The sequence below is a fragment of the Manis javanica genome, chromosome 1 (genome assembly GCF_040802235.1).
Source record: "Manis javanica isolate MJ-LG chromosome 1, MJ_LKY, whole genome shotgun sequence".
Classification (NCBI taxonomy): Eukaryota; Metazoa; Chordata; class Mammalia; order Pholidota; family Manidae; genus Manis; species Manis javanica.
In genome coordinates, this window is record NC_133156.1 from 180,162,663 (window position 1) to 180,297,264 (window position 134,602).

General features: G+C 48.1%; 12 protein-coding genes, 2 long non-coding RNA genes and 1 pseudogene across 39 annotated transcripts; 8 read left to right on the forward strand and 7 right to left on the reverse strand.

Moving 5' to 3' along the window:
- The first annotated feature begins 290 nt into the window (after positions 1-290).
- On the forward strand, positions 291-4,322 carry LBX2 (ladybird homeobox 2). The gene is made up of 2 exons (XM_017668717.3): positions 291-2,439; positions 3,477-4,322. Exons 1-2 carry the CDS (start codon positions 2,235-2,237, stop codon positions 3,860-3,862), a joined length of 591 nt encoding a protein of 196 aa, XP_017524206.2. The 5' UTR covers positions 291-2,234; the 3' UTR covers positions 3,863-4,322.
- Positions 4,323-8,745: 4,423 nt separating this feature from the next.
- TTC31 (tetratricopeptide repeat domain 31) lies at positions 8,746-14,743 on the reverse strand. The gene is given in 15 exon segments (XM_037027212.2): positions 8,746-8,954; positions 9,044-9,113; positions 9,116-9,133; positions 9,209-9,260; positions 9,594-9,786; positions 9,859-9,958; positions 10,191-10,290; positions 10,523-10,622; positions 10,800-10,851; positions 10,854-11,223; positions 13,075-13,084; positions 14,396-14,423; positions 14,426-14,473; positions 14,624-14,659; positions 14,710-14,743. Coding segments are annotated over 15 exon segments (1,383 nt in total). The 3' UTR covers positions 8,746-8,782.
- Positions 14,744-14,781: 38 nt separating this feature from the next.
- On the forward strand, positions 14,782-20,604 carry CCDC142 (coiled-coil domain containing 142). 3 transcript variants are annotated; one of them, XR_001854400.3, is made up of 10 exons: positions 14,782-16,007; positions 16,296-16,382; positions 16,462-16,611; positions 16,745-16,875; positions 16,946-17,059; positions 18,822-18,936; positions 19,148-19,325; positions 19,451-19,650; positions 19,807-20,290; positions 20,451-20,604. XR_001854400.3 is itself a non-coding variant. In XM_073242139.1 (9 exons), exons 1-9 carry the CDS (start codon positions 14,918-14,920, stop codon positions 20,061-20,063), a joined length of 2,322 nt encoding a protein of 773 aa, XP_073098240.1. In that variant the 5' UTR covers positions 14,782-14,917; the 3' UTR covers positions 20,064-20,604. The 3 variants fall into 3 exon arrangements, 2 of the variants coding, with proteins under 2 accessions (XP_073098240.1, XP_073098245.1); XM_073242139.1 differs by having other exon boundaries at positions 19,807-20,604; XM_073242144.1 differs by lacking the exon at positions 16,296-16,382 and having other exon boundaries at positions 19,807-20,604.
- Positions 20,605-20,705: 101 nt separating this feature from the next.
- MRPL53 (mitochondrial ribosomal protein L53) lies at positions 20,706-21,658 on the forward strand. The gene is made up of 3 exons (XM_017668716.3): positions 20,706-21,170; positions 21,270-21,382; positions 21,473-21,658. Exons 1-3 carry the CDS (start codon positions 20,845-20,847, stop codon positions 21,604-21,606), a joined length of 573 nt encoding a protein of 190 aa, XP_017524205.1. The 5' UTR covers positions 20,706-20,844; the 3' UTR covers positions 21,607-21,658.
- Positions 21,659-24,678: 3,020 nt separating this feature from the next.
- Positions 24,679-28,430, forward strand: MOGS (mannosyl-oligosaccharide glucosidase). Of its 2 annotated transcripts, none has more exons than XM_017668735.3 (4): positions 24,679-25,269; positions 25,381-25,607; positions 26,062-26,258; positions 26,483-28,430. In XM_017668735.3, the coding sequence occupies exons 1-4, from the start codon at positions 24,846-24,848 to the stop codon at positions 28,224-28,226; spliced, it is 2,592 nt and encodes an 863-aa protein (XP_017524224.2). In that variant the 5' UTR covers positions 24,679-24,845; the 3' UTR covers positions 28,227-28,430. The 2 variants fall into 2 exon arrangements, with proteins under 2 accessions (XP_017524224.2, XP_017524225.2); XM_017668736.3 differs by having other exon boundaries at positions 24,679-25,197.
- Positions 28,431-28,616: 186 nt separating this feature from the next.
- Positions 28,617-31,090, reverse strand: WBP1 (WW domain binding protein 1). Of its 4 annotated transcripts, none has more exons than XM_037027192.2 (5): positions 30,814-31,090; positions 30,384-30,485; positions 29,745-29,847; positions 29,442-29,618; positions 28,617-29,273 (listed from the first exon to the last, which is right to left on the reverse strand). In XM_037027192.2, the coding sequence occupies exons 1-5, from the start codon at positions 30,880-30,882 to the stop codon at positions 28,816-28,818; spliced, it is 909 nt and encodes a 302-aa protein (XP_036883087.1). In that variant the 5' UTR covers positions 30,883-31,090; the 3' UTR covers positions 28,617-28,815. The 4 variants fall into 4 exon arrangements, with proteins under 4 accessions (XP_036883087.1, XP_036883089.1, XP_017524227.1 ...); XM_037027194.2 differs by lacking the exon at positions 30,384-30,485 and adding an exon at positions 30,563-30,650 and having other exon boundaries at positions 30,814-31,087; XM_017668738.3 differs by lacking the exon at positions 30,384-30,485 and having other exon boundaries at positions 30,814-31,081.
- A 439-nt stretch (positions 31,091-31,529) lies between these two features.
- INO80B (INO80 complex subunit B) lies at positions 31,530-34,357 on the reverse strand. The gene is made up of 5 exons (XM_017668737.3): positions 34,202-34,357; positions 33,781-33,973; positions 33,454-33,572; positions 33,122-33,291; positions 31,530-32,143 (listed from the first exon to the last, which is right to left on the reverse strand). The coding sequence occupies exons 1-5, from the start codon at positions 34,257-34,259 to the stop codon at positions 31,613-31,615; spliced, it is 1,071 nt and encodes a 356-aa protein (XP_017524226.1). The 5' UTR covers positions 34,260-34,357; the 3' UTR covers positions 31,530-31,612.
- Positions 34,358-41,455: 7,098 nt separating this feature from the next.
- RTKN (rhotekin) lies at positions 41,456-55,875 on the forward strand. Of its 8 annotated transcripts, none has more exons than XM_073242253.1 (12): positions 41,456-41,893; positions 49,462-49,661; positions 51,320-51,381; positions 51,477-51,530; positions 51,629-51,746; positions 51,962-52,171; positions 52,920-53,014; positions 53,095-53,201; positions 53,434-53,562; positions 54,212-54,380; positions 54,541-54,645; positions 54,992-55,172. In XM_073242253.1, the coding sequence occupies exons 1-12, from the start codon at positions 41,783-41,785 to the stop codon at positions 55,102-55,104; spliced, it is 1,473 nt and encodes a 490-aa protein (XP_073098354.1). In that variant the 5' UTR covers positions 41,456-41,782; the 3' UTR covers positions 55,105-55,172. The 8 variants fall into 8 exon arrangements, with proteins under 8 accessions (XP_073098354.1, XP_017524215.1, XP_017524214.1 ...); XM_017668726.3 differs by lacking the exon at positions 54,992-55,172 and adding an exon at positions 55,179-55,875 and having other exon boundaries at positions 41,483-41,893; XM_017668725.3 differs by lacking the exon at positions 41,456-41,893 and adding an exon at positions 42,988-43,982.
- Positions 55,876-56,001: 126 nt separating this feature from the next.
- On the reverse strand, positions 56,002-59,704 carry WDR54 (WD repeat domain 54). Its single transcript, XM_017668734.3, has 10 exons — positions 59,592-59,704; positions 58,980-59,202; positions 58,809-58,871; positions 58,285-58,351; positions 58,141-58,194; positions 57,690-57,817; positions 56,717-56,817; positions 56,455-56,617; positions 56,266-56,340; positions 56,002-56,189 (listed from the first exon to the last, which is right to left on the reverse strand). Exons 1-10 carry the CDS (start codon positions 59,633-59,635, stop codon positions 56,058-56,060), a joined length of 1,050 nt encoding a protein of 349 aa, XP_017524223.1. The 5' UTR covers positions 59,636-59,704; the 3' UTR covers positions 56,002-56,057.
- Positions 59,705-59,706: 2 nt separating this feature from the next.
- On the forward strand, positions 59,707-65,008 carry C1H2orf81 (chromosome 1 C2orf81 homolog). 3 transcript variants are annotated; one of them, XM_017668731.3, is made up of 4 exons: positions 59,707-59,836; positions 62,866-63,096; positions 63,182-63,420; positions 63,491-65,008. In XM_017668731.3, exons 1-4 carry the CDS (start codon positions 59,819-59,821, stop codon positions 64,935-64,937), a joined length of 1,935 nt encoding a protein of 644 aa, XP_017524220.1. In that variant the 5' UTR covers positions 59,707-59,818; the 3' UTR covers positions 64,938-65,008. The 3 variants fall into 3 exon arrangements, with proteins under 3 accessions (XP_017524220.1, XP_017524218.1, XP_017524219.1); XM_017668729.3 differs by having other exon boundaries at positions 63,182-63,403; positions 63,573-65,008; XM_017668730.3 differs by having other exon boundaries at positions 62,866-62,949; positions 63,158-63,403; positions 63,573-65,008.
- Positions 64,915-67,764, reverse strand: LOC108402287 (uncharacterized). The gene is made up of 3 exons (XR_001854401.3): positions 67,563-67,764; positions 65,240-65,473; positions 64,915-65,082 (listed from the first exon to the last, which is right to left on the reverse strand). It is a non-coding gene; the product is annotated as an uncharacterized lncRNA (long non-coding RNA).
- LOC108402285 (retinol dehydrogenase 12-like) lies at positions 65,555-74,076 on the forward strand. The gene is made up of 7 exons (XM_017668732.3): positions 65,555-65,837; positions 65,994-66,233; positions 66,515-66,604; positions 68,813-69,001; positions 69,511-69,617; positions 69,743-71,268; positions 71,666-74,076. Exons 1-6 carry the CDS (start codon positions 65,663-65,665, stop codon positions 69,929-69,931), a joined length of 990 nt encoding a protein of 329 aa, XP_017524221.1. The 5' UTR covers positions 65,555-65,662; the 3' UTR covers positions 69,932-71,268; positions 71,666-74,076.
- A 408-nt stretch (positions 74,077-74,484) lies between these two features.
- On the reverse strand, positions 74,485-75,601 carry LOC108402269 (mitogen-activated protein kinase 9 pseudogene; annotated as a pseudogene).
- A 7,886-nt stretch (positions 75,602-83,487) lies between these two features.
- On the forward strand, positions 83,488-112,926 carry DCTN1 (dynactin subunit 1). 11 transcript variants are annotated; one of them, XM_037027254.2, is made up of 32 exons: positions 83,488-83,662; positions 95,849-96,094; positions 96,344-96,422; positions 96,618-96,652; positions 97,359-97,382; positions 99,875-99,892; positions 101,312-101,332; positions 102,578-102,769; positions 103,114-103,311; positions 103,466-103,670; positions 103,747-103,825; positions 103,945-104,104; positions 104,216-104,320; positions 104,496-104,687; positions 104,761-104,877; positions 105,108-105,260; positions 105,792-105,952; positions 106,063-106,231; positions 106,500-106,568; positions 106,801-106,863; positions 106,973-107,122; positions 107,281-107,442; positions 107,523-107,654; positions 107,846-107,971; positions 108,201-108,343; positions 108,599-108,765; positions 110,064-110,078; positions 110,272-110,405; positions 110,518-110,710; positions 110,956-111,035; positions 111,563-111,652; positions 112,054-112,926. In XM_037027254.2, exons 2-32 carry the CDS (start codon positions 95,867-95,869, stop codon positions 112,189-112,191), a joined length of 3,798 nt encoding a protein of 1,265 aa, XP_036883149.2. In that variant the 5' UTR covers positions 83,488-83,662; positions 95,849-95,866; the 3' UTR covers positions 112,192-112,926. The 11 variants fall into 11 exon arrangements, 10 of the variants coding, with proteins under 10 accessions (XP_036883149.2, XP_036883145.2, XP_017524182.2 ...); XM_037027250.2 differs by lacking the exon at positions 83,488-83,662 and adding an exon at positions 94,002-94,174; XM_017668693.3 differs by lacking the exon at positions 83,488-83,662 and adding an exon at positions 94,003-94,174 and having other exon boundaries at positions 97,359-97,379.
- Positions 83,669-89,368, reverse strand: LOC108402274 (uncharacterized). Its single transcript, XR_001854399.3, has 3 exons — positions 88,983-89,368; positions 88,449-88,536; positions 83,669-87,925 (listed from the first exon to the last, which is right to left on the reverse strand). It is a non-coding gene; the product is annotated as an uncharacterized lncRNA (long non-coding RNA).
- Positions 112,927-134,602: the final 21,676 nt, after the last annotated feature.

Here is a 134,602-nt window from a genome sequence, read left to right on the forward strand (position 1 = left end):
TCCCCTCTCCTCCCTCAAACTCACGACTAGGGGCTGTCCAATCTCATTGTCGAGCCCCCTTACCTGAGCCCAGCTGCAGCCAGGAGGAGGTGGGTGGGAGGGATGGAAGAGGAGGAAGGCAAAGCTGGAAGGCAAAGGGCCCTTAGGGGAGCCCTACTCTCCCCACAGACACAGGCTTCTAATTAAGAGCAGAGGAAGAGACAGCATAAAAGTGGCATAGAGAATGCAGGAGCAAATGTAGTGTCTGGTTGGTGACAGAACTGGGAGATGAGCAAGGCAGTTCCTGTAGCCTCCTGCGACCCTCTTTAATTACAAAGTGAAACCACCAGGATGGTTTGGAGGGTTGAGGCCTCCAGCCAGGAGGATCTCTTCTCTCTCCAACCCCCCACCATTAACAGCCAATAAACAAGGTCCTGGGGCTTCTCAGCTTCCCACTGTGGCCTGTCTCTGCTCTCTGAGTGAGTAGTGTGGCACATTGAGCTGAATGTATTGCTCAGAGGGCACTATTAGGGTGCTATGTGAGTGTCTGGGGGGTAGAGGGTGGTCATTGGAGGTCATTTATCAAGAAGACCTTTAGTTTTTTCACTTTTGTTAGGTGGGACGGACCAGTGCCAGGCCATGTGAGGGTCCCTCACCCCCCCTTATAAAGTGCCTTTCTGTCCTTGAAAAAGAGTCTTTGGCTTGGTGCCTCTAATCTCCCAAGCTATGTTTGGAGCACCTCAACTAGGCTCCACTTGCCCCAGGGAATAGACAGGTGGTCACAGAGGATCACTGCATAAATTGTAAGAGGTGCAGAGGTCTACAGAGAAGGTAACACGAAGGACAGTCCAGGAGGGACTCAGCTGTTCTTGGAAAAGCTAAAACCCATAGCAGTAAGTTCCTTAGGAGTGGTGAGCTCCTCACTGATGGGGTTTCTCTGCTACCTAGCTACCTGTGGTGTGATATGCAACCAGAACCCTTGCCTTGTTGGGCCTCCAGTGGTGGAGCCGCACTGTCCCAGAGCTGCGTTCTTATGAAGGATGGCTGTGGGGGCGCACCTGGGTATGAGCCCAGGACTAGGATAGGTTTGGGAGAGAGGAGAGACAGACAGGACAGAGATAAAACAGGAATGAACATCGGGCCTTAAGAACTTGTCCTTGGGTTGGCAGGGTTTCTGTCCCAGGTCTGGTTGGGTCCATGAAGTTTGCCTTCCAATTCACTCTTCTGTTGGGCGTTGCCCTGATGCTCCTGGGCAGTGACCAGTGGTCTCTCCCACTGCTGCTCCCACTTGGTGATTCCTAAGACTCCCAAGGCTGAGGAACCCCTACTGTGACTACAGGAGCTTAATAAGAAGACAAAGATTGGCAAACCAGAAGGCCCTTGGTGGAAGTCACTCTTCACTAGCACAGACCCCTGCTGAGCAGGAGTGCCAGCCCTGGGTTTGCTGTGTCCTCTGTCCTGAGGCCCAAGTCTCCATTGGCTTCTCCATGTATTTTTACTTCCTCAGGGCGTCTGAGCTGTGGTGGGACAGCCTTGGATTCAGTCCCAGAGCTGGATGGAGTCCACTCAACTGAGCTTTCTTCCCCATAGCATCCACACTATTCCCAGTTGTAGTCACTCTGGGGCGCCAGGTTCTTTCAAGTTTCGAGTCTCCCCCCAGCCCTCTGCGCTAGGCTAATAACTTCCAGCCTCCAAGAACCACTTTAAGAGCAGTCCACAGGGGTGGGGCGAGCTCTAGGGGGGCCAGGTCAGGAGACTGAAGTCCTTCCTAGGTGGGATCACGGATCCCAGCACAGTCAGCTCTGATCTCCCTCTTCAGAACTTTGCAAATCCCCAGCGGTTGAGGCCAGGGAAAGTAATTTTATTGCAGGCGAGTTTATGAGCCAGAGCAGCAGCTGGGCGGGAGTCTGTGGCACACAGAATCTGGGGGCCTCCTAGGAAGGGTCCAGCTCCTGCGTGCACGGGGCGGCTCGGGACAACGCGGAGAAGCCCCACGGCCCTGTCTGACGGGTCGTTCCGCTGGCTTCTCTCCTCGCCTCCCTGCCCTGAAGATACACCGCTGCTGGGACATCTACCAGCTCCAGACCCTCTGCGGCCCGGGGTTGGTGGGTGGGGGCGCAGGAGGAGGGGCGCACGGGACTTGGGCCCAGCGCTGGGGGCGGGTCCGAGGCGGGGGGCCCAGATCGGGAGCCGAGCGCCAGGCAGCTGCCGAGCCAAGCGCAGCGGGCGTTGGGACTGCCACATCCTGGCCTGCCATGAGCTCCGGAACCGAGCCCCAGACCCCCCGGACACCCTTCAGCATCGCAGACATCCTAAGCCCACGCATGGTCCCCGGAGGACCCTCTGTGGCTCAGCTTACAGCGTCGAGTCCAGGTCCCTCGTCGCCTCTATGCGCACTGGAGGAGCTGACTAATAAAACTTTCCACGGACTTGACGGGCACGCTCCGAAGCCCTCTGAAGGTATAGCACTGCCAAGGTCGCGCACCGTGGCTTGGCCTTCTCCCCATCTCTCTCCTCCAGGTTCCTGGTCTCTAACCTTCGTTCACCCTGGCCGCCACCCTAATCTGCCCCCTCCCCTCAGCCCACCTGCAGGGATTTGCATCTCCCGCTCCTCCCCTCCCCTCTGTTAGTTCCCAGGCTCCGCGGTCGCTCCCTGGAGGCTGCCAGCGCGGAGGGGAAGGGCCGTTCTGTCGGGAACTGAGCGTCCATTCTCTGTACGCGGGGCAATCGCGACAGAGAAAGGCCGAAGAGAAAGAAACGAAGGCCTGAGCCAAATGAGTTGAGTTAGGTAGGGCAAGGGCGTAGTAGAAAGCGCTGGGAGACCGGGCTTGGGCCTCTCCGGGTGTCCAAGCTCTGCTCCAACCTCTCTCTGCTCGAGAGGGCCCAAGGAGCAGAAGGCCTGTGGAGCGGCAAGGGTCCCGGGGACTACAGACTCCTCTTTGCTATGCCCTGTGTACCCCCGCTATTAACCTTTTGGGTTTGAGGAGGGGGCTCCCGTCACTAAAGATGTATAAGCCAAGAGAGCCTCACACGACCCACGAGTCTTTAGAAGGGCACGATCCGAGTCCTGTTACAATCACCATGCGCAGTTGGCGGCCCCTACCTTGACCACGGTTGGGTTCGCCTCCGGGCCAGCCCCAGCCTGCAAGCCCATCCGACCAGCGTCGCCAGAAGGCTCCAAGACCCCGCCTCAAAAGGCCTGACCCTGCACCAAATCTCCTCTGGCCTGTCCCGCCCTCCTCCCATTCCCTGCCCCTGCAAGATGCCCACTGCCTCCTGCCACCCGTACCCAACTGGCCGGCTCCACTTTGTACCCCGACTCACACCTCGGCCTGACCCTCGTGCAGTTGGGTAAGGAACCACGGCCCTGGCTTCCGTCCGCCTTCTTGCCTCCCCTTCCACCCCGATCCCTCGCCCGACCCCACCCCCAGCTCTTCCTCCCGGGGCAGAAGCCCGATTTCCGCAGGCTGGAGACTGACCCCTTCCTATTTCTACAGGCCGTGCGGCGCCGGGCGCGCTGGGCTCTGGCCTGGCCGGCCGCAGGCGGCGAAAGTCACGCACGGCGTTCACCGCGCAGCAGGTGCTGGAGCTGGAACGGCGCTTCGTCTTCCAGAAGTACCTGGCGCCCTCAGAGCGCGACGGGCTGGCAGCGAGGCTCGGCTTGGCCAACGCGCAGGTCATCACGTGGTTCCAGAACCGGCGAGCCAAGCTCAAGCGCGACGTGGAGGAGATGCGCGCGGACGTGGCTTCGCTGCGCGTGCTGCCTCCCGAAGTCCAGGGCTGCCTCGCTCTGTCCCACCGCACAACAGGCCCCGGACCCGGTACCAGCCGACCTGACTTCGGGCCCCACTTGTCAGACGAGGAAATAGAGGTGGACGATTGAAGGCAAAGCCGCCGCCAGCCCTAGTCTCTGCGGCCCTGGACTCCTTGCCTCCGCGCTGTGCGCCCTGTCTGGGTTCCAGGGTGGAGGGAGGGTGTGGATACCGGTGTCTATACCTCACAGTTCAGATGCCCACGATTCCCAACTGTAGAGAATAAAGTCGAGACTTCTCCACATGATGTCTCAATCCCGGCCGGTGGCAATAAGAGTGAAATCTGTTGATTCTTGCGCTAATTCTGCACCTGGCACCGAGAGCCTTAAACACAGTGTCTTCTATAAAACCCTATAGCAACTCTATAGGATAGGTGATATAACAATATCCATTTTACAAAGGAAGAAGCACTGGGTCAGGATTTGGACATAGGCATCCAGCCAGCCTTCAGAGCCACGGCTTGTCAGCCTTGTCTGCTCCAGAGACTCTGGGCTGAGGGAAAAGCAATGAGACTCTGGCAGCTTCCGGCATCTCCTCCCCTGCTGGCTGTCTTTGGTCGCAGGATTCCACCAGGCATTAGATCCACCACTGCCTCAAAGACCTTGCTCCTGAACTGTAGGGGGGACCAGAGTGAGGACGTCAAGCCTGATTGTTTACTCTTTACTTATGCTGAGGTCATTTAATAGAGTCCCAACCCTTCCCCCTGTTCCTGCCAAAAGCAGCTTACACTGAGACACAGAGGAAGTGTTGCTCCTGGGAGGAGGAGGCACAACCCCGTTGTGAGGACTTCCACCCTGCCCTTGTCCAGAAGTGTTCCCATCAGGATGGTGGCATTGGTGGGCAGTGGATAGGCTGGGTCTGACCTGTTTAGGCAGAGCTTTTGAGTAGTAGCCTTGCAAGGTGAAGACTCCAGCTCATCCCCCTAACCAGGGAGATAAATTTCTGAGATTCTTCTAGTGATTAGTCACCCTCCTGCAGTGTGATGGGAAGGGAGGACAAAAATGGGGGAGGTGCGGGGGTTGGCTACAGGCCTTCCCCCATGACTGGTCACCCAGCCAGTCTTACACAGAACATGCTTAAGCATCTTTCCCATTTCCCCCTCTCTCCTTGTCAGTCCTTCCTTCCCCTCTTAGAACTTGCCATGCTTCTGCTTAGATGGCCCAATCCTACTCTCAAGGATGATCTGAGAATAATCCATCCACGGTCCCAGGGGAGTCAGCTAGGGCCTCAGTTGCAGGTAGAGGTCACAGGAGAGTATAATGCAGGGAGGGTGAACAAGACTGGAAGGCAGAAGGGCACCTGGCATTTTCAGACAATAGCTATTATTTATTGGACACAGTCCCAAGTGCTTGGCATGAATTAATCTTCACAATAAACACATAAGATGAGACTTTAATTTTATTCTAAGGATAAGGAGACTGACTTACGGAAGCCCATGGACACTTGTCAGGAAGCTTGTAAGTGGTGAGGCTGGAACTAACCTGTTATTGTCTGACCTAGGAACTCATGTTTTTGGCCACTACAGGTTCTGTCCATTAACTGTGACTGAGCCTAATTGAAAGAAGAAAAGAGTTTACAAAGAAAGAAGAGGAGAAAGGGCCAAAGATAGGGATTTAGGTATTGTACTGTAGACAGAGCATGGTCCTTGAAAGTTTTAGAGAGGAGAGGCATGAGAGCAATGTTTCGGGCTGGCTAATTTGCCTACACGTGCAAGGCGTATCAGAGATTGGCAGGGATCTGAGGAAGGAGTATGTGGCCACTGGAGAAGGTGAGAGCTGAGTGAATTCACAGCCAGACTTGGAGCGGGGAGGAAGGGAAGATGTCATGGAGAGGAATCAGTGTGACTTTCCCAGCGACCAAAGCCTGCATGAATCAGTGACAACCTTGCAAACCTGGGAAACTGGAAGAAAATGGCATCATGGACAAAAACAGACAATGACTACTAGTGTAGAGCTAAGAATCTGTCAGCCATATGTACCAAAAGTATTCTTTGCACCTGTATTGCCCCTTCAATACACATACACAACACACACATGCCTCCCCTGCTTCCTGCTTGGGCCCCCTTCCAATTCCCTTCATTTTCCTCTAAAGGTGCCTCTTTGGAACCTTTAGATTAGGTTAACCAATTCATTCCTGTCTTCCCAGGACTTTCCCACTTATAGCCCTAAAGTCTCACACCCCAGGGAAATTCCTTAGTCCCAGGGAAACCAGGATGGTTGGTCACCCTGATTTCCAGCCCTGGGGACTCAGAACTCAGGCTGCTGGGTCAGAACCCTAACAGTTAGCAGTGTAAGGTGGAGGCAAAGTAGGGGCAAGGTGTAAGGAGTATTGTGATTCTTACAGAAGATTCAAGTCCGGGATAGGCTGAGGTACTGGGAGAGGATATTTTTCTGAAAAGCTGAAAGAGCAAGGCGTCAGCTCAGCCTGAAAGCATAGACAGCACACAGTTGTGGTGAGTGAGCATTCTTCGAGGGGCCAGGAGTCCTAGTGGAATCCCCAAAGCAAAGAAGTACCCCGCCACCTTCCAGCCACAGTAACCCAAAACAAGAAGGCCAGATAGCAGGCTTCTAATGGTGTGACTATAATATAATCACCCCTTAAACACAATCACCTCTCCCAAGCCCACTCCCCAACCAGGCATGGGCAAAGAATTCTACTTAGGAAATTGGGTCTAGTCATGTTAATTGGATCTGAACAATACCCCTCCATTTGAGACTTTCTAAATTCTAGGTCAGTGATGCCACCTCTTGTAATCATGCCTTGGATAAACAAAACTCAGACCTATTCCACCAAAATGGTCTCTGAATGGGTATCTCCTCTGTGAGGTCCTCTGCTTCTCAAACATTAGAGTTCATCAGGATCACCTGGAGGACTTACTGAAACACAAACTGCTGGGCCCCACTCTGGTGGTTTCTGACTGCGAGGGTCTAGGATGAGGCCCAAGAATTTGCATTTGTAACAAGTTCCCAGTTGATGCTGCTGCTGCTGGTCCAGGGACCACACTTTGAGAATCACAGTCTGGGAACTTTGCATTTTGTGAACTAAGCAGCAATTCACTCATATTCCTCTCTTCCCACTGTGGGAATCATGATTGTGTAGGACAGCTACAGATAAAAATTGGTTTATTTAACACTCACTATGTACCAGGCCCTTGGTGGGTATTTTCTCGCACTTTCTCTTTCAGTCCTCACAACAGCCCTGTGAAGTAGAGACTGCCCCATTTTACTGATGAGGGAACTGAGGCACAGATGTTGAGAGACCTGCCCAAGGTGGTCCAACCAGTTAACAGCAGACTTCATCCTGCCGTACAGCATTTAAGGGGCCTGCACCATAAACAATAAATTTGGGAAAGCCCCTTTCACCTCCTGTCTCCAGGTATGAATAGTGTTGAGCAAAACCCATAGTGGCAGGAAACATTTATCCTAAAGAATCATTCCTCTGGGAAAGGCATTCTGGGAGGCCTACAAGTCCCCTGCAGTTCCACATTTAAGTGAGCTGAACATCCCAGGCAGAGCTAGGGAGGAACTGGCCAGGGGAAGCTGGTAGGATCTTAAAAGAAAAACCAAGAAGAGATCATGATTCTTACCAAGCAAGTGGAGAAGTATAGCTTTCTTTCAGCGCAGTTACCCTTGGTGGGAAAACTGCATAAATTCACCTTGGGTCAGACTGGTTACAATGCCCAGGTGCTGGAGTGGAGAAACTGCATGGCCGAGGTAGCAGCAGCCTAGGCCTGCCAAAGTTCTATCAGCAGGAGAGCCGGTAGTGGGGGAGGGTGCAGATGTATGGGTGCCAGCTCCAGGAAGGAGCTGGTAAGGGACTTCGCAGATGCAAACCTTCGGTGAATCTTCTAGCAGTCACAAGAGATGAGTGTAAGACCACTGGGCACTGGAGAGGTCAGCATATGCATAGAAATGTGGATAAGAAGGAGGGCATGAAGGGCTGGGGCCAGAGAACACAGGGCCAAGAACCGCAATTAGGAAGAGGTGTGCATCCATCAAGGTGAAGGACAGGACCCCGGCCTAATTCATCACAGTGACCCAGTCCTAAGCAGGGATCTGGCTTGTGAGGTGAGTCCCCCAGGGCCAAGAAACAGAGCAAGCTCCAAACGCCCCCTGCTGGATCTGCTTGTCGGAAAACCCGAACGTGGGTACACTTTCCTTTTTGAGCCTCCGTGGGTGAATTCACTTTTCCTCCCGCCAGAGGAAGCCATCTGCTTGAAAACCAAAGGAAGGCTGTTTCAGGGACACAGGTCTCCTTGCTCTCGTCAGAAGTCTCTGTGGCACGAGGAATGCCTGCCAGGGCTGTCTTCAACTGTGGTTTGAGTATACGAGGTCTCAAATTTTGCAGCGAACAGTCACCACAGTGTCTCTCCTTCCCTGGGGCACACATCCGGCCTTGTCCTGCGAGGGACAGTCCTCCCTTATCGGGCCTAAGGCAGACACTGGGGCCCAAGTCCCAGGATATTCCTGTCCTTTGGAGGGTCCTGGAAATGGGAAGGATGGGGTCTCTGGAGGAGGGGCCAGTTGGAATGGCTCAGGTGGCAAGGGGGATAATGCAAGGGTGGAGACAGAAGTCCAGGGGCCCTTGGCGTAGTGCTTGGAGGGCAGCTGGGGGAAAAGAAGCCTGAGGGACCTGGCTCAGCAAGGGAAAATGATGGGGAGAACTAGTTGGCAGAAGCGGCGCACAGATTCCTGCTTCTCACTGGTCCTGCTGAGAAGGGGGTCAGGGGCATGGATACTCCCTCTGAGCATAGCCCCAGCCCCTCATGCCACCTATTCCTGTCCCCTGCCCCACCTGAGGCAGAAGGAGCACTGCTGGGATTCCAGCCAATTCTCCCTGCTGCCCCTCAGCATGACAGTGGGCCTGGTTCTCTGACCAGATCGAGCTGCAGAAGGCAAGAGCGTCACTCCTGGGCTGTGTCAGGCTGGGACCCGCCTCTCAGTCTCCTGGAACACAGCAGCTGCCTCCTCAACACTTTGGTCTCAAAGGGATTAGGAGGAAAGTTTAGCTATCAGGGGGATCAGGAACTTAAAACTGCCCCCTTTCTCAAACTGGCCCCAGCTCCTATACCTGAGCTGCAGGGTAAGGGCCATCTGAGAATCAGCCAGGGCCCGCACTAGCTGACCCAGGCGCTCATAGCAGAAAGAGTGATTTCTAAATAACCTGGCAGAGACAAAGTGGCCAAAAGTCTGGGTCCTCAATACCTTGCTTTTGCCCTGACCTCCCAGCACAATGGCCAAGGCCCCACATACCAGTTGTCCCAGGGGTTGAGCTTCAAGGCCTGGGTAAAGAGGACCATGGCCGTGTGGTGGAAACCATTTGGGCAAAGGTGGTACCCAACTCTGAGGAGGAGGGTGGGAAGGTGCAGATGGGGCTACCCTAAGGAACGAGGGGGGAGGAGGGAGAAGGAATCTTACTTGCCAGCTCTTGGCTCTGCTGTAAGGCGGCTGCCAGCAGTCCTAGAGATACCTAGGGGTGGGGATCAAAGCCAAGGAGGACTCAAGGCCTCAGCATCCCCAAATCCTTCTCCTTTGTTCCAACAATTAACTTTGCAATTAGCATCACCCAATTCATGCAATTCTCATGACATCCATGCAAGATGGGATCAGCCCTACCTTACTCTAGAGGAAACTGCCTGGTGTCAGGGTGACAGTGATGGAGCTTGACCCCAGGTCTCTTAATCCTAGGGGCAGAGAATTCCTTCTCCTGTCACTGCCTATGTCCCCTAGACTGTGGGACTTCCCAGAGTCCTCAGGTCTCCCCTTCCATTGGTTCCAGCTGACGTTTTCCCACCCACCTCACCTGTGTCAGGACTTGCTGGGGGTTCTCTTCAGCTGGACAGCTCCTTTCTTCCCAGCCCATCTTCTCCTGGGGACCCAGGCTTTTGCCTTGGGGTTCTTGGCTCAGTCCCTTCTCTCTGCAGGCACTGGGGGGCCAACCTACAATCTTATGCAAAGCTAGAGACCTGAAGGTGCTAGATAGATCCAGTTGAGTCCTGTGAGCAGAAAGGAAAGTTAGGGAAGGGGTGGAGATGGAGTATACCTAGAGTGTAGGGATGGGGAGAGACCAAGAAGGGGAAGAAGGGGCTCTCACCTCTTCCTCACCACACTGTCCCTGAGCTCGGTCCCCAGGGCTCAATGGGGGGCATCCATCCCCATCTGGGTGGCCTTATCTGAGAGGGAAGGGGGGCAGATACAGAGCTGGGATCACCTTGAGCAGCCTGCTTCTCAGCCCCCACCTTCCTTGCACTGGTGCTCTTAGTACCTGCCTGCAGACACTCACCTTGGGCTCCCCACTGTCCCACTCCAAGTGCTCCTGTCGCTTTCAATCTTTTTGATGCTGTAATAGTAATGATACTGATGATGTAATTGTATCTTGAGACCAATTCTTCATGGGTACAACATATGCCAGATGTCACATATTGGGTGAAGAGTTTTGCATAAACTACCTCATTTAAGCCTTGCAACTCTAAGAAGTAGATTTTGTTGTTATCCTCATTCTACAGGTGAAAAAGCAGAGTCACCAGGCAGTCTCATAGTAAGAAGGAAGCAGATTCCACCCCAGGCAGTACAGTGTGAGCCCAGAACCACTGCACCATGTGGCCTCTGGAAGACTCTCCAGACCCTGTGGGCCCCCTGGCAAGAGGATCCATCATTAGCCACCTTGAGTTCTCTCCTGTTTTCACAAAGCTTCCTTCTTTCCCTCCCCCAAATCCCTCTGGGGTCCCACACCTTCTGCCCTTCAGCTACCTTCTTGAGTCATCTCTTCTCTGCTTTCTGTTTCATGTGCTCTTCCTCGGCCACTAACTCCTCGGCCAGGTGGCTGGCTTCCGGGAGGAGGAAGGGCAGGTGATGGGAAAAGTGAGAGAATGAGAGAGCAAGCAACAGCGAGGCAAGCAGTGTGGAAGAATCTTGAAAGGTCCAGATTAGGGAGAATATAGATCTGGGGACACAGGGGTTGGAGGAACCCTGGGGGAAGGTGAAGCCCCTTGCTGGCGGTCTTATTACCTCTTCAGTCAGCAGGAGCTTCTTGGGCATGGCCACCAGAAGCAGGCTGTCTAAGCCACCGGGAAGGATGCAGGAGCAAAGGGGCTTTGAGGGCATGGCTTAGACCCTTGTGGAGGGTAGAGGAGGGACTTTTGGAGGCCACCAAAGGTGCCCAGTCCATCAGCCCCCTTGCCTCTATCACTCCGTCCAGTCGTCTTCCTCTCATCACAAAAATGGTTCAGGAGGTAGTGTGTCAGGAGGGGTAAGGAGAACGGAAAGAAAGGGGCACATGAGAGCGGAGCATCTCGGAGGCAGCCCTCCCTGGGCCCAGCCCATCTCCCCACCAAGCACCACAGCTGCAGCCGTCTGCGACTCCCATCCGCATGGATCCAGCCCAGGCCCAGTGGATCACTCTCCACAAGCCATGGAGGAAAACCTACTATGTCCTGGGGGAGTTGGGGGGGCAGTGGAGGCTGGTGTTGAGCAGAGCTCTGGGAGAGCAAGGAGCTTTGCAGGGTTGCCCCTCCACCATGGCAACCAAAAACCAGCCACCCAGCTTAGAGAATCCCACTGGCCAACCTTACTGGGTGAAACTGCAGTATTTCCAGAACCTCTTGCCTGGCTTTAGTGCATCTCCATACAGTAGGTGTTTCCAGGGCGTGGAGAGGAGTAGTCCATCTCCATATGAACAGGTAATTACAAGCGCAAGTGAGGGCATATGAGGTGGGGTGGCACACTCTTCTGCAGCCTGGTAGCAAGAAACAGGAGAGCAGAAGTGGACAACTACTTGTAAGAAATAAACTTTATTTCTCCCTTTGACTGATTTCCGTTTCAAAGTTATTTGCCTGGGATTTTCCCACTGGAGTTACACTGAGCCTACTCAGCACCTCAAAACATGCTGTTTTCGGCTTTCATGGTATATCACCTCCCTTCTCCACTCTCCTGCCTTCACCAGGGTTGATTGTGACATTCAGCCCATACTTACAGGATCCAACAGAGATCTCCCCACCTTTACCTGGTCAGCCACACTGAGGCCCTGAAATATGGCCCTGTTACCAGCTCTAGCTGTCTAGGCCCCTGATGTATCACTGAACATGAACAGCCCCCAGGCCCCATAAAACCCACCTTGGAGCTCCCTCAAGCCTAAAGGAGTGCAGCAGTTCCTAGCTGGTCTCTCCTCTGCACTTCTGCAGTTTCCTCCCAAAACCAAGTTCTCAGCAATTACTCCCCTACTCAAAACTCCCGGTAATTCCTGCACTAGGGGATTACCAGAGGCAGGACTGAAGCTAACTCCACAGCCTGCAAACTGGACTCTTCCAGAAAGCTCTGTGGTTGGCCTTTCCAATCTTTCCTTGCAATTCAGCCCTGCTTAGCTGATGTCCCCTTTGCTACCTCCCTTTGCCAGGCTCCATCCAGCCCTGGGGTCTTCCCCAGCTGTCCTTGAATCCCTCCTGGCTCTGAGCTCCTTTCTCACCACCTCTTGCCTCACCTTCAAGGTCCAGTTCAGATTCCATCTGCCTCAAAGCCTTCCCCTTCATCCCCAATGGCCTTTGCCCTCACTCACCAAGCTGCACTCACAGTGTTACACAATGTAGAGCCTTATTATTCATGGCTTTTTATTGCTCTTTTAATGGCAAGGCAGCCCAGAGCCAGAAAGAACACTGTGCTGGGGCAGCACTGCTTGCAGCTTAGTTCAGGCTCTGCCGCTGCTTGGCTATTTGATTTTAGACAAGTCAGCTATCCTCTTCTCTGGACTTCAGCTTCCTCACTCACAAAATAAGAGATGGCTCTTCAAGGCTTGGCCTGTACATTCTGTGGTTCTGATGAGCATCATTTCCTCAGTGTCAGCTTCAGAGGACAGAAATCATGTCCCTTTGTGGCCTACTCAGGTCTAAACGGAGTGGACCCCCGACTAGGTTGTGGCTGACTGACTAAGAAACTCAGAAGCCACATGAAACTCCAGAGTGCTAAAATAATGACTACAGAGGACTTCAGACTGCAGAGGTATACAGTCAGCTTCCTAAACAATTTCAGGTCCAGCTCCCCTCAGGAAGCAATCCTGCCTCAACAGCATCTTCACTTACACTGCTGGGCACATTCATCAAGTCTTATTCTCAAAGTTAGCTTCCTGGTGGGTTTATGTCAACTTTCAAACCGGCCCAGTCCAGCCATCCTTTAAAACAAACAAAAGAAGGACCACCTTGATCTTCTACCTCCCCCAAAACAGAGTCTACGCTATTCTCTTAATTCACTACATGGTCACACATGATCTGGCCCCCAGTGCATTCATGAATCACCTCTTGCCCTCTCATCCTAACTTCAGCTACAGGGTCTCTTTTAAAGTTCCTACAACATACCAAATGTACTCCCATCTCAGGGCCTTTGTACTTGCTGTTTTCCCTGCCTGGGATGCTTTTTCCTCAGTAAATGGCTCATTCCTTTATCCCCTTCAGATCTCTGCTAAAACCTTCTCAGAAAGGCCTTCTCTGGACCATTCCTTTTGTGAAGAGAAATCTCTCAAGTCCACTCAGTGTTCCCTATCCTCCTTCTTGCTTTAGTTTCCTTTGCACTTCTCATATTTGACATACTATATTGTTTATCTGTTGGCTGGCTGACCCTACTAGATACCTCTAATTCACTGAATAGAGGGATTTTTGTCCATTTGGTTTACTGCTGTCCTCCCAGTACCTAAACAGTGCCTGGTACACAACTGGTGCTCAACAAGTGTGCGCCGAATGAGCAAAGGCAAAAAGATTGGTGAGGAGGCTATTTTAATAGCAGTGCAGCCAGAAACTGTCTGAAGAACGCTGTGTGACCCAGTGAGTTCAGACTTTTTCCTGTCACTGATGGGAGTAAACCTGACCTGAGAGTGAATCACTCGAATGAAATAGTACTGGGGAAGGAGATGAGCCTAGGGGTGGAATGTTTAGTTAGCAGGCATTACCACTGTTCAGGTCAGAAAGAATGTGTTCTTGAACTAAAGCATGGCAGTGGAAGCAGGAATAGCAATGATGAGTTTGATTCAAGAGACATGTCAGAAGTAGATTTCAGTGATAGGCTAAATGTGGGAGGTAAAGGAAAGGGAGTATTCTGTAGAATGAGTCTCAGATTTCTGGATTAAACAACTGGATGGAAATTTGTATTATTAAGCAAAATTAAGACTAGAGGAAAACAACAAATTTGCAGAGATTATGAATTTACTTCTGGACTTGTTGAGTTTGAAGTTTCAAGAGATAACCAGGAGGCAGTTGGAGGAATAGCTTCTCAGTACTCCCAAATCTGATCCAGTGCCTCCCAAAACAACCCTGCCACCTACTTGAGGATATCCAAACCCCTGTGACAGAGAAGGTCTTTTAAGCCCCTTACTGCCTTCTTTCCTGCCTCATCTCTTATTCGAGTTCCAACCAAGCCCTCCATTCAGCTCTCCCTTCAGTGAAGTTTTTCTTAGCTTCTCCTTGCCTTAGTGTCTTTGCTCACTGTTCCCGCTATTCATAACATCTTTCCCCCAAGGAATTCCTACCCACTCCCCAGTCCTTCACTCGGAAGGCCGGGCGGTGGAGGGGGCGGGGTATGGGGTGAGGTGGTGGTGTTGGCCAGAAGTTCCTCTCACCTCTGAGCCTGTCCTCAGGACCGAATTCATTGCAGGTTTGGGGTCAGCGACGACCCTTAGCGGGCAGCCAGGCCGCAGGGAACAGTCTACGGGAAAGGAAGGCGGCGGCGCACCAGGGACGGATGTGCCGGAGCCCTTCGTCCCCCGCGTGAAGCACAAAATCCTACTGAAAACAGGCCCAAGTAGGGCTGCCCCTATCCCCTTGGACCGCCTCGCGTTTTGTCACCCCAGCTTACCTAGGTTGATCCGCCCCACAGCCTTCGGAATCGGCGCTATCTCTCAACAGTAACCCGAAAGTGGAAGACAGTCTGGCATTTGATACCCGAAAAGCGGAGGCGGACAGAGTAGGCAGCCATCTTCGTTAGGGGCTGAAGCCTCCGATTACGGAGCGCGAGAAGTCTCTGACGGTCCCCGCGGCTCCGGGGCCACGGCTGACGGCTCTTGGGATGGGGCGGAGTCGCGGCCGCGCGCGGGCGTAGAGCGGTGCAGGGAAGTGCGGATCGTTAGGTCCTTTTGGGACAGGCTGCCCCATGGCCCAGGCGCCTCGCTCTGGTGGCCTTCTGCCTCCACTCGCCACCGTGCCGCCCTTGTGGGCGCAACCCGAGGGCACCGGGGCGGAGCACTGGGAGAGAAGGCGGTCAGGCGCCCTCCGCGGGGACTTTCGTGGCTGGCCGGGGCCACCGGTTGCCGGGAGCGTCCCCTGCCTGGACTCACAGCCCGGCGGGGCTCTGGGAGGGCAGCCGCGGTGGGCGGCGCTGGCTGATGCGGGAGAGCACCGCGAGGCTGGCTTTGCCGACTGGAGGCGGGAGCCGGCAGCTGGCCGCCCGATCCCTCCCGCGCTGCGGCGACTCCGGGCCGTGTTGCTGCGGCTACACCGCGAGCGGGAGCAGCTCCTCCAAGCCCGGAATTTCGCCCGCCATCTACAGGCGGCCGTGCGCCTCCTGAGGATCCTGAATTGCGGCGAGCCCTTCCCCGGCCCTGGCCCCTTTCCTCAGCTGTGCCGCGACCTACCGCCATGCCCTTCCCGAGGAGCCGTCCTGCGAATCTGCCTTCAGGAGGTCCCGGATCCGTTACTCCTGGCGCGCCCCGTCGGAATAGCAGCTCTGCGCCTGGATGCTGCCATCGAGATGCAGCTTCGCGCTCTGGGACGGGAGCCCGCCAGCCCAGCCCTGTCATCCCAACTCGCTCACCTGCTGCTGGCGCTTCCCGCCTACCACCAGCTTCAGGGAAAAGCCTTGAGCCACGTCCCAGGGGCAGCGCACCCTTTTCCCCCGGCTCGTGTGCTCCACCTCCTGGCCGGGGAGCGAGGTTGCCAGGTGGCATATCAGCTGGCTGAAGCTCTCACGGGATCGGGTTTGCGGGAGACGGGACCGGGTTTGCGGGACCAGCTCCGCAGGCGGTGCCATGAGGAGCGAGAGCTGCTTCCGGGGCTACTGGGCCTGATGGGGGGTATGGCGGGTTTGGCCAGCAGCGGACTGGGGCTTGGAGGGGCTGGAGCCCTGTGGAGCCAGTACTGGACTCTGCTGTGGGCAGCCTGTGCTAGGAGTATGGACCTAAGTCTAGGGCCCTGGAGGGACCCCAGAACAGCCGCACACCGTCTGAGTCAGGCACTGGATCAGGGTGAGTGGTGGGCATGCATGGGCGTTTGGGAAGGTCGGGGTCTCTTTTCTTTTCCCTAGTAACCTCCCTCACCTGCCAGCCTGACTACAAAAGCAAACCCTTTAGAATAAACACCATGCCCCTTTCAGGGGTTCCAGACTATAAATTCAAGGCTTTCACAGCAAAGTCTCACTTTTTGGCCCCATCTAGAGTCTTGTGGGAAACCTCCCTCATTCCCTATCACTCAGTGAGCAGTGATTGTGGAAAAGAGGCCTTGTTTTCAGGTTCCAGAGTCATTTCTCCCACTAGCATCCTTGCCCCAGGAGTGTGAGAAGGAGCTGGCTTCTTTGTGTCACAACCTATTTCATCAGTCTCTTATCTGGAGCTGGGACCAAGGTGAGGAGGAAGGGGCATGGGGAGTGACATAAACCCCAGATTGCCCTTTCCTCATCAAACCATATCCCCTTGTCCTCAGCCTTCTGCCAGGCCCTGGGATCTGCTCGTGGAGGTCAGAGCAGCCTCCCCTCATCCTCTCATACCACTGAACTTTTGCAACAGCTCTTCCCTCCTCTCTTGGATACCCTTCAAGAACCCAGGTCAGGGCTGCTCCTCCGTTGGCCTCCAGGTGAGACAAAGTGCTAGGGATGGGTGAACACAATAGTTAAGGATATCTCCTCTATTCCCTTTGAAGCCTGAAGCCTGCCTCCTCCCACAGGTATGCCATGACCCCTCACATACTCCGTCTCTCCCCTCCCCAGGTCCTACACTCCTTGCTCTGGGGCTCTGTACCCTGCAGACCACCTTGCTCTGGTTTTTGGGTAGAGCTCAGCAGCATGTGGCAGCATGGGCCCCAGGTTCCCTCCTGCTCCTGATCCAGAAGGACTTACCTGTGAGTAGCTAGGAAGTGGGGAGGGTAGCAGCCTGGGCAGGGCTCAGAACTCACTCCATTTCTGCCAAAGCCTCTATTACATGAGGCAGAAGCTCTGTCTACCCTGGCTTCAGAGGAAAGACTGGCCCTGGAGGTGGAGCAGCAGCTGGGCCTGGAGATCCAGAAGCTGACTGCACAGATGCAGGTGAGGAGAGCAGGGGCCCTGACAGTGGCAGTTTAAGGCCCAGCTTTGGGGTTGGTGGTGGGTGGTTCTGCCTTTTGGGAATTCCCACCTCAATTTGCTGCTGCCTCCATCAGTTTAACATGCCCCAGAGCAAGCTCCTCATGAGGAGCATGGGCAGTGATGGTTGTGGGAACTCTGAGGAGGGAAGCCCACTGTGGGCATGTGGTTACAGGTGCTCTGTACAGAGCCCAGGCTCACTCAAGCTGGTGGCTGGGTAGCAGACGAGGTGGGCAGTTCATAGTTCCTTGAGGGAGTAGTAGAAGGATGGCCTGACTGAAGCAGAAGCTCCCTTTATGTGGTATATATATGTGTGTGCGCATGCTCTTGTCCAGGGTGGGGAGGGGGTGTTGTGGAGGAGTAAGCATCAAATTGTGGAGGGCACTGAACACCAGCCCACAAAATTTGGGCCTTATCTCATGAGTGTTGAGGAGCCACTGTAAGAGCAGATGAGGAACAGTAAAGACAATGATAGATTTTGATCCAGCAATAGTGGTCAGGGTGGGAGGTGGGGAAATATGAGAAAGGTCCAGCTCTTGGTAGTTGCAGTGAGAACAGGGGCAGGGAGAGTGTGTTCACCACATAAATCAAACACTGTGCAAAGCACTCTACAAGCCTTGCTCCTCTGCCTGGCATTGCATTGCTGGGCGTCTGCTCTGGGCACTCCACCACATACAGCAATGGGATGAAAAGAGGAATCAGACGTTGGGAGTCTTCTCTCAGCTAGACTGTAATGTTCCAGAAAGAAAGAAAGTCTCAGAGTGTGACCTTCTAGTCCTCAGAATGTTGAGTGCAGAGGTTCCTAACAAATATCACTGACTAAAGAGTAATTTCCTTGGCATAGTAAGGAAGAAAGAGGTTCTGGCTTTCAGGAAACGAGAGGAAGAGTTTGGATTTAGACAGGCTGTTGTCGGGATATGTACCAGGAGCTACATGGGCTCCACCACCCACCCCCAGAGGTGCTCTCCAACCCTGGCCCCTTCCTCCCCTCTTCAGGCTCACTGGCATCCAGTCACTTTTTCTCTACAGACCTGCCACCACCACCAGTTCTTCTCCAAGATGGGCTGTGGAGTAGAAACCCATTTTTTGCTGTCCTCTTCCCCCTCCAAAAGCAAAACTTAACCAAACCAAAGAAACCGAGCAAACAGGCCTCTTCTTGCTTTATGGGTTACACTGCTCTGGAGAAATGAAAGTGGGCTATCAAGAATCAGTGTAAGGACATTACAAAGGTTCCTGACACTCAGAAAGTTATAGTCATTGCTCCTGGTCTACATATAGTTCCTGCCTTCCATTCATAGACAATAGAAAGTTGTACAGGTCTCTTTTCCTTCTTCAGCCTCTGCTTGTCTGTAGATCATGCAGACCCCTCTCTCTAGCTTTGCTTTGGAATTTTGGTGGTGGTGCTAAGGGCGGCACTCTGTTTTCCTATTAATGTTCCTATAAAATAAAACTAATCTGGATGACTTCCATCCTCTGAACCAAGCTGTGGAGAGCAGGGTAATCCTAGGGTAAGTGTCCATAATCTTCTCTGAACCCAGACCTGTTGGGAAATCCAATAAAAACTATGGCATCTCTCCTCAGAAAATGTCCAGCCCCATACAGTTATGCATACAATTCTGTTCTGGCTTTATGGATGCTAGGTTAAGCACTTCAAATTTAGAAAGACATCATAACTTGACAAGTCCCTAACAGATAAGCCCCTTTTACTTTCTCCCTATCCCCACAGCTCCTGCCTGAAGAGACACTAAGCCTCTTTTTTAAAGAATGTCATAAACAAGCCACACAGGGCTTTGAGCTCTACATGCCACAGGGTCGGTACTGGCGGCTTCATCTCTGTCCTGGTAACTTTTCATACCAGCGTCCCCTTCCAGGGTTCCAGCGGGTAATAGTGTTTGGATACCTCCAAATCCTGGCTCTACTCCCCTGTCTCTATCCTTGCCCTCACCTCTGTACACCCACCCGGAAATCCTACTCTCTTCCCCCAAACACTCCACTAGGGGCTCCATGGATCTCCACAGCCTCACATCCTGTCCTTTCTTTTTATCACTCCAGAACTGCCCAGCGTTCCTAGTGAGTATGCTGGATTGGTGGTCCGCACTGTCCTTGAGCCTGTGTTGAAAGGACTGCAAGGATTTTCACCCCAAGCCCAAGCACCTGCCCTTGAGCAGGCACTGACTGCCATCCTGGGTGCCTGGCTTGACCACATCCTCACCCATAGGATCCGGTTCAGGTGGGGAGAAAACGGCAGTGGCAAGGGGATGAGTGGAACAGGGAAAAGGGAAAAGGGAAAAGGGAGGGGATAGGTGGGACAGCAGTTTGGGGAGGCAGGCAACCACATCATACCTCACCCTTCAGCCTGCAGGGGGCACTGCAGCTCAGACGAGACTTTGGAGTGATTCAGGAGTTGCTGGAGGAGGAGCAGTGGGACCTTTCTCTGGAACTTCGCCAGACTCTGCTCTTGCTCAGCATCTTCCAGCAGCTGGATGGGGCCCTGCTGTGTCTATTGCAGCAGCCCATGCCCAAGGCTCGAGTCCAGAGGAGGTCTCCCTGTTGCTGTGAGTCACTCCCCTTCCCCACCTCCATGCTCTCTTCACCCCTCCCTACTTTATGTGCCTCATCCCCCATCCTCATCACTGACCTAGCTTCAGTGTACATCCCTGCTCCCCTCATGCCTCTCACCAGCCACCTGGCTTCCATTCCTGCCTTACTAGGTGTGTATAATGAGATCCAGACCACGGAATTGCCCAGCAGCAGCCTCAACAGCCTGGAGAGCTTAGAGCCCCCTCTTCGGCCTGGAGCACCCCCAGCCCAGACAGCTCAGCTGCTAAGCACACTGTGGGGAGGGAGACCTACCCCTGAGGCTTACCTGGTGGGAAATCAGCAGGCCTGGCTTGCCCTGAGGCAGCACCAGCGACCCCGCTGGCACTTGCCTTTTCTTTCCTGCCTGGGGATCAGTCCTGAATCCTAAGGAGCCTGGGATCAAGAACAAGAAACTCAAGAGCTTCCCATTTCTGGCTGGAAAAGCCCAGCCATTTAGAACTGCATATTAAAGAAGTCTACAATTGGGAGCTTGGAAGAAAGCATACCTGAGAACCACATGCTACAGTCTGGACTTACAAACTAAGAATCTAATATCACTCCAGTGCCTGGAATCCAGAGTAAACGGCAAAACCACACACACCCTGGAACCTGGAGGTCAGCAACCTTGCGAGACTCAGGCCTAGTTCCCCACCAGTGAAGACATCTCAGGGCTAGACGCTGGAAGGAGGGCTAAGGGTGGGACCCCAGAGGAAAAGGAAAGAGAAAAAGCAATAGAAAACAGAGAGCCTAAATGCCGATTTCTCTTAAATCCTAGGAGCCAGGCTAAACATAAAAAGTCAATTCATCAGGAACCACGGAGATGGATTAGGCATTTCTACACCCGATCAGTCCGAAGAGTTGTATCACTTTGTACTCCCCTCCCCATTTTATGTTCAGTCATTTAAGAATATTGGACTATAGGACCTAGACTTTTAAGCTTTGGTTACTCGGAGTTCAACATGTTTAATCTGTTACCTGAGTGAGGCTGACCCCCTGGTAGGTGTAAATCCTGCCCTCTCCTTGGAAGGGACCGACATTTAAGATGGTGTTAACCTAGATCTGGCACAGCAGGGTGAGGGAAAGGCTGCAGAAGATGATGGTCGTGTTGTCGGGGCCAGGCGCAAACAGCCTTTGCCCTATTTATTGTCCGTGGTACAAAAGGACTATTAATGATAGGTAGTATTACCGCTTTCTTTGGGCCCCTCCATACCCTGTACCGAAACCACCTCTCTCTCCTGGCCTTTCTCCTCCAATCGGGCCAGGGCGGCCGTTTGCGGGGCGGGCTGCGCGGAGGACGGCAGCAGGGAGTCGCCACCGTGAGGGGCCCGGGCGACGCGGAAGCAGGGCTCCTCTTGCACCGGAACCCTTCCGCGCGCGAGTCCTTCCGGGGCGGGGGGTTCACCATGGCAGCGGCCTTGGCTCGGCTTGGACTCCGGTCTGTCAAGCAAGTTCGGGTTCAATTCTGCCCCTTTGAAAAGAACGTGGAGTCGACGAGGTAGGAAGCAGAGAGAGAGGGGACGGGAAGGGGCGCGTCTTTCTCCCGCCGGGGGTCCAGACCCCGCGGCCGGGCGTTCAAGCCGTTTTCCCACCGCAGGACCTTCCTTCAGGCAGTGAGCAGCGAGAAGGTCCGCTCTACCAACTTCAACTGCTTGGTGATTGCAGATGTGAGGCACGACGGCTCCGAGCCCTGCGTGGACGTGCTGTTCGGTGGGAGTCAGGCGAGGGGGGTTGGCAGGCGCGTCCTCAGCCCCAGCCTCGCCATCCTCCAGGTAGCTGATGAGTTTGTTTCTTCCCTAGGAGACGGGCATCGCCTGATTATGCGCGGCACCCACCTCACCGCCCAGGAAATGCTCTCCGCCTTCGCCTCCCACATCCAGGCCAGGGGCGCGGCAGAGAGCGGGGACAAGTCAGGCGCTGGTGCGGGGCGCTGACAGCGCAAGAGAACAATAAACAGATTTTAATCTGGGACTACTAAGAAACCTATCTAAGAAGAGTTTTCCTTAATCACTCAAATCGCGATGTGGAGGACCTCAGCACCAAAAAGAGCCCCATGACTACAGATCCAACCAGTGTTTCTGGGACGAGATCAGATGGGGAGGGGCCTGGACAAACTTGAATTTAGTTCACTTTCTTACCATCACTAATCGCTTAACTCTTTTTTTAAAAATTTTGTTGTATCTTAATTTTTGTTACCTGTATGTTGTTGTTATCATCTGTTGCTGTTGTGGAATCTGGTTACAATGCTCCTCGCTTAACTCTTTTAATTTGGCATTTCCCACCACTCACTCAAGGTACCTCGTACTTCTGTTAGCCAAATCCTGTGCAGTTTTCTCTGTCTTCATCTTTCTATCTCTAGCATCTGTCGCATTCAATTCACTCTCTTGTAGAACTCTTCTTTCTTTTGAGTCCTTTTCTTAACCATAAAGGTGTAATACTCTCATCCTTTTTCTTCTCTCTCAATTTTTGGGGCATCTTCCATCATAACTTGAGCTTTCCTCTTTTCATTAATCCCTACGTTTCTGTTTGGCTCTAATCTCAGCTTTTGTGTTATAGTCAGGTTACCTACTACCAGTTTCCTCCAAATCCCACCAACACTCTTTGTCCAAAATAGAATGGATAGTTTTATGTTAGCATATATTTGCCTCTCCTCCTGACTTCCCCATTCCTTTTAGAGGTACTTCATCTGTTCAGCCACCTGGATTGTAAACCACAGCATTATCTCTGGTTCTGCCCTTTCCCTTTTTCTGCATATACACTCAGTAAGGTCAGAATACTGTTTTAAACAAAAGCTCCTGAAATGTTCTCTCCATTCCTGTTTACTCTCCTATATCATTGTTGCATTCTCCCATCTGGTCTCTTCCCTAGTCATTTTTGCAGCTGCTTAATTTTATCTTTCCGAAGCATATCACTGGTTTTATGTCTCACTATACTTTTTTCGGAGAATAGTGCTTTAAGTACTTTAGGCACTGTGCCTAAAGTGGTTTTCATACTGGTTTACCACTTGTTAGTGTGGATCGTGAAATCAATTTAGTGGGTTAATTCAGCCTTTAGAAAACAAAGTAAAATAGAATAAAAAGTATCATAGTGTATGGCACATGGAATGGGAAGTATTCTTTGAAGAAACTTAAGTTTTAAGTATATAACCATGAATACACATATACACACATATACATGCATATATAAGCATGTAAGTATGTATATGTGTGTGTCTGCATATAGTTGGTTGCAGTATAGATTGATTTTCTTATTGTGGGTTGTAGGAAAAAAATGGTTGGTAGCCACTGGTTTAAAGAACCTCAGAATGCTTCTTTAGGCAGTGAAGGATCTCTAGACTGGCTGCTTTGTACTTTGCCAAATACATTTCCCATGACTCCCCTACAGTATTAGAATACTGCTTCCCTGCTTTAAAGGGTGGTATATTCAAAGGGTTGTTCTTTTCCCTCTCCTTTTATAAGAAAGAAAACTACTTAGAGGCAGTATAGCATAGTAAAGTGCCAGGAATACCTGGGGTTGAAATCCAGTTTTTCCCGTAAGTAATTGTGTACCAAATTTCTTGATCTCTCAGTGCCTGTTTCCTCATATGTAAAACAGGGACAACAGTATCCACCTTATAGGACTGTTGAGGGGATTAAATAAACTGATATCTGTAAAGTGCCTAGAAGATTACTTGGAGCATAATAAGTTACTAAGAGGTCTTACGCTCTAGTTGAAAGGATATTGACAACCTAGATTTGAGTTCCCAGCTCTGTGGCTATCTTTGGCTAGACAGCCACTCTCCTCAAATCTGTAAAAATGGGGATTGTACAAATATTGCTGTAAACATAGACTGAGTGCTGGCACTGTACTTCTAGATTGTGAACTTGAGGTTAGGGCTGTTTTCTTTGTGTCCCCAGCACCTTGCTTAATGCCTGATACAGAGTGTGTGATAAATCTTTATTGAATTTACAAGTATTTAGCATCTACCTTGTGTTTATAACTGTGATTAGTACTGGGATACAAAGATAAATAATCATACTCAGGTATGTAATAAGCTACAATAGAGATGTGGACCAGGTGCAATTGTAGCAAGAAAGATAAAGGCAGGACTAACCACTGGGTTTTGCCAAAAGGTGATTGCTGAATGAGCAAGAAGTCTACCAGCGGAGGGTGGGGTCAGAAATCAAGATTATAGTGAAGAGGAAGTAGGCAAGCAACATAAATTACTAGTTTTATATAATGAGTTTGAATGGAAGGTGTGATAATACCTAGAATAAGAGTGTGGAGTAGGGTTTTTAAAAGGATGGTAGGGACTTTTACTTTATGAAAATACCTTTTATGCTAAACTGTTGATGAGACATTGGTAACTGAATCTAAGTTGCATTTCTGCACCACCATCAAATGTAATGTTGACTTTTAAGTCAACCTGCGATGCAAATGCTACATCTTTCTCTGATCCGGACAAAAGCAATCCTTCCCCTAAGCTCCTTTGCATCCTGGGTTGTAGAAAAAAAGAGTAGGAAAAGTATTCTTTAAGTGCATGCACCACCGTTTTCCTATTTGAGTGGAGCTATGTATTGTTTAAAGTCACAGGGTCGATGAAAGACGCTGCTAGAAGAGATTCCAGGCTTCCTCTTGTGTCTATTCCTGCACTTTCCACTTCACTAGGAAAGAAATCATGGGTGTGGACAAAATGGTCCAGTCTGATTCAGATGTATCTGGGATCCCAGCTAGCTTAGCCACTTCCCGGCTCCGGATAGGGCCAAGTTAATGAACTTCCAGGCCGTAGTTTTCAGCCAGCTGATTGGGGCGGGGTGGAAGACGACTAAATGTAAAACATTCTGCACAGCGTCTCAGGTTCTTAAAACATAGTTGTTGCTTTAAAAAAAAAAAGAAACAGTGTGGGATAGGTTTTCTCTACTACCTTGTAAAACTCCGTTAGTACGCCAAATAATGAGAGCGAGTCCCAGGCGGGCCTCCAACGGCATTTCCGGGCTTGGGGACAGAACCTGACGTGGCGGGGCGGGGCGGGACTTTCTGCAGGATGCGGAAGCGGAGCGGGAGGCTCGGGCTAGCAGGTGCGGCTGACGAGCAGGGGTCTGTCGGGCGCTGTGCTCGAGCCGGGTAGGCGAGAAAGCACCCGGGCTCGGTTGCCTCCTCCCCGAGACCCCGCGACACCGACCTCCGTGCCAGGATGGCTCGGGGCGAGCGGCGGCGCCGTGGAGCTCCGGCAGACGGAGCGCGGGCAGCCGAGAGGGCAGCTCGGGGCGGTCCCGCGCGACGGGACGGCCGGGGTGGCGGGGCCCGTGGCGCGGCGTGGGGAGCAGCTCTGGCCGTCGTGGCCCTGTCTCTCGCCCTGGGCCTGTCGGGACGCTGGCTACTAGCGTGGCACCGTGCGCGGCGGGCAGTCACGCTGCATTCCGCGCCCCCGGCGCTGCTTCCTGACTCTTCCAGCCCCGCCGTGTCCCCGGACCTCTTCTGGGGCACTTACCGCCCTCACGTATACTTTGGCATGAAGACTCGCAGCCCGCAACCCCTCCTCACCGGTAAATGGGACCAGAGCCCAGCAGGCAGGAGGACTCCTAACCTGGGGGCCCCAGCTTCACGACCCAGCAAGGGTGGGTTGGAGTGGGTCAGGAGAGTGATGAAGAGGGATGACTGAAATTCTGGGAGAGCCAGAGGGACAGGTCCCCTGCTCTCTTTGACTTACGTGGCTGTTCTACCTCCAGGACTGATGTGGGCACAGCAAGGTGCCACCCTGGGGACCCCTAAGCTCAGGCACACGTGTGAGCAGGGGGACGGCGTGGGCCCCTATGGATGGCAGTTCCATGATGGTCTCTCCTTCGGGCGGCAACACATCCAGGATGGGGCCTTAAGGCTCACCACTGAGTTCGTCAAGAGACCTGGGGGTCAGCACGGAGGGGACTGGAGCTGGAGAGTGACTGTGGAGCCTCAGGTCAGGGCCTCAGGATGTCCTTAACCCAGCACTGACTCCCTCCATCCTTCCTTTGCTGCCAGAAAATGCAGTATGAGGTGAGGGATTAGCAACAGGGGTTCTGAATCAGGCTGCCTGCCCTAAAAACTTGCTTGTAAGACCATCTCTTTCTATTATTCCTAAGCCTTGGTTTCCTTGTCTGTAAAATGGAGATAAAAATATCACCTAACTCAGAGGACTGTTATGAATTAAATGAAATAGGTTGAGTTCTTAGCATAGTACATAGTACGAAATTACTGCATAATTTCCCAGAGAAGCTTGTTTATCTCTTGCCAATGGCTGGAGACCCTCAACACTGCCAGATATATGTTGTTAACCATGTTGCTCCTTTTGGTATCCCTTTCCTTCAGTAAGCCTGATTCTCAAGAGAGTGTCAATCTAATGCTGTATTTTTCTTTCCTCCTTGGTCACCCAGGCCTCAGGTACTTCCACCTTACCTTTGGTGTCCCTGTTCTTCTATGTGGTGACAGATGGCAAGGAGGTCCTAGTGCCAGAGGTTGGGACCAAGGGGCAATTGAAGTTCATCGGTGGGCATACCAGTGAACTTGGTGACTTCCGCTTTACACTTCTGGCACCAACCAGTCCAGGGGATACTACCCTCAAGTATGGCAGGTAACTGGGGGAAGACAGTGAGGGGTATGGAATGTGTGGATGCTAACTTAGCCTGATTTATCTCTCTCCCACTCCACTCTCTTTCCACCAGTTCTTTCTTTTCTCAGCAGGCTCCATGTACATTGCCAAGACCCTTCTCATCTTGATCACCTCATATTTCTTTTTTTTAATCACCACCACTTTCTCCTGAATAATATTTCCTGTTTTATCTTCTTCCCTTCAAGCTACAATGTCTTCTGGTCCTCCAACCCAGGACTTCCCTTGCTGACAGAGATGGTAAAGAGTCGCCTAAATAGCTGGTTTCAGCATCGGCCCCCGGGGTCCTCCCCTGAACGCTACCTCGGCTTGTCAGGATCTCTGAAGTGGGAGGACAGAGGCCGAAGTGGGCAAGGACAGGGACAAGGGCAATTCTTGATACAACAGGTGACAGTGAAAGTCCCCTTTTCCATGGAGTTGGTGTTTGAATCAGGCAGTGCCCGAGCAGCAGGAAGCCAACCTCTGGAGCAGCTGGCAGGCAGCCTGCTAACCCAGGCCCTGGAGAGCCATGCTGAGGCCTTTAGGGAGCGCTTTGAGAAGACCTTCCAGCTGAAGGAGAAGGGCCTGAGCACTGGGGAGCAGACTTTGGGTCAGGCTGCCCTCAGCGGCCTCCTTGGTGGGATTGGCTACTTTTATGGACAGAGCTTGGTGTTGCCAGACATGGGGGTTGAAGGGTCTGAACAGAAGGTAGACCCAGCCCTCTTTCCACCTGTACCACTTTTCACAGCAGTGCCTTCCCGGTCATTCTTCCCACGAGGCTTCCTTTGGGATGAGGGCTTTCACCAGTTGGTGGTCCAGCGGTGGGATCCCCACTTTACCCGGGAGGCCCTAGGCCACTGGCTGGGGCTGCTTAATGCTGATGGCTGGATTGGGCGGGAACAGGTGCTGGGGGATGAGGCCCGAGCCAGGGTACCCCCAGAATTCCTGGTTCAACGTGCAGGCCATGCCAACCCCCCAACCCTGCTTTTACCTGTAGCCCACATGCTAGACAGTGGTGACCCTGCTGACTTTGCCTTCCTCCGCAGGGCCTTTCCCCGCCTGCATGCCTGGTTCTCCTGGCTCCATCAAAGCCAGGCAGGGCCAGAGCCACTATCTTACCGATGGCGGGGCCGAGACCCAGCCTTGCCAACCCTGTTAAACCCCAAGACACTGCCTTCAGGGCTGGATGACTATCCCAGGGCTTCACACCCTTCAGCCACTGAGCGGCACCTAGACTTACGGTGCTGGGTGGCACTGGGTGCCCGTGTGCTGGCACGGCTGGCAGAGTGGCTGGGAGAAACTGAGGCAGTTGTGGAATTGGGCCCCCTCGCTGCTTCACTGGAGGCAGAGGACAGCCTGGATGAGCTGCACTGGGCCCCAGAGCTAGGAGTCTTTGCAGATTTTGGGAACCACACAAAAGCAGTGCAGCTGAAGCCTCAGACTCCACAAGGGCTGGTGCGGGTAGTGGGTCAGCCCCACCCTCACTTACAATATGTGGATGCCTTGGGCTATGTTAGTCTTTTTCCCTTGCTGCTGCGGCTGCTGAACCCCAGATCATCCCGCCTTGGGCCCCTGCTGGATGTTCTAGCTGACAGCCGCCATCTCTGGAGCCCCTTTGGTTTGCGCTCCCTTGCAGCCTCCAGCCCCTTTTACGGTCAGCGTAATTCAGAGCATGATCCTCCCTACTGGCGGGGTGCGGTGTGGCTCAATGTCAACTATCTAGCCTTGGGCGCTCTCCATCACTATGGGCACCTGGAGGGTCCCCACCAGGCCCGGGCTGCTAAGCTCCACAGTGAGCTCCGTGCCAATGTGGTGAGCAATGTGTGGCGGCAGTACCAGGCCACAGGTTTCCTGTGGGAGCAGTACAGTGACCGGGATGGGCGGGGCATGGGCTGCCGCCCTTTTCAGGGCTGGACCAGCCTTGTCCTACTGGTCATGGCTGAAGACTACTGACTGAAGGGGTAGGATAGAGGAAGCCAGGCCTCTTATGCCACTCAACTAGAGGGACAGGCTCTCTAGCTTCTGCTCTCAATCTTCAGATACCAGTGCTTCAAACCCTCCTCAGTTCATCTCAGGTGTCTCCTTATTGTCATCCCACATAGTCCTGGGGTGAATGTGAATTCAGAGTCTATTTTTCTAAATAAATTGGAAAACCATGCCAAACTCTATTACTTTTGCCAGCTTTGCCTCACCGAGAAGTCTCAGCTCAGTCCAGGCCTTAGGACTGCCTGCTGATCTTCAGAGAAGGTGGGGAAAGTGGCTATTATCTGTTCCCTCCAAATCCAGTCAGGTCAAGTGCAATGCAGTGAGTTGAGCACTAGTCCACCCAAATTCACCAGCAGCTGGTTCACATCTCTTTAATGAGATCAAAGGCTCCTGTCTTGGGGGTAGAGCTAGCACAGTCCCCCAAACACTGCCCCTCTCCTCAGACTCTAGCTTTCTCAGATTCTAGGAGGGCAAGGAGAGGCCAAGGAGAACTTGAAGAGTTGAGACCAGGGCTATTTCTGGTGGGCAAGTAACTCACCCACCCTCCCCAAACTGCTTATAGGATGTCCCCTTCACTGGAAGCCAGCCCCACAGGAGAGACCCCGGATTCAGGATCTAGGGGCAGTCTGCAAGGGGAGTGGTCCTCCAGATCTAGCGGAATGGCACTAGCCCTAGCCTTGACTGGCTCACCCTCACTGGAGTCAGGACAAGGGCACAGCTCGATACCTGAGTCACCAGTCAGGTGGCGATGGCGGCAGGAGGGTGGTGTGGGAACAGGGCTCACCCCTGCCCCAGGCTCACTCTCCTGATGTGGGGGCCCACTCTGGTGGGAGGCAACACCTTCCATATTTGTTCCCTCGCAGTGGGCAGGGCAGCTAGAAGCAGAGGAACAGCATGTGCATTCACCCGAAGCAGTCAAGGCGCAGCCTGAGGCTGCAGTATAAGGAGGCGGCGGTGTCCCTGGACGGTGAACCACATCCTCATAGGCTGGGGGTTTGAAGGCGCTGAGGAGGCCTATGGGAAAGAATAGCATGGGTGGTTGAAGGCAAGCAGGGGTGGGGTGGTGGCCTCTTTCCTATTAGGGAAAGGTGTGTTTTGAAATGTCTGAGAAGAGAATGTGGGGATGATTCAGGGTCCTGGCTTGGGAGGAGCCGCCGGGAGCATGGAGCGCAAGTCACTCACGAAGGTCAAGCAGTGAACCTGCAGGGCCAGGGCTGGCCCCGTGGCAGGCCCCATTGTAGGCCAGCAGGTTGATCTCACGCTGACGCTGCTGGTGCTGCAGCCGGAGTTTAGCTCGTCGATGGCGGAAGGCGCAACAGCAGCTAAAGAGGATGAGGACAGTCCAGAGCAGCCAGAACCCTGCAAGGGGGTGAGGAGGGATGTTCTTAGATGGCTCCCGTGTGGAAGGGTCCTTGAAGGCTGGAATTCTGAGGTCTCAAGGAGGGTGGGTGGAAGGACCCAAGAAGAGCCCCCGTGGAGACTCACACCAGAGCTCATAATAGTAGGTGCAGCAGCCAGTCTCCCCGCAGCAGTGACCACTCTCACAGAGGTAGGGCTGGTTGTTCACTCCTGGGCACAGCATTCGAAGCTGGGAGCAAGGAGGCACTTAGAATCAAGGGAGACACCAGCCCAAGGCACTGTTCACCCACACCCCCTGCATACACATACACGATCCTACCCTGTGAACCAAGTCTAGCTCAGAGAGCTCTATGGGGAGAGGGAGGAATGATGCTGAGAGGAGCGTTCAAATGTCTGAAGGGATGTCAACATGGAAGAGCACTGGGAATAGCAAGGATCAGGCCAAAAAACAAGATGCAAGGTGTGAACGGACATACAAAGAGGCAGACTTCAGCTCTGTATATTGGAGACTGCTCTCACACTCGAGGCTGGCTCCCCAGGGTGTTCTCTGTTAAGGGAGTGTTTTGGCAGAAACCAGAAAACAATCTGAGCTACCTCAAAGTCTCAATTGGTAAAGGTTTAAGGTAAATTCCAAAACGAACGTGCTTTTAACCATCCCCTAGGGTCTGCCAGTCCCCATCCCCACTCTGTATCTTTCCACCCCTGGGTTTTAGGCTTCCTAGAGCAGAGGAGGGGCAGTGTGAAACCCAGAGTAGTGCTCCCAACCAGATGGGATTGCTGTGGATGATAAAGAATGGCATCCAGGGCGCAAGTCTGGGTTCCAGCTCTTCTCCAAATTGCTCCCTCAACAGAAGACGCTGCGGGACTCTGTTGTGACAATAGACACACAGGAAAACATCACAGATAACTGTTGCAAGACAGAGGGAGCCTCCCTGGGGCCTCACTATGCCTCTGGTCACTGGAGAGCCACTGCAAGCTTCCATTGCAGCCACGGGATGGGGTCTATGAAGCTGCAGGCAAAGTCAACTGCATCTACATTACAAAGTTTAGACAGAATGGAAGGGACGTATTTAGGAACTTCACAGTACCTCTAGCTCGGGGAGTTCTTCCCCCACCCCCAAAAGGGGCAAGGAAAAAGGAAAAGGGGAAAGAGAAATAAATGGCTGTTGATAGGCTTTTGGAGCAGTTGGGATACCTGCTGTTGCGGCACCCGAAGTGCCCCCCAGGCCTCCTCGCTGCCGTTCCCGCTGCTGGCCTGAGCCATGCCTTCACCTACAGCCCCCTGAAGACCACAGCCTTCTCTACCGCCAGCTGCCCCGCCCCTGCCACCTCTGCCGCCACCGCCATGGTCCCAGCCCGGCTCATCTTCGCTGCCGCCACCATCACTCCGCGACCGGAGCTGCCATCCGGGGAGAGCTCGGCCAACTAGGTCCCAGGTTTCTCTGTCCTACCAATCGGCTTCGCCCTCCAGAGGACGGGCCAATAGGAGCGGACCAGAGGTTTCTCCCGGTGACCAATCTACTGCAGCTTCTCTGCGACTCTCCCAGACAACAGGAGCTCGCGCAGACAAAGAGTAAGGCAAGTTCGACCCAAGGCTCTGACTGACAACGACAATAGCCAATATGGACAGCATAGCTATTATCAACCAATGAACAGCCATCCAGAAGAGCAAAGTTCCTGCTGATTGGACTGAGCCCTATTTTCGGAATGACGTCCAAGGCTCTACCACCCCAGGTAATCCCGCTGGAAAAAGTGGGGTCCTAAAAGTCAGGCATAGTCGGAGTGCACAGAAGCCTGTCTTCATTCGGCCTGGTGGACGTTTTGCAGGCGTCGACTCAAGCTCCGGTGGGGGCCATAAGTGCGTAAGGGGATTTGGCCAGCCCATACCCCATTCCCCCAAATCTGTACGAGTCGAGGCACCGGAGGAAATTTAATAGGATGGGGAATACAGTGGAATTGGGGAGAGAGCGCAGAGTCTGGGTTAGATAAGGGTCTTAGGTAGCCAAAAGGGGGGATCCGGGGCCCTCTGGGCCCCCCAACCGCATCTGCAGGTTGATGCGGTAGCACTGAAGGCTGCAGAGCGCCTGGCCGGTGCGGGAGCAGGCATAGCGGCGCGGGTGGGGGCAACCGGGGACAGAGCATCGAGGAGGAGGGGCTGAAGAAGATGGCCGCTGAGACACTGGCACGGGGGCGGGGATTCCAGGTGGGAAGGAAAGGGTGGAACCTTGTGCCCCACTGCTGTAGCGCACCATGGGGGCTGGGGCTGAGGCCCGCCCTCCCCGCCGCTCGCCCCGCGCGGCTCCTCGGCCTCCCCGCCCGGTGGGCGCCGCAGTCTTGGTGAGGCGCTCAATAGTCTGGTTCTTGTGCTCCTCCGCCCGTCGCGCCGCCTGCAGCCGTCTCTTCCGCGCCCGCTCCTCGCGCTTCAGCAGCATCTCCTCCGTGAGGACCGGGGCTGGGCAGCCCCCAGCCACAGGCAGCGGCAGAATAGGGGAAGGCTGACTCCGCGCCTTCTGGAGCAAAGCTCGCTGGGGAGAGACAGATCGGGTGGTGTTAAGAAATGGAGAAGTGTGGTCTTCTCGAATGGCATAGCAGGAACTTAAAAGCAGGGTCTTGAGGAGCTCAGGCCTTAAGAGAACGGGTGGAGAGATGAGCACCCTCTCCAGGAGACCTTAACACTGCCTCGTCCCAGGTCTCCGGACTTTCATCTTTAGATCCCTGATTCTCAAGTGAAAAAGCATTAGTAATGTTACCTGCCTGCCCCGTGTACCAAAATGATACCACCTCTCCAGAGGTTTTGTTTGTTTTAAATATTTTTATCTCAATTCATAGCAACAACTGGATAACTCAAAAGCTCGGGGTGGTCCTTGGTTCCTTTTGTTCCTCCCAGTCCCCCAACAAGTGTCGATTTCCAATATATATTCAGAAATTCAAAATCTGATTTCTCCATCTCCACAACTTCACCGTGGCTGGAGCCATGACCATTTCTCACCTGACTACTTCAACAGATTCCTAGCTGGTCTGTCTTCTCTCCTTACCCCCACTAAGAAGCCAACATAATCTATTGAAATATAAATAAAGTATATTGTTTCTCTGCATACAACCTTTCTGTGGCTTAGTCACACTTATTCTTCTCCTTGACCACTACTGGTATGTTTCACTCTTGAGGCCTGTGCACCTGCTGGTCTCTCTGCAGGTAAAGCTCCTCTGGTACTGGAAATGTTATTCCTTCAGAAAGTCTTCCCTGACTACCCTATCTAATGTCTCTTTTCCACCACTTTCTATATCATCGCCCTATTTTTATTATAAACCTTACAGCTTTTCAAAATTATTTACTTATTTACCCCCTCACACACACACACACATACACAGAAATACAAGCTCCATGAACACAGAAGCCTTGTCTGTCTTTTTTCACCACTGATATCCCCACTGTGTGGCAAAGTTCTTAGAACCTGGAAAGTTTGCAGTACATATTGGCAAGTGTAAAGAATGAAACAATTTACCTGTCGAGCAGTGAGCAGCCGCTCATTGATCTCCTTCTTGAGATCTCCATTGTCATCAAGCTCCCCTTTCTCCAGGGCATCCAGCCACCTCTGTTCCTCTTCTTCCTCCTGACCCCCTAAGCCCCCGGTCAGGTCCCGAAGTGGGGAGGGGGACAGATTACTGTCTTCATCTGTAAAAGAAAATTGGAGAGCTAACTGTTTATAGATGGGAAACCCTAATTTGTTCCAGTTAATACTGGGACACTCAAAATTCCCACCCTCCTCAGAACAACCCTTTTTCCGTAACAGGTATAATGAGAAGCCCAGTTTCCCCACCTCCAGATCCTTCTCACCCAGCCAGGCACGGTACTGCTCAAGGGGAACTCCTTCCATAGGTTCCTCTTCATTGTCCACAACCATTAGGGGTGAGGGTGACCGAGGTCCCTCAGGGATCACAGTGAAGGTAGGAACACTGCAGAGAAGCAACCACTCTGTGAGTTAAGCAACTGTCTTTTCCTGCTCAGAAGTTACATCCAGCCTTCCCTACACCCTCTTGGGTTCTTGCTGCCTTAACCAGAAGTCACCGCGTCCATTCTGGAAATGGAATGCCCAGCCAGCTTCTTCTATCACTGTCTGCTGCTCAAGTTTCCCAAGTAAAACTTGGGCTCTCTTGGCCTCACCTTTTGGTGCCCAGAACCTGTCCGCCCAACTTGATTTTGAGTTTAAGCTGAGGCTTGGGAGGAGACGACTGCGTGGGCCCAGCCTCCTCTTCCTGATGGTGCTTCTTCTTGTGTTTCTTCTTGTGCTTCTTGTGCTTTTTTTTGTGCACTCCGTGGCCGTGGGTACCGGCCAGACTCAACTCCAGCGCTTCCCCTGCGGAAGGAAAAGCCTGTCAACGGTGTACGGCAGGAGTCGGGCAGGGAGAGTTGAAAGACCCAAAACTCCTGAGAGGTCTCCCTCTTCACACGATACTGTTACCATAACAGCAGCCCCGCCTTTAGCTCTCCCACCGGCGGCGAATACCCTGGAAGCTCTGAGGAAAAAGAAAGAAGAGACTCCTTTTCTAAGAAGGCCTATGTTGCTTTATCGACTCACGCTTACCCGGCTCAGGAGCTTCCATTGCCCCAGAGGTGCTCCCGCGCCGCCACAGCTTACTCATGGAGCCCTGCAAGGAAAGGTGAGTAAAAATGGTAGAGACACAGGCAGGCAAGCCTTTTCCGCCCCGCGGAAGAACTGACTCCAGTAAAATAACCGGCTACTTCCGGTGCCTTGCTACCATGCTTGTGCGGGGCACGCTTTGCGGATAAAATCCTCCTAGAGAAACAAAGATCCTTCCAACAAAAGTTCCGGCCCTGAAGCCGGAACTGCGCAGCTTTCGCCTTCCTCCTCCAGGCATTGGATTCCTAAAACTAGGGCGGGCGATTCAATTCATTACACTCAAGCGTGGTGAGTGTATACTCTGGACTAACTTCGGGGCTAGGCTATGAGGATACAGACATGAATATGAATACTTTTACTTGCCTTTGAGGAGCTCACATTTGGGTGGAGTACATGAGAAATTATATTGCCAACAAAATGGCAGAAATGCTTAATAGCGTAAGTGTCCTACGAGCGGGCAACTGGTATTTAAGCCTGAATTCTCATTAGTGGAGAAGTGGATAAATGAATTATGGCGCATCTATACAGTCAGGAACGCCACATTACTAACAAAAGTTTAGAGTGATAAGTAATTAATAAAATTGACGTGGAATTCAGTGGGTAAACAACAGAACCAATCTGTGTCCACTAATGAAACGCCAAAATAATTTGTTACACGGACCTCGTACATCCATACAATGGGGAAGCTATGCTGCTATTAAGAGAAATGAAGCCTCAGAAGCCTACGCAGGAAATTGGTGACAGCAGTTCCGATGGGTGACCTGGGAACAAGGGTGAAGGGACTGATTTTCATAATATGCCCTTTTGTGCCTATTGAACTTTGTAAAATGTGTATGTTTACCTAATTAAAGCAAAAAAGAACAAGGTAAATCTATATGTGCTGATAAATAAGAAAAGTGAATTTCAATATGATGTGATTCCATTTATAAAAGCACAATATGCCACTTTATACAGAGAACACAATTGAGGAATGTATACTGTTAATGGTGATTATCTTTAGAAGCTGGGGTTGAAGAACTTTCATTATCTAGATCTGTAATGAATTTCCTTACAGACAGTGTATATCACATTTGTAACTAGAGAAAACCACGACCTGTATACATACATTTAAGTATGTACAAGGTGTGTGTCTGAACAAGGTAGCAGCAGTGACCAAAGAAAGAAAAGAATTGTTTCAAGAGACATTTCAGTGGTAAAATGAAAAGGAATAATGAGCAGTTATATGTAGGAATTCAGGAAGAAGTCAGTGCAGTATAGTGACTAAGATTAAGGGAATGGACTTTGGATCAGACAAGTCTGTTATCAAATCCCAGTTCCACCATTTACTAGTTACATAACCCTGGACTCAAGGTTATTAAGCCCTGGGAACCTCAGATTCAAGCTTTGTAAGATGGAATGAAGTAGTTTCTACTACATAGGGCTCTTTCAAGGAATAAAGCAAATCAAGAATGCAAAGTACCCAAGATGTCTGGCACACAGTAGATGTTCAGTAAGCAAACAACCGCAGTAATGACAAATGACTCCTACATTTCTAGCCCAAGCATTTAGAGGGAATGTGGTGTTTTAAATTAAGAAAAGAACATAGGAAGAGAAATAAGAAGAGAATCACTATTGCCCAAGGTGAATTTGAAGCTCCTGTGAGAATGCCCAGATGGAAATGGAATACTGAGAGAAGCCAGTGCAGGTCTGAGTGGGGGTATCATCAAGCACAATAATGGAGGTTCCCCAGAAAGGGTGGGAATAGATGAGACAATCCAGGATGATCAAGTAGATGAGGAGGAAAGGACCAGGAAGAGACCAGAGGGAGCACCTGTCCTGGACAGGCAGGCAGAGGGGCAACAGGAGGTTGAGAAGAGAAGGTCAAGAGGGGCAAGAAAGGCATGCAAGGGCAGAGTGTATCAGCAGGTGAAGGCTCTGGTCAGCTGTGTACAGCCCTGCAAAGGGCAGGCTGAGCTCCAAGGAGAGGTATTCTAGTAGAGTGTGAGAGCAATGCTGATGCATCACCATATTTGCCAAACATGTTAGAATTTACAACCTGCTTTCATATTCCTTCTCTCCCTTTATCCTCTCCATAAGGGAGATGCTGTGGTTCCTTTGTGAGGAAACTAAAGCTCAGAGAGGTTAAATGATTTGGCCAAAGTCATATAGGGAGTGGCAGAGCCAGCCTCAAACAGGCTTCCTGACACTGGGTCCAGTGGTGTTTCCTCAACATCCTGATGCCCAGCAGGGAGGAAGTGGTGACAGCAAATAGCCACGGGCTTTATTATTTCGTTTTGTTTTTAGTTTTGCTTTGTTTAGAGTGGGAGAGATCTGGGTATGTCTGTAAGCTGAAAGGAAGAACTTTGCCCTTCTGATAGAGTTCTTAGCCTTATTTTTTAAATATAATTTACTTTGAAATAATTTCAAACTTACAGTTGCAAGAAGAGCACAAATTACTCTCATCTTCAGATTCTGCAATTGTTAACATTTACCACCTCCCACCCCCACATTTTTATTATTCCTTTTTTGATCAGTCTGAGAGCAAGTTGCAGACATATTTCACCCCTAAATATTTCACTGTGTATTTCCTCAAGACAGCACACTGTTGTATAACCTTTGTGCAACACTTCCAATCAGGAAATTAATACTGATAGAACACCTACCATCCAATCCATAGACCCCATTCAAATTTCACTGACTACCCAATGACTCCTTTTCCTTTCTACCTAGGATCATGCATTACATTTCCTTATCATGTCTCTTTTGTCTGCTTTAATCTGGAATGTTTCCTCACTCTTTGCCTATCTTTCATGACCTTGACAGTTTTAAAGAGTACAGGCCTTTGATTGTTTAGGATGTCCCTCAACTTGGATCCTTTGGATGTTTGCTCATGTCTAGACTCAAATATTCTTGGCAAGAGTACTAAACAAAAACATATTATGCTGTGTTCTTTTCAGTGTATCACAGTAGGAGGCACATGATGTCAGCCTAACCAATCACTGATGATGCTAACTTTGATCACCTGGTCAAGGTGGTGTCACCAGATTTCTTCACTGGAAAGTCACCATTTTCTCTTGTAATTAATGAGTATCTTCTGGGGAAATACTGATGCTAATATCCTGTTCCCCATCAAACCCCCACCTACTAGGCTTAGTATTCATTGATGAATACTGTATGAGCCAACTCTACTATAATAACTGCCAAATGTAATCTTTCTACTTCCACTATTCTGTCTGCATATATTAGTTGGCATTCTATTGTGAAGAAGAGCTTTCTCTTTTATTCATTTACATGTGTATTTATTTATATCAGTATGGATTCCTATTTCAGTCAATGGGTTGTAATCAATTATTACCAATATTTATTCTGATGCTCAGATTTGTCCCCGAATTGGTCAGTGAGCACTCTTTTATGACGGCTTCTGTGTCCCATTGACTATCTCCATCATTCTGTAAGCACTTTTTTATTTCCTAGCACTGTGAAATGTTTTGGACTCATCTTGTCCTTTCCCTGGATAAGAAGTAAGAACCAAGAGCAGCCAGACAGTAGGAACATATGGCTGAGGTTATGCAGAGGTCACACCAAAGTCACAGCACAGGAACCTGTGCTGATGAAGATTTCCCTGCTGGCATTATCACCCACTCCTCATGGGCTGCAGGTGCAGTGGTTATATCATGAACTCTCCCTGGGTTTTGTTTTCACTTGTTCAAGATTCAAAGTGCAGTTGGAAGCATTCCAGTTACTTGGCTTAGGCCCAGTGTCTACCTCTGGGCTGTGAAGAAGTGGGAGGGAGACTGTATGACCTTCTCCAGCTCCCATTCAGAGTTTAGAGCCTCAGCCTACCGGTATTGTCCAAAGTAGGGGACTAGGCAGAAATAGGAAGATGATAGAACACTGGGTGATTAAAAACCCCTTCTCCAAATGTCTATTTCATAGGTGGGGAGACAGAGATACAGACATAGCAAAGGAAAAAAGTGGAAAGATTATGCACCACACCAGTGGTATGCTGGTAAATGTTTAACAAAAGATCCCCAGGAAAAAAAAGTCCCTGATTTATAGTTCACCTATTTCTGTAAATATTTGTGTAAGTGCTCCAACAATGGCCAGTTTTAAATTCAACGTCATTGAACACAGAATTGGGATGAGATGTACATTAGCATGCTATTGCATAGCATTTCCAGTATAGGTATTGTAGATAATAAACAACTTCAAGAGATAATAGGAAAATGCAGTGAAATAATTAGGAAGTGATGGATTTTGAGTATTTTATTACCTTTGCTTTAATTTAATTTATTTAATTCTAGGTTTTATTAAAGCTGTATTTAAAAACTGGACTGAACAATTCCAGAAAATTCCACCAGTTGTCTCTCATGAGCCAGTGTAAGATTTCAGCACACCACAAAACCAAACTCCAGTGTTTTTCTTTGATGGTGGGGGAGGCAGGCTTTTATTCACCAGTTTTTTACTTTATTTTTTTCAATGGTAGAATTTGGACTCTTTTTTTTTTAACTGTATGTCTGTTTTCAAATAAGAATTTAATTTTGAAAATAAATGAATCCGCAGAAATTTTGGCTCTTATTTCTCCACCCTCGGTCAAGAACAATGTCAGCTAGCTTCCCTGACCTCAGTCACAACTTCCTCCAACTGATTTATGCAAAAGGTAGTCAGGTTATGATCTTGAAAATACTGCTCTATTTCTCAGTGTGACTCCTTTCGCAAAATCTTCAGTCACTTTGAGTACAAATTCTCAGGCTGGATTTGTGCTCTACTTCCCTTTAAACATCTTCCATTCTGCCACTTCTTGTCAGGGCTTTTCAGACCCTTCCATAGAGGCCTGTGTTTTACTTAAGAGGTCAGGGCAGCTGAGGGTTTGTGAATTAGGTGGGAGGCTCCCAGCGGCTGCCTCCATCACAGCAGCTCTGGTTCTATTTCGCATATTACAGGTAAGATTTCATTTGGGAAAAAAAGCATTCTGTTGCTAAAACACAAATGTTTGAAGTGGACGGTTTTATTCCAACAGCATGGCTGCTTCCAGTCAGGCACTCTCAAATGTGCATGCTTCCTTGAGGCATCTCCTTTGTTCATTTACTTCAACTGATGGTTTACTGAGTACTTCCTATGTGCCAGGCTCTCAGCATAAAGCAGTGGACAAGGCTGTCCCTCTCTGAGGAGCTTACACTTTAGAGGAGTGACAATAGATATTTAAAAATTTAAGAAACAATTCCTTTCCCTTTCCGCTCATCAGTCCTTTGAGGTTTATCTCAGCGGCTATGGATTTTGTAAAATCATTTAATCTGCCTTTCCTACTGACCAGAAAAATGCCCTTCTCCATGTAAATTTTTGTATGCCAAGGATGCTTATTGTTTTTTTTATCCAGCATCCATTCCCTCACCTTCTGGAACGGTCTTTGGGGACCACCCCTTCCCTCTTCTCTTCCAGCTCACTGGGTTACAGTTGGTCTCCTGGAATGGTCAGGTGACCCAGGCCTGGCTGACTGGCCATAGAATCCTCCTTAGCCACTTGATTGGTTCAGGTGTGGCCGCCCCTCTGGCTACAAAGATTGTTTTGTTGTGTATAAGTGATCCCAAATAGCCCATAGCAAATTCCAGACATATGGAGGAGTGTGGGGACAAGCACTGCCCATTTGTAACCTCTTGTCTCATAATAACCATGTGTGCACATGGCCCTTCCTTTGGGCAGTATGCTGAGTATATGGTATATTGATGGTCTGGGGCTAGCCAAATCCAGGCCTGCCTTAATCAATGCAAACATCTTGTTGGGATGCAGACTTCTCTGACCAAGGTTTTGTTCCTTGGGGCGCTGGTTGCACAAGAATGATTCTCTCTAGCAAGCCTGTAGTGTAGTCATCATATGCCCTTTTAGTCTTTGTCTCCTCACCCCATATAAGCAGTTCCTTCCCTGTCCACAATAGTGATGCACAACCTTGTCCAGCTGCCTCTCCTAGACTCCCTGTACCAAAGTCCCAATAAACATTTAAGTCTTGCACGCTGTTCCTGGGTCTTTTCTTAGGTTTCTTGAGCACTTGCCCATTGCGACTCAGGCAGTGGGATGTGCAATCAGACTTGTGATCACACAAGGAGCTTCAGGAAACAGATGTTCTTTTTTTCTGCTGAATTTAAGCCTGAAAAGATTATAGACCCAGATATTTTGGCAATAATCTTGTTATGCTGTGGAGAGTTCAGCCAACATGGAGGAAAGTAGATAGAGCCAGATGATGGGAAAAGACAGGACCCTTGTAACCCTGAGTGCCTGGATCAAGCCACATCTAAAACCTGACCCCTGACATCTTAGTTTCTTAAGCCAATAAATCTCCCCATTTGCTGAAGTAATCTTAAGTCAGGTTTTCTAAAATAATATTGAATAATTCGTCATAGAAGAGCAATCTTAACCTGGATGTCTCTAGAGCTAAAGGCTGGCATTGCTCTGGCACCAGCCCATCTGCTATGAAGGAGCCCTGCTTTCTCTTAGGTTCTCCCCAGTAAGTTCTGAAGCCCCCAGGAGACTCCTCTGAATGGTCAGCAAGCTAGTCCTCTGCCATTTCCTCCTCTCCAACTAGGCTCTCTAAAGGTGAGGAGGTCCCCTTTTTCTGCAGAAGCCAGGAGTGGTAACCCTGCCCCAACCACTCAGCAAAGCAGCTGAGAGACAGCCAATATTGAAATTGCCCATTTCTTCATTCTCTTAAGGCACTTCAGGTCTGGGTCTCGGTTGCTGAGGTCACTGGTGTCCCATCCAAGGGCACAAAGGGGCTGTACCTGCTCCTTTTTCTTCATAGCTCCATTCCTGCTGGGCATTTAACACTCATTCTACTATGTAACTCTCATAGCAACTGAGGAGTGGAGGTTATTACTGTATCCTCATTGAACAGATTACTGAGGTCAGAAAGTTCAGTGATTGGGCCAAGGCTCCAGCAGTAAGTGACAGAACGGTTTTAAGACGTGTTCAAGCACTGCCGCAGGAACTGTAGCCACTAGGGGTGGGAGGATAGCCAAGGAGGAGACCTTAAAGGGCGGTCGAAGATTGTGGGACGTTGAAATGGTCGTTCGGCAAACTACTTAGGGGAGAGATTGGATGCGGTGACAGGGCCCAGGCAGAGCGCCACGCAGAGGTCCTTGCGGCCACGGAATTTTCTCGGCTTGCTAGGTGGGAGCCGTGGAGGGGAGGGGCTTCCTGATCCTCCTCCCCCCTGCTCAGGTGAGGCACGCAAGACCCGGACCGGAAGGGATGATGCGCCCCCGCAGTGCTGGCGAAGAGTAGTAGGGTGTCCTGGCTGTGGGGCTGTCGGGCTAGGCTTGCTCGGCGCCTCGGGACTGGCCCGGCCGGCCCAGCCTTTGGCAGAGTGGAGGAGGAGGGTGCCGCGCCCAGCCCGCCCAGGTGTCGTCTCCGGGGGCGGAGTTTGGGAACCCGGCAGCGGGAGATTCCCGGCCGGACTGGCGGGCCGGCGTCGAGGGACAGAGAGAACGAGCCAAGGCAGAGACAGGCGGTTCGGGAAGCGCACAGAACAGGCAAAGGCGCAGAGCCGCCAGCATGTTCTCTCGAAACCACCGGAGCCGGGTCACCGTGGCCAGGGGCTCTGCCCTGGAGATGGAGTTCAAACGCGGCCGCTTCCGACTCAGCCTGTTCAGTGACCCGCCCGAGGTGAGAGACCCGCGTCCTTGCCTCCCATTTCCCCTGCTCCAGCAGCCCGGCAGCCCCTGCCGGCAGTCCCCGCCCGCGCGCGCACCGAGGGGCGGAGACGCCGCGGTCCCTCTCCAGACCGCCTGTTGTGGACTTTAAAAAATAAGACGCGGACGGCTCGCACGTTAATCCGACCCGTGCCACCCTCGAGCCACACTCCCCGGACCAGTTGGGGTGACTTTCCTTCTGCCTAGGAAAACTCCGGGTTGGCTTCTATTTAAGGGGCTTCAGGTTCGATTCCGAATGTGCCTGGACCGCGACCCCTTAGGGGCATCCTCGGGCAAAGGGCCCCAGTGAACTCTTGGTTTGGGCGCCTGCTCCCTGCTTGGCTACCAGCCCCATCTCACAACCTGTTTTAACAGTCTGGGACATCCTCCATCAATCTCGATTTCTAGGCCAGGTCTGCTCACTTCGCTGAAGCCTTCCCCAATTGCTCCTTTGTGCCCCTGAAGAACTGGGGGTGTGCGTGTGTGTGCGTGACCTGGGGAGCACCTTTTAACGATCTGGGGTTAGTTCCCAAACTCAAATTTTCAACCTTCTTACCTGGGGCCTAAGGGGAGTCCAGCCTCTAACCTGGCAATTTCCTCCTTGGCCCACCTCTCTACATGCTGTCCAGGTCTAAGCCCTACCTCTACCTCGCCAGGCGTCGGGGAGAGACTGGAAAGTATGGGGATGAGCTAGGACTGAGAGGGCAAGTAGTGACCGCAAAGAGGCCTCCCCAAGGTCAGGTCTGGTTCCCTGCTGAGCCTGGAAAGGGTTAAGTGAGGGGGCCTTCCTTCCGCCCCACTCTCCCTACGAGCCGGGATTCCATGCCTGGCTTCTGCCCTTTCCCCCCAGCCTGCTCAGAACAAAGGCCCTTTCACACCCACCTCCCGGTGTCCCGGGCCTTCTCTGAGTCAGAAGCTAGTGAACGTGGGGGATTTGGCCTTTGTCGGTGCTCCTCAAGCAACCCCTCTTGGGGCCTGCGTGGGGGAGTGAGGGGCGAGACCCGGGGACCAGGAGGAGGGGCCTGTGAGCTGAAGCCGCCCCCGGGATAAGCTCGGCCTTGGGGCAAAGCTCTGAGGAGGAGCCGGGGCGGAGCCGTAGGGCCCTGCGGGCGGTGCAGAGAAGTGTGACTCCGTGGGCCTGGGGTGGAGGGGGGGCAAAGCTGCAGCTGGCTGGGAATCGGGGCTGGTTTCCTGTCTGGAAGGGAAGGGGCCCGCAGAGGGGAGCGGGGACAGCAGCAAAGAGGCACACCCCTGCCTTTCTCCCTCCCTCTCCTCCCTTCTGCTGGAAAAGCGAGGTAATTGTGAGCCCAGGGTGTGGTGGGCTGGATAGGGGCCCCAAGTTGGAAGAGCTGGCCCTGGGGATTGGGCCGCATTTACCCTTTCGTCTCATTCCCTGGGCTCACTATCCCCTCAAGTCCTTACCCCCATCCTCTTCTTCAAACTAAGCCAGAACTCCTCTCAGGAATTTCCAACCTCCAGACAAACCCCGCGACTCTGGAGAACCTGCTCCCTGCCCCCTTCCAGCTGTGCCTGCCCCTCACGCCCTACTGGCACACGCATTCCCCGTCCACCGGGCCAGGGATGTGGGCGGGGGAGGGGGAGGAGCCAGAGTCGGAATGAAAGGGTCTTTTTTTTCCACAGCTGGGAGAACAGCTGCCACCAAAGTAAGACTGGACACTCTGTGCCCAGAGCCCCCTCTGCAGCTGGCATCCCCTCCTGGGACCCCACTTATACTCACCCGCTTTCTTTTCCTTTCATGCCTGGCTCCTGCCAGGGCCCTGAAACAGTGTAGGCAAGGAAAGTTTGTTGCAGCAGTGAGGTCTAACAGGAGTGCAGAGGGACAGGGGGAGCCTCTGCCCTCTGCCCAAGTCTGCCCACATCTTTCAAGACCAGGGGAGCAGCAGGAGGAGAAATTGTGGGGCAGCGTGGTGCCTGCCTGGCACCCGCCTTCTGGAGGGGTTGACAAGGAAAGGGGTACTGGGGGCACAGAGATGCAAGACAGATTGCACATCCTGGAGGACCTGAATATGCTCTACATTCGGCAGATGGCACTCAGCTTGGAGGTAATGTCCCCACCCCTGGAGTATACCTCTTCCACAAGCAACCCAGCCCCAGTCTCTGGGCTGCTCTTCTTTGCTGGGCCTGATGGGCGAGGGCGGGGCCTGCTCAATGTGGGGAGAGGGACAGGTGGTTCTGTGTGTGCTGTGTTGGGTGCTGTGTGTGGACACAGACTCAGTTCTGTCAATCAGAGCATTTTGTTGGCAATACCTATTTCTGGAAGCTCTCTGGGTGGGTGTGGATATGTGTTCTGGGGTCAAGAGCCCCTTTTAGATATGGGAAGAAGAGAGGAGTTTAACATGAGAGGTTTGCAGGAAGGATATAGCCTTCCTAGAGAAGGGGGAGAGAACTCTGGGGCAAGATATGAGGATTCTGCTTGGCCTGGAGGTTGCAGGGAGCTGTTCTTTAATTTATTTGTTCTTAGGCACATTTATTAAACACTTCCTATATACCAAGCACTTTTCTAGACCATGGGATTCCTCACTTAACCAGACAGGAAAGGTCCTTCTACTGGGGGAACAGACAATAAACATGCAAACACCTGAATAATCTCACATTGTGAAATTATATGAAAATGGGGGTGTAATAAACATCACATAGCATTAGATGTGGAGGTTAGGGATGTCCTCTATGACCAGAAGAATATGAAGATGTGGGGAGATTGGAGGAAGGGCTTTCCAGACAGAGGGCATAGTGAGGGCAAAAGCCCTTAAATGAGGATGAGTTCCAGTTCCAGTGCAGCTGGTACAAGGTATTTGGGGTCAAGCTCATGGGGGCGGGCCAGATTATGCAGACCCTTGAAGGCAATGACAAGGCACTTAGATTTTTATTATAAATGTGATGTTGGCTCATGGAATGGGTTTAAGCAGGGGGACGACTCATCTAATGTTTCAAAATGATGCCTGCTATGGACAATAGGCTAGGTGGGGTGAGGCTTGGCAAGAGAGGTAGAAGACAACCACCAGATAGGAGGTTATTACAGCCTTAGGGAATTGAACCTGGTTCTGTGGGTTAAACTGCACATGGTAGGAAAGGAGAAGGGGTTGGGTTTCTAATGATCGTGTAGATATGTCAGGGCTTGTGGGTGGGTTGGATGTAAGGGGTGAGGCAAAGAAAGGAGTCCATGATGATTACCAGATGTGAGGCTGAGCAACTGAGTGGTGTGGCTATTGACTGATGGGGAAGGAGGAGAAAGCTGTGGAAGTGACTGCTGGACCAGGCCCAGGCAGGACTATAGAGCCTAGATCAGGAATGGCAGTTTATTGCACTGTTGCCCTCCTCTGCCCTGGCCCCCACTCTTTAGGTCATACCAGACATTACCAGTCAATCAAGGCACTCCTTACCAGCAAGCCCAGATGTGCCTCCGAGTCTCAGCACAGCCTTGGCATAAGTTGTGCAGGTTGTTTCCTTCTCAATGGTTCTAGACAGAGGCAGGAGCCCTGGCCTGGTTTCAGGCTGCATAAGGAGGGGGCATCTTTATCTAATTTGTTTGCCTGAAGAGGGTCACTTTTTTCTAATGTGCAGAAAGATGCTCAGTGGGCCCATTGGGACTTTGACACTACCTACTGTCATGTGTTGGCACATGAGATAAACCTATTTGCCATCTCTGTTTTCTGCATTGTTCATATTACTAGTTTCATGTGGCATTTAAAAAATTTATAATTTAGTTAATTAAAATGAAATAAAATAGAAAATTTAGTGCCTTTGCTGCTTTAACCACATTTCAAGTGTTAGATGTCTACTGAACATTTCCATCATCGCAGGAGATTTTAATGGACAGAGCTGGTCTAGGTATTTAAATATTTAAATTCTGCATCCCTATCCCCTACTTCCAATGTAATTTTTCTTCATGGGAGTTCTGCCCAAGTTCTGAGGCAGATAAAGGGGCTTAGATTCCACTTTGGTCACCTTCCCTTAAGCCATGGACTGAGGGTACTGTGTTCTTTCTCCACCAAGCTCAGCAGTCCCCCACCCACCTACTCCCCCCACTTACACCCCTTCAAGAGAAGGATCCATTGGTTTTTCAGGGATTGGCAAGGGAGGTAATCATGGAAAAGTAAATCCAAGAAGATTCTCTGGAGAAGGCAACTTAAGCTGCAGGTAAAGAGGAGGTGGGAAAGAAAGGTTGTTTTTAAATATGTGCTGGGCTCAGGTAGAGGTTAGACTTTCCCACTTAATCCTCAATGCTATGAAGGAGGTTGGGATACTCCCTAGTTTACAAACCAAGGCTCTAGAGGTTGTTCTTACAGCTAGTTAAGTTCTTAAGCCAGGATTTGGATTTAGCCCTGAACGAAATAATGAAGGGACCAGAAGGTGATGAGAAGCAGAGCAATAAGTCAGGGACAGAAAAGAGTGGAGGGGAGGGACAAGAATGTCCACGGAGGACCCAAAGTGTGCTGGGGCTTCCGCCTATGATACCGCCTCCTTCAGCCCCTTGGGACATGACCCAGGTCCGGCTGACATCCAGCTGTGTGCTCTTTCCCAGGACTGTCAGTCTGGTGAAAATGCTGCCTGCCTGGGGAGAAGGGTGTGGGTGGGTGGTGAGGGGGCGACAAGAAGCTATCCCTGGAGTGGGTAGATGGAAGCAAAGCACAGGGATCCAGAAACTACACCAGGATTCCTGAGATGCTCTGCCCGGAGGGTGGGAGCTAGGATTTCTAGGGCTTTCTCCACTGTGGGGCCAAGGAAGAGTGGATTTGGGGTTGCAGGACAGTGGAGGGGTGGTAGCCGGAGTTACCTGGGTTCCTAGCCTGACGTGTCCAGACGGCCAGAGACTTCTCCATGGCCCCAGTTGTTCCAATTCAGACACTATCTACCTCCCCCATGCTCCCCGGCAAAGGGTCCCCTTGGAGGGCAACCGCAGCGCGGGAGGGGCCTCCTGCCTCCTGCAACTCAGCGCGGCGCCCAGGCCCCAAGCCCTTTCCAGGACGACGCGGACGCTATCAGACTTAACACTCGCGTTGCGACTGGGTCGCCGTAGCCGCGCCCCTGGGTCCTCAGCCTAGGCGGGCCAGGAGCGCAGGGGGACCGCCCGCGCTCGGAGCCCCTTGGCCACTCTCGCGGCAGTTGGGAGCTGATGTCACCGGCGCCGCGGGCGGAGGCCGCTGAGGCTGAGCGGGCACCCGGGCGCGAGCGTCTCCCCGGACCCCGAGCGCCAACTTCGTCCGCGCCGCACGCGCAATGGACAGGGATAGGGAAGGATCCGTGAGTTCTGGGGCCTGGACGAAGAAGCTAGTCAGGAGGGGACTTGAGAACGCCTCTTTCCCCACCTCCCTCACCCGTTTGGGGAGTTTGTGGCAGAAGCTGGATGCAGAATGGGATGCGGGGGGTGGGGGTGGGAGGGTGTTGACAAGTAGGGAAGCTGAACAGAGGTGGGACCCTCGTGCAGGCATAGCCAGGCTGGGGGAAGCTGTGTAGTTTGGGAGGGCTTCCTGGTGGAGGAGTGTTGGGAAGGAGATTGGCTTATTTCTGAAGGTTCAGGAAGGAAAATCTGGATAGTGCTGGAGTGAGGGGTAATGGGAGCCTGGCCTAGTCCGATGGCCCAGGAAATAATAAAGGAAAAATCTTCAGGGAGGCCAGACAAGGTTTTTGGAGGCAGGAATTTAGGGTTTCCAGGTCTTGGAGACTTGAAGGCTAGAGCCACCAGGGACAGAATCTAGGGCACAGGATGTGGAAGACAGCTGGCGTGAGGGAGAAGAGAGGTTTTGGATGGTCCCCTTCGTCCCCTTCTTCCAACCCAATGTCTCCACTTGGTTTACCTCCTGAACTAATCTGTACACTGTAACGTCAGAGGAGGGTTAGTCTTTCACCCGCTCTGAAGCTTCCCCATCACTTCAGCCAGATGCAAACAGGGTCTGTTTCCTGTGAGCGTTTTTATGCCGTGACATGGCACTTATGGAGTAGGCATTAATGCCTGCATCTCCCACTTCCCAGCTGGATTTTAAATGTGGAGCCTTGGATGGCACAGGGATGCTGCAGTGTTTGTTGAGTGAATGCTGCTACTGTTGAAGTAGCATCATTAAAATAAGCAGGTCTAACATGCTGAGTGTTGTACTACATGCGTTACATCCTTGTCTCACTGCATCCTCACAACCCTAGGGAATGGGGACTATTTCCATCTTCGATTTACAGATGGAGAAGCCAAGGCATAAGGAGATTTAGTATATTGCCAGTGCTTTTGAAATAAGTTTCTTCCCAGCTTCTCAATATTGGCAGGGCTGTAAGTCAGACCACATTTGTCTTATGTCAAACTTGTGCTCTCATGCTCTGCTCTGTGCCAAGACCTTCAGGACTCTTTCTTGAGTGAATGTCCTGAGAATCCTGGTGACTTTCTCTGCACCCCCCTCTCCTGACCCTTATACACAACCTGCTCACTCCTCACTCCTGACCTTTTGCCTTACCTGCCTCCCTGTCACTGTTCCTTGACTCTGTCCTTACCTCCCAAGCTCAATGGGCCAGCAGGTGGCAGATCCCCTAATTTGGGGTGTGTACAGTGTTCTGTGCATCATGGATAACTTTGTAGGTGGACTGAACTTTGTAGGTGGCCTCTCCGCTGAACCCTTGCCAACAAGATGTCCCTTCCTCGTCACTTGAATCTTTGGGGTAACTCAGGATGGCTTTTACTATCTGTGTCCATTCCCTTCAGCTGGTGGTTATCAGCCCTGGCTGTACCTGCGACTCACTGGGGAATTTTCCAAACAATGCACATGCCCCATTCTTAGAGATTCTTATTCTGCAAGTCTGAGGTAGGGCCTGGTAATTTTTTTTAAAACTGAGACTTAATTGTTTAAAGGTAACATAATTTCCAATAGTACAACAGTAAAGAAGGGTATATATAAACAAAGCGTCATAAATCTATTTTCCATTCCTAGCTCCCAGCCCTGCAATCATTATTTTATACATATCTATGTATATAAATTGTACACAAATGGTAGCATACTACTTTTGAGTAGTCATATATTTTCTCACTTCGTATATTTTGAAGATCGTTTCCTTATCTGTACACATATGTGTACCTCACTCTTTAATGGCTGCAATATTCTCTATTTCATGGTATAGATGCACTGTAACTTATTTAACCAATGCCTATTAAAAGACTTTTAATGTTGGTGTTTTAAAACAATGCTGCAATGAATATGGCTTTGCTCAAGTGTAACTATACCTGTAGGTTAAACTCCTAGATATTAGATAGGCTATGTGAACTTGTAGTTTCAAAGTTTTCATAGCTTTTTCCAAATTGTGCTCAAAAGAGCCTGAAGGAATGTATACTTCCACCATCAAATACATGAGGGCATCTGTATTTTTACAAAGTTTCTCTGGTTATTTTGGGGCAGCTGAGGTTGACTCAACCATTGCCCTTCAGTTGCCTGAAACATAAATTTCTTGTCAGTTTCTCCAGAGCCATAGCCTGCTTGGATACTGGAGGGTACTTCAGCCTGTCTCCAAATGGCATTTCCTTCTCATTCTTCACCCCACTCTGGCTAGGACACAGAGTTGCAGAGAAAGCTGGACCATGAGATCCGAATGAGGGAAGGGGCCTGCAAGTTGCTGGCAGCCTGCTCCCAGCGAGAGCAGGCTCTGGAAGCCACCAAGAGCCTGCTGGTGTGCAACAGCCGCATCCTCAGCTACATGGGCGAGCTGCAAAGGCGCAAGGAGGCACAGGTGCTGGAGAAGACAGGCCGGCGGTGAGCAAGGGGGGAGGTGAGGCCTTATGGGGTAGTGGTGTGGCGTGTGGACCAGCTTCCCCAGGAAGCCTTGTCAGGGGCCTGGAAGACACCTTGGTGTTTCACCACTGCAGTGTGTTGTCTAGAAATGCACTAGTGAGTAGCCAGGGCTGGACATAGAAGAGCCAGTGTATCTGGTAAAAGGCTGGCTGGCTGTGGAGCAGTACTGCAAAAGCGTTAATTTTTAAGCCCTGCCTGTGGTCTGATGAGGCTGACTGGCTGGCTTCTGGAAAGCTAGTTTTCTAAAACCAGTTCATCAAATGGCCTATTTACCACAAACTGACAATATATAGTTCATGGTACCTTGGGTTCACTATCAGAGGCAGGGATTGGGTTAAGGAAATGATAACAAAACATTTAAGGGAAAGCCTACCCATGGACATAAGTTAGCTTGTGCATTCTAAAAGGGTTCAGCTTTTGGGTGTGAAACAGAAGCTACACTGATATTAGACTGCAGATCTGACAGATCTATAGTGAAGTGGTTGAGGTGATGCTCTGGTAAAAAATGTTGGAGAGAATATTTTGGCAAGTAATCATTCTGTGAATTGGCCATTTTTAGTAAACTGATCATTTGGAAAACTGGCTTTCAGCAAAGTAGCTTGCTTAACTGTATGGCCAAGTGGGAAGAAGGTCCTAGCATCATGAGCCCATCCCAGTGGTGCCCATCACACTCTGCCCTGGAGGCTGACACAAGGAGATATTGCCAGGAGCCCTCCAGAGCTCACTCATGAAGCCACTGGGGGAAGGCAGAAAATCAGTCTGTGGCCACCCCATAAGCTAAAGCAAGGACAAGCAGGCAGGGGGGCAGCTTCTACTGTGCATTTGTTGTCTCCTGAGAGGTGGCCATTGACAGGCTCTGCCCTGCCCAAGTCTGCAGACAGCCTAAAGTGATTTGAGGTACACCCCAAGACCCTGATAGTGTAACACATTGCCATCACTGCCACACCATTAAGCTTAAGGCCATGTTAAACTGCTAATTACATTAGTGACATTATGACTTAGTATAGTAACATGGCCATCGCTTTAGGGGAGGGACACATGTGCAGTAAGTCCCGGTGATGAGTGGGGAGGGGAGGAAGGCTGGATGCTGGGGGCCCTGCAGTGGGGCTGGGGATCTTGGGCATTGGAAAAGCAGCCTAAATAGCCAGGAGGGTAAAGGAGAGATCAAAGCAGAGGGAAATAAAGGAGAGAGGTTTGTGGCAAATGGAACACAAATGTTCCCTACTCGGGTTCTTGGTTTTTCAGCCTACCTAGGACCCTCACACATCAAAGAAGTGGAGTGATGGTGGAGACTAGCAGCTTCCCTTATTGTTAAAGAAAAGTCTACAAACTCCTCTAAGGGAGTCTCCCTGTGGGCACCTGTCCTCTCAAGCCCTCAGGGGTCTGGGGGAGGTAGTCACTGGGATGCTTGGAGGGGGAGGAACCCTGAGCTTGTACTGTGTGTGAGCTAACATGTCTCTGCTGTCCCCAAACCCAGCAGTCCCCTGGGTTGAATCAACAATTCTGACAGTCCTTCAGCCTTGCCATATCTGCCTGGATGGGGGCTCAGGGTCTAGGGAACTGGAGCCAGAGGGAGTAGTGTCTAGAGGCCAGGCTGGGACGCTGCGATTTGCCCACAGGCCTTCTGACAGCAGGCCGCCCACTGAGCGCTCCCCCTGCCGTGGCCGGGTCTGCATCTCGGGTAAGAAGCACAGCTCCCCAGCTGCTGGCACTGCTTGCCCAACCGCAAGATCTCCTGCCCCATCTTAACATCTCTTCCCACCCCTCTGCCCTTAGACCTCCGGATTCCACTCATGTGGAAAGACACAGAGTATTTCAAGAACAAAGGTGGTGAGTTCCACACATTGGGACAAATTCAGGGGAGTGACCCTGAGGCTGGAGGCTCTTATGGGGTATATTTTTACCAGTTTAGTCTCCTTTGTCCCCAGACCTGCACCGCTGGGCTGTGTTCCTGCTGCTGCAGCTAGGGGAGCACATTGAGGACACAGAGATGATCCTCGTGGACAGGACCCTCACGGACATCTCCTTTCAGAACAATGTGCTTTTGTAAGTTCTTCATCCCTGTGGCTCCCTCCTGTCTCCACTCTCCTCCGTGGATGAGGTAGGCACAGGGAGTGAGCGGAAGGAAAGAAGATGGGCTTTCCCTGTGGAGCTTTCCTATACTTAATACCACATCCGTCCTCCGCCCTAGCCTGTCCCACCTCTTGCCTCCCTGGACACCCCTGAGACCATCCTCCTCTCTTCTTCCTATGCACTTACAGCATTGAGGCAGGGCCAGACTTTGAACTGCGGCTGGAGCTGTATGGGGCCTGTGTGGAAGAAGAGGGGGCCTTGTCTGGAGCCCCCAAGAGGCTTGCCACCAAACTCAGCAGCTCTCTGGGCCGCTCCTCAGGGAGGCGTGTCCGGGCATCGCTGGAGAGTGCTGGGAGTTCAGGGAGCAGTCCCATCCTGCTCCCCACCCCAGCTGTAGGGTAAGGCTCTGTATTCCCTCACTGCTTCAGCTGCCTGTATCCTGCCACAGGTGACCTCTGAGCTGCAGAGCCTGCAGAACTTACTTCACACTGCTGCCAGGCCGTATAGGCAGACATGAATAAGCAGTGTTCACATAGCTGGGAGGCGCTGTGGCCAGTATTCCAGAGCAGGGCCCAAGTCAACTGAGAAGACCAAAAAGAGTGCAGAGAGAACTAGGCTCTGGGGTCTTTACTTTTTTGTAGCAGCACATGTATCTTCTGTAGATAGAACATATCACCCTCGTTGGGGCAGGGTAGCCTGGGCCCTGTGGTCTTGCCTACAGGTGCCTAGAGGCACCCAGTGAAACCACTGGGCCTCTGAAGAGCAGTTTGACAACCTCTAGGGAAATAAAGAAAATACTGATTTTGGAAACAGACATGGGTTCAAATTCAAGCTCCACTGCCTACCAGCTATAAATTATGGGCAAATTTCTTAACCTCTCTAAGCCTCGAGCTGCCTCCTCCATTAACTAAAGGATGCCACCAACTCACAGGGCTGTTGTGGGAAATACAGTGGGAAAGCATGTTTAAAGCCCAGGAACTGGCACTTAGAAGGAGCTGTGCAAATGTTTGTTCTAAACCCTGTGAGGAAGGCAGACTAGTTCCCTGTGGGGCAGCCTGGAAAATGGGGCAGACCTGCTCAGCCCTTATAGCACCTGCCTTCTAACGTGCCGCTGTCAGCTGAGGCCCACTTCGGTTTATCCTGCAGTGGTCCTCGTTACCACCTCTTGGCTCATGCAACTCTCACCCTGGCAGCAGTGCAAGATGGGTTCCGCACTCACGACCTCACCCTTGCCAGCCATGGTGAGTATGTGTGTGCATGGGAGACACTGAAGGGTTCCCTTCTCATTTTGCCCTCTCACTCTGCACTTCCTCTCCCCCAGAGGAGAATCCTGCTTGGCTGCCCCTCTATGGTAGTGTGTGTTGCCGCCTGGTGGCTCAGCCTCTCTGTATGACTCAGCCTACTGCAAGTGGTACCCTCAGGGTGCAGGTGAGGGGCCCTGAGGAATAGAAGGAAACAGGGAAAAGGGAGAGGAGGGCTGGATCCCCTAGGAATCAAAGGACTATTGAATAATCAATCTGGGTGGAGGAAGGAGGGATATGGCAAGGTGAGGAGGGATCAGACAGGAAGGTAGACAGAAAGGAGCAGACTCTTGATGGGGGGCTGGGAAGAAGGGTGTTGGGGTGTGATTCCCCCAGGAAACCTCGAGTCATTTATGCAGCAAGCTGGGGAGCTGCAGGACTGGGTGCGAGTGCATGGAGTCCTGAAAGGCACGCACCTCTTCTGTTACCGGCAATCTGAAGACGCAGACACTGGGGAGGAGCCGCTGTTTACTATTGCTGTTAACAAGGTGATGCATCCCCTGGTGTTGGAGCCACCAGGTGCCAGGGCCCTGAAGCCTCTCCTTCAGGCCCCAGGAGGGTGGGTGCAGACCTCGGAGAGACTAAAGCTAACCTCCTGCTCCTAAGAGCTTCAGGGTCAGGAATGCTCAAGGGACCACATTCTCCCCCACCAGTATCACTGGAAAAAGATAATTTTTTCTGCTTGCTAGCTCAGCCCCTGCTACATCTCCAAGAGCCAGTTTAGGATTTTCCATTCTCCTTCCACCTCTCCCCTCAAATCCCAGCCTGCATCTGCTTCACACTTTCCTGGTCTTCTCTTCCAACTCAAGCACACCGACTTCCCTTCATTCCCTGTCCTTTCTCCTGGCTTTCTTGCTGACTTCTATGGAAGTTCCAAGAGATCTTAGTCTACAATGTGCCTGCTCGCCTCATTCAGTCCCTTTCCCTGTCTCCATCTGTTCCTCTTTCCCTGACTGCAGACCACCTGTCGCATCCCCAGTCCTCTCCTGCCATTCATTCCTGCTGTGGTCAGTAGGAGACAGCAGAGGCATGGTGAAAGCCCCTCTGGCCCCTCCGAAGGTGGGGATGATCAAGCTGCTGCCTTCTGTGACCAAGGTGGAGGTGGAAGCGGAAACAGACCCCTTCTTCCTCCTGCAGGAGACTCGAGTCCGGGCAGGGGAGCTGGACCAGGCTGCAGGCAGGCCCTTTACCCTGAACATCAGTAACCAGTATGGAGAGGACGAGGTGACCCACAGCCTTCAGACAGAGAGTCGGGCAGCCCTGCAGAGCTGGATGGAGGCTCTGTGGCAGCTTTTCTTTGACATGAGTAAGGGGGCTGGGGTGAATCTTTTGAAGGGACTGTGGTTTACTGTTTTTACCAAAGGCTTCTATCTCGAGAATATGTAGAAGGGAACATAGCAGGAAGGGTAGCCTGGCCCTGTCACAGTCCTCCTCCTCCCCACCCTCAATCAGTGCTCTCCCTTCAGGCCAGTGGAAGCAGTGCTGTGATGAAATCATGAAAATTGAAACCCCCACTCCCCGGAAACCACCTCAAATACTGGCCAAGCAGGGGTCCTTGTACCATGAGATGGGTGAGTGAAAGTATACTCCGGAAACCTGATGGGAAATGGGATTGGGGGCTTCAAAGGCACCCAGATAGTAATGACAGATTTGCAGACCCAAGTCCCACTGAGTCCTGGTATATTCCTTTCTCTTTTCCAATTCTTCTTAGAGCCACCTCTGCTAAAGGTCAAAACAAAACCCCAAAGAACCAGATTGATTTCATGGATTTCTTTCCTAATTACTTCTTTTCTGTTTCCCTTTCTGCATGTGGATTCCTGTATCTTCCTCTGACCCTTCACTTGCCTGGCACTGCTTTCATTTTCCTCCTCTTGATTTCTTCATGCATTTGATTTCCTCACTCATCCTGCATCTCAGTCTTAGCAGAGCCCATGGCTCCAGGAGGCCCAGGTGAGGGGCTTCTCCTGCAGGATAATGCAATCTCGGCCGAGATCCAGGCTTTGCTTACTTCCTATTACAGTGACAGGTGATGGTCAGGGCTCGGTAGGCCTGGGGCCTAAGCTCTGACTAGCCCCCTCCCCTCAACCCCTTCCTGGTGCCACAGCTATTGAGCCGCTGGATGACATCGCAGTGGTGACAGACATCCTGGCCCAGAGGGAAGGCACGAGGCTGGAGACACCCCCACCCTGGCTAGCAATGTTTACAGACCAGCCTGCCCTGCCTAGCCCCTGCTCGCCTGCCTCAGTGGCCCCAGCCCCAGCCCAGACCCACCCCCTGTCCTGGGGGCGACCCCGAACATTCTCCCTGGATGCTGCCCCTCCAGACCACTCCCCTGGGGCTTCCTGCTCGGTTGCTCCTCTCCACCTGCAGCAGTCCCCGCAGTCCAGAGGCCTCTGCAGCAAAGGCCTGCTCCGCACTTGGCTCCAGTCACCAGTATGAGAGACAGAGGTGCTAGCAACAGGATCTGGCCAGATGAGAAGATGACCTGCATGCAACTGGGCGCTGTGTATGGCACTGTCTTGTAGCAGGTTGACCAGCTTGGCCTCCCCTTCATCTGCTGAACTAGGGGTAGGTTGGGGAGGGGGAGCAGAAGCCCTACTTGAGCTGTGGTTGCTATGGTACTGAGGGACTTATTCCTGGAACTGGCTGGGACCCCCTACATCCTTCCTGGGATAAAACTGGAACCAATCCTGCCCTCCCTCCCTGCACTAACCAGCTTTGAGGATGGCACTCAAGAGCCCTGGATGGTGATGCACATCCCTTGTGACTCCCACATCAACCATTAAAGTTATTTAACAGCAGCCCTCACCTGGTTCTTGAGGGCAGGTTGCCTCCCTGCTTGGTCTGGACCTACCCTAGCCCCTCTCGGGAGCTTAGTTTACTGGTCCTGAAGTGTAACTGTGATAACCAAATAATCAGACAGGGGCTGGGTGGAGGGGGTACTTTATAAATACCACAGGGGAAAAAGAAGGCTGCTCTTCTCTCACATGCTGCTGAATCTCAGGATCTCTGCAAGGTCATAGCCAGTCACAGCAAAGTTTCTGCCTGAGGGATCACAGAATCGGGCACCACACACTGGGGTGTCAGGTACACACTCACCATGACAGTGTTCCACCTAAAGGAGAGAGGGCTGCTCAGGGCCTGCTGCTCTGTGCTTGGGCCCCCCATTCCACTCCTCTCACCACACACACCTCTATGCAGCCACTTTCTGGGCTTCTGCTCAGCTTCCAAATGTGTACAAAGGTGTCCTCGGCCGCAGAAAGTAGCTGTGAAAAAAAGGCAGGAAGGACGGGTGGTAGTTTGAAGGTGCTGACGGAGGATTAATATTGGCTGGGGTGCCCAGAGAGGGGGCTGCACTGTGGATGGAGGGAGAGACTAACCTTGCCCACCTCCGGAGCCAGGTCCAGGGCACAAATGGCCCGGGCATGGGCATTGATCTGGATGTGCAGAGCTCCTGTACAGGCCTCATAGAGACGCACTTGCCCATTCCCATAGCCTGCTGCTAGAGTTCCCTGCCACAGCTGCACGGAAGGGCATGGAACCCTGCAAGGGTGATACCCCATTTTGATTTCCCAGACCCAAGGCTGCTCCCCACCCTGAAGCTGCCTCAGGAAGGGCTTAGCCCCCTTCCACCTCACCTACCCAAATCCTGGAATTCGAGTCAATAATTTGAATTCAGGGCCTGACCGCCAGACACACAGCAAGCCTGAGTCATCTGCTGTCACCATGTCAGCCATGCAGTCCTGAGGGGAAAGGCAGGATCAGCCCTTCCTTTTTGCCTCTGCTGAGCTTGTATACAGGACAGAAGGGGGAGGGAGGCAATATTTGCATCTTTGTCTTTCCAGAGAAGGGCAGATGTGGTACCATCAGGACTCAGGGTTCCCTCTGGAAGCATAAAATGCTTTCCTTGCATGACTTATGGAAGTCCCCAGGCCACACACATACCATGTGTTAGGAGGGGGTATATAATTGCCCTTACTGACAGATGATGAAACTGAGGTTTTATGACCTCCTGGAGATCTTGCAGTGAGCCAGTCACAGTGATGTCTAGACTCTGGGCCTCTTGACAACCCCCAACCCCAGGTAGCCAATATAGCCCATGGCCCTGCTCTGGGCTAAGTGCAGTGGAGAAAATTAGAAGATACATACCCTGTCTTCAAGAGATTTGTCATCCAATTAGGGAGGCAAGGCTTGTCTTTAAGGGCAGTACCAATTCAGGGTACGGCTAAGGGTGATCAGTGGGAGCTTGAATAAGGGGAAGACTTCCTGGAGGGGTGGCACTGGCAGTGGGCCTGAATAGGTAAGACTTGCCCAATTCCAGAGAAGGAAGCAGTGCAGGTTAGAGATGGAAAGCATCTTAGATGCCATCTGTCCCAACTTTTCAGTTCACACCGGTTTTGAAAGTGTTAATGACCAATTAAGGGCCATATAAATGTAAAATATCTCTGGCCTCAGCAGTAGACACAAAGTTGCTGAGGCCTAAAAAAAAGGCAACAGTTTGCCCAAAGTCTTCCACCTGCTTAGTGACAGAGCCAAGACTTGAACCCAGGTTTCTGCCTCCCAAAGTGGGGATGTCTCCAGGCTCACTGGAGTTGGTGGGGGGGAATCCACTCACCTGTCCCTGAGCAGGCTCCATGGCAATGTCTGTGACTGGTGTCTGGTGCCCAGCCAGCTCTTCACTCAGAACAATGTTGGGACCCTTGGCTGGGATGTCAAATACCAGTACCCGGCCTGACCATGTCCCTGTAGAACCAGTGCCCCACAGATGGCTTCCTTATCCTCCTGAGTCTCCTGCCACCATACTCAGCACTCCTGTCATCCCAGAAACGTTAGTAACAAACCCACCTCTCACTGTTCCACCAGTCCTGCCCCTCCACCAACTACCCTTATTTTATCCCACCCTGCCACTCTGAACCCCTCCATGGCTTTTGGAGTCTCACACCACTCTTCACTCCCACCTTTCCCTCTAACCCTCCATAATTTACTCAGACCTTCAGCACCCTTCTAGCCAAAGCCCACACCCTTGTATCCCAGCACCCCCAATACTCTGCCCTTGGATCCCTCACCCACACAGATGAAATGGCCACTGGAAGCAATTCCTCGGGCAAACACAGCCTGTACTGAGTATGAAAGGGTAAAACTATTAGAAATAGTGCATCCTCCAGCCCTAGAACACTCCCTACCCCCACCCTCCTCAGTCCTGCAGGTACCTGGGGAGGCATTTTCAGAGTCCAGTGCATGCCAATAGACCATGACGGAGCCATCAGGTTCGTACATCTGGAAGATGAGAGCAAGGTGGGGGGCACAACCCAACTGACTTTTGCTGAGTTCTGTGCTGAGTACTTTACTTACTCATGTTAGCCTTAGCTCACTTAACCCTCAACACAACTCTGGGAGGTAGGGACCTATGTGCAGTTGGTTTCTGGATAGCAATGTTTACCTGCCCTGCCTAGCCCCTGCTTGCCTGCTTCAGTGGCCCCAGTCCCAGCCTGGACCCTACCCCACCTGACTTAATCCTGCAGGTACCTGGAGAGGTGCTGAGGATTGAGGATCTGAGATGTTAGTAAAGAGGTAGATACTGGAGATGGCACTTAGGAATTGGAAAAGATGGAAGGAATAGAGATGAGAAATAAGGATGAGTGGGCTATTAGAGGCAAGTGGGGAAGGACCTTGAGGCCTTGAAGAGAAGTTGAGAAACCTCTAGTGGGGGAAGACAGGAAGGTCCTCTTCTTACCTGTATTCCTCTGTGTGAGGTGAGTACCAGCAATACTCGGAAGGGGAGGGCACACCAGTGGACCTGGAGGGAGGTGAATCAGAGTAGGTAGAAGTAGTTAGAGTAGGGTACAGAGGAAGGACAGGGGTTAAGACTGTGTTCAGCAACACCCCTTCCAACTCCATGCCTCACCTGGGTGATAAGTGGAGGACTCACTCCAGCTCCCTCCTTGGCACGGAGCTGGCGATGGGCCAAAGGCACACCCTCCAGGCCAGCGCTGAGAAGTTGGGCGCTGGGTCCATGGACTACCCCAAAATGTGTAAGGTTGCGGACGGGTAGCTGCAGCACACTGAGGTTGTTGCACAGGGCGGCAGCCGAGCCTCGAAGGGGGATGGAGCGCTCCCGGCGGAACATCCTAGGGGAGAGACGCAGGAATCACGAGGCGAGCGGGAAGCACACGACAGCGGCGATTCCCGTAGTGGGTGGGGCGGGGAGTGCTGTCAAGAGGCACTGGAGGATATCCCTGAGACTGGGTAATGATGTGAAGGGCCCAAAGGATGTCAATAGAAGAGTCTGGAGTGGAGAGGGTCCCATGGAGCAAGAGAGAGAGGAGCCCCAGGGCTGAGTCATAGGCAACGGGGGAATCCCAGAGGAGGAATGGTGATGGCACAGGATCCGGTGGCCCCAAGCGCCCAAGCCAAGGTGGGCTGAGGCAGGCAGCCCCAGGCCCTTCCTCCCTTGGTTCGGCTCCCGAAGCGCCCAGTCCGGGTCAGGGGTCACAACAGCTGTCCCCTGCCAGCTTGCCTGACTTCAGGTCCGTTCTGTCCCTCCGAATCCGCCGCCACCATAGAGACGACGTACGTACGCACTGCCGTCAGGCGGGGCGAGCAAACCGAACGCGCAGCGCGTGGTGAGGTTGCCGGGGCAACTGTGGGCAGGGCGCAGTTGCCGGGGCGACCGTTAGGCTGCAGCGGCAGTCGCCGGGGGTTAAAAGCCTCTAAAACCCAGGGGCTGGAGCAACAATCGAGGCGATGGCGCACGAAGGCTCGGTGAGCTTCAGTTCAGCTGAGGGTTCTTTAGAGCCGGGATTGGTCTTTAAGGTCTGGGTCTGCAGCCGGGGGCCAGCTCCGCTCCACGGCGCCCGCCCACCGCGTGGGCGTTCAGGGTGACCAAGGAAGCCACGCCAGTACTTGGCCAGAAAACCTACACCTGCACCACGCCCACTCACGCGCTTTGTCACACTCGGAACCTGGGGGAAAGGATCAAACGGGTGGTGCAGAGCCACGAACAAGAAGGCTCTGGAACCCATTTAAATGGGTATACCAGAATTGCTCTGGGAGAGGTGTTGCTATCCATTTCGAGAATTTCAGGAGGAAGAAATGAATCAAACAAATGAGTCTGTACTTGAAAGCAAATTATTTAAAAGCCGAGAAATTAAAAAATAAAACAGATTTGAAGAGCCTTTGTGCCACAGTATATCTGGCCTCTCTGGTCAGGCCACATCTACGCACTAGGTCACAGGTGTCATGTGAGAGGCTGGGAGAAGTCTAAGGAACCAGTTTTTTCCCAACCCTTTTTGCTCTCCTGGGCCAAGTCTGGACTGGGCTGTGGGCCATTCCCTGGGCTTGCCACCAGGACTGCTCTCACTAACTGACAGGGGAAATATGGCTTGGGGGATTTTGAGTTCAGTGTGAGATTTAGGAAACACCTGATTTGGGGGAGAATGAGTTTTGGCGGTCATCAGGTATGAGGCAATAAGGTTGGAGGTGGGAAGACAATGGTTTGGGAAGATTACGTTTGGAGGTAAATTTTGGAGGGAACCAGGTTCAGGGAGACAGTTGTGGGCAAGTGTGTAGGCTCCCAGGAATCTGCTAGTAAATTCCTATATCCCTAAAAGGGCCCAGGAGGCCATGCTGCAGATCCACTGAGTGGTGCTTCCTGTCCTGGGAGGAGGGAGAATCTGCAGTGGCTGAGGACCACCATGGAGTGAGGACCAGGAAGCCCTTGGCATTTTTCTTTTTAAGTGGATTTTTCTTGATTATAAAAGCATACAAGCTCATTGTAGAGAATTTGTAAAACAGATATGAGCATAGGAAAGAAATATACCCACTGTTACCATTTTGGTGTTTTCCTTTTCTTCAACATACTGGTTTACATATCTGAGATCATACTTGATATGTAATTTTGTATCCTGTTTGATCTGATATTACATCATAAGTATACCCCTGTGCTATTATAAATTCTTCCTGAAGATTACTTTCAATCATTACATAGTATTTCATGATATAGATAGTGCACAATTAGCTATTTTCTTTTTGTTAGACATATGTGTTTCAAAATTCTGCTATTATAAATGACACCACAAGGAATATGTTAGAGAATATATATATATATATTTTTTGAGAGGGCATCTCTCATATTTATTGATCAAATGGTTGTTAACAACAATAAAATTCTGTATAGGGGGGGTCAATGCTCAATGCACAATCATTAATCCATCTCAATCCTAATTCTCATCAGTCTCCAATCTTCTGAAGCATAACGAACAAGTTTTTACATGGTGAACGAATTCTTACATAGTGAATAAATTCTTACATGGTGAACAGTACAAGGGCATTCATCACAGAAACTTTCGGTTTTGATCACGCATTATGAACTATAAACAATCAGGTCAAATATGAATATTCGTTTGATTTTTATACTTGATTTATATGTTGATCCCACATTTCTCCCTTTATTATTATTATTATTATTATTATTATTATTATTATTTTTAATAAAATGCTGAAGTGGTAGGTAGATGCAAGATAAAGGTAGAAAACATAATTTAGTGCTGTAAGAGGGCAAATGTAGATGATCAGGTGTGTGCCTATGGACTAAGTATTAATCCAAGCTAGACAAGGGCAGCAAAACATCCACGGATGCAGAAGATTTAGAGAATATATTTTTATTGTTATTTCAGAATATGCTTTTGGGTATATTTGTAAAACTGGAATTGATATTTTTGAAGATTGGACATCTTTTCAAATGTTAGTCTACAGTTTTGCTTTTGTGAGATGCTATGTCCTTTGCTTATCATTCTTGGGGGCTTATGATTTTTTTTACTTATTATTTTGTATGGGTTTTTAATATATTTGGAGATATTTACCTTTTTAAAAAATTTCTGTTGCAAATGTTTTTTTATTTTTTGGTTGGGAAGCAAGATAAAATAAGGCTCTGGAGTCAGACAGACCTCCATGTGAATGATGACTTCACTACTTCCTAGCTGTGTGATCCTGGGCAAATTCTGTAAAATGGGGGTAAAAATACTAAAAAGTCTAAAAAAAACGTAGGAATCGAGTAAATGTATGTGACTGATGTATTGTAAGTGTCAGTAATTGGTAGCTACTAATAACAGCTTGTAACTAGGCACATTTTTGAAATTGAGAACAGGAAAATTTGACCTATGTGAATGAAACTATCTAATTCTTTATTATTTCTTACATTATTTTTGTGCTTAAGCAGTTCTTTCTCACCCAGAGATTATATGACAACTTAACCTATTTTCCTACATTCTATTTTTTGTTTATGTTTTTGTTTTATTTGTGTGTGTGTGTTTACCCTTTAATCCATCTGGAATTTATTTGGAACTGTATTGTAAAATGAAAATCTAAGTTGATTAGGGGATTGTAGGAGACTAAACAGCACCAACAATTCCAGCACCATTTACTAATTCATTGTTTCTTCAGTTCTTGGAATTTTTTAAACTTTGAACTTTGAACTAGCGCAAACAGAATGACTGGGGAGTGAGAGGTGTGTATAGCGTGGGTTTCTGTGATCCCAAGCAAGAAGTACGTGGTGATTAACTTGTGTCAAGTCTGTTTGTTTGTAAAATGTGCTTAATGAGCTGTTAGGAAAATTAGCTAGGTTGAACACCTAAAAAACATCTGTCCCATAGTAGGGTCTTAATAAACTGTCCCTTTCAAAAGGCTTTTCCTTCTTACTAGAGAACTTTGAGACAGCTTCCTCCTAACGTATAGCTGCTTCTCAGTTCCACTCCTTGGTTGCCTGCCCTGATTGCCCTGTTCCTTTCCCACAGAGGCAGGAGAGGCAGGCCCGAGACCGGGGGGTGACCCGATCCAAGGCGGAAAAGGCACGGCCGCCTACGGTGCCAGTGCAGCAGGTAGACATCGTGCCTGGGTGGCTCACCGAGGCCGAGTGGATGGCGCTCACAGCGGTCGAGGAGGGCGAGGACGTGGTGGGAGATATTTTGGCAGATCTGCTGGCGCGAGTCATGGACTCCGCCTTCAAAGTCTACTTGACCCAGCAGGTGGGCCTGGATCCCAGTGCTCCAGACCGATTTCCCTTCTTCCCCACCCACTCCCTGCCAGGCTGAGACTCTCTCGCCTCCGCAGTGCATTCCATTCACTGTCAGCCAGGCTCGGGAGGCCATGCTGCAAATCACCGAGTGGCGCTTCCTGGCCCGGGACGAGGGAGAATCTTCAGTGGCTGAGGACCCCACATGGGGTGAGGACGAGGAGCCCTCGACATGCGCGACAGACTCCTGGGCTCAGGGATCCGTGCCGGTGCTGCACGCACCCGCCTCAGTGGGGATGGAGGAGACCTTACAAGGCGTAGTAAGCCCTGTCCCCAGGTGCCTCAAACTCCGCCCTCCTCCTCTCACTTCCCCCCACCCTCCTCGCCGCTGTCTTCACGCTCCCCAGGGCTCCTCTAAACTCCTCCACCCTTAGTTCCTCTCTCTCCTTTCGGATGTCTCACTACGCACCTCCTGATACATTTCCCCAGCACCAAGGGAGCACAGACCAGATCCCTTTAGGAAGATCGTGGATGGATAGACGCCCTCAGGAGCGGATGGAATCTTGGGAGCGTTCCCCGGAGCTAAGAGTCACCCCGGGCCCCCCACCCACCCCGGAGCTGTTTCAGGATGTAGGACCTGGGGGTCCTTTAGAGGAACTGGACCACCAGGTAAGAGGCCACCTGTCCTCGGCCGGGTCCTTCAACTCGAGCCTCCAGCCGTCGGCTGAGTTGGAGCCCAGCGGCAGTCCCCACCCTTCTCTGGAGCTGTCCCTGGTAGCCAGCCCCCAGGCCGCGGCCGAGAGGGCACAGCCCCTCAGCAACCAGTTCTTGCTGGAGGACCTCTACTATCGCGCGCCTCAGGCGCACGCGGCTGGGGACAGAGCGGGGCTCAAAAAGAAGAAGGTGCTCCGCATCGCCTCGGGCGTGTGCGTGGCCGGCCGCTCGGCAGGCAGCGCTTTGGGGTCATTCCAGCCGCCCCAGCCTCCGCGCGCTGACACGCGGCTGAGCGCGCCTCATTACAGGGTGGGCCGCAAGGCGGCGGTGGCGCGCCTGGACTCCGCGCGGCTGCCCCGCCGCTGGGTGCGCCCCCTGGCCGAGGTTCTGGTTCCCTGCTCGGAGGTGCGTCCCCTGGGAGTTTTCCGCGGGCGCCCGCGAGGCGTGAAGACCGAGGCTGCTGCTGGCCTCGAAGCTCCCCGCCCCCGCATCCACGTCTCCCCGACAGTGTTCTTCCCTTTCCCTCCTGACGTTCTGTTCCGTGCCTTGGGCCCCAGCCCTGGACTCCAATTCCGCACTTTAAGTTTAGGCCTGCCGTCTCCAGGCTTCGGGTCAAAGCTGCAGTTTCCCAGCCCCGGGATTGGCCTTCCCGCCACACACGCGGCACTCCCCGGAGTGGCCCGCAGCCTCAGCCCCAAACTGTGGCCGGGTGCCAAGTGGCCCAGCGGTTGGGAAGGGGAGGCTGAGCTGCTGCGTGAGCTGTGGGCCGGCCGCACCCGTGTACCTCCGCAGGGCCTGGGCTCCGGGGACAGCGAGGGCCAGGATCCTCACAGGTGGCCTCATCGGGCTCCTGGAGTGCTCCAGGCAACGTCCCAGGTGATGTGGAAGCCCATGTTGCTTGGGGAAGCAGTGAAGCTGGCTCCTGGTGTGAGCATGTGGAACCCAACCACCCAGGTGCTGCTCAACTCTGAAGTACCCCAGCAGGAGGACAAAGAAAGTGGCACCTCTCCTTCCACTGAGCAGCACCCTATCCAGACATGTGCCCCAAAGCCCCAGGTGATAGTGGCACAGCTAATAAAGAACTCAGCCCCCAAAGTGTGGTCACTCTCCTCCAAGCACCTGCCCCATTCTGGGCCTTGACTCTCAGCAGTGGGAATCCTACTTTCCTTCTGTCTGTTTGCCAGAAATAAACACCTGAGTTGCCTCAAGAATTGGCCTGATGTCTCTGTCAGTTTCTTCCAAAAGTGTGTACTCTAACTTGGAGAGCAGCAGTTCTCCCGCAGGCCTAGAAGAATATAGAACACTGCCACTAATACAGAGAACAACCCCATTAACACCCTCAGGAGATGCTTTAGAGTGAAGGCTGCTCCCGAATAAAGGCATTCTGGAGAATCATTCCCTCCCCCAAAAGGAGCAGACATGGGCTGCAAGTGGAGTCTTACCTCAGTCAGAACTTCAGCTCCTTTCAAGTGGGGGAGGCAGGTTATGGCCCTTCGTGAGCACAGAGTACTTCAGGTATGAGGAATCTGATTTCTTGCTTCTCCAGTTCCTGGAGCTCCATCATTTCACCATAGAGTGCAAATCCAAGTTTCACTTTAGAGATAATTTGTGTCTATTCTGAGTCAGGGAAGCCCTGATTCACTTGGGTTAAAGATTGGAGTGAGGCAATCAGGAGGCTAGAACACACAATTTAAGGAGGAACTCACTCTTGGGTTTACACATGGTGCTTGAACAAATCTGAAAGTGCGTCCTTAAATTGTGTCAGGCTGTGTACCAGCCTTGTCATTCCCCAAGGCAGCTTTGATTACTCCTCCTCACCCTGTCTCCACTGCAGCACTTCCAGTGGTAGGCCAGTGGTTTCTGACATGCCTCAGTGGTTGCTACTCAGCACCCTGGTCTGGGGCAGTGGCTTTGTCCTCCTCTTGGTCCTCCTGTTTGGACTGTATGTGCAGCTTTTGTATAAGTCTCATCTTTGGGACCTCCGGCACTGCTCCACAGAGCTGACTGGCAAGACGGCAGTGGTGACTGGGGCCAACAGTGGTGAGTGCTCTTCCCACCCTGTTCCCTCCCTAAGGGCCCTATCCCCAAAGCCCCAACAGGAAGGACAAGGAAGAGGATAAGCACCCACTATCAGTATCCTTGCCCCTCCTCTTGTTCCACTGCTCTTTAGTCACTCCTCAGACTAACCTCCCATAGGCATCGGAAAGATTGTGGCCCAGGAGCTGGCCTGCCGTGGAGCCCGTGTGATCCTGGCCTGCCGTAGCCAGGAGCGTGGACAGCGGGCCCTGGCCAAGATCCAAGCAGCCTCAAAGAGCAATTGCCTTGTGCTTGGTGAAGTGGACCTGAGCTCTATGGCCTCCATTCGGAGCTTTGCCCGGTGGCTTCTGCAGGAGTATCCTGAGATACACCTGCTGGTTAACAATGCGGCAGTCTGTGGTATGTGACTTGACTTGCTTCCCCCAAACACATTTCAGGAACCTACTTGCTAGTTCAGGATCCCAAAACAGGCATCCCCAAAGTCTGGCCTGTGTATCTTGCTATTCATACACAACTCTGCAAGGCTTACCTTAAGTTAAGCCTCAAACTTCATTGCCTGCATCTTTGCACATACATGCTTCTGTGGCCTTTCTACTGGACCCTGATATATTACTGCCTCAGATTTTGTCTCCCTCAGGGTAGTCCTACCACCCATTTACCGCGCTGTCATCTCCTCCCAGGATATCCCAAGACACTTACTCCAGAAGGCCTTGATTTCACGTTTGCCACCAACTATGTTGGGCCCTTTCTGCTCACAAACCTACTCCAAGGTAAGGAAGGCTGGGTGCTGGTCTTTTGTGCCACCCCCACTTCTCCATTTCCCTGGCATTTTCATGGCTCGCAAGTATGAATGTTTTTTCCTTTTCCCAGAAACTGTCTCCCATGGTCACTTCCTTCCCTTTGACATCCAGCTGCTTCCTGAGCAATGACCCAGGGTGCCTCACTGCACACAGCAGTGGAACCCACCTGACACAAATCAGGATTACGAGGCTGGTAATGGAACCAGTCAGCCTAAAAACCAACCAGCAAGGGATATAAGATCCCACTTCTTCCTCCAGCTCTGAGTTCTAGCCAGACCAGTAGAGCTTCTCCATATCTACATTCCTAGGCCACTCCAAGAAGATCTACTTCCTGTTCTCAAAGAGCTCAGGATCTTCCAGGAATATAGAGGAACACACACCACTGCCTTGGGCCCAAGGCCTTTGACTTTCTGATATTTTAATCCTTTCTGATTAAGGAGCTTTGGGCTTTGTTTTTACCCTGGGGGGACCAGGGGTATGGGGGGTGGGGTGGGAGGTGGGCAGTAGGCAACATTCTTCCAAATAGTTTCTCCTGGATTGTGTAATAACCTCTTTAAAAGAAAGTGAAATTTTTTGAGTCAGGTAACATGTCCAAAACACAAAAGTGTACAAAAGGTTAGACCGTTGAGGAAAGAGAAAAGTCTCCTCCTCTCCTTGAAAATCAGCCACCCATTCCCCTCCTAGGAGGCCACTACTATTACCCTTTAGAGGCTGATTAAATTAGCTGCATCTGGAAAGTGAACAAAGCGCAAGGCATAACTCTGTATATTTACAAGTATGAATGTTTTTCCCCCTTCCCCAAAATTGTAACATGCTACAACATCCTGTCTGCACCTTGCTTAGTAATAGTTCCTTCAACTGTCTTTTCTCCTGTTTCCCCTTCTCTGTTCTCTCTCCTGCCACTTCCAGAAATCACTTTTCATCTTACCTCTTTCTTGCTTGAAATCCTTTGAAAGCACTCCATCCTTTACAGGATCCTATTGTTTACTTACAGGACCTCCTGCAGACTGAGAGCCTCACTTTTTGTGCTTTTTTAATCCACACTCGGGTCTCCAGCCAGACAATCTGTATTCTTGGACCTGTTCTATTTATTTTCTCTTACTGTGGTTTTGCCCACGTGGTTTCCTCTATCTGGAATAACGTTTTCCACCCCCCTCAGCCTGGCTAAGTTTAGTTCATCTGCCAAGACAGCACAGAGGTCACCTGTGCTATGCCCCGACCCCTCTGCCTCCCCAGCCACCCCCAATTCCTGGGGCTCCCTTCCCCTTGTACACATCTCTGTTCCCACACTAACTCTGCTCTGTGAGGATTAGCCTTAATTAGGCTGTTTTTAAAGTCACTATGTCTGCAGGTTTGATTTTAAAGTCACTATGTCTGCAAGTTTGGGGTCCATTGCCCCCTTTAAGAATAATTTTCTATCCAGCAAATTTTGTCTAAATACCACCTGCTCAATTTTTCATTTGTGACTCTTAATTTAAATGTAGGGATCAGAATAGTTTTAGCATTTTGAAAAAAATACTGTAAACTCATTTGGAACAACTATTATTATTTTCCAAACTTTATATCATCTGGATTTTCTTTGTACAGTTAGGCACACTTTTTTTTTTTAAGATTTACTGTTCTACTGATTGTAATTTTATTTTTGTTCCTTTGGAAGATAGTTTTAAAAAAAATATTTCCCTAAGTATCTCTGCATACATTTCTTTTCCCCCCACAGGCTAGCATCCTTATGTCCTTAGTACCTTTCTTAGTGTCTGCCATAATCCAGGAGCCTAATGAACATTCATGGGATGATTAAGTGAATTAATGTATGAAGTATGTGAAAGACAGCTTTCACAGTTTCCAGTCTCTCCTTTCTGTTGTTAGCCACCAGTGAGATGAAACATAAACAAGGATCAATGAAATTAGATCCAGCTGATAAGTGGGGTAAACACAAGGCAAAACTGCAAAAAGGGGAGGAAGAAGAGCATCAGTCAAGCAGCTAATGAAAATGAAGTCTCAATTCACACAAGCTCTCCTGTGCCTAGCCCGGGTGCCTGGGTGGGGTGCCCATTGACCTTCTGAGAGCCCTGGATGGGCCCTGTTCTCCTGTTGTCTCCTGGAGAAGAAGGTTGGGGAATGGGCATGCGAGTTTACCCAGGACTTGGATTGAAGGAGTGTGATCCTCTTTCCACCCAGGTGCTCTACAACGGGCAGGGTCAGCCCGGGTGGTGAATGTGTCTTCCTTTCGGCAAGCACATGGGTACATTGATGAGGAACATTTGACTGGGGCTGGTAGACCTTTGGCCTTCAACCAGAACTACGACTGTAGCAAACTACTCCTGACTTCATTCACCACGGAGCTTGCCCGCAGACTGGAAGGGACTGGTAACTGCCTCTTATACTACCTATACCACTTCCCAGCACCACCTCCCAGCCTTTCACATCTCATCCCAACATGCCTTGGCCTTGGCCATGAAATACTCTCAGTATGGCCCAAGCCAGCTGTTAATCTCCTCCATTATCATCCACACTTTATATTTCTCTCAACCCCATCTCTGCATCTCCTTTTCAACCTTTTCCAACTTTCTTATGTGCACACCATCCCTCTCCTCCTAGTCAGTATTTCCCAATATCAACACCATCTATCATGGTCCTCCTAAAGTTCACCCAACACCTTCAGATACTTATGTCTCCTCATTGGCTTGGATCTCACCATTCATGTAAGTTGCGGAACACTGACTTCCCGAGCACCACCCCCAAGTCTCTGGTCACTTCTGCCCAGCAGAGGTGCAGTAGGATCTTCTCACTGCACACTGCAGAACCACACTTAATCCTTTCTTTCCCACAGCCTCCTCTTACTTCACTTTGTACTACATTGCACCCCACCCTCTCAGGTGTGACTGTGAACTCTGTGGACCCAGGTATTGTCTATACGGGTATCATGAAGAATTTCTCTTGGACATACCGCGTCCTCTTCTGGCTCAGCAGCTTCTTCATTAAGGTAGGTAGGGGAGGATCTGGCTCCTCTTTAAGAGGGTGGAGCAGGACTCTGCTTCTTAGCCTGTCCTGCACAAGCTAAAGTCTGCCTGGCATGACTCCTCCCCAACATTCCCCATGTCTCTACAGGATCTCAAACAAGGTGCAAACCCAGTTCTCTACCTAAGCTTGGCAAAGGAGTTGGATGGCATTTCTGGAAAATATTTTAGCAGTTCCTGTGTGGTAACTCTTCCCCCTAGAGCTGCTCAGGATCCTCAAATGGCCCAAAGCCTCTGGAATACCTTGGTCCAACTAACAAACCTAAACAAGACAGACTGAACCTCTGTGACCCTGCTCTAACTTGCCACCCTCCCCCTGACTTCCAGCCCTTCCTCTGATTATGCCTTTTGTTTGCTGGCTCAAAGGATCAATCACTATCACTTTGTCTGGTATAATGACCACTTCCTCTTCCTGTTGGCCCAGTGGCATGAGAGCTCAGATTAGCCAGGGAACAGTTCACCTTTCATTTTATTGCCAGTTCTCTGAAGGAAGTTTTTATCCCTTGGGCAATACAATCTCCAAATCCACTGAGTCCCACATTATAGTGATGGGGAGTAAAACTTCCAGTGGGTATTAGGGATACCAGGAAGAGGAGAAACTTCTACCTGTACCTGTTGGCTTCTAGACATGTGCTTCCTGGCTTTAAGGGAGACTGCATTATGCAATGTCCTTTGGATTAAGGCAGATGCACCAACCTGTAGGACAGTACCCCAACTTCACAGGGTGCTACTGTAACTGGGCCTGTTACATCTTTATATCAAACCAGTTGCTCTTGGGTGAATAATAATAATAAGATCAGTGAATTCTGGGATTGAGGGCCCATTGCTTCTTTTCTAGGGTCTTTGTTCATCACATAAATTTTGGAATCAATCAGCTCTTCAAATTTCACGTACACAAAATTCCTGTTTGTATTGCATTCTATCTACTTGGGAGGGTTGACATTTTTATGACTTGAGTTTTCCTAACCATGAACAAGGTATACTCGTATCTATTTAGATTTTCGTAATATCTTTATAAAATTTAAAATAATTTTATCCATAAAGATCTTGTACTTAATTCCAGGTATCTTATGTTTTCATGGTATTGTAAATGGTATTTTAAAATTTGTATATTGATTATATGTCAAACAACTAATCATTTATCTAATTCTCATGAGTTATCTGTAGTTCTTTTGTTTTTTCTACATAGAAAATCACACCATCTAGAAATAATAAAGTTTTATTTCTTCCCTTTAGACTATTATACCTATTATTTCTTTTTCTCGAAGACCTTAATACATTTTCTAGTATTAAACCAAACTTGAATTTCTGGAACGAATCCAACTTGGTCATAGTGTTGCTTCTGTATGCATTGTTAGATATAACATAGTCATGTTTTTTAACTTATATTGCCATTATCTGATTTTGCTGCCATGGATATATCCATTTTATAAAATTAATTGGGGATTTGTGTCAGTCCAGAGCCATTCTCCAAGAAGCAGGTGAAAAATTAGGATTTAATGTACAAGAAACATTTTGGGGGAAATGGCTGAGAGAGAAAATGAAGAAGCTGGGAGAAGCTGGGACATCCACCAGACTATGATACAAGTCTGACCCTGAGTGAAGGAGAGAGGAAAGGTTGGTTGGGAACAGCTTAAAGTGCAGTGGGATGGTTTTTCCACTTTTCAACTCCCTCTCTTGTTTTGAAAGTGTACAATCTATTTCTGTTCTTTGGTGGCTAGTCTAAAAATTTTAACCTGCATATTTAACAGTGCCTTTAATCAATATCTTTATTTTTCTTGCAAATAATACATAGATCTTAGAATTCTTTAGCATTAACCAATCCCTTTGAATTGGTATTTGTAACCCAATATTTTGACTTATTAAAATATTTATGTTAATATATTTAGCTTAGTTATATTGTTATTTCATTAATCTCACAAATCAGATATATTATTTTAAATAGTTGTTATTTGTGCAGATTTACTCATATGTTTAATATTTTCTTTGCTCACTTTTCTTTCTTGTGTTTCAGCTCTTCCATGTGGGATTATTTTCCTTCTACCCAAAGTACATCCTTTAGAGCTTCCTTCAATGAAGATTTGTGGTAGACAGAATTCTAACGTGGCCCCAAGATTTCTACCCCCTCGTGTACACCCTCCCCTTGAGTATGAGTAGAACTCATAAATATGATGGATTTTCACTCCTGTGATTATGTTAGGTAACAGATAAATGGGATTTTTGCTGATGTAATTAAAATCTATAATCATTCAATTTTGTGTTAATCAAAGGGGAAATCATTTTGGGCAGATCTGACCTAATCAAGGTTTACTAGAAGTCAGAGAGATTCTCCTGTTTAACATGAAGAAACAAACTGCCACACTGTGGAGAGGGCCACATGGCCTCAAGGAAACTTCTAGGTTTTCAGTTCTACAGTCACAAGGAACTGAATTCTATCAATAATCGTGATCTTGGAAGAGCACTGGGAGCCCAGCTGAGGTTGCAGCCCTGAATAACACCAGTATTTCAGCCTGCTGAGACCCTTGGCAGAGCACCTAGACAAGGTAAAACCAGACTCCTTACCCACAAGAACTGTATTCTTTTAAGCCACTGAGTTTGTAGTAAATGGTTGTGCAGCAATAGAACATGTCTATGGATCTACTCATAATAAACTTCTTAGTTTTATTTGTTTGAAAATGTCTATTTCACCTTCACTTTTCAGGGATCATTTTGCTGCCTAAAGCATTATAGATTGACAGTTATTTTCTCTTATCCTATTGAAGATTTTTTTTGTCTCTGGCTTTCATTGTTGCTATTGTGAAATCATGTTAATCTAACAGTTTACATCTGCAGTAGGGAATCTGCTTTTTCTCTCTGTCTTTTTATGATATTATGCTTGTTTTTCTACAATTTCACTATTATTAAATCAAATATATTTTTTAAATTTATTCTGATGGGAATCCCTTGGATCTCTTGAATATGTATCCTATATTTCTCTTTATTTGATAAAGTTGAAACATGTCACTTTTATAAATTTAAGGTATACAGTGTGTTACTTTGATACATTTATATTGTAAAATGTCATTGAAGCAGTATGTATCATTTTACATCATTATAGTACAATATTATTGTTTATATTCATTACACCGTGCATTACATCTCTATGGCTTATTTACTACTCGTTATAAATTTGTACTCTTAAACATCATCAATCTTATCCCCTCAACCCCATCTCCTGGTAACTACCATTTTACTATTTTTTCATAGGTCTGACATTTTTAGACTCTATATGTAATTGATATCATATAATACTTGTCTTTGTCTGACTTATCTCACTTATCATAATGTGCTTAAGATTCGTCCATGTTGTCACAGGGAGCAGTATTTCCTCCCTTCTCATAACTTAATAATTTTCCATTATGTATATATACCACATCTTATTTTTTATCAGTTCATCTGTTGATGTACATTTGGGTTGATCTTCCATATCTTGGCTATTGTGAATAATGCTGTGGGAAACATGGGAGTGCAAATTTCTTGTCGAAATCCTGTTTTCATTTCCTTTGGGTATATATCCAGAAGTGGAATTGCTGGCTTGAATGGTAGACCTATTTTTAACTTTTTGATGGACCTCTACATAGTTTTCCATAGTAGTGGTACTAGTTTACATTTCCACCAAGTATATAAGGGTTCTCTTTTCACCACATTCCTGCCAGCCCTTCTTGTCTCTTGTCTTATTAATGATAGGTATTCTAACAAGTGTGAGGTGATACCTCATTGTGTTTTTTATTTACACCTTCCTTATGACTAGTGATGTTGAGCATCTTTCCATGTGTGTGTTGGTCATTTTGATGTTCTCTCTGGAAAAAGGTCTATTTAGTTCTTCTGCCCATTTTTAATTTGATTGGTTTTTTTTTTGTTATTGAGTTGTGTTAGTTATTTATATATTTTGGATATTAACCCCTTATCTCATTTTTGGTTTACAAAAGTTTTCTTCCATTCTGTAGGCTGCCATTTTATTTTCTTAATTTTTTCTTTTGTTGGGCAGAAGCTTTTTAGTTTGATATATCCCCATTTGATGATTTTTGCTTTTGTCATTTGTGCTTTTAGTGTCATGTCCAAAAAATCTATTTTCAAGACAAATATCAATGAGTTTCATCTGTATTTCTCTTTTAATACAGACTCTCTTCCATTTCTTCTCTTCTCTTTACATAACTGCAGTTAGATAAAGTTTGGACCTTCTTTATCCTTCATGTCTTTTAACTTCTCTTCCATATTTTCTTTATTTTATATGTCAAGGCTGCCATTTGGTTCTTTTTTTTTTAACTGCTATAAAATTTATTAGAACAAAACAGAATGCTGAATATAACTTCACATAAAACATGTGATATGAAAAATGTCAAGGAAGGTAAACAAAATAATAGGAATAAAATCTTTTCATTCCAAGTTTGTGTTGTGAAGAATTTATATTACAAGAAAAGCACCCTCATAAAATTATAAAAAACTAAATTTACTTTGATAAAATACAAACAAAACACTGACTTCACAGCTTGATTTCCTTTAAAAATTACCATCCATCTGCCAATGGAAAGAGAACACTTTAAGCTTTCATAACATAAAACAAAATCAAAGACTAATGAAAATATTAAATGGTTAGAACACAAATGAAAAAGGGTATATATGAAGAACCAAGTTGGCATAACAAATACTAAGATGGAAGAATATGATGAATATGAGGAAAGAAAGCTATTACAAATATATTATCTATTCCCCTTCACGCTCTGTCATTAACATGATTTGCTGACCAGTGTCAGTTGATTTTTTGCATTTTATATTTATTAAGACTTTCCCAGTATGTCACAAAATAACCTTCTAGATGGATCTTTTAAAAATTTCTATGGCACATTAGCAGAGTAACAGGAAAAATATAACATAAATTGTTCCTCATACACTTTTCATTTTAATCCTTTTCACTTAGGGCTTACGTTGGGTGCTTCAGTTCTTGCTTTGGGGGAAATATTTTAATGCATACTGATAACTAACAAAACTGCATATTAATTAAATTACAGATGAATACTGGCCTACTACATTTCCTAGCTAAATTAATCAAATAAACTAAATCAACAGTATTTTCACTTAATTAACTGAACCATTTGGCTTGTGACTCTGTGATGAGCATAATAATGATCCCCTCAAGACAGAGTCTAGTTGCACCATCTTCCTTTTGAGTTCCTGCTACCGTCTGGTATTTATGGAAAGCATGGCTGGGAAGGTCCCGGGAAGGATACCACCAGTGCCTTGCAATATCACACAGTCTTTCACCAGCTCTCCCATGATGCAACCCACTGACCAGATATCAACGTTCTCTTTGTAGCCCATGCCCAGGATGACTTCAGGTGCCTGATAATAGCACGTTACCACATAGGGGGTCATCATGAAGTTGGTGGACGCTGTCTGGGCCAGGCTGAAGTCAAGGATCTTAAGTGTGCAGCCTGATTTTACTATGATGTTGCTAGGCTTCAAATGTCTGTGAATTATACCAGCTGAATGCAGATGTTTAATACCACAGAGCATCTGGTAAAGAAGGTAGAACATTCTTTCATGGTCCAATTCCATATGAATAACCTGACATAAGTTAGCATTCATTAATTCCACAACCAAATACAGATCTTGAAATTCTTCTAGAGTTTTTTGTGGTGTAAACACATTGAAAAAACTAATTATATTTTTACGATTGACACATTTTAAGAGGACGAGTTCACAATAAGCTCTCTTTGCATGAGTTTGATTCTGAAAAGGACGGCTTGGTTTTTTGACTGCAACATTTATTCCAAGAACTGTATCAAAAGCAGCACAAACAATTCCCCGGGCCCAGAGCCAATCGGTTTCAACTGCTGGTAACGTTTCAGGACAGTGAAAGCTGAGTCTGCCACTTGCATACTGTAAAACTGTCGCATTTGCTGTTACTCATAATGTGGTGTCATCCAATGTACCAAAGAGCTGGTACCGTCGTCAGAGAGTCCTCGCCTCCCTGCAGCCGCGCCAGGGACGGCGGGCGGGCGGGCGGGTGGACCGGCGGCGCTGCGCGCTGGCCGCTCGTGGCTCCGCTGCCCCGGGCTCGGCCGGCCGCCCCGCCTCGCTCCGCGCCTCCGCCGCAATGGGTGTGAGGGGCGCCCGGACGCTGCGACCCTTTCGGTCTGGCTCCCTGCTCCGCCGCCGCCACCTCCCCGTTTGGTTCATTTTTTAAAAGTTCTATTTTCCGGTTTACTAATTCTTTCTTCAGCTGTGACTAATCTTTTATTTATTCCATCTAGTAACTTTATATTACAATTATTTTCATTACTATGTTTTATCATTGGTTGTTTAGCCAATCTAACTAGTCAATAATAAAATCTCTTGTTCCTTCCTTATATTTTAAATTACCTTTTATGTTTTTAAAAACATATTAAACATATTTATTTTATACACTGTAACTGAAAATTCCAATAACAGTTATCTTTACAGGCTTAAATCGTTTTTGATAACTTGTTTCTTTGTGTGTTCAGTGACTTTGTATTTTCATGGTTCATGCAACTATAGCTATAGGAATTATTTGAGGCCAAAGAGGTTTTACATTAAGCTTGGCTAGGTTCCCAGGAGTACTGTACCAACTTGGGACCAAGTTTTTAAATAAATTTTTGTCTTGGAATTTCTTTGGCCACTCATGTGGTATAGATTCTGGACCCAAACTTGTGTGAGTACAGGCTTATTATTTTGAATTATCAGAGAGGAATTTTCCCCCACTACACCCAGAACCAAGGAGAAAGACTTTATCCTTACTGTTTCCCTCTATGGGGAGCTTTTTTTAAAAGTTCACTCTCTGGGGGTGTTACTCTTTGAGTATTCTGGCTTTATATGTGTGTTGGATAGTTTTCCATTCCAATTTTCTCTGCTCAAATCTATATTTTGTCTTCTGTCCTTACTTATGGTCCTTTAAACCGGTTCCAGGCCACAAGTACTGGCATAGCCAACAAATTGGGATTATTTCAAATATATAGATTAATATGGAAGTAACTTATTTATGACATCAAATTTTCCTGTTTATGAATGTTCTATATCTCCCATTTATTTAGGCTCTCTGTAAGATCTTCACATATGATTTTATAATTTTGGATTGTGCACATATTTTATTGTTTATTGCTAGGTGCATTTGTTTCATTTTAAAGATTACATTTTTAAACTTTTCATTGTTGGTTATGGAAATTCAACTGATTTTTTATGTTGATTTTATATCTAGCCACCATGCTAATTTTTTTTTTTTTGCCAACACTAATAACTTTCAGATTCCTTTGGCATTTTTTATGTAGGTAATCATATCATCTGTGAAAAATGACAGTTTGATTTCTTCCTTTCTAATCTTTATGCTTTATATATATTTTTTCTTATTGTATTAGTTATGTCCTAAAATACAATGTTGTTTAGAATCAGAGATATTGGGCATCTTTGTATTCCTAATTTTAGAGAATGTACTGAGATCTTGTATTCTTTTCAAGGGTCTTCATTTGTTTTAACAAAAATATCTCTATTTGTAGGTATGTTTTTTCCTATGTTTTCTACAATGGAACTTGTGTGGTCCTAATCCCCACTGTAAGAGAAACTTTTTATGTTTGTTCCAGTTTATCTCACATTGTGGATTCTTCTTATTACCGTCTCCAAGGGACCATCCTTAAGCTGTCCCCACATTTACCCCAGAAAGAAATGGGGAACAATACGTCTGGTTCTTCCTGGATCACCTTGTCCCCTCACACTCTACAAGTATGTGGTAACAAAGCCAGGCAATGATGAATATATATTAGATTCTTTCCTGAAAGGACAGACCTTCTCATAAAAGCATAACAAAGCAGGGGTAAGAAGGAATGAAGTTCTATCTGTAAACTATCCAATATGAAAGCACTGGCTACATGTGGCTATTAAGTACTTGAAATGTGGCTAATGTGACTGAGGAACTGAATTTTAAATTCTATTTAATTTTAATGAAGTGAAATTTAAGTTTTAAATTATTGGAAAACTTCTAAATATGTTTGAAACAAGTTACATACATGAATCTACTTCAACTCTCAATTTTATGAAATCTAAACCAGATCAAACATTTCCAATAAAAATTTACCATCTGACTAGTCTAGTTACTCTGGACGGGGAGGGCTGTGCAACACAGAGAAGACAAGCAGTGATTTTAAAGCATCTTACTACACTGATGGACAGTAACTGTGGAGGGGTATGTGAGGGGGACTTGGTGAAGGGGGGAGCCTAGTAAACATAAAGTTCTTCTTCATGTAATTGTAGATTAATGATACCAAAAAAAAGTGAAATAATAAAAAAAATTAAATAGTGAAAAAAAAATTTACCATCTGAGTAGAGATGTGCTGTAAATACAACACTGTATTTTGAAGACTTAGTACAAAAAATATTGTAAAAAATCTCATTAATATTTTTATATTTTATATGCTGAAAGAATAATATTTGGATATCTTGTTAAAATTGATTTCACTTGTTCCTAAAATTTACTTTTAAAAATTGTGTCTACTAGAAAATTTAAGATTTTATGTGTGGCTGGCTTAATAATTCAATTTTGATAATTTTCTCCAAATTGAACTTTAATAATTTTCTCCAAAAAAATCTTAAAATTTATTAGTCTACATTTCAATTAAAGACAGTTTCAAAATTTACATTTATTTCCACTGGATAGTGCTGGTATAGCTCATTTAGATGCTTCTCTCCCATGCATGTCCTCCCTCCCTTATACCTGGCTTTGTCACCTTTGATTTACTCTGTACGTTTATCCAATCCTCTCTCCAAGTCTCTCACCTGAAAACCACCTCCTTCCTTTGGGAAACAGCATCCTCTCTTCAAAGGAAGGTTATTCTCTTTGAAATGTTCTGGAATGCCTAGGGTTCCACCCAGATGAGCACAGATGTTCCACTCTGTTTAGCATCACAGGTAGGAAGGATGGGTTCTGGTCATGCAGATAGGAATTTTGGGGTTCCTAAGGATCTTATTCAGGACCCCCATTAGAGGGAGGTTCAGGCTGGCACATATGAAAAAAACACATAGGGAAAAAAATATTAATTTTTCTTGAAAATTCACCTAATCCACTGTAAGAGAAACAGTATTTACCTGTTAGTGAATGCTATCCTTCAGACTCAGTGGGGACCCCTTGCGTGGTGCTGAGAGGCGTTTGGGTCTTTCCTATATCCTATATCCCTCTCGTTCCACATAAGGCCTAGCAGCTTCACACAAAAACTCAGCACATTTGTTAAAGGTTGTTAAAGTTACTCAGAAGGATGGCTCCAGCTCAAATTTAAAATACACTTTAGAAAAACTTAAGGGCAGATCAGTATGTACTAATACAGACAACCTCCAGGTTATACTGTTCAGTGGAAATAAAAGGTTCAGAACAGTGTGTACAGGATGTTGTTGTTTGCATCTACAACATTTATGTTTTCAGTTACTCTGGAATGACAAATAAAAACTGGCATCAAGAGTTGCTTTGGGTAGGGATTGTGGGGGATGAGATGAGTGGGATATGTGTTTGTGTTTAAAAAAGATGAGTATATTCATGATAGCCAAAAGGTAGAAATAACCCAGATATCCACTGATGGGTGAATGGATAAACAAAACATGGCACATACATATGATGGAGTATTATTCAGCCTTAAAAAGGAAAGAAATGCTGACACTTGCTATAACATGAATGAACCTTGAAGACAAAAGCCAGGCACAGAAGGACAAATATTATATGACTCTACTCATATAAGGTACTTAGAATAGTCAAATTCATAGAGACATAAAGTAGAATGCTTGTTACCAGGGCTCTATGGTGAGGGGAGAAAAGGGAATTAGTATTTAATGGATACAGAGTTTCAGCATAGAAAGATGAGTATGTCCTAGAGCTGGATAGTGGTGATTGCACAGTAATAGAAATGTACTTAGTGTCACTGAACTTTTTTTATGGTTAAAGTGGTAAACTTTGTTATGTATGTTTTACCACAAAAATGTGTGTGCAGTGCCTCTTAAAACTTTTAAATTTATTTTTTATACAATTTCACTTTCATTGAAGGGGATCAAGGTCATTTCTACAAAAATTATAGATGCATTTATTATTTGACTTAGATATATCCTACAGATACACCTGTTCACATATGGATGTCATCTGTACAAAGTGACTCACCAAAGCATTGTTTGCAATAACAAAAGACTGGGAACTATCCCAACTAGAAAAGGCTGCATAATAAATTGTGTGTACACGTGACAGTACTATGCAGCTGAAAAAAAAGAATGAAGAAAACATCTACTATTTAGAAAGTGAAGGCCGTAAGGTGCAAGTGTGTGTGTATGTATGTATATATATATATATATATATATATATATATATATATATATATGCTATCTTTTGCATAAGAAAATGGGAGAGGCAAGACATATCTGTTTGCCTTTGCATGAAACATTGAGATAAGCAAGACACTAATAAGAAGGGTTTCCTGTAGTGGGCAAGTGGGAAAGAAAGGATGGGAAGAATGGGTTAAAGGGAAGATTCTCACTGTATACTTTTTATGTTGCTTTGATTTTTGAATTATGCAAATTGTTTATCTATTCAGAATCATTAGAAATATTTAGAAGATGGAATGAGGGAAAAAAGAGGCAGTAGTGGAGACGCCGGCCAATTCATCCTTTCTACTGCTTACCCTCCACCTTCACCCCACCGTCGCCTTGAAGGATTTTTCAAGGTGAGGTTAAGATAAACAGAACTTTTAAATAGTTACATTTCAGGATCTTTACATGGATTTGTTAAGCAGAAGAATAGAAATGAGCAGTGTGGATGGAGAATTAAGGCCAGTAAAGCCCACTAAAAGGGATTCAAGGAATTAACCAGTTAAACCTAGAGAGTGAAAAGACTCACAGAGTTAATGAGTTAATGAATTGAGGTTCCAAAGGCCAGGAATAACTTGGAATGTCCAAATAACTCCTCAGGTAAAGAAAAGTATCTGAGCCCAGCCGATGCCTTCATTGTGTCAATTAGATCATGCCATTGTAAGATCAACTTTAGCTCAGTTGATTCTTTTTTATTTTATTTTGGTATCATTAATCTATAATTACATGAGGAACATTATGTTTACTAGACTCTCCCCTTCACCAAGTCTCCCCCACATACCCCATTACAGTCACTGTCCATCAGAGGAGTAAGATGCTGTAGAATCACTACTTGTCTTCTCTGTGTTGTACAGCCCTCCCTGTGCCCCCTGCCCTACATTATGTCTGCTAATAGTACTTCCCCCCGTTTTTCCCTCCCCCTTATCCCTCCCTTCCCACCCATCCTCTCCAGTCCCTTTCCCTTTGGTAACTGTTAGTCCATTCTTGGGTTCTGTGAGTCTGCTGCTGTTTTGTTCCTTCAGTTTTTTTTGCTGTTCTTTTTTTTAAATTTTATTTTGATACCATTAATGTACAATTACTTGAAAATTATGGTTACGAGACTCCCCCTATTATCAAGTCCCCCCCACATACCCCATTACAGTCACTGTCCATCAATGTAGTAAGATGCTATAGAATCATTACTTGTCTTCTCTGTATATACTGCCTTCCCCTTGTCCCCCACCCCTATATTATGTGTGCTAATCGTAATGCCCCATTTTCCCCCTTATCCCTTCCTTCCCACCCATGCTCCCCAGTCCCTTTCCTTTTGGTAACTGTTAGTCCATTCTTGGGTTCTGTGAGTCTGCTGCCTTTTTATTCCTTCAGTTTTTCTTTGTTGTTATACTCCACAGATGAGTGAAATCATTTGATACTTGTGTTTCTCCTCCTGGCTTATTTCACTGAGCATAATATCCTCTAGCTCCATCCATGCTGTTGCAAATGGTAGGATTTGTTTTCTTCTTATGGATGAATAATATTCCATTGTGTATACGTACCACATCTTCTTTATCCATTCATCTACTGATGGACACTTAGGTTGCTTCCATTTCTTGGCTATTGTAAATAGTGCTGTGATAAACATAGAGGTGCATATGTCTTTTTCAAACTGGGCTGCTGCATTCTTACGGTAAATTCCTAGGAATGGAATTCCTGGGTCAAATGGTATTTCTATTTTGAGTTTTTTGAGCCCAGTTTATTATTTAACTTAACCTATATACTGTTTTTCCACTTCCAGCCCCTAATCAAGTAATCTGCAACCTGGGCAGGAGAGAAGCATCATGATTAATTTAGCAAAAAAACCCCAGTTATAAACAGCACAGTAAAAACAGGAAAGGTTCCATCTTAAAGATAAGATTGTATTTTAAAACCCAGGAAGTTGAGAAGTAAGATTTCTTTGCATATTCTTTAGCTAACAGACAAATAACTCAGCCCACCTTGAGGCAGGGCAGGTGGTCTTGATAGATATGTTACCAGAGGGAAGCTGCTATCCTGGGGAGGAATCCGATCAGAAATTTCTTATGTAAAGCTAATTTGCAAAATTACCAGGGGGACTGATAATAGAGATGTAACATCTCTCATCAAAGATAAACATCCTGAGACCACTTAACAAATCCACACCCCTAGTCCTTTGTCACATTCCTGAAAAAAATCCTTTAAAGGGGGAACCCTCAACCTTTCAGGGTGCTCCTTTTCAGGTCGCTGGCACTTTCTAATTGTGTAGCCTTAAACAGAACTTTTTCTAAACCTTTCAGCGCTCCACTCTCTGAGGTCGCCTGCATTTTCTAAGTGCTTAGCCTTAAATAAAACTTTCCCAATCTTTCAGCACACCTCTTCTCTGAGGTAGCCCACACTCCCCTTTCTCCCAGTGCGCACATTCTCTCTCTTTAAATAAAACTTAAACCTTTCAGGGTTTCTCTCTTCCCTGAGGTCGCCTGCACTTCTTCTCTAAGTACGTGACTGTAAGTAAAACTTTTATTCTGCTTCACAACTTTGTCTCTGCCCTTTAATTCTTTGTTGCAGCTGGGACAAGAACCGCGGAAAATAAAAAACGCCCCCCAAGAATATTCAATCAATCTTCCTAACAATTTAATAATATAGATCCAATCACTAACATTCTCATTTCACAAATGAGGAAACAGAGGCATGGTGAAATTAAATAACTAACCCAGATCTCACAAAGCCAGTAAGTAAATTGCAGTTAGAATTCGAACCCATTGTCTGTCAAATCCTGACTCTCCCAACATCCTTGTACAAGTATCTTTTTTTTTTAATTTTGATTTTTTTTATTTTGGTATCATAAATCTACAATTACAGAAAGAACATTATGTTTACTAGGTTCCCCCCTTCACCAAGTCCCCCCCACATACCCCTTCACAGTCACTGTCCATCTGCGTAGTAAGATGCTGTACAAGTATCTTTGAATAATTGCTCTCTTATTTCTTTCATTTCTTTGGCTACATTATTAGAAGTGGGTACATTGGATCAAGGGGTTTGTAGTTTTTAATGTTTTCTTTTTTAAAATAAGAAAACCCAAAATGTCGTATGTAAATTTGGGCTATTTTATCACCATAATAAGAGCATGAGATACCTGTATCCCCAAATGATAGATGACATCGAACAGCAACAAAATTAATTTTTTCCCTAAGGTAACTGACGAGATACGATTTATCTTGTTTTAATTAGCAGTTCAGCGCTCAAAAGCTGTTAACGAGTCCTCCACTGCACTGTCTCCGCTACGCCGGAAGAGGGCGCTGGTTACTCAGTGCTTACCTCTCTCCTGTGGGCCTAACTGGCCTCCTGACTTAGTACGCACGCGCATTTAGCTCCAGGTGTCCAGCTTTGTGCCTGATCGATGTCATCTCGGCCGCGCTCAGCGCGCAGCTTTTAATTTAGGCCTGTCTTCCGTAAAGAGTGGCCTGTTTGCTGAAGCCCGAGTGCCTCTGGGTTTCAGGGGCTAGAGGGTCTGGGGACGGCAAGAGGGGTCGGGCGGATCTTCGGGCAACCCACGCGGTAGGGACTAGGGCGTCGGTCGCCGGTGGGGCCGGAGTCCGGCGTGGAGCCCGGCGTGGAGCCCCTGTCAAGACAGGTACTGAGGCGGCGATCCTGCAAACCGTCTCCGCTGCCGACCCCCGCGAGTTCGCGAGGTTCCCAGCGTTGAACGGAGGGCTCAGTGCTGGCCTGGGGCACGGAGCCCGGTGTGCGGAGCGGGGCGCGGCACGGGTGGGCCGCGGCGCGGGTGGGCGCCCACCTACGGCTGGGCCTGTCGGACGCACCTGAGCTCTTCTGTCTGGCGGTGTTCTGGCAGAGTGACTGCACCTCCGAATTCCTCTGGAACTGCAAGGGTCCGCCTCCTTTCTTGGGAGCCTCCGAGGCACCCCTGAACCCATTCCGAGCCACAGGTTTAATGTGGGCACAGGGTTGAGAAGTTTGTGTCAGATGAAAAAAACCACCACCGCCACCAACATAAAGGACTCGAACTTGGGGGTCGGGAATATGGATTTGGTATGGCTGTGTCTCCCACTCCAGGGGTCGGCCTTAACTGTCAGGATAGCCCTTGAGAAGTCATCATCTTGCGCATCTCTCTTGTCTTCAGGCAGAACCATAACTAAATCACACAGATGAGGAACTCCCCCGTTTTTAAAGAGGCAGTGATTTAGGAACTTATCGCATTTATTGCAGTGACCAGAGCAGCAAGCCCATGTTGACCGCTTACTAATCCAGTATGCTTACGGTATTGAGAGTCAAGGAACTACGAGGTCTAGATTGACCTTTACCTAGTGTACTGCCAAAGCCGAGTCATCGGGTTAAAAGAGATAACTTAAAAAAAAAAAAAGACATTTTGTGCTCAAGTATGTTTAGAAAAACTTCATTGTTAAAGTTTTTTCTAATACAGACTATTTGAGAGCCTTCAGTATGCTCATGATATTTAGCATGAATTTCCCACTGGAAGTATTGTATGAAGAGTTTCCCAAATTTGAGTGGGAAAAACAGTTTTTCTTGGGTGCTGCCTCTGTTTAACTTCTGAAACAATTCGGGAAATACAATTCCAGACTTGCAATGAAAGGTTTGGAAGGGGCAGTGTAGGTCAGTGCTTTTCAAACTTTAATGGTGCATACCGCTGGGGATCTTGTTAAAATACTTGTTCTGGTTGGTTCTAACAAGTTCTACGTGATGCTGGTGGCCCATGGTTCCTTTCAGATCTAATTTCTAGTCCAGTTAACTCTTGTGATAGTTGAATTCCATCTAAAATATCCTTGCCAAATGGCCAGTTTGGGCTTGAATATTTCTAATAATAGGGAATTTACAATATATAAGGCATCCCATTTCATCTTGGGATAGCTCAAGAGGAAAATATTTCATGTTGAAAACATCTCTGCAATTTCCATCCTGGTGGTCCTAGATTACCTTTTAGAGTCATAGAGAAAAGAAAGTGTAATCCCTCTTTAAAAGGGTGACTCTTAAAGTATTAGATGGCAAATGTTCCTACCAAGTTTTCTCCAAACTGAATAGTCCTTAATTCTTTCATGAAATTGTTTTAGATCTCTCGCTTTTAAATTTAGTCTCTCTTCATGGAGTGTAGTGGGGCTGCAGTTGGACTTTGAAGGATGGGTGGGGTTTGCAGGACTAGGGAAAGCATCCTAAGCAGCTGACAGTGATGCAGAGGTGACACTGCATATGTCAGGTCTAGGATTGTTTAAAGTAAGAAATGGTGTATCAGTGAAATATTTTGGGCAGGTGTGTATACGGGCAAAGAAATATTTTAGAGCATATAAATGTCTTACTGTGGTGTATAATGTGGTTGGAAATGGGGACGAATGGAGGCAGGGAGCCAGATGTGCTGCCCATATCAATAATAGAGGCCTTAGATTGATGATAATAGTAATGTCTTATATTTATGTATAACATTTTACACATTACAGGCAGGACCTTTCACTGGCATGATCTCATTTGATTTAATAATCCTGTGAGGTAGACAGAGCAGCTGTTACCCTGTTTTATGGATGAGGCACCAAAGATGGTAAATGATTTGCCTTAAATTCTCAAAGCTATTAAATGGCAGTCCAAAGTGGTAACAGTGGTAATGGAGGAAAATGGAGGATGCAGGAGGCAATGTGGAGAAGAATTGATAAGTTGAGCCAGACTGACATGTGGGTACAAAGAACTTGTTAGGGAGGAGTCAGAATAGTGGGGAGAATCATAATACCATTGACAGCTGCCACTCTAGGTTTTACTCTGCTATCTCTATCATTGCTAGTGGCTGCCTGGAGGTACAGGTTGGGAGGGATCATAATAGAGGATTCCTAAGTTGCCTGGCCTGTTGATGGCTACTTGGTGGTGCTGTGGGGACTTGGGTTATCTATCTGTCCCTTATCAAGGGAAGTGAGAACTGCATCTTCAGTGTCCCCTTAGGAGGTAAGTGTTGAGCAGTTGACTGATTCAGACCTATCTCAGGGTCCTTGCCATCTTGGAGACTCTGGATTTGGCTTTATATAATTTTTCTTTTGAAGTTCAGGCTAGTATGAGTAGCACCTAGTGGATGGGCAGATTGGGTGTCCAGTTTGACCTCCCCATGTTCCTACATATCCCCTGAGGGATTCACTGAAGCAGAGACTGGGCCCCTCTCACCCCCAAAGCCAGATATGTTGTCCCATATCTGCACTCTGATGTCTAGACGTCTCTTTGTGGTCCTTTTACCCTGGAAACAAATGAGATTGAGATTTGGTGTCACTACCAAATTCCACAGGATCTGGAGCTGTTCCTGTATTTTTAGTTTCTTAGGCTCGTATCGGGAGAGGAAAGAGCTATATCTGCTGGGGCATGTGTGTGCATGACTGTTCATTTCCCCCAAGGTGGTGGTCTTGAAGGGTGAAGCTACTCTCTAGGAAAGCTGTCCAAGCCAACTTATTTCCCTAGAGCCTCGTGTTGGTGTAGGCTTCTATTCAACATTTAGGGTCTTCGGTGTTCAGTACTGAGGATACCGAGATGAATAAAAACTCTTTTCGCTGGAGGAATTCATGATGGATAAGGGAGCAAATATTTTAATAAAAATGTGATATTGTAATAGAGGTATGTCCAAAGTGCTATGTGAGACCAGAGGAAGGAATGACTAGTTCTTCCTGGAGACATTAGGGATCTTCTGGAAAGAGGTGATAATTGAACTGAGCCTTGAAAATGAGGAGAGAAAATGGCCCTGGTGACATGTACAACATTTGCAGAGGCATAAGGGGGAAGGTAAATAGATCCAAGTGGCTGGAATATAAGAGAACTTTGGGATTAAAGGAGAGGTGATAGATGAGACCAGATTCATAATGAGGCCAGGTTTTTAATGGCCTGTAGTGGTGTGCTAAGAAGCACTTCCAATTTTGTGGACAGGGAAACTGCTGGAGGTTTTTAGGCAGGGAGGTGACATGATTGAATTTTGGCAAGCAAACTGTGGAAGCAGACTGACGAGAGAATCTGGATCAGGGACATCAGGAGACTCTTGTAGTAATGGAGGCATGCTTTATAGCTGAATGAAGGATTAGACCAGTGGGGATGGAAAAGAGGAGATGAATCTGAGAGAATGTAGAGACAGAGTTTAGCTAAGGGAGTAGTCATTGAAAACAAGAGGGAGGGAGTTTTTGAGGATGACTCAGTTTTCTATTTTGGTGGATGGTGGTGCCACTAGTAAACAGGGAATATAGAAGAGGAGCATTTTTCTGGGGGAAGAAACCGAGTGTGTTGTGAGTGATGTTGAATTTGTGGGTTCTGTGGCACTTAGCAGTCAGGTGGAAATGTGCATCTGAGGTTCAGAAGAGTCTGTGCCTAGGCCCTATAGGTGTAAGTGGTGGTTGAAGCTGTGGGAAAGGATGAGCCCGACCATGCTTATCGAAAGCTGAAGGTGACAGAGGAGATGAGGAGGTTTGGTATGCCAGGAGAGGAAAAAGTTCCAGGAAGAGGATCAGCAGCTTCAGTTGCTCCAGAGAGACCAAGTAGGATGAGCTTGGAAAACGCACCTTGACATTGGGTAGTTAGGAGACTGTGATTGCCAGTGTTCTTATACTTTTTTAGTGTGAGCAGCTTCCTTGAAGTGGGAGGGACGGAGGCCAGGTGGGTTGAGGAGTGGATGGGAAGTGAGTATGAGGAGACTGTACTCACTGTGAGTAGTTTGGCAGGGAAGGAAGGAAGAAAGATGGTGGCAGCTTGAGGGGGAGGTAGCAGAGACTGAAGACAGTTTTTCCTGGAATGGAAGACTCTTAAGCGTGGGTCATCTGATGTGTAGAGAGCCAGAAGAGAGGGTGCAATTGAAGGCACAAGAGAAAGGATGATTGCTAAATGAGGTCCTCAGAGGAAGGTGGAGAGATTGGCCCTGAAAAGAAGGGAACACCATTTCGATTACAGAGAAATGACAGGAGGGAAAGAACAGGGAGAAGGCAATGATGGTTGCAGATATAATTAAATTTGTTAAGGAATTCTTATCTAATAGGTTTGATTTTTGTTCCCAGCAAGGTTGTCTGCTGAGAGGTGGGACACTGGTGTGGGCTCAGACAGGAATAGGGACTTGAAAGTACTAAGGGAAGCTTGAAACCATCCAGAGGAGAGGGAAAGAGAGTAGATCGGAGATTCACTCAGGAGAGTCACATTCACTTCAACTCTGAACTTAAGTCCTGCATTGTAGGCATCTCCTTCCTCTTCTTTGTAATAATAATGGCTGACATTTATTGAGTGCATCATACCAGCCACTCTTGTAAGTGTTTTTCAGGCATTCTATGTGATTTTTACAACAACCTTATTAGAAAGGTATTGTTATTATCCCTATTTTAGAGAAGAGGAAATTGAGACATGGAAGATTACTTAGGCTTAGTAGTACATACGCTTGATGAATCTCTTACCTCTACAAAAATGGCATTCCCCTGAAGCATCAGAGAAGGCAGAGATTTAGACTTAATTTCCATTTTCTGGACCTTGAGGGGCTGGAGTCTAGGGTTACAAAGGAAGGAGTCTTACAGGCCAGTCTGTGGGCATGATTGGCGTGGGTGGGCAGGGTGGTGGGGTCAGTGTTGCTGCTGGCTTTCTGCAGCCACGTAGAGAACTCTGAAATCCTTGAGTGAGACTAGCATCCTGACTAGGAAGACAAGTGACTAATAGGAAGACAGTCAGAAATGGCAGACTGAGACTACGCCACCTGAGATGGTGAATAAGAAAAAGAGAATTGTCCCTATCAGCCAGAAAATGAGAATTTTTTCTTGCCAGTTAGTGAGACTAGGCAGACCTATAACCTTATATAATATTGTAGGTAATTAACATTCACCTTTTGTGTTTTCCTCTTTGATGTGATATATTGCATTTGAAGGTAAGGAGCACTCCTGACTTAAGTGAAAGGGGAGAATGGTGGGATGGCACGGATGGAAGAGAAATGAACTTACCGTTTCCTGTAGCAGCCACTGGAGCATCATTTCTGTGTCCTTCCTCTTGAGGTTGCCATGGATACGCCTTTGGTGGTGACTGGAGATCGATTTCCATTATGATCAGACAATGACGTGGATTTATAAAGAGAAAGGACAGAATGCGCTGCTTCTGGGGAGTGGCCGGCGAGCTGCCCAGAAGGCAAAGCCCAGCAGTAGCTGAGTTAGCTGTGGCTTTGTTGGCTGCTTTGGCTTTTGCTGAAGTTGTGAAATGGTGCATCTCTCTCTTTAGAGCGCAGGCTCAGGGTTCTCTCTCTGCGGGGTCCTAGTGCCAGGGTGTTGCTAGTTGATGCACAGGGAGGAACCAGCAGGAACTTTGAACAGGCTGTTAAATAGGACTCCTGCTAGCCTTGGAAAGATTGCAGTTGTGTGTACAGGGCTGCACTTAAGTGCCTGTTGCCTTCCTGAAAAAGTCCTTTTATTGAGGAAAAGTGAGGCATGTTGTGTAGCTTTCCTTTCTGGCTCCTGGAGGTCTGGGCCCTTTGCAGGTGGGCCTGGCAGTCACTGGGCGTTTCTGGGGGAAGGGGATACTTTGGAAGCGCAGTGAGCTGTATTCAGACTGGAAGTGGACTGCAGATATTTCACAGTATGGGTTAAAGAGCTGGAGAGGTAAGGAAAGTCCATTTAGGGCCCAGGCCCTATCTGTATGAGATCTATGAGGCAAATACCAGAGTAGAACTTATGAACAAAAGGCTCTGTCTTTGTCTTCTTTCTGGGTTCCTGTGCAAAGCTGGAATCCAGCCTTCCGAGCTTCCAAGCCCCCAGCGCTTATTCCTCACTCAGGGAACAGGCCAAGCCCTCCCACCCTGTTAGTCTTTCGGAGGTGCACAGCTGTACCCTAGTTTTAAGAAAATCTGAGTCTTGCTAATTACCATTGTGTTTCTCTTTGTCTCTTTGTAACCAAACACTTTATACTCAGTGCCCAGTGCAGTTGGCTCAGTTGTTTGGGCTCTGCTGTCTTACTGCCTGAGTGTTATCTGGTTCCTCTTCAGGTGGGGTCAGGGAAGGCAGATAGTTGGGTCAGCCCAGGATCAAGGGAAGATGGGGTGAGACAAGAGGGGGTCAGGAGCTCAAAGCATGCTGGGTGCCAGTAAAAGCAAGGTAAAACTGTACAAGCTGGGTGTCAAAGAGGCTTTTCCTCCTTAATTACCAACAATCTATTTGTTCTCCTGTCATTTTCTGAAATGTTCTCCAATATCATTGGAGACCTACTTACCAGAGATTTTTCCCTCCTTCCCATTCCTTTCCCTATCTTCTCATTGTCTTAGACATGTTAACAGTGTTTCATGTCATTAGGAAGGAAAATGGTTTAGAGATCCAGGGAGTACCTATTTCCTTCTTGCCTGAGGGAACATGTAACTCAAAATTGTCTTATGTAACATGGGTTGGGGCCCAGGGGCGCTGTGGCAGGTACCTGCCTGTACCACTAATCCAGTGTGCTTCCCTGCCATTTTCTACCCTGAGACTCAGGTGAGTCACTTGACTTCTGAGACTCAGTTCTACCACCTGTGCAAGGGAGGTAGTGAAATCTTTTGTCTGTATCACAGATTCATTCTGGAGGGAGGTAGTGAAGTATGTATGTTAGTGTACAAAGTTAAATTTGTCTCTGAGAAGGCCCTAAGAACAAGTCATACCTTTTCTCTCCCACACATTTGGTTTTCCTTCCTATTTCCTCCCAGTTCTGCTGTTTTCAGTTATCAGTCTTCCATGCTTAAAATTACTGAGCCTATCCATTCATTTACTTATTCACGCACTCATCCATCCATCAATTTATTTGTGCAACATTTGTGTTCCTACTATGTGCAAGTCATCATTGAGGGACCCTCTCATTCATGATGAAAATATTTACAGTTTGTTGAGTACATATTCTGTGCCAAGCACTGTGCTGAATGCTTCAATCTTATTTAATCCTCACAACATCCCTGTGAGGTAGGCATTTTTCCCCTTTTTTCATATGAGGTGACTGGGGCTCTGAAAGTTAAATGTCTTGGCCAGAGTTGCACAGGTGAGGAAATGGGAGAACCAAAGCTGTAGCTAGGTCTCTGTCTCTGGAGCCCCAGCATGCCTTTGCCTCTTTCCCCATGTCTGCTCTGTCTGCAGGCCCTTCTCAGGGCCTTTTTTGTATGGTCTCTGAACTGGCTCCTTTCCTCTTCTCTCTCCTCTCTCTCTTGAGCCTAGTTCAGACCGCCCTCACCCGTTGCTTATTATAGCAGCCTTCTTGCTGTTACCCTGCCTTTGCCAGTTGCTCCTGCCTCTACTCCACCCTGCCTTGCCACCAGCTCATGTTCCTAAGAGAGTTTTCATTATGCCAGTCTCCCATTCAGAAAAGGACTGGTTTGTTACTGGATCAAGTCCATCTATCTCTACCTGAATGTTAAACTCCCTTACTATCCATACTTACCCTCTAATCATCTCAATATTAATGTGTTTATTTACTCAGGAACTATTTGACTATGTGAGCTAAGAGTGGTGGACTCATAAAGAGGAAAAGTTGTAGGCTCTGTTATAAAAGACTTAGATTTTGATAGAAGAACTCATCTATAATTTTTCACTTCAGCCAAGTTAGCTTTCTCTAATATTCCTTAGTTAAGCAAAATTATTTGTCCCTAATCATACCATCTTCACAACTTACAGTGTTTATAAGCCTTTCCTCTCCACATATCCAAGAAATAACCCATAACTCAAGGCATAGTCAGGTACCCCTTTTCTTTTTATTTCACCTTTCTCCTGTCTGTATTCCTTATAATATTTATTGTCTAGGTATTTTAAGATTTATATGCCATCTGAAATATCAAGTTATTCTTTGCGCTTCAGTAGCTTCTATACTTTTCAAAGCATTTCTATGTGCTTTATCTTATTCAAGCCTCATAACATTAATGGAGATGTGGCAGATGATATTCCCATTTTTGCGGGGGGAAGAAACAGCCTCCAAGAAATTAGATAACTATATATACCTGTGTGGCTGGTGAGTTGTGAAGCTGTTCATAGATATGAGTTATTTTGCATCTTTGAAGGCAGCGTGGTCTAGAGAAAGAGAATGGCCTTGGAATCCTAGAGATATACTTGATAACAGTGAGGGATGGTAGAAAGTTCAGAGGGTTCTGATTCAGTCTTTCATTCCAGTTTTGGCTCTACCCTTTACCTTCTGTATGCCTTCAGGGAAGTTCCTCAGTTCTCTAAGCTACAGTCCTGTCCTGCCTGTCTGTCCTGCCTGTCTATGGGGTTATTGTGATATCCAAATATGATGATAGCCATGTGTTGTTACCTTACTTTTGTTGAGTATTTATTAAATACTAGGCAATGTCTTAGATGTTTTACGTGGATTATCTTGGCTAATCCTTACAACAGCTCTCTGAGATATGTTCTTTAATTGTTCCCAATTGACAGGTGAGGAAATTGAAGGCACAGAGATGTTAAGTAACTGGACCAAATTTATGTTGCTCCCAAGTGGTGAAGCCAGGAATTGAACGTAAGCAGCCTGAGTCTAGAACCAGTATGCTTAACCAGGGTACTATGAAATTATGTTTTTTAAGGTGTTCTGTTGACTGAAGTGTTCTGAACATGCTAAGTCCAGGTTGCAAGAAGCTGCCTGGCCCTGCCCACCTGTATAATGGTGAATAGGGAAGGGAGTGGGCAACAGGGAGATTTTGCAGGGAATGAGAGAAATGGTTTCTTTGGGGGTCTGAGCCGGATTGAAGATGTGGAGAGGTGTTTGGGGGCCATATATCTGGCTGTTGGTTATCAATCTCCTGCTGGGCTATCTGGCCTACCTCAGAAGAAACATGGAGTGGAAGAAGACTGGCCAGTGAAGTCAGTGCAGACAAGACAGGTCTCCCAAGGCCCAGGGGATCTAGGTAGGTCCACATAGCACCCAGTGGAGCCATAGGTCAGACCCAGGCCAACCTTGTTGGCTACTTAGGGGCAGGGACCCTGGTCTGTTGGTTCCTAGCCCGTGTTAGGTAAATGAATGATGTGGTATCATTACATAACCCTTTGGGAACCTTTCACTACAATGCATAATCTTACTAAATTAAACATTTTTAATTGTAAAAGTAATACATGGTTATTAAAGAAGTTTTGTGAAAAAAAGAAAATAAACCATCTCGTTTTCTCTGTTAAAGAGATGCCTAGGAGACAAGGCCAAGAGTTTCATCCAGAGGTGGCTGAGGTAGATTGGGCCTTGTGCTGCAAGGGGCAAGTGGGGTTCCCTGCTTCTGACCACACCACCTTTATTAATCAAGTTGAGCCTACTATTCTTGGGGTTCAGGGCCTGGCCCTTTACCACAACCAGAAAGGAGGAAGAGTGACTGTGGCAGCCTTTGCCAGCGTAAGGGGAGCTGGGGAGCTTGATTGGCTGTGTATGTAGCGTTGCCTCCATTACTGCCCTTGCTTTACAGTGCAGTGGGCAGGCCTGGCTCTTCTGGCCCTATGTGAGACTGGAATCCAGACCCTAATCTCCTGGGTTTGGACCCTGAGTCCCAGATTTAGAAAGGGGAGGGAGAGAGAAGAACACCAGAGGCGCGTGGGTGAGAGACCTTTGTTTTGCCTGTGTGGAGGCTGGAGGTAGCTGATGGTCTTGAAGTGTTACTGATGCTGGCAGGCCTGCTGAGGCACATTCAGGGGTGTTGGGAGGAGGTGGGCGGCAGTGATAGTGAGGGTTGCATCCTCAGAGGACCCCTCAGCGCTGTGCTCCCAGCCCTTAGAACCCTTTACTCTAGAGGGCAGTGCTGAGGGTGGTGTGGGCCTAGGGCCTGAGTCTCACCTTCTCTCTGGCCCTGGTGAAGCAGGGGGCACTAGGACCCAGAGGCCAGCACGGCTCCTGACAAGTCTGGAGCAGCACTAGCGCAGAGTGAGACTCATCAGCTGGCAAGCAGGAGTCCGTGTCTCTGGGTATAGGAATCATCCGGCAGCAGAGGGGACTTGCTTCAGCCCCCATCTTTGCCCCCATCCCTACCCCGGTAGGCCACCAAGTGAGGTCCATGGACTGGGGAGGGCCGTGCCTGACGGCTTCTGTATGTGCCCAAGAGGGCCTGGAGCTCTGACCCTCCTCCTGCCTAGGTTTCTGCCTTTTCTCTCTGTCTTTGGCCCGCTGGGGGAGGGGGTGAGGCCGGGTGAGCAACATGGCCCAGAGCAAGAGGCACGTGTACAGCCGGGTAAGTGGCCCCTATCTGGGGTGGCCCTGGGAGGGCTGCTGGAGAAGGCCTGGGTAACTGGACGTTGCTGTGGGGGCTGGGGAGACAGGCTGGAGCTCGGTTGGGGCCACTCGTGGCCCTGAAGGTGTTAGGCTGGACAGGTTTCCCTTCCCAAAGTTGGGCCCTCATTGGGGATTGGTGATACCCAACCTTTGACTCTACTTGGACCTCAAGTCAGAGGTTCTGAGGGGTCCAGACTATCTTGGGGACTGAATAGGGTGGGCAGGTTGACTTGGCCTTATAGTGAAGTCTTTCTTAAGAGCAGCCTTGCTGGTTGTCACTTGCTTTTTCTCCCTCCTCTGGGTCAGATGGACTGTATCCACGGTTGTGCCCACCTTGTTCAAGGAGGCTTATTAGGGGTGGGAGGTTGGGGAGTCTCTGAGTTTGGGACCAACCTGATGTCACTGTTAGTTCTTTTTATTGTCAGGTCAGTGAGAGCCACCCTGTGGTCTCAGATATGATTTGGGTCCTGGGACCCCTGGGAACTATATCCTTACCTTCCTGGATGAGCTGTTTAGGGAAGGGAGTTACGGAGTGACTGGCTATGGCAGGACTCTCTTCTGAGGCTGAGTAGGGACATCAGAAGGGAGCCCTGTGGAGTCTTTAGGACCATGGTGTCACTTCTTCCTGCCTTATTTATCTGTTTGCTGCAAGGTTCCTGCTATTGCTAAAAATGGCTTAGGTGTGATTTTTTTTCTAAACTGTGGGCCTATTTGGAACCTAATTTCATGTTGTGCCCTGTCATTTATGGGTAAGTCAGAAGCTGAAAGCTTCCGAAGGGCAATGTTTAGTCTGTTCCTTTGTCTTGTATACCCACCCAAGGAGTGATAAACCATCCATTTGGACCACTAAGCACTGGGGTACAGAGTGCAGGACAGATCTGAGGACCCAATCTACCTGGCCTTTATTTTTCGTTTCATAGTTACATAGTATGGCAGAAGCATACCCAGAGCTGGGGGAAGAGAGTTGACAGAACAGGGCCCAGGTCAGGAGGAAGGGAGTTAAATGGTGGAATGGGCTGTGGTGAGGCATCCAGGAGTATCATGGTGGGTGTGTGGATGGGGGTGGGGGGAGTCAGGTCAGAAGGAGCAGTGGTGACTTGAGGGCTGGAAGGAGCTCTATCATGTGCTTCTGGAGGGGAGAGGCCTAAGAGAGCCATGTGAACCTCAGGGAAGACAGGTGACAGTGGGGAGCCTGGGTAACTGGACGTTAGTTGCCTGTCTTCCTACCTCAGGCTCCTGAGTCAGGGCACTGGGTTGTGGGGAGGCTGATCTAAATGGAGTTATTTGCTTGAGCTTCATTCCTCTCCTTGGGGCAGTGTGCCTGAGAAAGCAGCCATGTGGTGACCTTCACAGATCTATCAGTCAGTTCTGATTTGTTATAAAATTTAAATATAAACTCTTAAAAATTCTGGCAGATTCCAGAGGAGTTTGGAGAAATCTTAGAAGAATATATCACTGACATGTTTCAAAAGGAAATTTGGGGTCCCACTTCACCCTGAGTATGGGGTTCAGGGAAATGACTTCTGGTCCTTTTTCAGTCCAGGATACTGACTGGGACCTTTCTTACATATTAGAATGACATCCTTGACCTGAGGCCTTTAACTATCTATGTTTGCACATGTCCTTCTTTCAGACGCCCAGTGGCAGCAGAATGAGTGTGGAAACAAGTGCCCGGCCTTTGCGAGTGGGCTCCCGTGTGGAGGTGATTGGAAAAGGCCACCGAGGCACTGTGGCCTATGTTGGAGCCACACTTTTTGCCACTGGCAAGTGGGTAGGTGTGATCCTAGATGAAGCAAAGGGCAAGAATGATGGAACTGTCCAAGGCAGGAAGTACTTCACTTGTGATGAAGGGCACGGCATCTTTGTGCGCCAGTCCCAGGTACTCACACCTGAGCTTGTGCATGTATGTTTGTGCATGTGCATGTGCAGCTGATATGTTGGTGCTCCCTTTTTCTGGGTGTGAGCATAAGTCTCTGGTTGGGAGAGTGGGAGGTAGCAGGGAAGAGAAGATTGGCGATCCATGCTTGTGGAGACTGCTCTGTACCTCAGGCTTGCTTGGGCTCTGGGGAGGGGCCCATATTATAGCCATCCTTGATCCGGCAGTACTGAGTCTGTTCTGTGGCCTCAGATCCAGGTATTTGAAGATGGAGCAGATACTACTTCCCCAGAGACACCTGATTCTTCTGCCTCAAAGGTCCTCAAAAGAGGTAAAAACTACCCATTTAAGTTGCGTCCCCACATTCAGGAGGCCCCAGGGCTTCTCCCCAGAATAAGGGCCACTGTGGATCCTGAGATTTTCCATCACCACCATTCCCTTGTTCTGTCTCCCCTACCATGCCATGATGTTCTCTACCCCTACCCCCCTGTACAGACACATACTTGTTTCTGTTTGCTTTCTCCAGAGGGAACTGACTCTGCTGCAAAGACCAGCAAGCTGGTGAGTGACTGGGGTGGGAGTGGGGAGTGATAGAAAATGGGGAAGGAGAGAGAATGAAGAGAGACCTAATGCTGGGTGGGTAGAAGCAGCAGGTGAGTAAACTGAGTTAGCCTTCCAGTCTCTAGCCTCCCTGAGAAGGAAGCTTTCTGGGTATGAGCTGCTGACTTAAGGCTAGAGGAAAGGTTGTAGCAGGGAAAATCTATTAGGACTCAGAATTCAGGGCCAAATGGCACTGAGGCCAGAGGTGATAGGAAGGGCAGGTATGATCCTCATAATATGATCACCACCTTCCTACCTTTTGGTACCCAAGGCTGGCAAGATCTACAGGGTCTGAGGGCAGGAGTAAGGTAGTAGCTAGAGGACGTAGGCACTCTCCTGTTCACAAGTGAATGGTAAGGAGTTGGCCCTCCACCACCTGTTTTAGGCTGTGTGTAGAGGGCCTATTCTAGCTCTCCTTTGCTACTTCACGTACAGTATGTAGGTGGGGATCCAGACTTTCTTGCTTCTCTGGGCCAGGGTGTGAACATCCTGGGAGCTGATCCTAGAGGGACCCCTCATTGGTTTACCCAGGACTTGCCAGTGATCTCACTCCCACTTTTGCCTGTGTTTGCCTAAGTTGGTTTTAACACCTACACCCAGGATGTCTGGCCAGCTAGCACAGTGTGTTGTCTGTTCTCTAACTCTGCCCTTTCTGCTCCTCATGCAGCGGGGACTGAAGCCTAAGAAGGTGGTGTGTTACTCTTTGTGCCTGGGTGGGTGAGGGCTGTGAACCCCCTCCCCAGATGTCCTGCATGTTCTTGGGCTGCTGCATGCATTTGTGTGTGGTCTTGGGGCCGGGGTTGCCAGAGGAAATGGTGGCTTTGGCTCCGAAGTTCTTTGAGGGGTGCAGGGACTTCAGGTTCAGTGTCCAGGCTGAGGCAGCACTAACTGGGGATGATCCCCCCTTCTTTGTCCCACTCTCCACCTCCTTAGGCTGTCTAGTCAGGGACTCCAAGCTTTGACTATAAAGAGCAGCAGTGTGTAAAGAGAGGATATACTGGGTTACAGGGGTTCTCACTTAGCCTGAGCTTGGGGACACTGGGAGGAGAGACTGGGTTGTTGGGGTGGGGAAAGTACAAAGTGCGGTGGTTGGGCAAGGGGTGGGAAGTCGGGGAACAGCACAGGAAGAACAGGTCTGAGTTAAAAGCCTGAGAGTTTGTGTCCTCACCTCTGCTCCATCAGTCTTTCCCTGCTTCCTCCTGCCTCTGGTGCTGTGCCCAAGACCCACCTCCCACCAGCCATCGTTGCAGTGAGGCACAACTAGCCACCTTCCAGACTGTTTTAAACTCTTAAGTCATTGCCATGACTGCTTCCTCAAACCAGCCCCTGCTGTGGGCTGTGCCCAAGCTGTTTCTGACCTGCATGTGCCTGTCTGACCTGTATGTACTGTGCCATACATGCGACTCTGATTTCCTTGTTGCCAGCCCCTCAGGCCCTCTGACTTGCATGGAGAGCTCTGGATTGGGGCAGTGGGAGGGGAGAGGAAACAGCTTCTTGTCACCTCCTGGTTGGTGATGGGTTCTCACTTTGGAGTCTTGCCATGGAAGAGGCCACATGCTGGTATTTGCTTGGGGTCCTGTTTTGGGTGAGAATGGAGACATATACAAAGGAAAATAATGCTCTAAAGGATGCTGGACCAATTACAAGGTCATAGAAACTGGGCCTCTTCTGTTGATTATTGTCTCCTGGCTGGGCATCCCATCTCACATCATGTCTCTTGAATAGAGAAGAGCATGGGCCTGCAGTTTCATGTCTATGGAGTTCTGGCCAGACTGACCTGAGCCTGGATGGGGCCTGAACCATGCCCAAATCCTGGGGTTTTGGCAGTAGACTGGGGCAGTGTGACAAGGCCTAGCCCAGGCTGCCTGTGCTGGGATACAGTGCCTTCTTTGCTCCTGGTGCCAAGTGTCAGTCAAGTTGTCAAGTCCCTGTCCCCCAGTTCTTCCTTTCCTGTGGTTCTTTCACAGCAGATCACTTGGCCCAGGGCTGCTGCTCTCTCCCCATGGGAAACAGGGAGCTAGGGCCAGAGCAAAAGAATAACTTTGAAGAGGAGGGCAGAAAAGAGCCCAGATGTCTCTGCAGCATGCCCAGTTCTTTGTGGAAGTCCTTCAGAGACAGGTTTTAACCTTCATACAACCAGGGGAGGGTTGGGAGAGGAGCCAAACACTGTCATTAGTGCTGCTGAATGTTCCCCTGGGTTTCTTTTTTATTTATTTATTTATTTTGGTATCATTAATCTACAATTACAGAAAGAACATTGTGTTTACTAGGTTCCCCCCTTCACCAAGTCCCCCCCACATACGCCTTCACAGTCACTGCCCATCTGCGTAGTAGGATGCTGTATCCCCTGGGTTTCTTAGTCTTACTATGTGCATCTCATTGCTGATGCTGTCGCAGGAGGGCTGTTCTGGGTGTGTGTGCCTGATGAATGACCATAAGGGTGTTTTCAGTGTGTGTAAGGGACAGAAGTGGAGTTGATGGGGTTGTGGGTGGAGGGGAGTGTGAGTGAGGCAGGCTGATGGAGCAGTGAGGCCTGGTGTCCATGCCTGGTGATGCCCTGGCCTGGCCCCAGAGGGTATCATTTCTGGGATGGCCCCTGGCGCAGTTTCTCGGATCAAACTCTTGAGGATGCGGGTATGGAAGGGGAGGGTTGGAGCCAGGACCTGCCCTTCGGAGGAAGAAGCAGGGGCGGGCTCTGACAGGACTTTACCCAGTCAGGAGGAGGGGGAGGAGGAGGAGGAGGAGGAGCCCGCAGAGCCCGGTGGTTGCTAGGTGGCCAAGGAGCAGAGGCTCCACCCCCATGGAGCAGAGGAGGGTGGGTGCATGACGTCAGGTGAAGCTGGTGCTGCGGCCACTGAGGCTGCCATCAGCCTAAGCTGGCGAACTGGGCCAGGCGCCTCTTGGGTTCCTGCTGGAGCCTGGCTGTCCACCTGAGGGGGCTTCTGCATCTGAGCTGCAGCCCTTTTCTGGCTGGGAAGCTGCCGGACCGGGAAGCTGAGACTGCTTTGTTGGGATTTGATGCACTAATCTCCTGTCTCCGCTGCCTTTCCCTCTGTTCGGTCTCTTTCCCTCCCTCCCTCCCTCCCTTCGTCTGCCCTTCCTCTGTGTGTTTGTCTATCCTCCTCTGTCCCTCCTTCTCTTTCCTCTCCTGGCTTTCTTTGGTTTTCTGCAATGATGAGACAGGCACCGACAGCCCGAAAGGTACTCTTGCTTGCTCTTGTCCTGCTGCCAGGCTGCCAGGGCGATGGTGGCAGCAGGCTGCTGGGGTGGGGGTGGGGGCTGATTGCCTTCAGCTGTCTACCTGGTTGGGGAGGAGGGTGAGGTGAAGGTTGGGGGGCAAGAAGAGAGGTGTGTGTCACTGCCAGGCCCCATGCCCCGGGTATTTGCTCCCTGGCCTGCTGCTTTTTGGCTCTGAGTCTGTGTTCCAGGCCTTATACCCTGTGGCCTCCCAGTTTTGGGCTTCAGGCAGCTTTTGCTGCAGACTGGCTCTGGGAGAGTTTCCTGTGAGAGAATCTGGTGGAACAGGTCCAGGTGTCTTCATGCCTTTAGCCGATCTACTTCACCCGACCTTTGCTAGAATGACTTGGTTGTACCTACAGCATCCCTTCCCCAATGGGCTTTGTATCAAGGGGCTTTCCCAGAGTGGGATGGGGACTCTAGAATAGTTTCTGACCCATAGCTGTGGAGGCTTAGTCCAGTGTACGAGGGTGGGGGTTGGTCTCCTTGGACTCAGTGTTTCCTAGAAGCAGGGTCCAAGCCAAATCTTGTCTTTGCTGGAGCTGTGAGACATTGGGTAACAAGAACACTATTGGGGAGTTGGAGTTAATCATCTCTGTACCATTTTGCAGTAAATGAGGGGTTTCTGGATTTGGTTTAGGGTAGTAGTTTATGCTGCTGCCCACCCCCACCTCCTTTCTTGCAGCTGGGTGGGGTTCCTTTGCTGAGCTCTGGGCTTCTGGCTAATGCAATATTCATCATGGTCCTGACACCTGAGCCCTCTGCCCTAGGGATGGGGACTGCTGCTGGGGAAGGGGGTGGGGTTTGGGAAGACTGTATCATTCTGCCTCCAGGGCCTCATCTCCTCCTGCTGGGTTCCTATCTCTTAGTTCAGGGCTTCTATCTTCATCTTGTCACATGGTATTTCTGGGGAGTTCTCTGTGGAATTTAGCACTGGAAGGAAGGGGCTGACCTGGGAAAGTCCTTGGGAGTGGTGGGTGGGCAGGGCCTCTGGCTCTGGGCTAGAGTGTGAGCTGCTGTTCCCAGAAGGACTGGTCTCTGGAGAGCTCCACCAGCTGCTGCCTTTGGTCTCCTGTGGCTTAGCTTAGGAGACAGGGACTTCTGGGATTTCCAGGGTATCTGAAGGGGTATGATCTTCAAGGGTTGGGTGCAGGTGGGACATGGAACCATGGGAAGCAGGAGTTCTGAGTTCCTGGAGGAGGAGCAAGACAATTTACTGGAGGGAGAAGGGGATGGAACTGGGATGGGATGAAGGTAGGGGAAGTGGCTTACTATGGCCCCATTCCTATTATTTCTTCTGCTCTCATTGCTGTCCCTTTTGCTGTCTTTCTGCTGTTACCCTTTCTTTCCTGACTACTTCTCTGGCTCCTGTTGCCTGTCCAGACCACAACTCGGCGGCCCAAGGTGAGAAAAAAAACAGGCCTCTCTGTACAAGCCACCGCTGAGCTTACTCACATATTTCAGGCATGTGCATGTGTGTGGGAATGTGTGTGAGCGTGTAAAAGTTGGTCACTGCATCCTGGGTTCTGTTCTCAAGGGAATGAGGGGGCTGAGGGTAGTGATAGGCCGTCTTGGGAAGATGAGTTCTTGTTCTTAGGATGGTGCCATGAACCAGTAGCTCGAATGCAAAAGACAAGTGAGAGCGGTTATGGTTAATTATGGCAGGCTTTCTTGAAGAAGGGCATTTTGACTAGTTTTGATGGGGTGGGAGTGTTGGTAGAGAAGAGAAGAACTTGGCAATGTGGATGCTGGGATGGGAGGATATGTCTGGGAAGGGCTTTGGGCTTTGGATGGGGGTGTCTGTGGACAGCATGTGGTCTCAGAGTGTCGCCCCCTGGAGAGCTTCAGGGTTCAGCACTGCACAAGAGAGCACTCACTGGGCAGACCTGTCTGTTCCAGAGCCTGGGGCTTCAGGGTAGCTCCTCTGCACCCAGCAGGGGCCTGGGGAGTGTTGCTGATGAAAGCCCCTTTGTCTTGGGGGAGGGAGATGACAAAATGGTTGGCTCTACTGACCTTGTTTCAAGGGTGGAGCCTAGGAATACAGCTTTCAGTCTGGCCCTTTTACTGGCTGGGTCCCCTGAGGGAGAATCAGCTTTACTCCCGAAGAGCAGGAAGGGTCTAGCAGGGCTGTAGAGCCTGGTACCCCTACTTTTACTCTCGCCTTCTCTGGGCTTGCACGTCAGAGAAAAAACTCTAATCTGATAATTTCTATCTGACAATGATTTGAGGCACCTTCTTCCCGGGGAGGAGGATCCAGGTCCAGAGCAACAGTAGGACAGGGGTATTAAGAAGTTGCTAGAATAATCACAGGTGGGTCACAGAGGGGATTCTGCTTTAAGGGGGTAGTGCCTGAGCTGGGAGGAATGTGGGGTCAGTGCCAAGGGAGGAGCCTGATAATCTTGTCTTCCTCCATCCCTTCCTCCCTCTGCTCTCTGCCCTCCCCTCCTCTCCCTGTCCTCTGTCACAATCTCTGACTCTGTATCATTTTCCCTCTCCCCTTGACTCTGTTTCTCTGTTTTCACTGTGCTTTGATACTCTTTCTGCCTTTTTCCTTCACTGTCTCCTTCCCTCACCATATTCTCATTCTCTCCCTCTCTCACCACCCCCATCCCATACTGTTTTTCTGGTTTGCTCCTGTCCTCTGACTAGCCCACCCGCCCAGCCAGTACTACAGTGGCTGGGGCCAGTAGCTCCCTGGGCCCTTCTGGCTCAGCATCAGCAGGTGAGCTGAGTAGCAGTGAGCCCAGCACCCCAGCTCAGACTCCACTGGCAGCACCAATCATCCCCACGCCAGCCCTCACCTCTCCTGGAGCAGCACCCCCACTTCCTTCCCCCTCCAAGGTAAGGACTTGGATTGGAATGAAGAAGAACCAAGACACAAATGGGCCTATGACCCCTGGCAGGGTCTTGGAAATTTCCCAGGGTTGGGGGAGACCCAGAACTTGTATCAGAAGTGTGGGGCATAGCATATGGATATCCTGCCACTGACTAAGCTACCCTCTCCTCTGCCCTCTTCCACACTTTCCCCACATGTATGATCTCTTCCAGGATGTTTGCCTGCCACTTGCTTTTGACCCTGGGGCTGGAATCATGTTTGCACACATTCCTGACCTTTCTACTCCAGCTCAAGACTTGGTAGGGTGGAGGTGGAGGCTGTGTACAGACTGAGAGGCTCTTCTTTGCAGGAGGAAGAGGGGCTGAGAGCCCAGGTGCGGGACCTAGAGGAGAAACTGGAGACGCTGCGGCTGAAACGGGCAGAAGACAAGGCAAAGCTAAAGGAGCTGGAGAAACACAAGATCCAACTGGAGCAGGTGCAGGAATGGAAAAGCAAAATGCAAGAGCAGCAGGCAGACCTGCAGCGCCGCCTCAAGGAGGCACGGAAGGTGGGACTTGGGATAAAGGTGGTGGCTGGGGAGGCAGGGGACCCAAGGAAGTAATCTGGAAATTAGACTGGTGCTGGGCCCTAGAATGTCCCTTGCGAAAAGGCATGTGAGGCACCTCTGTGCTTGTAACCCACCAACCTCCACCCCTCCTCAGGAAGCCAAGGAGGCACTGGAGGCAAAGGAACGCTACATGGAGGAGATGGCTGACACTGCCGATGCCATTGAGATGGCCACCCTGGACAAGGAGATGGCCGAAGAGCGGGCTGAGTCCCTGCAGCAGGAGGTGGAGGCACTGAAGGAGCGTGTGGATGAGCTCACCACTGACTTAGAGATCCTCAAGGCTGAGATTGAAGAGAAAGGTAAGGGGCCAGGAGCTGTTGGGGGCGAGATGGTGGGGTTGGAACCTTGTCTGCAAGTGATGGTGGTCTTCCCCAGGCTCAGACGGTGCTGCATCCAGTTACCAGCTCAAGCAGCTCGAGGAGCAGAACGCCCGGCTGAAAGATGCCCTGGTGAGGTAGGGTCCCTTCACTGCTTAGCTCTGGACTAGAGCTCTTTCTTCTGTCTCTAGGTGTGTGAGAATGCCCACAGCCCAATGACTCTGCACAGACTCCCTCTTCTCCTTCTTTCCCAAAGGATGCGGGATCTGTCTTCCTCAGAGAAGCAGGAACATGTAAAACTGCAGAAGCTCATGGAAAAGAAAAACCAAGAGCTGGAAGTTGTGAGGCAGCAGCGGGAGCGTCTACAGGAGGAGTTGAGCCATGCAGAGAGCACCATCGATGAGCTCAAGGAGCAGGTCTGGGGAGCCCAGCCCTTCACCCAGGTCCCCTCCTCCTGCACCCCAGCTCTTCTGTTGGTGCCCCCTCTTTCTCAGCACCTTTCAGCAGCCCTTCTCCTCATAACACAGGTGGATGCTGCTCTGGGTGCTGAGGAGATGGTGGAGATGCTGACTGACCGGAACTTGAATCTGGAAGAGAAAGTGCGGGAGTTGAGGGAGACTGTGGGGGACTTGGTAAGAGAAGAACAGATCCTTGACTTTGGGCCCTGATGGGGGTGTTTGGAAGGGGCTTGCTGAGAGGACTGACAGGACCCCTGACCTCTGAGCAGGGTATGTGTTGAGTGGACCCACCCTGGCCTACTATCCTGACCCTGCCTTTCCTTTGCCCCACCTACATTGTGTGCTCCAGGAAGCGATGAACGAGATGAACGATGAGCTTCAGGAGAATGCACGCGAGACAGAACTGGAGCTGCGGGAGCAGCTGGACATGGCAGGTTCCCGGGTACGGGAGGCCCAGAAGCGTGTGGAGGCAGCCCAGGAGACGGTCGCAGACTACCAGCAAACCATCAAGAAGTACCGCCAGCTGACCGCCCACCTACAGGTGCCTGCACACCCCTGCTCTCCAACCACAGCCTCTCCAGGGCCGCTGTGCCTCATTGTCTCTCTGCTCCCAGGATGTGAATCGGGAGCTGACAAACCAGCAGGAGGCATCTGTGGAGAGGCAGCAGCAGCCACCCCCAGAGACTTTTGACTTCAAAATCAAGTTTGCTGAGACTAAGGCCCATGCCAAGGTCAGGAAGGCAGCTGGGCCAGAGAGATAGGGAGCGTTGGGGAGCCCAGCCTGGGTGTGACTGTGGGCTGACCTGGTGTGGAGTTGTGGGCTTCCAGTCTTGGAGTATGGTGGTTTGGAAGCCACCTGGCCTAGGCTTGCGCTAGAAGCAGGGTACCTGGTGGAGCAAGGCATGGGGGTTCTGAGACTCACCAGCCTGACTGAGAACTCACCTTCCTATCCACCTCACAGGCGATTGAAATGGAACTGAGGCAGATGGAGGTGGCCCAGGCCAACCGGCACATGTCCCTGCTGACAGCCTTCATGCCTGACAGCTTCCTTCGGCCAGGTGGGGACCATGACTGCGTCCTGGTACTGCTGCTCATGCCTCGTCTCATTTGCAAGGTATGGCCAGTCACATGTTTGAGAGGAACCTGTTGAACTTGCTGTGTACCAGGCATTGAGGATGCTGAGAGAAGACAGCAGTCAGCGTCCCTTCTCACAGAGTTTATGATGTAGTGGAGGAACACAGGTGGCATATTATGAAGGGGAGGTAACTTCTTTGAGAGAGCACAGTGAGGATCTGATTTAGATGGAGGGGTGTCACTGAAGGATTAACATTTGAACTGAGCCCCAGCAGATGACTAGGAGCTGGTGAGGGGTAATCGTCAGGATAGAATTCTAAGGGAAAAGGTAGCAGGAGCATAGCTTTAAGACAGCAAAGAACTTGGTCCTAAGGTCCTGCCACCCTTTTATTCCCACAATCCAAATCCTCGCAGTGCTAGTAATCACATCAGTACCCTCTCCCCATGCTAGACTTCTGCCCATCTAAGAGCTGTTTTTACTTTGTCCCCCATTTGTGTTGATGCCCCCCATGTAGTTGCTCAGCTTTGTGTCCTGTATTCCTGCATCTGTTCCTGGTGCTTCTTCCCATAGGCAGAGCTGATCCGGAAGCAGGCCCAGGAGAAATTTGAACTAAGCGAAAACTGTTTAGAGCGGCCCGGGCTTCGAGGAGCTTCAGGGGAGCAGCTCAGCTTTGCTGCTGGGTTGGTGTACTCACTGAGTCTGCTGCAGGCCACACTCCACCGTTATGAACAGTAAGTGACCCCTGACCACTGACTCCCACTCCAGGGTCGCTGGCTGAGATAAGCTGGAACTGAGAGTGCCTGGCTGGCCCTGGCCTCACAGGGTCCTTCTCTGGTCTTAGCGCCCTCTCTCAGTGCAGTGTGGATGTGTATAAGAAGGTGGGCAGCCTCTACCCTGAGGTGAGTGCCCACGAGCGCTCCTTGGATTTCCTCATTGAGCTACTGCACAAGGACCAGCTGGATGAGACTGTCAACGTGGAGCCTCTCACCAAGGCCATCAAGTACTACCAGGTCTGGGGCAAGAATTCAGGCTTAGTGCAGGAGGGAGGGAAGGTTTCTCCCACTGGGGGCTGTTGCCAGTAGGGCTAGGCTTGTATGGCTACTTGAGGCTTGGCTTTCTCTTAGATGAGCTTGTCTTAGGAGGCAGCTCCTAGGTGTTTCAGACTCTCTTGTGCCTCTGGAGCCTCATGATAACCGGGACTCTAATTTGAAGTTTGGGAAGAATTCTCCATCTTTCCAAGACCTAAATATTGTCTGTTTCTTTGTCTTCTCTCCTCAGCATCTGTATAGCATCCACCTTGCTGAACAGCCCGAGGACAGTACCATGCAGCTGGCCGATCACATTAAGGTGAAGTGTGGGGCACAGGTTGAGCCCCTGTAGAGATCAGAGTGAACGATATCAGATTGAGAGATCTGGCCCTCAATGGGTGTTACATAAGACTGGGACATAATCACTAAGGCCAGAGCAGGAAGCCAGAGAGCCCTCTATGGGTCAGTGGAGGGTGGGGACTTCCCAGGGATGATGATGGTGCAGAAAGCTCCTGTTGGGGGTTGGCAGTCACATACATCTGTCCTTACAGTTCACCCAGAGTGCCCTAGACTGCATGAGTGTGGAGGTGGCACGGCTGCGGGCATTCCTGCAGGTGAGAGCGCAGGGAAGTGTGAACTTCTCTTCCTTTCTAGTACCCACCTCCTCCCCTCCAGCTCCAGTGAGCTGATTGGTTCCCCATCCATCTCCTATTCCCTGAGTAGGGTGGGCAGGAGGCTTCAGATATTGCTCTCTTGCTCCGGGACCTGGAAACGTCATGCAGTGATATCCGCCAGTTCTGCAAGAAGATCCGAAGGCGAATGCCAGGGACAGATGCTCCTGGGATCCCAGCTGCACTGGCCTTTGGACCACAGGTTTAGGGCTGTGAGGAGGAAGGGAGGAAGCTAAGTGGAACTTGGAGGGGCCTAGCATGTCAAGATCTGGAGCTGGTCAGGAAACAAGAATGGTTTTGGGGCAGCTAAGAGCTGTGGTGCTGGACCCAGGGGGCTCCTGACTTTGGCCTGTCGCACAGGTATCCGACACACTCCTGGACTGCAGAAAGCACTTGACATGGGTGGTGGCTGTGCTGCAGGAGGTGGCTGCTGCTGCTGCCCAGCTCATTGCCCCACTGGCGGAGAATGAGGGACTGCCCGTGGCTGCCCTGGAGGAACTGGCTTTCAAAGCAAGCGAGCAGGTGGGTCTGGATGGCAGGCAGGGAGGTGGGGCACCAGGTAGCCAGTGTGGGGTTTTCACTGTGGCCCTTGGCTCCTACAGATCTATGGGACCCCCTCCAGTAGCCCCTATGAGTGTCTGCGCCAGTCAAGCAACATCCTTATCAGTACCATGAACAAGTTGGCCACAGCTATGCAGGAGGGAGAGTATGATGCAGAGCGGCCCCCCAGCAAGGTGGGTGGGGGACTCCCTGCAGAGCGGGACTTGGCTAGTTGTGGGAGGGCTGGGAGGCTGGAGGAAGGAGTCTGGAGTGCACCACTCTGCTTAGGAGGCAAGATTTTCCCTGTGACTGGCTCTTCCTGAAAGGAGCACATTGGTGACCTCTTCTTTGCACCCCTGCCCTCTGCCCTCACTCTGGCCTTTAGCCTCCTCCAGTTGAGCTGCGGGCAGCAGCCCTTCGGGCAGAGATCACTGATGCTGAAGGCCTGGGCTTGAAGCTTGAAGACCGAGAGACAGTCATCAAGGAGTTGAAGAAGTCACTCAAGATCAAGGTGTGAGGCTGGGGTAGGCTCAGAATCTGGGGGCCAGGATGTTTGGTGGGCAGTGAGTGTTGGGGATTGGGGCTGGGACTTGTTGAGGCTGGAGGGGAGAGGTGGCGCTGTGATCAGTGGGAGCTCCTGGGAGCCCGGCCCTTCAGGTGCTTTCACTCGTGGTGTATCCTGGGTCTCTGGGGTGCTGTGGGAGTATGTAAGGGAACTGGAAGCTCTCTATCTTGTCCAGGGGGAGGAGCTGAGTGAGGCCAATGTGCGGCTGAGCCTTCTGGAGAAAAAGCTGGACAGCGCTGCCAAGGATGCAGATGAGCGCATTGAGAAAGTCCAGACTCGGCTGGAGGAGACCCAGGCGCTGCTGCGGAAGAAAGAGAAGTCAGCAGCTGCACTCCCCCACCCCCTGCTCAGGCCCTTCCTAGTGCAGCCCTCCCTCCCACCAGTGGCTTCTCCTTGTTCGGCTCCTACACAGGCCCTCTCCTAGTGAGACTCCCCACTGCCAATGCCATTGTGTCACCCCCGTCTGAGCCTGTGCTGCCCACCAGCAGGGCTACTCCAAGGCCCTGTCAGGACTAAGAAGTGGGATGGAGCCCTGGGGAAGGACACTGCCCAAGCCCAGATTCTCTTTCGCAGAGAGTTTGAGGAGACAATGGATGCACTCCAGGCTGATATTGACCAGTTGGAAGCAGAGAAGGCAGAGCTAAAGCAGCGGCTGAACAGCCAGTCCAAGCGCACGATCGAGGGGCTCCGGGGGCCGCCTCCCTCGGGTATTGCTACCCTGGTCTCTGGCATTGCTGGAGGTGAGTGTCGGGCAGGCAGCGCTGGCCCAGGGGACACTGAATGGCTTCCCTCCTGTCCTTGGCTTCAGTTTGACTTCCACCCTCCTTACCAGCCTCCCATGTTCAGCCAGAAGTGTGCATGCCCAGTTTTACTCTGCAGCAGCTTTCGCCATGTGTTTACTTCTCCCAAAGATAGGTGCCGAGTAATCTCTGACCAAGGTGGGGCATGACCAAGTTGTCAGTCACGCTCAGGATTGTGACAGTTGGACTTTCATAGATGTCCCTTCTGGGTCTGCTCTGGCCTTTTTGTCCCAATCCTGTGTCCCAGTGGGCCGTTGGCCTGTAGCAGACGGGGCCAGTTCTGCTGCGGGGCCAGCCGTGTCTGATGCCCGCCTTGAGTGCTCCTCTGCTCGCACGCTGCAGTGTCCCGGCTGGGTTCCCGTGCCTTCCTGGGCTTCACCCCACCGTGAGGTTGCCTCTTCCACTGATGAATTCCCCAGTTTCACTTGGGGCTGTGTTCTGACCTTTGCCTGGTTTCTTAGTGTGGTTATGTCCAATAGTTTTACAGTTTCTTTCCCCTCTCACCCTGAGAAGACAAAAGTCCTTGCCCTGGAATTAAGCCCTCAGGATCACTAAACCCCTTCTGTACCTGTCTTGTCCTCTGGCCTCACCTAGGATCTTTTTCACCAGAGTCCCCATCACTTGTACCTCTTCATCTTGGGAAGTGACCAAGTACTTTCTTTTCCTTAGACTCCTGTGGTACAGATGGCTCCGCTTCCTTGGGGGAAGTGTCTCCAGAATGACCACAGTATGCGGTTTTAGCATAGGCTCTTTAAACAAATACTGGTTCTGAATTTATGAAACTTCCCACCAAAAAAGCATGTCTTTTGCCTCAGAGCACTGGGGAGCCCGAGGAGCAGGAGCACCCCTTTGTTTCCTGCTGCTGGAGAGCACTGAGGATGCAGACCTAGCAGGGTCTCGGGAGCATTCCCTCAACCCTTCTGGAGGTGGAGTACCAGGCAGGCCAGCAGCCAGGCCTTCTGCTCCAACCGCTTCCTCCAGGGCACATCCTACTGCCACTCTTCCCTACACTTCACACCAGGCTCATGGTCTTACTCTTCTTTCTTACTTTCTTTCACACATACTGCTCTTCCCCGAAAGGTAGAGGGCAGAGGTAGGGTCTTAGAGGAGGTATGGTGAGGAGGAAAAGGGTTTTTGGCAGGTTGTGTCCGGCATGGCTCTGGTGAGTCCCCTAGCCCCCAATTCATCTAATTTCTCTCTCCTCTTTTCCTGCTCCCCATGGGCTATCCCGAGCACAGAAGAACAGCAGCGAGGTAGAGATTCATCCTGGCTGGGGGTTACCAGGGCTTATGGCAGTTGGGGCCGGGGGAACAGGGTGAGACACCCCCACCTTGGGAGCAGTGAGGACTGGAGGTGGGAGGGGATAAGGAAAGGGTATGAGCAGGGGTGGAGCCCATCGTTAGCCCTGTCCACCTTGGGCTGATGACATATGTGTGGTTCCTACAGGAGGTGTCCCTGGGCAGGCTCCAGGGTCTATGCCAGGCCCTGGGCTGGTGAAGGACTCCCCACTGCTGCTTCAGCAGATCTCTGCCATGAGACTGCACATTTCCCAGCTCCAGCATGAAAATAGCATCCTCAAGGTGAGGGGGTCATGGGGAGGACTGGGGTGGAGGTGGAGTGTGCTGGCCCCATTGGTGATGGATGGCAGCAGCCTTTAGCACCTCTTACCACACCCCTTTGTTTCCTGCACAGGGAGCTCAGATGAAGGCCTCCTTAGCAGCCCTGCCCCCTTTACATGTGGCAAAGCTCTCCCTCCCACCCCATGAGGGCTCTGGCAGTGAGCTACCAACTGGAGCACTGTATCGTAAGACAAACCAGCTGCTGGAGACGTTGAATCAGCTGAGCACACACACCCACATAGTAGACATCACTCGCACCAGCCCTGGTAGGGACCTGCCAACCCCTGAGATGGCTAGCATGCCCCTTCTCTTGCCCCAGGGATGTAGCCCCTGCCCAGGCAATCCCCATACTTCCCGGCATGTCTCTGGACTCTGTTCAGTTTGCTTGATTTAACCACTGTCTTATGTGCCTGCTTCATGGGAGGTTCTTGTATTTGCACTCTTGACCCTTCACCTGGAACAGCTGCCTGCCTTGGCCTTGGTGGGTCTCATGAGCCTTCCCTCCCCACAGCTGCCAAGAGCCCATCAGCGCAGCTCCTGGAGCAAGTGGCTCAGCTCAAGTCCCTAAACGACACCATCGAGAAGCTCAAGGTCAGCCCAGACCCTACCTTTCCTCATTCTACAGAGCTCGCTTTAGAGCATTCCCTGGTGGAGCCCAGAGCTCATTCATTTCTATGGGCACTCCTGGAGTTCCTCTGAGCCTGGCCCTGTGCTAGATGGCACGCTGGGGAGGGCGTAGAAGGGAGGGCAGGGTCCCTCCCTTAGCAACTCAGTCTTGGTGCAAACAGAAGACAGATTCCCACCGAATGTGTTGAGCTTGGATCATCTTTAGAGTGTGAGGTTCTGGTACAGTTTCTGTCAGAGCTGAGATCACGGTGGGGTAGTGATTGGGGATGGCTTCCTGGAGGCTGTAGAATCTGAGTTGGGCCTTTAAGGGAATTCTCTGTAAAGAAGGATGTTGGATGGGGTTGGGGTTGGAGGTGAGAACAAAAGTATGGTGACAGAGAGGACTGAGTCCCTGTTCCCCTGGTGTTAGTGTCTCTGTGAAATCAGGGAGATACTGGACTAGCTGGTGGGGGTACCCTAAATTTACCTTTGTCCCCATCCTCCTCTACCAGGATGAGGTCCTCAAGGAGACTGTATCTCAGCGGCCTGGAGCCATGGTCCCCACTGACTTTGCCACCTTCCCTTCATCAGCCTTCCTCAGGGTAAGAGGGAGCATGAGGGGGTGGGCAGTGTGGAGGGTTGTGTGTCCTTCCCTCTCCCCTGGAATTTGAGGAGGCCTCTGGGGTCTCAGTCCAACAAGTACACATCCAGAGTTAATGACCAAGTCTTAATTGCAGTGTTGGCAGTGCTTCCACATATTCCAATATTTTAGCAGTTAAACATCTTCTATGACTTTTGACACCAGGAGAGACTCAAAACTCCCTTGTCAGACTATGTACCTCAATTTCGGTTAGAAAGAGGTGGTCACCACAGGCCAGGATCCCCAGAGCCATAGTCTCCCAGGAGCTGTCCTGGTCTCGGTGCTCAGTGGCCCTGTCAGTGGCACACAGCTCAAGTGAGCCCCTGCCTGACCTGGGCGCCTCTTCCCTTTGCTAACTCCCAGGCCAAGGAAGAGCAACGGGATGACACTGTTTTCATGGGCAAAGTGACCTTCTCGTGCGCAACTGGCTTTGGACAGCGACACAGGCTGGTGCTGACCCAGGAGCAGCTGCACCAGCTTCACAGTCGCCTCATCTCCTAAGTGCTCCTTGCCCACAGTCCCCTTTTCCCCTCAGCCCTCCTGGTGCCACTCTGCCTGATGCACAGCCACCTCAGCTAGTCCCCAGGTAGAACCGTGTGTGTAAGAACAGCTGTTCCTGCCCCGTTCAGCTTCACTCCCACCTGTCCATGCCCTGCCTCCACTCTGTGACATGGGTCTCCTATTTCCATCCTCTGGCCTCTGCCAGAGTTCACTATTCAGCTGCTCCCTCCTTCCTAGGGGGGGTCAGGGTATGTTGGGCTAGGCTGAGACCCTACCACCAAAGGTTGAGTGAGGTCCCGATCAAGGACTTAACCCCTTGATTAAAGCAACTTCTGCTTCAGTGCTTTCTGTTTGGTGTTGGGAGTGGGACTTGGGCCATTCAGCTCAGAGCAGGATTGGAGAAGGAATGCTGAGGAAGCTTTGGCTGTGCCAAATTGAAGGGCCCTTGTCTATAGTGACCAGTAAAATGCCATGTCACTCAAGTGGATGTGCAGTAACAAGGGAGAAAGGGCGAGGCCAAGGGCCCTGCAACTGATTTCTTTTATGGAGTTAGGAGGGCTGGGAGCATGTAGCCTCTGCCCTCCTACCTCCATTGCTCCTCCTACCCAGTTGTCATTGATGCCAGAGGGACAGTTCCAAAATGCAAAGTGGGCCATGTCATTCCCTGCTTTAAATCCTGAAATGGTTCTTCCAGGTGTCTAGAATTTAAAATTAAATTCCTAGAGTGGCACATGAGACCGTCTTATGATTTGGGTCCTGCCCACCTCCCCTGCCTTTCATGGGGCTACATCTCCACGTGTGCCTTGTGGTCCAGCTTCAGTGAGCCCCTGCAGTGCTTCCCCACCCTGTGCTCAGGCCTCTTTCCCACTGTCCACAGTGCCAGCTACCTCCTGCCCTCCACCCTAGCCCCCTGCCCACACCCCACCCCATCTCAGCTGAGATCCTGCCTATTAAGAAAGTTCTGGTATTGTCTCTTGAGGAACACTAATCCCTGTGACTTGTTACGAGCTCCTCTTGTGGATGCAGCAGGGAATATGAGTGTTTTTTTCCAGGTGTCTTCAGATCTGGTTGCTTTGTGACCTTGGCAAGGTTTCAGATCTCTGGTCTGCATTCTCAACTGCAGGGTATATGATCCCTTACTGGGTTGTTACACAGGTTAAAAGAGGTAGTGCAGGCAAGCCTCCCTCACCGTGCCTGGCACACAGCAAGCTTCCTTCTCTTCTTCAGCACATGTTGCCACTATCCTGCTTTATAACAGCCAGTGAATCCTCCCGTTGTAACTGAGAGTGTCATCTGTCTTCTGCTTTAGACAGACTGAGGGCTCCTTTGAGTGTCTTCCATCTCTGTGTCCCCCAAACACAGGAGAAGGGCCCGTGTTTGGGGAAGAGAACTGTGAGTTTCATTTTGGAAATGAGTTGGAGGTGCCTGTGAGGTCCAGGTGGAGAGGACCTTTGGCAGTTGGACCCAGCTGGGTCTGGATCGTGTCAGAGAAGTCTGGATTCGGGTAAATTTGGAGAATGAGTTCTGTCAGTGGCAGTTGATGACATGTTTGGATGAGGTGTGCCATCTTAATTCACGTACTTGGAAAGCCCTCCTTGAGGCAAAGCTGAAGTGCACTGTTGGCAGGTGCAATCCCAGAGCAGTGGGAGGAAGGGAAAGGAGTGAAGGAAGCTAGGCAGGGAAAGAGAAGACGATGTAAGGACTGTTTGAATGAGTTGGCCACTTCTTCACAGGCACACTGGCCACTTGCCCACATGTGATATCTCAGTATAGCCTGGATGCAGATACCACACTTGGCTGGAACATTATGTTGGGGTTGCTGGAGCAATGCAGGAAATTCACCTGCTCTCCCTCCTGTCTCTTTGTCTCCTGTCTTGTTGCTCTAAGTTTGTCCTGTGGTGTGTTTGCTCCCTTCACTTGCCAGGATTGTATTACTTGACCACCAGCAAGGCCAGATCCCTTGCTCTGCACCATGGCATGTCATCTAAGTCCTGTAGCAGTGAGGCGAACAGAAGGGCACTGGTCTGTAAAACTTGGTCAAGGCAGAGCAAGCAGCTAGAGGCCTGGGAGTCAGGTGAGGCCACAAGTTCCCTGAGGAGAGTGTCCAGGGCAGGGACAGGGGCAGGGTGGAGCCCTGGGAAGTCCTGTGAGTCAAAGAGCCTGCTGCAGAGCCTGAGGGAGCATCCACTGGACAGAGGTCCCCAGAGGAAGTGGTAACAGGGCCAAGGAGTCAGGAGAGAGTCAAGGAGAATCACAACTGGGTTGTGGAGGCAAGAATGGGGAGAGCAGCATGTGTGCACTGCTGTGTCCTGATATGCAGTTGTGGAAGTTGGGTGGCCAAGGGGATGTCAGATAGCTGACGGAAGCAGCATTGCCTGTAGATGGTGGTAATAGAGCTACTCGCGGGGCCCAGGAGGTTTCTGGAAACTGGGTTGTGATGGTGGGGAGAAAGAGCCCTAGAGAGGCACTCTGTAACCAGGGGTGGAGCATAGCATGGGAACAGCCTCCTATAATTCAACCAAACCCAGAACTGCCAGCTGTGACATGAGAACCAAGCAGACTGGCTGGCAGATAGTGGAGGCAGGGTTTGAACATTGCCAATTTTGACCTCTAGGAACCTGTCTTTTTTGGGGCTCAGGGGCAGATTCCCAGGGTCAGCATCATCTTCCCCAACATGGAGGCAGCTTTGTAAAGTAAGAATAAAGCTCATATCCAGCTCCTCACTTACAAGCTGTGTGTATTTGGGGAAGTTACTTGGTCCCTTGACCTCAGTTTCTCTGTTATATGAGGCTAATAGCACCTTCCTCAGGTGATATTTCTTCCTCAAGTGACCTTCAGGGGAAGATTAAATGAGATAGTATGCTCAATTTGCAGGTACGTGATTAAAAAAGGATACTCAGGAGAGACTAGTACTGAACAAATGAAATGAAATACAAGCAGCCACATTCCCAAGACATACTCGTATGACACATATAACCATATACCATATTTTGGATCCCAAAGGATAGGGTCCTTGGTGCCTCAACTTTTGGCTGGGTGGTTTCCATGGGTAGTTACCAACTTATTTTCTACCATCCTGGTACTATGTCCTGCTCTTAGCAGTCCAGGGTTGAGGGAGAGTCAAAGGTTTGTGTCATTACCCTGCCCCAGTTTGAATTTATCTGTGTGGTTCCCATTTTCTGTGCTACCCCACAGTGGGGAGCAGATGTCGGGGCCATACAGACCTGAGTCTCTGCTGGCTAATCCTGGGAAATGTGCAAAGCCCCAGAGCTCATTTGGCTCTACCCAGCCTTGGTGAACCAGGAGCAGGTGTGCTCTACACTCCGGGTGTGCTCTACACTGGGGAAGCAGCTTATCATGGAATACCTTGACCCCTGTCAAGTAGGTGCAGGACACCTGGAGAACACGAGATCTGAGGGTGAGTGGCCGCTCCTGCTTCCCTGTGGGAGCTCTACACAATGTAGCTCTCTATTATATTAAGAAGCATGTCCATTTGCTCAGACTAAAGTCACCTCTGCCACATGTGCCCACCAGAACCAGCACTGCCACTCAGGGACAGACAGCTGCTGCTGCTGAGATGCTCACAGGTGGCCTGGAAGGTTGGGCTTTCATTTTTCTCCAGAAGGCTGGGGAGTTTGGGGGTGAGACCTGGATGTGTCTTGCTCAAATAACTGGTTAGATTAAATGTCTGTCACTGTATTTTTTTCTATTACTTTTTATTACAGGAAATTTTAACATACAAATGAAGTGAGTAAAGTGTAGAGTGTAATGAATTTCTTTGTGCTCATATTTATCATTTCTTGACCAATCTTGTTTCATCTATATCTGCTCTTCACTCCTCTCCCCCCAGAGTATTTTGAAGCAAATTCCAGGCATAATCTCATCATTTCATCTGAACATATTTTAATATCTCTAGGAATAACTCTTAAAAAAAGAAAACTGCAGTACCATTATCATACCTCAATAAATCATCAAATGTCCAGTGTTCAAATTCCCCTGATTGTCTCATAAATGTTCTATTTTGTCTTGTTTTATTTTATATTATGTGCATTTAGGTAAGGTTCAAGAAAAAGATAACACACTACAAATAGTTGTTCCTTGAGTCCCAGATTCTCAAGTACCACTATTATACCAATACAACATAGGCTTTATTTGCAGATACCTTAAACTTCATTTTCAATGTGTCAGCAATTCAAAAATATATTATTCTGAGACTACAAAAAACAACATGGAGGAAGATTGAGAACATAAGTTCCCAGTACTTAGTGACAGTGATTGTAGAGATTTTCCTTTCAGTTTTCTACTTAAAACATTTAGGATGTCTTCATGACTGCAAGAACAGAGCTGCTGGAGGGGAATATAAAAAAAAGAAAAAGAAAAATGGACTCAAAGTTAGCGACAGGAAGGATGGAAGTTCAAGGAGAAAGAATGTATTTAAAAACTATAAGGATTTTCTATGCATTCAGAGTATAGGCAGCTATCTTAGTTCAGGCTGCTATAACAAAATACTGTAAACTGGGTGGCTTAACAAAAATTTTTTCTCACAGTTCTGGAGGCTGAAATTCTGGGATTAGGTTGCCAGTCTGGTCAATTTATGGCCTCTTGTATATGGCCTATGTATATTCTGCAGTTCTCTGTCCTCTTAGAAGGTCTCTACTCCCATTCATGAGGGCTCCATGCTCATGACCTAATCACCTACAGTCAAATACCATTGCATTGGGAATTAGATTTCAACATAGGAATTTTGAGGGATATAACATTCAATCCATAACAGCATCCAAATATGAGGTGCTAAAGAAAGAAACTGTATCTTCTGTCTCAAGTTGCCCATTACTTGAGCCAAATAGGTAGTGTCCACTTGAGGAGTGCTCTCCTTGCAGCATGGTACAAAAAGATGGGGCAGGAGGAAAGGAAAGAGGTGGGGAAGCACCTTGAGTTTGAGATACTGTAGGTGATGGGTATCAGAACCTTCACTTTGGGAAACCTGTTAAAAAGCTGAAGCTGTGACTCAACAACTTTTAAATAATGATAGATGTAACAAATTACTACTGAAGAACTGTAAGGATTGAAAAAAATTTATGGAGGGGGTGCCAGACAGATACCCAGGCAGCAGGGCAAAGCAGTTATTGAAAAAGTACTTTAAACAGTTCTGCTCTACAGGTCAGGTTAAAAATTCTAAACCCCCTGGCTTTAGATTAAATGATGGAGCAAATACCAAGTAAAGCTTTGCTTCAAATGCAGCAACTGGATGAAACTAAAATTCAATACACACTTCCCTAAAATATAACTTGGAAGAGCCCCTTGAACTTCAAGCCATAGCCACTGGCCAAAGATATACCTTACTGGATGTAACATTTGCAAATATTCTCCCATTCAGTAGGTTGCCTTTTTCTTTTTTATTGATTGTTTCTTTTGTTTTTTAGAAGTTTTTTAGTTTAATTTAGTTGGACTTGTTTATTTTTGTTTTTCTTTCCTTTGCTGTGGAGACACATTCAGAAAAAAGATTATTAGTGCTGATGCTTGAGTGTACTGCCTATATTTTCTTCTAGGAATTTTATTGTTTCAGGTCATATTTATTTTTCAGGATATGTGAATATGTAGATATGTATGTATGTATGTGCATATATACATACATGTATACATGGAGTTTATTTTTGTGCTTTGTGTAAGACAGTGATCTAGTTTCATTCTTTTGCATGTGGCTGTCCCATTTTCCCAATACCGTTTATTGAAGAGACTGCTCTTTTCCCTCATAGTATTTTTCCCTCACAGGATATTTTTCCATTTATTTGTATTTTCAATATCTTTCATCAGTGAATTGGTTTTCAGAGTACAGGTATTTCACCTCTGTGGTTATTTATGTCTAGGCATTTTATTCTTTTTGATGCAATTGTATATGGGACTTCCTCCTTTGTCATGTATTAATTGGCCATATAAACATGGGTTTATTTCTGGACTCTCTGTTCCATTGGTCTATCTATCTTTTTTTGTGTCAGGATTATGTTTTGATTACTGTAACTTTGTAGTATAGTTTGAAATCAGGGAGCATGTTACACCCAGCTTTGTTCTTTCTCTTTTTTGTTACTTGGGGTCTTTTGTGTCCCATACAAATTTTAGGATTCTTTGTTTTAGTTTTGTGAACTAAAACATTGGTATTTTGATAGGGATTGCATTGAATCAGTAGATTGCTTTGAGTAGTATGGCCATTTTAACAATATTAATTCTTCCTATCCATGAGCATAGTATATTTTTCCATTTATTTGTATTGTTTTCAATATCTTTCATCAGTGACGTGGTTTTCAGAGTACAGGTATTTCACCTCTATGGTTATTTATGTCTAGGCATTTTATTTTTTTGATATAATTGTATATGGGACAGTTTTCTCATTTTCTCTTTCTGATAGTTCATTATTTCTATATAGAAACACAACAGATTTCTGCTTATTGACTATCCTGCAACCTTACTGAATTTATTTATTTATTCTGACAGTATTTTGGTGTCTTTAGGGTTTTATATATATAGTATCACATCACCTACAAATAGTGACAATTTTACTTCTTCCTTACCAATTTGGATGCCTTTTACCTTATTTTCTTGTCTAATTGGTATGGCTCAGACCTTCAGTGCTATGTTGAAAACAGTGGTGAGAGTGAACATCATTATCTTGTTCCTGATCATAGAGGAAAACCTTTTAGCTTTTCAACATTGGGTATGATGTTACCTGTGAGTTTTTCATATATGGCCTATATCATGCTGAGATATGTTCCCTCTATACCCACTTTGTCCAGAATATTTATCATGAATGGAAGTTGAAGTCTATCAAATGCTTTTTCTCAGAATCTATTGAAATCATATGGTTTTTATCCTTCCTTTTCCTATGTGCTGTGTCATATTGATTTGAAAATATTGAACCATCCTTGTATCTCTGGAATAAATTGCACTTGATTGTGGTGAATGATCCCATCAATGTATTTTTGAGTTTGGCTTGCTAATATTTTGTTGAAAATTTTTACATCTGTGTTCATTAGAGGGATATTACTTTTTTTTTTTAGTGTCTTTAATTTTTTTTGTTGTGTCTTTGGCTGTTTTTGATTTCAAGGTGATTCTGGCCTTGTAGAATGGATTTGGAAGCTTTCCTTCTTCCTCAGTTTCTTTGAAATAGTTTGAGATGCCATCAGCTTTTTAATGCCATGTCTTCTAAAAGAATTTATTCTAGAAGGTTTAATCTGAACTGGGGAAATGAGTTCTCCTACAACTTGACAAATAGTATATATAAGCTCCAAAATTTTTAAATCAAAAAAAGGCTTCCAATACTGAAGCATTCACATGAAACTAATTTTCTCCCCAAACTGTCACCCATTATCTGAAGGAAATATAAAAACAAATTATCTTTAAGACAGATCATTCTTACAAAAACTATATTCTTATACCATCTACTTAAGAGAAACACAAACCATCTTGCCATCTTTAATATTCTGTTAGGTTACTGTTGTCTAGGCACTGGAGAATACATGAAACACGTGTTTCAGCAATTACCAGGTCAAAGGTGACATTTAAATTTCACATATTAAATGGCTATAGTATACGTTACGGATGGTGGCGTGAGAAGTGAGACAGAAACCTCCTCTCCAAACCATATATACTATGAAAATATAGCAAATAAAACTAATTCTGAAAAAGTGACAGGAAAGACTACGACAGACTCCTTGCATCTGGGGAAAAGAGAAGATCTCATGGAAAAGGGTAAAGTAGCAAAGCCATGATCTGGTGGGACCCAAATCCTTCCCCCATGCCAGCTCATTGGTGGGAGGAAGAGAAACAGAGCGGTGAGTGGGTGGAAGCCTAAGACTGTTGGATACCCAGCCCTGGAGATCTGCTCTGGGAGCACAAACCTACATTACATGGTGCTCTGGAGATAAGTGGGGTTGGAAAGCCAAGACAGGTGGAACACTTGGAGAGACAGATTCCAGTCGCTAGTGGAGAACAGGTACCCACACCTGGCCTCTGGGACAAAAGAAAGGCAGGCACTCTGAGAGACTTCCTACAGCAAGAGGGCTGCTAAAGGGGCAAGGATTGCACAGACCTTGCTGCTCAGGAGAAAGGACAGGTGGACAAAATTGTCCTGGTGCACTCAGTCCGGTAGGTTGGGAACTCCAGGGAGCTTCAGGTGCTCCATCCCCCTGGCTGGCAACACAGCCCTGAGGCCCCAACTGTGATACGCAGCATGCCTCTTCTGGCCGGCCCAAGTTCACAAACCTGCTGCCTGCACTGTTGCGCCAGGCCAGCCAGAGGGTGGCTCCACCTAAGGCAGCTATGGAGGCATAGCATAAAGGCTGCTCCCTGTATGCTTGGCCCACTGGTCCTGGCACTGGAGTAGGCACTGCAGCTGTGAAGCAGGAAAGAGCACTTTCCTCCCAGCAGGCACCAGCGCCACTCGCCTGCGACCCCCGCCAACACTCCAGGGGCTGAGCAGCTCCAGAGAGTAGAGCTCCTGGGCACTAGAGGATGCTGCCTACACAAAGTCATTATTACATATTATTCATTACAAATATGAAATGTACAACCCCAAATCCCACAAACACCAGAAAGAGGGCCAGGTAAAACAAATCACCAATCTTCCTGAAAGATATTTCAAAATAAAAATCATAAACATACTTATGGAGCTACAGAAAAATATTCAAGAACTCAGGGAGGAATTCAAGAAAGAAAAAGTTTGAAAAATACAGTATCCAGAAATGAAACATACAATGGAGGGATTCAAAAGATTAGATGACGTAGAGGAGACAGTAAATGAAATATGAATTAGAGAACTGGAGTATAAGCTCAGCACAGAGAGAAAAAATGGATCTCTAGCAATGACAGAATGTTGAAAGAACTGTGTGACCAATCCAAATGGAACAATATTCATATATAGGGTTACCAGAAGAAGAAGAGAGAGAAGGGGATAGAAAGTGTCTTTGAGGAAATAATTGCTAAAAACTTCCCCAATTTGGGGAAGGAGATACTCTCTCATGGAGAGAGACAGATCTCATGGAAGTGCACAGATCTTCCAACACAAGGGATCCAAGTAAGACAACACCAAGACATATAATAATTAAAATGGCAAAGATCAAAGACAAGGGCAGGGTATTAAAGGCAACCAGAGAGAGAAAAAAGATCACCTACAAAGGAAAATCCATCAGGCTATCATCAGACTTCTCAACAGAAACCTTACAGGCCAGAAGAGAATGGCATGATATATTTAATGCAATGAAACAGAAGGGCCTTGATCCAAGAATACTGTATCCAGCACGATTATCATTTAAATAAGAAGAAGGGATTAAACAATTCCCAGACAAGCAAAAGTTGAGGGAATTTGCCTCCCAGAAACCACCTCTACAGGGTATTTAAGAGGGACTGCTCTAGATGGAAGCACTCCTAAGGCTAAACATGTCACCAGAGAAAATAAAATCACAGCAAAGAAAGCAGACCAACCAAATACTAACTAAAGGCAAAAAAAAAATCAACTACTCACAAAAGCAGTCAAATGAAACACAAAAGAACACAGAATAAAACACCTAACATATAAAGAATGGAGGAAGAGGAATAAGAAGGGAGAGAAATAAAGAATCATCAGACTGTGCTTATAATAGCTTAATAAGTGAGTTAAGTTAGACAGATAGTAAAGAAGCTACCCTTGAACCTTTGGTAACCACGAATCTAAAGCCTGCAATGGCAATAAGTACACATGTTTCAATCATCACCCTAAATGTAAAAGGACTGAATGCACCAATCAAAAGACACAGAGTAATAGAATGGATAAAAAAGCAAGACCCATCTATATGCTGCTTACAAGAAACTCACCTCAAACCCAAAGACATGCACAGACTAAAAGTCAAGGGATGAAAAAAGATATTTCATGCAAACAATAGGGAGAAAAAAGCAGTGTAGCAGTACTGGTATCAGACAAAATAGACTTCAAAACAAAGAAAGTAATGAGATAAAGAAGGACATTACATAATGATAAAGTGCTCAGCCCAACAAGAGGATATAACCATTATAAATATATATGCATCCAATACAGGAACACCAACATATGTAAAACAAATACTAACAGAATTAAAGGAGGAAATAGAATGCAATGCATTCATTCTAGGAGACTTCAACACACCACTCACTCCAAAGGACAGATCTACTAGATAGAAAATAAGTAAGGACACAGAGACACTGAACAACACACTAGAACAGATGGACTTAGCAAACATCTACAGAACTCTACACCCAAAAGCAGCAGGATACACATTCTTCTCAAGTGCATATGGAACATTCTCCAGAATAGACCACATACTAGGCCACAAAAAGAACCTCAGTAAATACAAAAAGATTGAAATATTACCAACCAACTTTTCAGACCACAAACGCATAAAACTAGAAATAAATTGTACAAAGAAAACCAAAAGGCTCACAAACACATGGAGGCTTAACAACATGCTTCTAAATAATCATTGGATCAATGACCAAATTAAAACAGAGATCAAGCAATATATGGAGATAAATGACACTGACAGCACAAAGTCCCAAGTTCTGTGGGATGCAGCGAAGGCAGTTCTAAGAGGAAAGTATATAGTAATCCAGGCCTATCTAAAGAAGGAAGAACATTCATAAATGAATACTCTAAAGTCACAATTATTGAAACTGGAAAAAGAAGAACAAATGAGGCCCAAAGTCAGCAGAAGGAGGGACACAATAAAGATCAGAGAAGAAATAAATAAAATTGAGAACAATAAAATAATTGAAAAAATCAATGAAACCAAGAGCTGGTTCTTTGAAAAAATAAACAAAATAGATAAGCCCCTAGCCAGACTTATTAAGAGAAAAAGAGAATCTACACACATCAACAGAATCAGAAACAACAAAGTAAAAATCATGACAGACCCCACAGGAATACAAAGAATCATTAAAGAATGCTATGAGAATCTATGTGCTAACAAGCTGGAAAACCTAGAAGAAATGAACCACTTCCAAGAAAAATACAACCTTCCAAGAATGACCAAGGAAGAAACAGAAAACCTAAACAGACCAATTAGCAGCAACAAAATTGAATCGGTAATCAGAAAACTACCCAAGAACAAAACTCCTGGGCCAGATGGATTCACTGCTGAATTTTATCAGACATACAGAGAAGACATAATACCCTTTCTCCTTAAAGTTTTCCAAAAAATAGAAGAGGAGGGAATACTTCCAAACTCATTCTATGAAGCCAGCATCACTCTAATACCAAAACCAGGCAACAACACCACAAAAAAAGAAAATTACAGACCAATATCCCTGATGAACATACATGCAAAAATACTCAACAAAATATTAGCAAACAAAATTCAAAAATACATCAAGAGGATCACACCATGATCAAGTGGGATTCATCTCAGGGATGCAAGGATGGTACAACATTAAAAAATCCATCAACATCATCCACCACATCAACAAAAAGGACAAAAGCCACATGAGCATCTCCATAGATGCTGAAAAAGCATTTGACAAAATTCAACATCCATGCATGATAAAAACTCTCAACAAAATGGGTATTGAGGGCAAGTACCTCAACATAATAAAGGCCACATATGACAAACCCACAGCCAACATCATACTTAACAGTGAGAAGCTGAAAGCTTTTCCTCTAAGATTGGGAAGAAGACAGGGATGCCCACTCTCCCCACTATTATTCAACATAGTACTGGAGGTCCTAGCCATGGCAATCAGACAAAACAAAGAAACACAAGGAATCCAGATTGGTAAAGAAGAAGTCAAACTGTCACTATTTGCAGATGACATGATATTGTACATTAAAAAAACCCTAAAAACTCCACTCCAAAACTACTAGAACAAATATCTGAATTCAGCAAAGTTGCAGGATACAAAATGAATACACAGAAATCTGTTGCTTTCCTATACACTAACGATGAACTAATAGAAAGAGAAATCAGGAAAACAATTCCATTCACAATTGCATCAAAAACAATAAAATACCTAGGAATAAACCTAACCAAGGAAGTGAAAGACCTATACCCTGAAAACTACAAGACACTCTTAAGAGAAATTAAAGAGGACATTAACAAATTGAAACTCATCCCATGTTCTTGGCTAGGAAGAATTAATATTGTCAAAATGACCATCCTGCCAAAAGCAATCTACAGATTCAATGCAATCCCCATCAAAATACCAACAACATTCTTCAACGAACTAGAACAGATAGTTTTAAAATTCATATGGAACCACAAAAGACCCCAAATAGCCAAAGCAGTCCTGAGAAGGAAGAATAAAGCAGGGGGGATCTCACTTCCCAACTTCAAGCTCTACTACAAAGCCACAGGAATTAAGACAATTTTGTACTGGCACAAGAACAGACCCACAGACCAGTGGAACAGAATAAAGAGTCTAGATTTTAACCCAAACATATATGGTCAATTAATATACAATAAAGGAGCCATGGACATACAATGGGGAAATGACAGCCTCTTCAACAGCTGGTGTTGGCAAAACTGGACAGCTACATGTAAGAGAATGATACTGGATCACTTTCTAACCCCATACAAGAAAGTAAATTTGAAGTGGATCCAAGACCTGAATGTAAGTCATGAAACCATAAAACTCTTAGAAAAAAACATAGGCAAAAATCTCTTGGACATAAACATGAGCAACTTCTTCATGTATCTCCCCAGCCCAGGGAAATGAAAGCAAAAATGAACAAGAGGGACTATATCAAGCTGAAAAGCTTCTGTACAGCAAAGGACACCACCAATAGAACAAAAAGGCATCCTACAGTATGGGAGAATATATTCATAAATGACAGATCCAATAAAGGGTTGACATCCAAAATATATAAAGAGCTCACACACCTCAACAAACAAAAAGCAAATAATCCAATTAAAAAATGGGCAGAGGAGCTGAACAGACAGTTCTCCAAAGAAGAAATTCAGATGGCCAACAGACACATGAAAAGATGCTCCTGCCTAAAGCAATCTGCAGATTCAATGCAGATCATCAGAGAAATGAAAATTAAAACCACAATGAGATATCACCTCACACCAGTAAGGATCGCCACCATCCAAAAGACAAACAACAACAAATGTTGGTGAGGTTGTGGAGAAAGGGGAACCCTCCTACACTGCTGGTGGGAATGTAGATTAGTTCAACCATCGTGGAAAGAAGTATGGAGGTTCCTCAAAAAACTCAAAATAAACATACCATTTAACCCAGGAATTCCACTCCTAGGAATTTACCCTAAGAATGCAGCAGCCCAGTTTGAAAAAGACATGTACCCCTATGTTTATTGCAGCACTGTTTACAATAGCCAAGAAATGGAAGCAACCTAAGTATCCATCAGTAGATGAATGGATAAAGAAGATGTGGTACATATATGCAATGGAATATTATTCAACCATAAGAAGAAAACAAATCCTACCATTTGCAACAACATGAATGGAACTAGAGGGTATTATGCTCAGTGAAACAAGCCAGGTGGAGAAAGACCAGTATCAAATGATTTCACTCATCTGTGGAGTATAAGAACAAAGAAAAAAACTGAAGGAGCAAAACAGCAGCAGACTCACAGAACCCAAGAATGGACTAACAGTTACCAAAGGAAAAGGGACTGGGGAGGATGGGTGGGAAGTGAGGGATAAGGAGGGAAAAGAAAGGGGGCATTACAAAAACATGTATAATGTGCAAGGGCCCATGGGGAGAGCTGTGCAACACAGAGAAGACAAGTAGTGATTCTACTGCATCTTACTCCACTGATGGACAGTGACTGTAATGGGGTTTGTGGGCGGACTTGGTGATGGGGGGAGTCTAGTAAACATAATGTTCCTCATGTAAATGTAGATTAATTATACAAAAAAAAGAATAAAATACCTAGGAATAAACCTAACTAGGGAGTTGAAAGACCTATATCCTAAAAACTACAAGACGCTCATGAAAGAAATTAAAGAAGACACCAATAAATGGAAATACATCCCATACTCATGGATAGGAGGTTTAATATTGTCAAAATGGCTATCCTGCCTAAAGCAATCTACAGATTCAATACAATCCCTATCAAAATACCAATAGCATTCTTTAATGAACTAAAAAAAAGTAGTTCTAAAACTCATATGAAATGACAAAAGACCCCTAATAGCCAAAGCAATACTGAGAAGGAAGAATAAATCTGGGGGGATTACACTCCCTGTTTTCAAGCTCTATTACAAAGCCACAGTAATCAAGACAATTTGGTACTGGTACAAGAACAGACCCATCAATCAATGGAACAGAATAGAGAGACCAGATATAAACCCAATCATATATGGTCAATTAATATATGATAAAGGAGCCTTGGATATACAGTGTGGAAATTACAGCCTCTTCAACAATTGGTGTTGGCAAAACTGGACAACTACATGTAAGAGATTGAAACTAGAATATTATCTTACTTACTTGAAATGGATCAAAGACCTGAATGTAAGTCATGAAACCATAAAACCCTTAGAAGAAAACATAGGCAAAAATATTTTGAATATAAACATGAGCTACTTTTTTCTGAGCACATCTCGGGGAAAGGAAACAAAAGCAAAAATGAATAAATGGGACTACATCAAATTAAAAAACTTCTGTACAGCATAGGACACCATCAGTAGAACAAAAAGGCATCCTACAGTATGGGAGAATATATCTGAAAATGACATATCCAACAAGGGGTTAACATCCAAAATATATAAAGAACTCACATGTCTCAACACCCAAAAAGCAAATAACCTGATTAAAAAATGGGGGTAGGATCTGAACAGACACATCTCCAAAGAAGTTCAGATGGCTAACAGGCACCTGAAAAGATGCTCCACATCACTAATTATCAGGGAAATGCAAATTAAAACCACAATGAGATATCACCTCTATAACTCTGGGGAGAGGAAATCCCAGGGCAAAATACCTCTAAAACCAGTATCAGTCAAAAGGAGAAATAAAGTTTAAAACCCATTTATTGCTTACAAACTGAGGACCCTGGCTGTTTCTCTCCCCTGCTCCCGAGAAGCAAGTAAGACATCCCCCTCAACCTCTCAGGTTCAGATAATCCCTCAGTTGCCCAGGTAATTATCCATTATATGGAGATGAACTACTTCTCTCCACCCCTTAGGAACACCTGTTCATATGGAGATGCACTAAAACTGGAGGAGATATTCTTGAATATTACAATTTTACCTACAACCTCACACCAGTAAGGATGGCCAACATCCAAAAAACATTGAACAACAAATGCTGGCAAGGATGCAGAGAAAAGGGAACCCTTCTACATTGCTGGTGGGAATGTAAATTAGTTCAACTATTGTGGAAAGCAATATGGAGGTTCCTCAAAAAACTAAAAATAGAAATACCATTTGACTCAGGAATTCCACTCCTAGGAATTTACCCAAAGAAAACAAGATCCCAAATTCAAAACGACAAATGCAGCCCTATATTTATCATAACATTATTTACAATAGCCAAGATATGGAAGCAAGCCAAGTGTCCATTAGTAAATGAATGGGTAAAGAAGAGGTGGTACATATACACAATGGAATATTATTCAGCCATAAGAAGAAAACAAATCCTACCATTTGCAACATGGATGGAACTAGAGGGTATTACGCTCAGTGAAATAAACTAGGCGGAGAAAGCAAGTGCCGAATGATTTCACTCATTTGTGGAGTTTAACAACAAAGCAAAACTGAAGGGACAAAACAAGCAGCAGACTCACAGACTCCAAGAAAGGACTAGTGGTTACCAAAGGGGATGGGTGTGGGAAGGTGGGTGGGGAGGGAGGGAGAAGGGGATTGAAGGCTATTATGATTGGCACACATGGTGTCCGGGGGGATCATGGGGAAACAGTGTAGCACAAAGAAGACAAGTAGTAGTGACTGTGGCATCTTATTATGCTGATGGACAGTGACTTCAATGAGATGTGGAGGGCACTTGATAATATGGGTGAATGTAGTAACCATAATGTTGCTCATGTGAAACCTTCATAAGAATGTCTATCAATGATCCCTTAATTTAAAAAAAAATATATATATATATATATATATATATATATATATATATATATATATGCCTCTGTTCCTTGCAGTCCTGGGCTTAGAAATACATCATCTCTTGGTTACAATTGTTCACATTATTCAGCGGGATGATCTGTCCTTCTTTGAAGCTCAGATCCAATTTGGGAAGAGTGTCCATTTCCTGAGATTCTTTGAATATCTTCAATACCTACTTTACCCACTTGAAGTGGTTTTTGAAAGGGTGTAACAGTCAAAGGCATCACCCTGATCTGTGCAGTGAGTGCCAATGAAAGCTCTAGGCCCAGTGTCATTCTGGAACTAGACTACCAAGTACAAGCTGGACGCTGTCACTGTCCCCTCAGCAATGTCAGGATATTCTGGTGCCTGAGCAAAGAGCTACCCTGATACTTTATGCTCAAGTTGATGCAGACAGTCTTCCATTCTGAAGTGATTTGGAGGTGATCAGTTTAAGCAGGCAGGCCTGAATTCTAACCAGTAGCCTCTGTTGGAGGCCCAGGGCAGAATCTGGGAGATGTTGACTTCCAGCTTTGTGCACATGTCAAGGCTTGTCTCTGGGCTGCTATCTTGGCCTGTCCTCTATGCCTACTAAGTCTTCTTTAATTTCTAGATTCTTTCTTGCTTGTTTTTCCCTTATAATGTATTTGTTGATGGAACTATTTCTCAAAGTCTGGATGTTTTAAAATTCATTCTCATTGTGTTAATAGGTTCTTCTGCCTTCTGCATTTCCTATAATTTTCTAGTGCTGTGGTTGTCCAAGTGTGGTTCTCTGACCACCGGCATCTGCATCATGTGGAAACTTGGATACAGTAATTCCCACCCACCCCTGCGAGGCTAGCCTCCTAGTGAGTCCTAGCATTCCATTTTCGTGAAGTTACCCATCGAAGCAAACAGGCCAAAACAACTAGTGTGTGGAAGGCTGAATTATTGTTGGATGAGGCAGTGGTTGGCCTCTTGATGGACCACAGTTAGGGGAAGAGATACCTCTCACCCCTTCCCCAACTCCCTTGGGTCGTACCTTATGGAACAAACACACAGGAGTCAATTGGGAAACCAATTTATGAATTGGTTAAGACTCCGAAACCCTGTGGTAGATTCTTGGATAGGCTTTCTTAACCTCCTTTCACCCTCCTAATTGGAGAGGTGAAAAGCCAAAAACCCCTTGCTGGTAGAGTTCTGGATGTAAATTTGGTTCCACTAGTTAACTATGTTTGCATCACATTTGCCGAGGAACTTGACCCCAAAACAGAAGAAAGAAGGAGTCTCCTGAGAAGTAGGTAGAGTGGGAAACCCTGAGGCTCTGAGATTGCAGACAGGGATAATTAGTGACCTCAGGCCTTACTGCCCACCCCTCTACCCTGCTAGCCCCTTTGCTGACACACAACAGTTGAATAGCTGTCCTGCAGCAAGGTAGAAGGGCTTTCAAAGTAAATAGGAACTGTGACCAACAGAAACTTTAGAATAAGTGTTTGTTGTTTTAAGCCAAAAAAGAAGAGTGTGCTTTGGTTAACAGCTACAGTAGCCTTAAGCCTGTACAGAGTTGTGCTCCAGGCAACTCCCCACGGATGCTGGACACAGGAGGAGAGCATTTTGCTGCTGGGCAGTTCCCTCCCTATTTACTCCTGTTCCCTTGTGCATCCTGGAGGGAAAGCTCCCTATCCATACCTTCCTGTCCCTTCATCAACCCAGGGTGAAGCTCACCCTCAAATTCTTGTATATGAAGTGAAAAATGAAAATCAAAAAGTAAAGTGTCTGAATAACATATGTGTCCAGATGATTTAAACAGAACTTGGGTGGACGCAAACCAAAGGGTTTCATTTGAATGCTTGGCAGTAATGTCCTGATTGTCCCCCTGTTCCTGGGATACACTGTGTTCTTCCACCTCTTAGATCTTCATTTTTATGGCTCCTTCTCTCTGCCTCAGATACTCACTTTGTAGTTCTGCTGTTCCAAATCCTTCACTGTCCATCTGAAGGCCATTTCTCCAGGAAGTGTTCTTTCACATACAGGGCCTAGGCTAGGGCCTGGCCGTTAGAAGGCAAGCAATGATCATTTGTGGAAAAAATTAATTCCCGAAACACATGTGGCTTCTCTTTTACCCAACCGCTCCCTTCCTTTGTGTTTCTGTATAGGCCTTCACACTCCTCTGCTTGTGTCTTTGATCCCCAACCTGCTACAACCTCCCTGAGGCTCAAGCCTGTCTCCTCTAGCCTAGGCTGTCCTGATCTGCCTAAGACTGAAGCATTTCTGGGTCTTGGAACTTCCAGTGCGAAAACCAGGGGAGTGTCAGGCAAACTGGATGAACTAGTCACCTTAGTCTTGCTAGTCTTTTTTTTTTTTTTTTTTTTTTTGAGAGGGCATCTCTCATATTTATTGATCAAATGGTTGTTAACAACAATAAAATTCAGTATAGGGGGGTCAATGCTCAATGTACAATCATTAATCCATCTCAAGCCTAATTCTCGTCAGTCTCCAATCTTCTGAAGCATAACGAACAAGTTCTTACATGGTGAACGAATTCTTACAGAGTGAATAAATTCTTACATGGTGAACAGTACAAGGGCAGTCATCACAGAAACTTTCGGTTTTGATCATGCAATATGACCTATAAACCATCAGGTCAAATATGAATATTCATTTGATTTTTGTACTTGATTTATATGTTGATCCCACATTTCTCCTATTATTATTATTATTTTTATTTTTAATAAAATGCTGAAGTGGTAGGTAGATGCAAGATAAAGGTAGAAAACATAGTTTAGTGCTGTAAGAAGGCAAATGTAGATGATCAGATGATCAGGTGTGTGCCTATGGACTAAGTATTAATCCAGGCTAGACAAGGGCAGCAAGACATCCACGGATGCAGAAGATTTCTCTCAAAGCAGGGGGGGTGAGGTTCTGAGCCTCACCTCTGTTGATCCCCAAATTCTCACCTGATGGCCCCCCTGCGACTGTGCCTGTCTTAGGTTGTTCCTCCCTTGAGGAATCTTACCCGTCTCTGGCTAACCAGTCATCTTCCGGGGCCATACAGGGAAATGTAAAGTTGGTAAGTGAGAGAGAAGCCATATTGTTTGCAAAGGTTAGCTTTTTACTTCTTTGCAGATTTATGCCCTGTGGCTTCTATGCCCAGCACTTGTCTCGAGGTATCTTTACCACCTGGAGGAATTATGATACTCGGTAAATTCGATATGAGGCACGAATTCTATTTAAAGTTTGTAATTAGGAAGGAAGAAGAAAAGCTATAGATGTAGCATATGAAGGAAACTTGGGAGGATTGATCATTTCTTTGACATATCTTCTTGTATAGTACCTTAAGTATGTATAGGTTTTAAACTACTAACTAATTTGCACACACATATTGACATAATAGGAATACGGTGACATAAACAAAGCAAATCTATAATTACCAGCCATCTCCAGTGAAGCCAAGAAAACCATTTAGGCACCCTAGGCATTTGTGAAAATTTATCTATGATATGATGGATATTTTCCAACTGTACTTGAACCATCAGACAAATTAAAGCAGCCCATTTCTGGGATCTGTTCACATCCCATATGTTCTTTTAACCATAGATAGTCTATAGTCATGAGATTTTGGGGTGCTACAACTTGCACCCCTCCCAACTCCTGGTTGAGTTCCAACAGTACAGATCCAGTCAAATTCGTTGTCTCACTGTATGCACATGCCAGCCTAGACATCTCCCTCCTCCTTCTTATGGCAAGTCCAGGAGATGGTGGGCTGGATGCAGCCACAACCGCAGCATCGTCCGGATCCCTGTGGAGGCTTTTTGATGATCATCCCCCGGCACGAGTCCTCCAGAGAGTGCTGATGCCGGAAGCTCCTCCTCATATCGTATCTTAGTTCATTTTCTGGGTATCCAAGCTAGGCCTTGATCTTCTGCGTAGAAACAAACAGAACCTTTGCCCACACTTTGACATGCCCTCTATACCACTGTGCAGAACTCATTGGAGGTCAGCACACAGTAACTGCTTTTTTTTTTTTTTTTAATTAAGAGAAAGGAATATCAGAAAAGAGTACCTCCATAGCTGATCATCTGACACCCTTTAAGTGATCAACATTAAGGATATTTAAAGCATGCGTTGATCTTTGATTTACCAATAGTTTTATCCTGTTAAGGAGTAATCCCCCTTTTCTTTCTTTCTTTCTTTTTTTTTTTTAAATTTTTAATCTACACTTACCTGAAGAATACTATGTTTACTATGCTCTCCCCTATATCAGGTCCCCCCTAACAACCACATTACGGTTACTGTCCATCAGCTTAGCAAAATGTTGTAGAGTCACTACTTGTCCTCTCTGTGTTGTGCAGCCCACCCTCCCCTTTCTCCCTCCCCCCCATGCATGCTAATCTTAATACCCCCCTTCTTCTTCCCCCCCCTTATCCCTCCCTGCCCACCCATCCTCCCCAGTTCCTTTCCCTTTGGTACCTGTTAGTCCATTTTTGGGTTCTGTAATTCTGCTGCTGTTTTGTTCCTTCAGTTTTTCCTTTGTTCCTATACTCCTCAGATGAGTGAAATCATTTGGTATTTCTCTTTCTCCGCTTGGCTTATTTCACTGAGCATAATACTCTCCAGCTCCATCCATGTTGCTGCAAATGGTTGGATTTTTCCACTTCTTATGGCTGAGTAGTATTCCATTGTGTATATGTACCACATCTTCTTTATCCATTCATCTACAGATGGACATTTAGGTTGCTTCCAATTCTTGGCTATTGTAAATAGTGCTGCGATAAACATAGGAGTGCATCTGTCTTTCTCAAACTTGATTGCTGCGTTCTTAGGGTAAATTCCTAGGAGTGGAATTCCTGGGTCAAATGGTAGGTCTGTTTTGAGCATTTTGATGCACCTCCATACTGCTTTCCACAATGGTTGAACTAATTTACATTCCCACCAGCAATGTAGGAGGGTTCCCCTTTCTCCACAGCCTCGCCAACATTTGTTGTTGTTTGTCTTTTGGATGGCAGCTATCCTTACTGGTGTGAGGTGATACCTCATTGTAGTTTTAATTTGCATTTCTCTGATAATTAGCGATGTGGAGCATCTTTTCATGTGTCTCTTGGCCATCTGTATTTCTTTTTTGGAGAACTGTCTGTTCAGTTCCTCTGCCCATTTTTTAATTGGGTTATTTGTTTTTTGTTTGTTGAGGCGTGTGAGCTCTTTATATATTCTGGACGTCAAGCCTTTATCAGATCTGTCATTTTCAAATATATTCTCCCATACTGTAGGGTTCCTTTTTGTTCTATTGATGGTGTCTTTCGCTGTACAGAAGCTTTTCAGCTTAATGTAGTCCCACTTGCTCATTTTTGCTGTTGTTTTCCTTGCCCGGGGAGATATGTTCAAGAAGAGATCACTCATGTTTATGTCTAAGAGGTTTTTGCCTATGTTTTTTTCCAAGAGTTTAATGGTTTCGTGACTTACATTCAGGTCTTTGATCCATTTTGAGTTTACCTTTGTATATGGGGTTAGACAATGGTCCAGTTTCATTCTCCTACATGTAGCTGTCCAGTTTTGCCAGCACCATCTGTTGAAGAGACTGTCATTTTGCCATTGTATGTCCATGGCTCCTTTATCAAATATTAATTGACCATATATGTTTGGGTTAATTTCTGGGGTCTCTAATCTGTTCCACTGGTCTGTGGCTCTGTTCTTGTGCCAGTACCAAATTGTCTTGATTACTATGGCTTTGTAGTAGAGCTTGAAGTTGGGGAGTGAGATCCCCCCTACTTTATTCTTCTTTTTCAGGATTGCTTTGGCTATTCGGGGTCTTTGGTGTTTCCATATGAATTTTTGAATTATTTGTTCCAATTCATTGAAGAATGTTGCTGGTAATTTGAGAGGGATTGCATCAAATTTGTATATTGCTTTCGGCAGGATGGCCATTTTGACGATATTAATTCTTCCTAGCCATGAGCATGGGATGAGTTTCCATTTATTAGTGTCCCCTTTAATTTCTCTTAAGAGTGACTTGTAGTTTTCAGAGTATAAGTCTTTCACTTCCTTGGTTAGGTTTATTCCTAGGTATTTTATTCTTTTTGATGCAATGGTGAATGGAATTGTTTTCCTGATTTCTCTTTCTATTGATTCGTTGTTAGTGTATAGGAAAGCTACAGATTTCTGTGTGTTGATTTTGTATCCTGCAACTTTGCTGTATTCCGATATCAGTTCTAGTAGTTTTGGAGTGGAGTCTTTAGGGTTTTTTATGTACAGTATCATATCATCTGCAAATAGTGACAGTTTAACTTCTTCTTTACCAATCTGGATTCCTTGTATTTCTTTGTTTTGTCTGATTGCCGTGGCTAGGACCTCCAGTACTATGTTAAATAACAGTG

What these genes read in the sequence shown, in the direction of transcription:
- RTKN (XM_037027207.2), top strand. Translation starts at nt 43,536, where the DNA reads ATGAAAGGGTCTTTTTTTTCCACAGCTGGGAGAACAGCTGCCACCAAA. An exon ending in GTGGTACCCTCAGGGTGCAG is followed by an intron (nt 53,202 to 53,433) that starts GTGAGGGGCCCT and finishes TCATTTATGCAG; the next exon opens with CAAGCTGGGGAGCTGCAGGA. An exon ending in GCAGCTTTTCTTTGACATGA is followed by an intron (nt 54,381 to 54,540) that starts GTAAGGGGGCTG and finishes CTCTCCCTTCAG; the next exon opens with GCCAGTGGAAGCAGTGCTGT.
- WBP1 (XM_037027192.2), bottom strand. Translation starts at nt 30,882, where the DNA reads ATGGCTCAGGCCAGCAGCGGGAACGGCAGCGAGGAGGCCTGGGGGGCA. An exon ending in ATCCACAGCAATCCCATCTG is followed by an intron (nt 29,848 to 30,383) that starts GTTGGGAGCACT and finishes CCTTGCTCCCAG; the next exon opens with CTTCGAATGCTGTGCCCAGG. An exon ending in AGGTTCACTGCTTGACCTTC is followed by an intron (nt 29,274 to 29,441) that starts GTGAGTGACTTG and finishes TCTTTCCCATAG; the next exon opens with GCCTCCTCAGCGCCTTCAAA.
- MRPL53 (XM_017668716.3), top strand. Translation starts at nt 20,845, where the DNA reads ATGATAGGTAGTATTACCGCTTTCTTTGGGCCCCTCCATACCCTGTAC. An exon ending in AAGAACGTGGAGTCGACGAG is followed by an intron (nt 21,171 to 21,269) that starts GTAGGAAGCAGA and finishes TTCCCACCGCAG; the next exon opens with GACCTTCCTTCAGGCAGTGA. An exon ending in CTGCGTGGACGTGCTGTTCG is followed by an intron (nt 21,383 to 21,472) that starts GTGGGAGTCAGG and finishes TTTCTTCCCTAG; the next exon opens with GAGACGGGCATCGCCTGATT.
- WDR54 (XM_017668734.3), bottom strand. Translation starts at nt 59,635, where the DNA reads ATGGTGGCGGCGGATTCGGAGGGACAGAACGGACCTGAAGTCAG. An exon ending in GTCCTCCACTTATCACCCAG is followed by an intron (nt 58,872 to 58,979) that starts GTGAGGCATGGA and finishes ACCTCCCTCCAG; the next exon opens with GTCCACTGGTGTGCCCTCCC. An exon ending in CAGAAAGTGGCTGCATAGAG is followed by an intron (nt 56,190 to 56,265) that starts GTGTGTGTGGTG and finishes TCTCTCCTTTAG; the next exon opens with GTGGAACACTGTCATGGTGA.
- CCDC142 (XM_073242139.1), top strand. Translation starts at nt 14,918, where the DNA reads ATGGCCCAGGCGCCTCGCTCTGGTGGCCTTCTGCCTCCACTCGCCACC. An exon ending in TATCTGGAGCTGGGACCAAG is followed by an intron (nt 16,383 to 16,461) that starts GTGAGGAGGAAG and finishes CCTTGTCCTCAG; the next exon opens with CCTTCTGCCAGGCCCTGGGA. An exon ending in ACCCATAGGATCCGGTTCAG is followed by an intron (nt 19,326 to 19,450) that starts GTGGGGAGAAAA and finishes CTCACCCTTCAG; the next exon opens with CCTGCAGGGGGCACTGCAGC.
- LBX2 (XM_017668717.3), top strand. Translation starts at nt 2,235, where the DNA reads ATGAGCTCCGGAACCGAGCCCCAGACCCCCCGGACACCCTTCAGCATC. An exon ending in CGCTCCGAAGCCCTCTGAAG is followed by an intron (nt 2,440 to 3,476) that starts GTATAGCACTGC and finishes CTATTTCTACAG; the next exon opens with GCCGTGCGGCGCCGGGCGCG.
- INO80B (XM_017668737.3), bottom strand. Translation starts at nt 34,259, where the DNA reads ATGAGTAAGCTGTGGCGGCGCGGGAGCACCTCTGGGGCAATGGAAGCT. An exon ending in AATGGAAGCTCCTGAGCCGG is followed by an intron (nt 33,974 to 34,201) that starts GTAAGCGTGAGT and finishes TTCCTTCCGCAG; the next exon opens with GGGAAGCGCTGGAGTTGAGT. An exon ending in GGCTGCTCACTGCTCGACAG is followed by an intron (nt 32,144 to 33,121) that starts GTAAATTGTTTC and finishes GTCTCTCCCCAG; the next exon opens with CGAGCTTTGCTCCAGAAGGC.
- MOGS (XM_017668735.3), top strand. Translation starts at nt 24,846, where the DNA reads ATGGCTCGGGGCGAGCGGCGGCGCCGTGGAGCTCCGGCAGACGGAGCG. An exon ending in AGCTTCACGACCCAGCAAGG is followed by an intron (nt 25,270 to 25,380) that starts GTGGGTTGGAGT and finishes TTCTACCTCCAG; the next exon opens with GACTGATGTGGGCACAGCAA. An exon ending in GAGTGACTGTGGAGCCTCAG is followed by an intron (nt 25,608 to 26,061) that starts GTCAGGGCCTCA and finishes TTGGTCACCCAG; the next exon opens with GCCTCAGGTACTTCCACCTT.
- DCTN1 (XM_037027250.2), top strand. Translation starts at nt 94,142, where the DNA reads ATGGCCCAGAGCAAGAGGCACGTGTACAGCCGG. An exon ending in CTTTCAAAGCAAGCGAGCAG is followed by an intron (nt 107,443 to 107,522) that starts GTGGGTCTGGAT and finishes TGGCTCCTACAG; the next exon opens with ATCTATGGGACCCCCTCCAG. An exon ending in AGAAGTCACTCAAGATCAAG is followed by an intron (nt 107,972 to 108,200) that starts GTGTGAGGCTGG and finishes TATCTTGTCCAG; the next exon opens with GGGGAGGAGCTGAGTGAGGC.
- C1H2orf81 (XM_017668731.3), top strand. An exon ending in AAGTCTACTTGACCCAGCAG is followed by an intron (nt 63,097 to 63,181) that starts GTGGGCCTGGAT and finishes TCGCCTCCGCAG; the next exon opens with TGCATTCCATTCACTGTCAG. An exon ending in GTAGTAAGCCCTGTCCCCAG is followed by an intron (nt 63,421 to 63,490) that starts GTGCCTCAAACT and finishes CACGCTCCCCAG; the next exon opens with GGCTCCTCTAAACTCCTCCA.
- LOC108402285 (XM_017668732.3), top strand. Translation starts at nt 65,663, where the DNA reads ATGCCTCAGTGGTTGCTACTCAGCACCCTGGTCTGGGGCAGTGGCTTT. An exon ending in GCTCACAAACCTACTCCAAG is followed by an intron (nt 66,605 to 68,812) that starts GTAAGGAAGGCT and finishes CTTTCCACCCAG; the next exon opens with GTGCTCTACAACGGGCAGGG. An exon ending in TCAGCAGCTTCTTCATTAAG is followed by an intron (nt 69,618 to 69,742) that starts GTAGGTAGGGGA and finishes ATGTCTCTACAG; the next exon opens with GATCTCAAACAAGGTGCAAA.